General features: G+C 38.5%; 3 protein-coding genes and 1 pseudogene across 8 annotated transcripts; 1 reads left to right on the top strand and 3 right to left on the bottom strand.

Annotated features, from left to right (window-relative positions):
* Window positions 1–9,835: 9,835 nt before the first annotated feature.
* On the bottom strand, window positions 9,836–16,639 carry LOC131228737 (ubiquitin-fold modifier-conjugating enzyme 1). Of its 2 annotated transcripts, XR_009163076.1 has the most exons (4): window positions 16,169–16,639; window positions 15,978–16,039; window positions 10,174–12,356; window positions 9,836–10,071 (listed from the first exon to the last, which is right to left on the bottom strand). XR_009163076.1 is itself a non-coding variant. In XM_058224590.1 (3 exons), exons 1-3 carry the CDS (start codon window positions 16,499–16,501, stop codon window positions 9,942–9,944), a joined length of 525 nt encoding a protein of 174 aa, XP_058080573.1. In that variant the 5' UTR covers window positions 16,502–16,633; the 3' UTR covers window positions 9,836–9,941. The 2 variants fall into 2 exon arrangements, 1 of the variants encoding a protein (XP_058080573.1); XM_058224590.1 differs by lacking the exon at window positions 10,174–12,356 and having other exon boundaries at window positions 16,169–16,633.
* Window positions 16,640–18,041: 1,402 nt separating this feature from the next.
* On the bottom strand, window positions 18,042–43,869 carry LOC131228736 (uncharacterized). The gene is made up of 8 exons (XM_058224589.1): window positions 43,738–43,869; window positions 43,528–43,630; window positions 41,735–41,802; window positions 36,615–36,755; window positions 30,531–30,572; window positions 27,779–27,918; window positions 18,694–18,795; window positions 18,042–18,412 (listed from the first exon to the last, which is right to left on the bottom strand). Exons 2-8 carry the CDS (start codon window positions 43,602–43,604, stop codon window positions 18,284–18,286), a joined length of 699 nt encoding a protein of 232 aa, XP_058080572.1. The 5' UTR covers window positions 43,605–43,630; window positions 43,738–43,869; the 3' UTR covers window positions 18,042–18,283.
* Window positions 43,870–56,124: 12,255 nt separating this feature from the next.
* Window positions 56,125–111,417, top strand: LOC131228998 (uncharacterized). 5 transcript variants are annotated; one of them, XM_058224847.1, is made up of 27 exons: window positions 56,127–56,542; window positions 57,918–58,077; window positions 58,247–58,339; window positions 65,806–65,908; window positions 66,085–66,247; window positions 84,278–84,452; window positions 88,842–88,970; window positions 89,086–89,697; window positions 89,846–90,466; window positions 93,408–93,494; window positions 94,292–94,408; window positions 94,497–94,742; window positions 95,315–95,362; window positions 95,587–95,733; window positions 97,313–97,477; window positions 97,600–97,662; window positions 97,844–97,954; window positions 98,060–98,143; window positions 98,246–98,293; window positions 100,710–100,784; window positions 102,342–102,437; window positions 102,523–102,603; window positions 102,710–102,781; window positions 109,121–109,165; window positions 109,904–109,987; window positions 110,081–110,184; window positions 110,881–111,417. In XM_058224847.1, exons 1-27 carry the CDS (start codon window positions 56,340–56,342, stop codon window positions 110,996–110,998), a joined length of 4,050 nt encoding a protein of 1,349 aa, XP_058080830.1. In that variant the 5' UTR covers window positions 56,127–56,339; the 3' UTR covers window positions 110,999–111,417. The 5 variants fall into 5 exon arrangements, with proteins under 5 accessions (XP_058080832.1, XP_058080833.1, XP_058080830.1 ...); XM_058224846.1 differs by having other exon boundaries at window positions 93,405–93,494; XM_058224848.1 differs by having other exon boundaries at window positions 56,128–56,542; window positions 93,426–93,494.
* LOC131229812 (arabinogalactan protein 16-like) lies at window positions 62,135–62,356 on the bottom strand (annotated as a pseudogene).
* Window positions 111,418–121,458: the final 10,041 nt, after the last annotated feature.

Raw genomic sequence — 121,458 nt, 5'->3', positions numbered from 1 at the left:
TAGATTCTAAGCTGGAAAGGATTCCTCTACAATAGGTGTTGGAGCCAACGGCTACAGAACCCGAGCACTGTGGGGCCCATACTTTTTTAAAAAATATAATCCGTCCATCAGGTGAGAGCTTACTAACCTCAATGGAGGGAAAAAAATATAAACACACACACACCAGAGAATGGATGGCTAGGACGTATTTTAAGTGATCCCCATCTACTTGCCAGCATATATATTCAAATCCGAGCGGTACATCAGGTGGGCCACACTGAAGATGCCATGGTCCCAAAAATCAGACCGTCCATTTTGCGATGCACCCACTAATTTTTGAGTTGTCTCGTAAAGGGAAAAAAAAAAAAAACTGTAGAATTGGCATGCTGCAGGTCAATCCAGAGAGTGTAAATAGAGGGTCCATTACAGATGGACCGTGGCCCTACATTGACACTGATGGAAGAATCCTAACCATCCAATCGATGGCCGTCTAATGAATGGTTAAAAATGAAACGACTACCCGTACAGATGGCTGCCTGTTTCAAGCCGTGGTTCGTACAGGATGATGTAAACGATTTGAACTGTACTGATTGTCCTACATTAAGCCACGTGTACAGAAAGTGAGTCACCACAGCTTTAAAAATGGCGGTGTATCAAATCCACCATAACAGGTAGTGTCATAGCATGCCCTCTGTTTCAATTTCATGGTATGAAATTTTGAAGTGGTTGCATCTCTAATAAAACAATGGACAACTGAGGCAGGTAAGCGTCGCTGACTTGGTGGAGGCCGGGCCAGACAAGGCCCCAATTTCCATGGATCAAGAACCACACCAAAAAATGTTAAGAACCCAACCATGCGCCCACAGGACTCATGGAAAGCATCAAGTTCGGCTCTTTTAAATATGGGGATAGTAGTTCTAAGTAGTTTTTCTCGGAGCCTGGTGGCATCTGATAGCCCTTTTCACGAGTAAACATTTCCATGACTCAAACTAGAGGTGTACACGGACCGAGCTAGCTCGGTTAGCTCGCTTGACTAGACTCGAAAAAGCTCAATTCCGCTCGTTTCGAAGCTGAGTTCGAGCCAAGTTGAGCTGATTTTTTGAACTCGGAAATGAGTTCGAGCTGGCCCCAACCCAACTCGACTTGGATCGAACCCGGCTCGAATTGAACTCGGAAGTCCAGTGACTCGGTTACTTTGATATTGATGTTGCTCACCAAGTGTTTGATGAAATGACCCAACGAAGTGTGGCTGGTGGCAAGGAAGGTATGTATTTAAAACTAATACCTTTTTTTCTTGATTTTTATGTTGCTTAGAAAGTGTTTGATAAAATACATGTAAAACCATTGCTAATGTCTTAAATACAGTGAGATTTTGAAGGTGCAGTCCAGGTGTTTGTGAAAATGTTGCACAGGCGAACTCGGCTCAAACTTGGCTCGAACTGGCCTGAGCTGCTGACCGAACCGAGCCGAGCTGGCTAGTCAAGCTCAAAGACTGAGCCGAGCTGAGTTCGAACTAAGGTTAGCTAGTGGCCGAGCTAAGTCGAGCTGAGGCCAACTCGACTCGATGTACACCCCTAACTCAAACACATGATGTAGTATTAGCTCTTAATATCAATTGTTAAAAATTTAACCAATACACAAAGCGCCAAAAGTTATGAAATGTGCCAAACTAGGCTCAAACTATCGGGATTGTAACAAAAACCTAACCTCCAAGAGATGCCTCACGTCTCGACATCTGAGGAGAATCAACCATTTGCTGATCTAGAACATGGGAATTCAATCCAACAATCCCTGTTATAAAAAGGTTTAAAATATATTTAAAATAATATATATAGTATAAAAAAGTTTTGCAAAAACCTATTTTTGGTGTTTTGGGAATAGTTTACATTAGAAAAGAGAAAGAAAAAATTGTGGTTTATATGAGAAAGGTAGAGTACCTTTATATTTTAATTGTTTGGTCTATGGTGTATCGGGCTTGCGTGTTCCGTGCTTGGGCTCGAGCTTGGTGCAAGGGTGTGGGCATCTGAGGCAGTGTGGCTTTAAAGGCGCTAGTGGCGCACTTTGCACTTCGCACGTGCTCATCGTATCGCAGAAGGTCGCTCCTTCGCGAACCGGTGCGAGTCGCAGTGTGACAGAAAGATATGGCAAGTGGCTGGGATGAGTCTAGAGGTCTGAATGAGACCCACGTGACTTATATAGAGGCTAGAAAAACTAGCTGTTCGAGTGAGGTGTAACTCCTCGTGTACATTAAAACTGACCATGCAGAAATTGTTGCATGTGGCTAGCCCAACAGCTATAAACGGCTAGCCAATGAGTCTAAACGGTCAGCATGTAGTAGCTGTTACACCACGTGCATAACAGTCAGAAACTGCCGATAACAGCTAGTTTCTCACCAACAACTAGAAACAGTCATGTGGATTAATAGCGCTGAACCAAAACGATCAGCCATCCTAGCCTATATATACAGTGCTTAGATGGGTTTACAAACCATCACAAACACCCTCGAATTCATACTCATACGAACCAATGTACTCTAGCAAGACAACAAGGTGCAAGGTTCATCTGAACCTTAGCTAGAAGAACTTAAGAACAGACTGGTGTAGTGGTCTAAACATTTGCATTTATCTTTCTCATTTTGGGATTTTTCTTTTTGTTATTTGCCAGAAATTTGTGTATAGAGTTGCATTAGTGAATCCTCGTATTTGCTAAATGCGGATCCACACCAGGCTCGTCGTATCCTAGAAGTTGTTTGCCTGGAACCTTTCAGTATTCTCAATTTGATTGAGAATGGGCAAATAACGATTTAAGGACGGTGTTCTCATACGTGCTTCAGCCTATCCTGATAATTTTGATATTTTTTTGGTTTACATATTTACAGAAAATATAATTTCTGTATGATTTGATCAACAATCTTAAAGCGTTATTTTGAGATGGAAGCCAAAAGCGTATCTTCCATCAAACTGATGAATCAGGATTTGATTCGTCTTGATCGGTTCAATGGAACCAACTTTACATAGTGGCAAGACAAGATCGAATTTCTTCTGACGGCCTTAAGGATCTTTTACATCCTATATCCAAGTCTGCAACTACTGTCTGAAGCTACCGATGAGGACATACCTGAAGTGATTGTTGCTCGCAACAAACAAACTGAAGATGAACTCTTGTAACGTAAACACATTTTAAATGCGCTCTCTGACAGTTCGTACGATCTGTACACGCAAACATCGTCTTCAAAAGAAATTTAGACCACCCTCGAGTTCAAATACAAAGCTGAAGAAGAAGGTACCAAAATAGCCAGGTACTTCGACTATAACATGGTAGATAATAAATCGTTGCTGCTTTAAATCCAAGAATTGCAGCTAATTGTAAATAAAATCAGGATCATTAAAATTGATCTTCCTGAGTCATTCCAAGTCAGGGCTATTATCGCAAAGTTACCCCTAATGTGGAAAGATTATAAAAAGAAGTTGTTGCATAAGACTAAATATTACACACTGAAACAAATCCAGAAACATCTAAGAATTGAGGAAGAATCTTGCAACCGTAAAACAAAAATGAAAATAGGAATTCCTCGTCCAAAGTACATGCAGTAGAGAATATTAATAACAAGAATCCCGAGAATGATGATTCCCTGAAACTCAATAAATGGAAATTAAAGAAAACTCAGAAGAAGAACAGAAAATTCAAAGGTCATTGCCATGTTTGTGGAAAAACCGGGCATTATGCTTGAGTTTGCCGATATCGCACATAAAAAAAAAAAAAAGCTAGTGTAGTAGAAGTCGATATAGTGGCAATGATCACTGAAGTGAACACAATTCAAGAAAAAGTTTTCAGTTGGTGGTACGATACTGCTGCTACCGTACATATCTGTTACGACGGATCAGCTTTCAAAACCTATGAGGAATTGACCATTGGTTAAGAAGTCTAAATAAGTAATGAAGTACGATTGAAGGTTGTCGGTAAAGGAACCGTTGAACTGGTGTTTACTTTTGAGAAGAAAGTGATTCTGACAAATGTATTACACTCCCAGACATGAGGTGAAACCTAGTCTATGGGAATCTTCTGGGTAAACCAGGAATTAGGGTTGTGTACGAGTCAGGAAAACTGATTCTATCAAAGAATGGATATGCTTATAATGGTATGATTAAATTTTCTCTCAACGAAAGTAGCACTTTTACGTATATGGTTGAATCTGTTGAACTATAACATGATAGACTAGCTCATATAGGTATAATACCTTAAAATTCATGACTGAGAATAGTTTAATCCCATACACAAATAATGAAAATGATATATGTGAAGTAGGCATACAATCAAAAATGACAAAGAAACATTTTCCTAGTGTCAAGAGATCATCTCAAGTATTGGATTTTGTGTACAGTGATATCTGTAAGTTAAACGACATTCTTACTCATGGAGAAAGAGGGTATTTTATAACCTTTATTGATGATTGTTTTAGATATGTGTATGTATACCTGTTAATGAGTAAAGACAAAGCATTAAACATCTTTAAAGTATATAAAGCAGAAGTAGAAAATTAATTAAATAAGAAAATTAAGATTCTCCGTATCGACGGAGGAAGAGAATACTTTTCAAATGAATTCGTTAACTTCTGTGAAGATTATTGATTAATACAAAAATGTACTTCACCATACACATTGCAACAGAATGGTATAGCAGAAAGGAAAAATAGAACGTTAATAGAGATGGTCAACTTAATGCTAATACGAGCAAAGTTGCCACTTAGTCTATGGGGTGAGGCACTGCTTGCAGCATGTCACATATTAAACAGAATTTCCTCTAAGAAGTATAAAATATCGCCATATGAAACATGAAAATGTAGAAAACCTAACTTAGGATATCTTAAAGTGTGAGGGTGTCTTGCATATTGTAGAATTCCTAATCCAAAAGAAACCAAGTTAGGACCCAGAGCTATTAAGTGCGCCTTCGTAGGGTATGCACAAAATAGTAAAGTTTATAGACTCCTAGATCTAAAGTCTAACACCATTATAAAATCAAGAGATGTTGAGTTCTTTAAGAACTCACTATCCTTAAAGTCAAAGGATAATGAAGTTCAAACTCCTAATAGAGAATCAGTGAGTATAGCTCCACAGGTAGTGGAAGCTCCAAGCAAACCTCGTAAGAATCAAAAGATAAGAATAGAGAAGAGTCTAGATGATGACCATATAGACTCTCAACGTATCTTTTTCCATCTTGTAGAATGAGATAGAGAAAATGTTATAAGAAAAATTCATATAGAAATTACTATAAAAGATGACCCTAAAACATATAATGATGCTATGTCTTCTAGAGACTTAGCTTTCCGAAAAGAAGCTATTAATGATGAAATGAAATTTATAATATCAAATCAAACATGGGAACTAGTTAACTTATCTCTAGGTTCTAAACTCATAAATTGTAAGTGGGTATTTAGAAAGAAATATTATACTAATGGGACTATCCAAACCTTTAAAGCTGGACTAGTAGCTAGGGGTTTCAGACAAAAATAAGGGATAGATTATTTTGACACATTCTCCTGTAGCTAGAATAACATCCATTAGGATTTTATTTGCGCTGGCTTCCATACATCATCTTCACATCCACCAAATGGATGTAAAGACTACATTCCTGAATGGTAACCTCAATAATGAAGTATACATAGAACAACCTGAATGTTTCGTTCTACCAGAAAATGAGAATAAAGTTTGTAAATTAATTAAATCTTTGTATGAATTAAAACAAGTACTAAAACAGTGGTATGAGAAGCTTGATTCAAAAATACTATCTCGTGGTTTTATACATAATGTAGCTGATAAACGCATATATTCTAAAGTTGACGATAGCTGTATAATTATTATTTGTTTATATGTTGATGACATGTTAATAATTAGTAATAAAATGGAATGTGTAATTGAAACAAAGAAGTTTTTATCTTCCGTATTCAAAATGAAGGATCTTAGACATGTGGATATCATCCTAGGTATCAAAGTTAAAAAAAACGTAGTGAGAGTTATGCTTTGTGTCAATCTTATTACATTGAGAAGATACTAAATAAGTTTAACCATCTAAATATAAAAGAAGCAAAAACCTCTTTTGATCTAAGTATCAAGTCGAAAGAGAATAACGGAAGAGCAGTTGGATAACTAGACTATGCGAGTGCTATAAAAAGTCTTATGTATGCTATGCAATACACTAAACCAGATATCACATATGCCGTAAGTAAACTTAATAGGTTTACTAATAACCCCAGTGTGTAACACTAGAATGCTATCAGTAGAGTCATTGGTTACTTAAAAACAACCAAAGACTTAGAATTACTTTACTTAGAGTTTCCGGCCGTATTGAAAGGATATACCGATGCGAACTGGATATCGAGTGCAAAGAACAACAAGTCTACTTTAAGGTGGGTATTCACCCTATGAGGTGCAGCTATATCTTGGGAATTTAAGAAACAGATCTGCATAACGCACTCGACTATGGAGTCTAAATTTATAGCCTTAGCTGCAATGGGCAAAGAGGCCAAGTGGCTAAAAGATTTTTTATTAGAAATTCATTTTCGTATAAACCTTATACCGGTTGTGTCACCACATTGTGAGAGTGAAGCCACATTAGCTAGAGCCTATAACGGCACTTATAATGGAAAGTCTAGACATATAAGTCTACGACATGATTATGTGAGACAATTAATTTAAGATGAAATCATTACAATTTCCTATGTGAAATCAAGTAATAACCTAACTAACTCTTTTACTAAACCTCTAACGAGAGAGGTAGCAAAGGCAACATTTAGAGGGATGAAGTTGAAACTCTTCAACTAAAGTTCCACCAGTGATGGTAACCTAACTTAAAATCAAAAAATTTCTAATTTTGGGTTAAATGAGTAAAAACAAATTATTGATATGTGAAAGTTTTTAGCACTAAAATTATATATGACCTCATCCATAATAGATAAGTGCTGAGCATTACGAAAGATGGTCGAGTCTTAGAACTCTTAATGAAATCCAGTCTAAAGGACAAGTGTCTTAATAGTAACGAAAACACTAGAAGGATTTTACTTATGTAGATATAGAGATGGTGTCGTCTCTCATGAGAGTTGGAGTTTCTCTCAGAATCGTTCATGAAATATGATGAACACATGACTATTAATTGTGGTGAGCAAGATTGTGGGAACTCTAATATACACAAAAGTGAATATGTGTGTAATTTCTCCAACTCTATTATTTAGGAATAACTGATTCAACATTGCGGTTACCAGTAATTTCAATAGAGCTTTGAGATACTTACAATAAGGAATGATTCAAATCGAAAAATATATTTCTTTATGCATATAAGTTGTTTATATTTTGGCAGATATTTTTATGAAAAAATAAATTTTAAAATCACGTGGGGGATTGTTATAAAAAGGTTAATTAAAAATATATTTTAAATAATTTTTATATATAGTAAAAAGTTTTGTAAAAAATCCATTTTTGGTGTTTTGGGAAGAGTCCCACATTAGAAAAGAGAAAGGAAAAATTGGGGTTTATGTGAGAAAGGTGAAGTACTTTTATGTTTTAATTGCTTAGTCACACTACAACACGCGCACGCTCGCACTCGAGCATGGGCTTGATCTCGGGCACGGGAACGGGCTCAGTGCGAGGGCGTGAGTATGTGAGGCAGTGTGGCTGTAGAGGTGCTAGTGGCGCACTTCGCACATGCGCATCGTGTCGCAGAGGGTTGCTCCTTCACAACCTTACGCGAACCGATGCGAGACAAGTGCAACAGAGAGATAGGACGGGTGGCTGGGATGAGTCTAAAGGTCTAAATGAGACCCATGTGACTGATATAGAGGCTGAAAAAACTAGTCATTCGAGTGAGGTGTAACTCCTCATGCATATTAAAACTGACCATGCTAAAACTGCTGCATGTGGCTAGCCCAACAGCTATAAACGGCTAGTCAATGAGTCTAAACGGTCAGCATGCAGCAGCTGTTACACCACATACATAACGGTCAGAAACTGCCAATAACAGCTAGTTTCTCACCAACAGCTAGAAACAATCACGTGGATTAATGGCCCTGGACCAAAACGGTCAACCATCCTAGCTTATATATATAGTGCCTGGATGGGTTTGCAAACCATCACAAACACACTCGAATTCATACTCATACAAACCAGTGTACTCCAACAAGACAGCAAGGTGCAAAGTTCATTTGAACCTTAATCAGAAGAACTCAAGAACATACTAGTGCAGTAGTCTAAACATTTCCATTTCTCTTTCTCATTTTGGGATTTTTCTTTTTGATATTTGTCAAAAATTTGTATATAGAGTTCCATAAGTGGATCCTCTTATTTGCTAAACGCGGATCCACACCAGGCTCGTCGTATCTTAGAAGCTGTTTGCCTAGAACCTTCAGCATTCTCAATTTGATTGACAATGGGCAAATAACGATTTAAGGACAATGTTCTCATACGTGCTTCAGCCTATCTTGATAATTTTGATATTTTTTTGGTTTACATATTTACAGAAAATATAATTTCTGTATTATTTGATCAACAATCCCAAGATGCAGATGGCAGAAAAGGAATTGCATACTGCCAATTGGAACCGAAGAATGGTTTCTCAAATAGAAACAAGGATGATCAAGAGGAGAAAGATATGCTTTGACCAGACGATACCTTGTATAACAACAATTGAAGGGCCTTAAAATTTTGAATATCTTCATCATCAAGTCTAACGTACATGATACAGAGGAAATTGTCCCCCAAAAGCTAGGAAAGGCAAAAGTCTACGGAGTTCTGTATTGATATATTACTAATGGCTCAAGCAGCAGTTTTGATATATGACAGGGAGAGAGAAGAAAAAAAAAAAAAGCAAAAGCAAAAGAAATAAAGGCAAAGCAAAACATCTGGATTTAAGAATATTGCACCTGCTGGTATGTGATAGAATGATTTGAAAAGCATTGTTTAAGTATTTATACCTTGGCAGAGTGGAATGGCAGAACTGGATTTGTGTAGCCAACATCAAGTTAGTTGGAACAAGGCTTAGAGGATGTTGATGATGAAGCAACCCAAAATATGCAAACTAATCAATTACTGCACGTGGTTCAAGTTGCCTTTGTACTCCCAGGCATTCCCCTCAGGAGATGCAAGCTGGTGTGTGTTGGTCATCCAAGTTGTAAGTAGATAGCTAGGGCCAGAGTGTAAGTGCCGCTGGCCCAATAATCAATCTGGTCTACTCTTCATGCGGACCATGGTTTTAAAGAAAAACAAATGGAGGGTTAAAAGAAACAAAGCTATTATAGCCATCAAATTATTGCACAGATGCTCGGAGCTAATGAGTGCATGGCCTCATTTTTGGGCCAGGTCACATCACAGGGTGGGGCGTACATATAGCGTGTAGCTCAGATGTTTAACACATGCTGGCTTGGCACATGGAAACATGTAGAGTCAGCAGCATGCCTCTGGAATTTTACTACCAATTGCTTTGATAAGCATCTGAAGAGCTTGACGTGCCAAGCGCAGCATTCATTTGAGCTGATGATTGCACCCCTTGTCTCTTTGATAAAAGTCAATGTCAAACAAACAGGAATCAAAACAGCAGTTGTAGATATAGCTTCGAAAAGAAAAATATACTAAAACATGGTGACCTGAAGCAATGACGTTGGCCCCTGTATTGCCGGCCCTGCCTGCCAGACATCACAACTACACCAATGATGACAATTTTTTATGTAACGGTATCTCTTTTTCTTTTTTGAGAGAGATTTTTTTTTAATGTATCATATCCTTGCCAAACCTCAGTAACATAACTTCAAGGTTCCACAGACTTTCAAGATAACATGCATTTTAGACAGTGTAAGGTACAGTTGCAAGAAAAATAACTGTTCAATGCCTCTCAAATTTATTTGTCCATCCGAAGTCCTAAAATTACAAGACATTAGTAAATGGTCTTACAATTATTTTAAATAATAAAAAAAAACTGTACTAAGATTCGACTGATGAGGTTGCATCATCTTTGTGTTTCACCATGCCTGAATCCACAAGAATAGGCACCTCTGCAGCTAGCCATGGAGCAAGACCCAAGCAAAGAGCATGGGCAATTCCGAATCTGGGGCTGCATAAACCAAACCAAACCATAATTAAGAATAATGATAATCCTAAAGGATAACAAAAATCAAAACTTGCCAACATCATTCTGCCCCACAAACATCCGTACCTACATTACTATTGTGTGAAACATGTGATGCCATACCATGTGTTTGATTCTGGCAACGAATCACGAGGTTCGCAGTGGGGAATTGGTAGCAGAGATCAGCAAGGATTGGAGTCTGATCCTGGTGGCTAGGTGACACTGGGGTGCCATCCTATGGTTGTTTTCTTTCTCTTTCTTTCCTCTTTTTTTTTTTTTTGAAATTTATTTATATATAGCTGGCTGCTTTTTCTTCAGTTCTCTGCTTCTTGATTAAACTATTCATTTAGTCACTAGGCAGAGCTGCTGTTGTTTAGGCAATATTGCTAGTGCTGGGGTCTGTCTTAGCTTTTGTATTGGTTTGTTTTAGTTCCGATAAAATTAAGTTGCTTGCACACAAAAATTGTATTTGATTCTGGCAGAAAGAAAATGAAACAGGAACTGAAAATATTATTAGAAGCAGAAGAGCGGAGACGAGAAATCAAAGCTCTACAGATTAAAAGGAAACGGCTGGAAACTAACTGAAAGGAATTGACATTCTCAAAAAATACACCAGCAAACTGCCCAAGAAACTACTTCCACCTTTGCCTTCCTAAACACCTCATCAGGGTTTCGGGATCAGTTTCTAAAACATCAATTATTACGCTCTACCCAAATTGACCACAAGCTTGCAAGAATTCTCCCTTTGGGGCCCACTCCTCCCCATGACATGGGAAGAAAAAAGACCTAATCGACTATGGCACCACCCAGCAACAGTGAAATAGGTTGAAGAAGCCCTCTGACAGCCATAGCAAAGGGGAAAGTGTAAAGAGATTATCCTCCGATTCAGCATCCCGAAGACATAAAAAATGCATGCATTTGATCACCATTTAACTTGCCAATTGTCTACATTAGGAAAGACCCAATGAACTCCATTGGCACAGAAGATTCCCGTGGAGAGGAACAAGAATCTGCCTTAGATTTCCAATCTCCGAACTCATCTATCACTTTCAAGCGTGGCGGGGGAACAGCTGCAATAACGTCAGCAAACCCACCATTTCTCCAACTCTAAACTCATCAGGATTCCTGTGACAAGGTGGAGCCTAAACCACATGACCGCATAATAAATCGAAGCACTGAGAGCTTACCATCTCTGAGCCTATCAGCACACCAAACATCCTCCCAAAACCAGGTGTGGGTTCCATTACCAACCGTATATGAAGTTTCTTTCTTGAACATATCCACAACTCTGAAGATGGCCTTTTGGGGTACTAAAGAGGCTTCACCCTCCCCTCTCTAACCCTTATTTACAGGAAATAATCTGCTTCTATAAACTGTCACCTTTCATTCCAAAGATCCAGAAGGACCATAACCACTTTCCCAATGCATTGGTGGGCCTGCATTCATAGATTTCAAATCCCCAATACTTGCCCTCCTTCACTGTGGGCCTGCATACTCCAATTCACGAGGTGAACTCTATGCTCATCTTGTCCCTTTCCAGAGAATTTCTACGAAGCTTTTCCAACGTGCTAAGATTGAAGCTGGACACTGGACAAATGACATGCAGAACAGTGGCATAGACTGGAATAATAGCATGTACAACAGTGGCATATTGGGCATGGCTGCCTTAATAAGTGTGATTCTGCCACCCAATGACAAGTATCTCCACTTCCAACTGGAGAGCTTTAATTCGATTCTGTCAATAATTGTCCCACAAGTGTTTCGTTGGCTTGACAATTCATAGCAGAAGGCCCAAGTAAGAAGGAAGACAAGCCGGCTTACAGCTAAATGCCCAGGAAAATCAATCCACCTCCACAGGTTCCAACCTAACTACCACAATCTTACTCTTATGGATGTTGATGTTCGGACCAGAAACCACCTCAAACAAAAAGACTTCCTTGGCTTGTCCACTTGCAACTCTTTAGCATCACAGAATAACAAGGTGTCATCAGCAAACTAGTGATAGGAAAACTGAAATCTCACACTTTCCACCTTAAAACTGCAAATCAAGCCCATTACTCTTGCTTTCTACAGCAACCTCCTAAGAGTTTCTGCAGCCCCCGGATCCATTCACCCACAAAGAATATCTAGCTGAACTTACAAATTCCTAGATCCATCTCCAAACTGCACAACATCCCATCCTATCCAGCATATAGTTGAGAAACTTCACGTCAACGTGGTCGCACACTGTCTCCATGTCAAGCTTGTAGATCTTTCTTCCTACCCTATTGCTTGAATCCATGCATTCGCAAGCAAAAAATTAAAATAATTAAGGAAAATCGCTTAAAAAATACAAAGTATGAATCGAAAAATAAAAATATGGGGGAAAAAAACCCAAATTGAACTCAAATCAAACAAGAAATGGAAAAACCAAAGACGAACAATGCTTCTTAAACCTTGAAATAACATATGAAGCGAGAGACCAACTTCCACATATAACTAGACAAGGAAAGCACAGATATGTGGAAAGTTGGAAGATTGTATTTGATAGCCTTGAACTTAGTTTAAGGTAATTAGCAAATCTTGTTTCAGTTGGATATAGTGTGTGAGCAAGCCACTCAAGCTCCATGCTCTCCACCCATCCTTGTGAGAACATTGGATTGGAAGTAATGATGCACTTGTACCTCGAGAATTTTAGAGACTAATTAACAAAGTGATGGAGGACCAAATCTGATGTAACCAAATGGCCACACAAGCCAATTGATCAAGATTTGAAGAAAAGGCCCCCATCTCACACGTGCACACTCCACATGTGTACAAGGATCACTTTCCCTTTTCAGCCCATCGCTACTTTCTTTTTCTTTCAAATCTCTAGATTACGAAATTTTCTTTCTTTCATATCTTTATATTAGGCAATGAGTAATTTTATATTTTTCTTATTTAAGTAGCTTCTTATTTAGGAGCTTTCTCAATTAAAATGCTCTGGTATTTAGGTGATTTCTTATTTTCTCATATATTGGCTAGCTAGGAATTCTATCTTTAGATTCCACAGCTTTTATTACAGATTGTAAAGTTTGATTATATATAAGACCTATAGAATAAGACAAGTTGAATGACATTTTCTTTATGGGATTCTCTCTGTCTTTTTTTTTCTTTCTTTACGGTAGCTGTTGAAGGGAGGGAAAGTAATCTCTAGTTCAAGACTAGAGGACTGTTGAGCTTGCTCGGTCTTGCATTCGTGATCTCTAGCATTCGGCTAGAGGATTGTTGGGTCTTTCCCGCAATCTCTTTCTTTCATTATTGATTTATTTGCTACCACTTTTAAGGTTTGCATTAAATTGATATCAAAGTTCTGCTCTTGGGATTTCTCCTCTTTTCTCTTTCACTTTTCTCCATCTTCTTCTTTTCCTCAATTTTTGTCTCCACATCCATCTCACCTAAATTGTCACCTTATCTTTGTCCCAAATTCCACTAGTAAACAACCTATACCCTATCCCACACCCATCAATTCCTTGCCCTTCCTCTTTTCCTTGCCAAAAAAACAAAAAAAACACAACCATAGATCTAGAATCCAAGCCTATAGCCAGCCTATGTTCTTGTTTGGAGATATCATGGATAGGAAGATGTCCATACGCCTCGTACAATTATCCCCATCTAGACTTTCCTACCTGTCCATATCTTTCTCATTCTTCTTATCCGACTCCTTCTGACCATCACGATTATCACCCCTATCGTCTCGAGTCTCACCCATCTTCATATGGATCTTCTAGAGATTCTTTTCAATGGCCCTCCAGATATTATGAGCAACGACAACTACATTTTGGCTACTCAAAAGCATCTCATTGCACGGAAATATCACTGAAGCCTAAGAATATTCAAAAGAGGTCGAAGGAGAAATTGCAGGAGGCCAAGAATGAGATAAAAGCATTCAAGGAAGATATTGCAGATGACTTCAAGGAACTCAAGGAGTTTGTGAGAGCTTACTTTGAGCCCTTAATTGAACGGGAAAAATTTTATGGGCTTCAATCCATTTTATTTAGCATTCCAAGGAATGATGCGATTATAGATAGTGTGGCAACCCAAAAGAAATCCCTCTTTGGATTGGTTGATAGATCAATGGCCAGATCAGAGGAAATTCAAGTAAAACCAAAGATCATTTGATGGATGATCCAATTGAAGAGACTGAAAGTTTAATAGATATGGACGATCCAATAGTCAAAGAGATGGATAGTGCTCCAGTCATATTAGCAAACTCCATAGAGGTCAACACAATAGTACCATCTCAACATTAATGAAGGTATGTAAATTGAAAGCAGACTATGACGAAGAGGCCACAATCAACGTCTAGAATGTGGAGGACCAACAAGAAGCCTTTGAAAAGATGGTTCGTGTTTCAATACCATATTAAGCACCAGCTAGCCGTTAGGCATGTAGGTCTCCACCATCAACTACCAGCAAAGCTGAAGAAGATGTGCTACAAATGAGGATCTTTGCAGGAGATTATGATTCAATTTAAACTCAAGGACGAGTTGCTTTCAAAGCCGAGTGAAATTGATGTAACCAAATGGGCACACAAGCCGATTGATCAAGATTTGAAGAAAAGGCATGCACGCTCCACACGTGTGTACAAGAAAATGACCGCTTTCCCTTTTTAGCCCATCACTACTTTCCTTTTATTTCAAAATCTCTGGATTAGGAAATTTCCTCTTTCTTTCATATTTTTATTTCAAATCTCTAGGTCAAGATTAGAGGATTGTTGAGCTTTCTCACGGTCTTGCATTCGTGATCTCTAGCATTCGGCTAAATGATTGTTGGGTATTTCCCGCAATCTCTTTCTTTTCTTATTGATTTATTTGCTTCCCCTTTCGGGATTTGCATTAAGATCTAATCCAAAAAATGGGGTAAAAGAGGACCCCACAGCCTACACGATCGACAGATGTGATGCATTAGCTAGAGACCTACAGTCGAATCAATCAGAATTAATTTGAATCTCTCTAAAGGCCTGATGAATGGTTGTGCTCACTTTTTTTTGCCCATAGTTGCATCAAGATGTGAAACATTGAACCAGCAATTCACTCAGCTACAATAGAATGAATAGGAATTACTTTAAATTTGGGAAATATAGCTGTGTACTATCTATCCATCTTTTTTTACCATATGGCATTTCACTAACTATGCATCATGTAGCTTGAGTCAAACCACCAGTTCGATAAGTAGCTTATTTTCCATCAAGAGATTGGCACACTATTTCTTCTAACTTTTTCTATAGATGCATCTAATATTAATCAGATGCAGCCAAACAGAGAGTTGAAACATTTGACAGTCCATTTGCAAAACATAGTAAGGGCCACAGGACCACACACACACAAAAATGGTGGACCTCATTTGCCATGGAGATTGCTGCAAGGCATGAAATTATGGAGAGGGAAAACAAAGGAGCATCTCTTCTAAGAAAACCCTAAATCTTTGAAATACTTAATTATCAGGAAAATTTTAATCAATGAAATTAACAGACTCCAGATTCTCAAACTCTAAAAGACAAACCTGGATAAATGAATAGAGGGTCTGTTTGGAAAGGAGTTGAACCCCGGGGTCTTTTTTTTTTTTCTTTTTTTTCTTTTGCCTGGATAGAATCTCGATAAAGATTTGAACCAAAATTATCGAGAGACATTAAAAAGCAGTACTTTCTCCAATCCCTTTCCTTCCACTCAAAACGAAATGGATTGGGCTAATAAGATCCGCTTTGATTGGATCAACTGCATGCAAACCGATATTTACATTTTCTACAACCCCCAGAACATGTGTAGCACAAAACCCAATTCAAATCCAAAGAAAAAAGCACAAACACTAAGATTCCTAAAAAAAACACAAAACCCTAAAAACCTTAAACCCAAAGACCAAGAATAGCATACCAATTCTTCGCCCACAATGGCTTGAAATGCACCGTCAAGCAAATCTTCCCTCCTCTATACATCTGCAAACCTCCAAAAACAAAAATCGAAAAATTAGAAAAAAAAAAAAAAAAAAAAAAAACACAATAAATCAAATAAACATATCAGAATAAGGTGAGAGGAAGCATTAGGTGAAAAATAACCAAATTGACCTTGTGGGTCTTTCCATCAAGCTGGGGCAGCTCGATCTCGGGGGCGGTTGCCGGGTAGGTGACAGGGATGTCGAATTGGAGGTCGAATTCGTATTTAAGGAGGTTGTGGACGTACCAGCACCTGCCGGTCCACCGCGTGCCCTCGGGGTTGGCGGCCGATATCCGAAACCAATCGTTATCGTTGGATTTGTTCATGGAGGTGTACGCGATGAGGGATTTGTACTCCTCTTTGAGACGCTGTGTCCACGCCGGCCCATCTCGTGGGCCAGCTCTGGTGGAGAGCAACGGGATCTGAGTCAGAGTCGACTTCGTGTTCGGATCCCAGCCCTCCATTTCTACACAACGATAGATGGAATAACAAGGGATGGAAACCCTAACCCTAAAATCTCTCTCCCCCCTCTCTTTCGGCCTCTGCTTCGCTTCTCTCTCGCTCAGTACCGGAGACGAGCGCGCATATGACCGCGGACGTATTTTAAGAAGCAACGAATGCTCTGGCGATTCGCGCGCGGGTAGATTGAAGGAGAATCACGCCACACGTGCTAAACTTTTGGCTCGCGTGTACAAGATCCGTGGCCGTCACCATGTGGGGCGGATGACGAACATTCGCTTCCCTGAGGAACCTGGGCTGTCAGAAATCAAATCACCAAGGATGGATAACGTGGTCCACGTTGGAACGGATACCGCGATTAACATGCCTCCGTGCCACACTTGTGCGGGGATCGAGCTTTTATTAGATTGTCCCACCAGGGAAGCAAAAATAAGATGGTCCGCTCGTTACGATACACGCGCGAGTCACCGTGTGCCATTGTAATGGGTCGTCGAAACAAATGGCCAGGTAAGAGATGTAGATGTTAAGGCTTGGGAGAGGCCGGTGGTTGTCCACAAATCATTGGGCCACACAACGGCTTGGATTACATATATGCGGACGCACACAGCTTACCGGTCGAGAAATTATATTCACATAACCTGGATCTATTCAAGTATACAAACATGACGTTTGATAAATTAATTATAAGCTGTCTAAATTTTGGGCACTTTGATTGACGTGCAAGTTTGCCTTGTACACAAGTTAATGTGCGAGTATTGCCCCACCACACTGCCAGAAGTATTTTGTCATCCTTCGGTCGTGATTCAGTGATCTACGCCGTTCATCAAGTAGGGTGCACTACGAACATGACATATGTCAAAAATCAGGGTAGCACGCTCATCAAATGATCCACACACGTATGTTGAGTTTTAACCATTGGACTTTTTTTTTCTCCAACCGCCCTTTGTTTAGTTATCCAAGTTCAACCTGCCTGATTTGCGGACGTGTATCATACACTCGACTCACCGGAGCATTCAGAGGAGAGCGATAGGATTATAGCATGCTTGCATTCGCATCCGTACAGATGCAGCATATAGAGCAAATTTAAAGAATTCGTCTAATGGGCCCCACCCTCGATTGGCAATGGGCCAAAAATTGCGACAGTCAAATTGCATGATGCGCAGCCCTTGAACGGCACAATCACAATCGTGCATTGGATCCATCTGACAAGCAATTTACAATGCCCAGCCCACCTTCAGTGTATAATGGCCTCCAGTACGATGATCCAGACCGCTCATAGCAGACACACCACAACAACCTTTTCTGTTAAAATTGCATGACCACACGCCGTCGACATGTGAGACCATGTGCTCGAATCAACTAATGAGCGGTCGGAATCACGCTCCGTGAACACATTCACTTCAATAATTTGCATTTGGAGAACATGCATCTTTTAGGCAGCATGTGGATGCAAATAGGATAAGATGGAATCATATTCCTGCCCATGTTGTGAAAGTGGCATAAAAAAAATAAAAGAGCATGAATCTGGAATCTGGAACCAAACACAGTCAAACACAACATACACTAGGGTAGGACCATAGGTTCCCACCGAACACGGCCGTCAGAGTACAAGTTTCATGATGCAGTGGACACAAAATGTCCATTGTCAAATTGCAATCCTTGTGAAATTAGTTTCTGATTACAATTTGAATTTATCAAAATTTAATCCAGCTTCGTGCCTTAATGGAATGACAGCTGGCATCACCTTTTCCTACAAAAATTGAATTGCTTCTCATGACCAGTCGCACTTATGGAATATATCCCCAAGCTTGATGCATGATGTCATCATCTATGAACGGCCGCAAATCCCACATCAGGCAGTAGTTTTCCAGGTGTTCAGATGATGAGCTATAATCGAGAGATGTAACAATTTTTTCCTGCATTGCATGTTAGATTTAGTTAGATTAGAAAGCTTCAGATGTGGGATACAACGGCCTGTTTGGAAAGCACTCGAATAGGCCTTAGGTGGCTTGTGGCGCGCGTGGGAATTGAGAACTGCGAAAAGATCATATGGCATCGAGCGGAACGGGCTTTCTCAATTCAAACAGCCCATATGGCAACTGAGCGCATTCCTTGTAGGAACCAGCACAATGGCCATTCTGCCCATGGGAATTTAATATGATCCCAAACCCACCTTCAAGGAAGGACCCCACCATACCTGCATTTCACAGTCACGCTTCATCATGTTGTAAATTATTCTCATTGTGATTGCATACTCTGAAATTCGTAAGCCCCGACGGCAGCCTGTTTCGGTCTCCCCCTGAGAAAACATCATTTGTAGCATTAGCAGCAGTCTCATCTGGTCATTTTCTAAATTAACATAAATTTATAAAGCCACAGTGTTAAGGATAGATAAATGAAGTGAATTTGAATGTGCATGAATGACTAAGAGTTTGTTTGGATGCTTAGTTGGATGGAATCACAATACATCAATTAATTGTAGAGAAAAATTAATTAATTAATTGTAGAGGAAATGACCAAAATGTAGTCGTGGCCATTTAAAGTCATGATGAAGAAACTGCAGACATTCTGTAGAATCCTATACCATGAATGGATTGTACATGCAGACTGTTAATTACCATAAGAGCATTTCTATGGACTTCCATGCGAGAACATATATACTCACATCTTACCAGTAATGATCCTTCGTGCTGTTGCTGCTATGTGGAGTCCTCTTTAGCATTTGGGTAGAGGTAACACTTGAGGGTGGTTGGCTTTGGGGCAACTGGGAGTTTGGCCGCGTCATGTGCCCTAGAAAGCCAATGTTGATCATGAGAACCATGGGTCCTTTGTGGACATATTATTAATGTCATAATTAATATGTAGGTTTACCTTTAATCCTACATGTATTCATGGGTTAAGGGAGAGGGTTTCCTCTGTTGTCCTTGGGAACATGAGTTTGGGTGCAACAGCCATCAGCCAAGGGAGAGTTGCGTTCCATGGATCTCAGTACCCCATATGTCTATGACCACCTAGCAGCTTCTAGGACGAGCCTATTGTTATTCTTAGGTAATCATCATGTGTGAGGGGATTGATGATGAGTTCAGATGGAAGGTCAAGCTCCAAGACAAGTTGGTGGCTTTGCCCTACCTCACACCCTAACCCACATAGAGTAGGTGTTCATGGATATAGGATCTTGTTATTAGAACCTTTGGACACTTGCGGACACTTGCATTTGAGGGGAGGAGGACGACGAGGAGGGGGGAGAGGAGGAGGAGGAGGAGGAAGAAGAAGAAGAAGAGTAGTACATCTATTTTAGTGCCCTAGAAAACCAATGTGAATCCAATCCATTGATAGCATTGTAGTGCCCTACAAAACCAATGTGAAACCGATCCATTGATGGCATGGATGTAATGCTGGCAATCTTGTCCGTAGATCATAATGACCATTGGTCCTAGATGGACAAGTTATAATGACATAGTAAATATATGAAAATACCTTAAACATATGGAACATGGGTTAAAGGAGAGGGATTCCTCTAATTGTCCTTGGGAACTTGAGATTGGACAAAATGGTACTGGCCATGGGACTTTAGGGACATGGATCTCAGTACCTTATCATGCCATGACCACTTAGCAGGTTGTTGGATAGACCAATGGTTACTATTAGGGTAGAAGGTCTCCACTATAAAGTATGACAATGAATCGATGTGCTTTTGCCTTACCCCACTGTAATGACCTGAGATTTTGGTGCACTTGCATGCATATGCATACATGCACATTTGCATGCATCTAAACATCCATGCATAATCCTTTCATTTATTCATGCATTCATGCATGCATGTGCACATAAAGTATGCAAGTTGTGATATGTGTGATTGATTAATTTACTGTGATTGATAATTTGTATGGTTTTAGTGTGTGTGTGTGTGTGTGTGTGTGTGTGTGTGTGCGCGCGCATATGTGTGTGTGCATGTGTGTGTGTATATGTGTGTGTACACATATACCTAAGATCAACCGTTCATTCGTTAGCTCAAATCTAACTGTGAAACATGCACTAAATTCAATCGTTCATACGTCATATAGGGCATGTGGTCACCCACTCATCCATCCATTTTCAGGATTGTAGTTTAATCATATAAGCTGTTTATTCGACGATCCATCTGATCAACTAAAAACCCATCTTGCACCTATCTAAATATGAAAGTAACCGTACATTAACTTGTATAAAGGATTAGATTCTTAATCATTTAATTATTTCACATATATCTTATCATTCAACCACACATCATACCTGGATCTGCCAATTGGGCACCCAGAAATCAAACAAAAATCACTGTGAAGATTCTCATATTTCTCTCGACAAATTTACTAAAGTACTTCTTACATTGGAACATAGTTTAACATGTTTTAGAGGTCCACAAGACATATTTTGGTGGTAAACGCATAATTTTAGAAGAGGACAAAACTATCGATACATCCATACGTATAATTGTAAATCCGGCGCCTCATATCTCATAATCAGATAACCAATTCATAAAATCAACCGTAAATCGACCTCTCTGCTCATTGAGGTACCACATGGTCCACCTAGATCTTATTTTCAAAACATCTCAACCGTCCATCCATGTATGGTATAACTCTCTAATGTAATATATTATAAACGTGTGTAGCATGCCTATTTAAATTCTAACATTTTAAAGTAATAATAGCATGTTTTAAATATTTTTAATTTTTAATAAAATATAAATATATTAATTCATAGTAAAGTTACTAGCACGTGAGTGTTGGATTTAGAAAACATAAAGTATGTGACTATCATCAGGGATCACTAATCTAGACCACCCATCACAATGACCAAACCAATAATTTCAAATCGTCCAAGTTTTATTATAAGATCAGTCGACCACTCATTTGTTAACTTAAACCAACAAAATAAAATCGTTAAATTCATATATAAATCAACACAGTCCAAAGAACTTCTCAATTAGTCATTCACCACCTAAATTCATCCATCTATTTGACCCATCAACCTACCCACCTGATCAACCATCCATTATACATTAGTGATTCTACATGTACGCCCATGTATACACTGCTCCCACATGCACAACCATGCACATGTATAACCATGCACCACATGCACAACCACCCAACACATGCATGACTTCCTATACACACGCGATGTACTTTTCATAATAAATGGAACTAAATGACACAAGACATGAAAATTAAATATGATATGCAAGATCTCAAACTTTAGATCATACTAATTCAAAAACAATCAAATAAAAATTCCACATCCCACACAAAAGTTCAAACATTCAAGCAAGGGAAATCTATGCGGGTCCAGGCCTACACATGTTAGGGCTGGATCTCAAAAAAAATTATGGACCAAACAATGCTCAAAGGGAGGTATATTCATCCACACATGCACAGAAATGTCCCCAATCCAAAGTATTCACAGGTTCCACTTCTAGGGAACCCTAAGGTTAGGAAAGGGGGTAAATAAATTGGGATTAATGCAATCTAGGGTTAGGGTTACGGAAAATAAGCATGAGAAGAATGAGAGGAAAATAATGGAACCTAGCGACAATCCACGCGCGTGGACAGCGGGCCAGACCTGACGCACGTGCGCAGGGGCCTAGTCGCACGTGCATGTGGGCTCCAGACCCGGAAACCGACTTCAAAGGTCTGGTCGGCCAGGGGTGGGCTCCAAAACCTCCAATTTTCAAGCCGATCTGATGTACCGTCTGTGCGTGGTGCTCCGCCGAAGTTTCAGCCCTCCTGCAGGGCCAGATTCTGGAATTCTGCTATAGAGAGAAAAACTGCTGCAATAAAGGAGAGATTTGGGGCATAGATGGTTGTAGGAGAAGAGATTTGTAGATGGTAAAAGGTGGGGGCGAATCGAGATAAATGTGGCTTCGCACCACGATAATCAGCCCTTCGAGGAAGGCAGGGTTTCACACCCAATTGGATTTCCACAACTCAGAAGCTCAGAGGAGTAGAAAAAATGCATGAATTTTTATTAATATTCAATCAATCAAAAAGACTACAAGGGGTGCCTATTTATAATAAAACCCCACACCCAAAACTCGCGCCATGTGCGCAACCTATTACTTGGTGATGAAGTAATAAAAAATAATAACTAATCAAAGTAATCAAAGTAATCTAAACCATCCATGATACTTGTTTTTTTTTTTTTTTTAACACACCCCCACACACTCACGCCGTAGTGGGATTTCACCACCTATGGGTACTCGAACCCTGACCAGGTGTTGAAACTTCTGAGAGTCTACCACCGGAGCAAGAGCAAGGACCCGTCCATGATACTTGTAGAAAAAATGCATGAATTTTTATTAATATTCAATCAATCAAAAAGACTACAAGGGGTGCCTATTTATAATAAAACCCCATACCCAAAACTCGCGCCATGTGCACAACCTATTACTTGGTGATGAAGTAATAAAAAATAATAACTAATCAAAGTAATCAAAGTAATCTAAACCATCCATGATACTTGTTTTTTTTTTTTTTTTAACACACCCCCACACACGCCATAGTGGGATTTCACCACCTATGGGTACTCGAACCCTGACCAGGTGTTGAAACTTCTAAGAGTACCACCGGAGCAAGAGCAAGGACCCATCCATGATATTTGTACTAACAATAATAAGCAAAACCTAAAATACGAGATTAATTAGGATAGTGGGTCACAATCATGAGAGTCCATGGTGGGCTTTACATGGCTATCGGGTCCACTCCAACGAACCAAAACGCAGTCCTCTAACTAGGAGGCCCTCCCTGGCTGTCGTAATCGTGGGGCCCTCCTTGCGTACGTGCATAGGGGGGCGTGCGTGTACATGTGATGTCCCCATCACTAAATTATGGGTGTTTCACTTCCATGAGATGCCATTTAAAGTTAACATTTTATTTTATTTTATTTTTTTCCCACATGTGTGTTTTACATATGATGGGACCCTCTAATATAAATAGAGTGGTATAGGCATATGAAAATGGAAAGTGTAAGGAAAAATAAATTTTTTTAAAATGAGAAAAAAAAATCTTCATCAAGATTTTATCAAGGTGGGTGATCCATCTCTAGTCTGAAATTTTTATAATTGTTGTTATTAAATTATTATTTTTATCATTATAGTTAATTTTATTTAAATTGAATTTTGTAACAAATTATTGTTTATTGTTGATATTTTTATTCATGGAATATTTGTAGAAAAAAATGTTCAATAAGATTAGAGAGAGAGAGAGAGAGAGAGAGAGAGTGTGTGTGTGTGTGTGTGTGTGTGTGTAAATTAGAATTCTAAATTACTAAATTTAATAAAAATTATAATTTTTAAATTATTTGAATTATGTAGGAATTAAATTTGAAATTATTCTGAATCCTACTTTGGTTATATTTTAAATTAATTTTACTGATATAATTATGTACATTGACTTAAATTATAAATTTTAGAAATTTTTATTATTATTCAAGACTAATTAGAAATAATATATCAAAATAATTCATACTAATTAAAAATAATAATATTTATAATATTAGGCAAAATTTAATAATAATTAAAGTCTAAATTTAATAATTTTAAATATCTTATTTAGCTTTAGTTAAACATAAATCAAGTAAAATTTCAGTTTAGGAATATTAATGTATGATTAACTAATTTAAACTTAAATCCACTTTAGTTTGATTATTAGTATTTTAATTAGATTATGAACTTTCGAGTTTGATTTTGAATTTTAGGGATTATATAATTAATTTCGATTGAAAAAAATTAAATTCTAAAATTAATTCTAAATAAACAAGACAGATAATTATTTATTCTAATTTTAATAAATTGAGATTTAATCAACCGAATTTTAAATCTTGAAAATTATTGATTAATATAGATTTTCAATATATGTACTTACCGAATCCTAATAGATGAAAGTGTACTAATAGATGAGATTGAATTAATATTTATTAATATCTTTCTTAGATTCAACTAGTAGGGTTTGAATCTGATTAATATGTTTAGAAGATATTTTCCCTTAATTTATTATAAGTAAAGAATTATTATAAAATATTCATATTTTATTCATATATTACTAAATTAATTAAATTAGAATTACTAAATTTAAATCATACATTAAATTATTTGATTTAATTTGGGATTTAACATGGTTAATTTTAGGAGTTTCTGCACTTTACTGATTTACAATTTCATAAAGAAATTTTAATTTGAATTTAAATAAAATTGTAATTTTGATAAATTAATTATTAAGCTATATAAAAAAAATTATTCTCAATTTATAATCGAGGATTTTAATTATTTAATTAAAATAATTACTGGTTTAATAGCTATTGAACCTTATAACGACTTTTATGCATAATTTGAGAATGACGAAGAATATGTGATGTAGTTATGTAGTTTGTATATAACCTGCAGTAAATCGTATATTTAATCAATTTGATTTGAATCGATGGTGATTACTCATATTTTGTGCATATTTATTTTTAATTAAGAATTAATGTTGGAATGCAAATGTCCCTAAAAGGCATAAGCAAGTAGGGCGATTGTGTCCCTCGGGTGAAAGTCCCTAAAGCCACCAAGTAGAGCGATTGTATCCCTTTGGTAGAAGACCCTAAAGCGAGCAAGTAGAGCGATTGTGACCCTTGGGTAAAAGACCCTAGAACCCACTGGATCCTTTGGAGTCTCCTTTGTGTACGACGTATGAGTATAATTGTGTGTGCAGACATATGCCAGAGGTACAACTGAACAGTAGTCTGATTGGCTAATGTATAAATGGATCCCTCACCTCAAGGTACTAGTGCATGGGCGTTAATGCGACGTGGTCATCCACTTGGGTACAGTGTTGTAAAAGATGATGGTTATTTAATTTTATTATTTATATAATTCATGGAAAGTTTGACATTCGGAGCATCATTTCGATTCCATGATTGCATTCATCTCATCTTTTAACATTCAATACTTCAATTCATGTTTTAAGCTTTAAACAAATTATTTTCATTATTTGTACATTTTGTATAATTATACAAATTTCATACTTGGGTTGGATATGATCCCACGAGCTGTTATGCTCACACCCATATTAACAGTGTTTCAGGGCACAGAGATTAGTCAGGGGCGAAGCGGAGCGACGATCTAACCACCTGTCTAGTCATTGTGATCTTTTATATTTGTGTTTAAAATAAAAATGTACAGTGAGAAACTCAAAAGTAAGTTTAAACGTTGTATTGGATGAATATTTGATGTAGTTTTTATTTAATTTATGGTTGAGAATATTTAAAAATTTAATCACAATCTGGGATTCGGAGTCGGGTCTGGCCAACTCGGGCACCAAATTTCGGGGCGCGACACCCACATAGGAGTGTGTGTGTGTGTGCACGCACGCGCCATGGGAATATGCTCATGGTGTTAGACATGTTGAACGCTTACATTGGTGGATCAAGTTCAAGTACTTAGATTGAAAGGCCCATCATACCTGGATTGACTTAAGAATACACTAGATTTGATTGATCCTTACACCCAAGGATCCTTACTCTTGCTCCGGTGGTAAGACTCTCAGGAGTTTCAACACCCGGTCAAGCGTTCGAGTATCCATGGTGAAATCCCACTACGGCGTGAGTGTGCGGGGGTGTGTGTGTGTGTATGTATAAAAATAAAAAATAAATTTTTTTTTTTTTAAAAGGACTTGATCACATATGCTTTAACTCGCTTTACGAGGTCATCGTATGGTCAACAAAAGTGAGTGTAGCTGAGCGCATCCATCAAGGTCCAATTGAAGCTCACATGGGCCAACAAGGGATCCACTAGTTTCCTAAGAACTTGTGAACTTGATTTGCATGGGCATTGGGTCAATGGTGGATGGCCATAACAATGGAGAAATTTGACCAAATAAGGACATGATTAAGGCAGGATCACAAACTTCAATTATAGTAGGGCATATGGAAGGTTGGAGTACCATAATTGATGTCTCCCTGAAACCTTGACTCCTTATATAGATCATATCTCTAAGGAAGAAAAACAGACAAAGCCTTGGACGTCCGCACCCCGTGGGCGTCACCTGCCGAGAGAGAGAGAGAGAGAGAGAGAGAGAGATTCCATCTCTCCCTCCTTCCATCCATCCCACATTCCACACGTGTGGAGTCCACCTACACAAATGGCTCAAAGCATCTCCTTGGCCTTGCTCCAAGGTTCACATGTTAGCTCTCTACCCTCTTCTTCATTTGGGATAGATCAAGGAGAGACCTTCTAGTTGAAGGAACGGCATGAACAAAATCCATGATTCATTGGCGGCATTGATCAAGTAAATCCTAACCATTAAATTTGCGTTTTCCTTTTCTGAGAATATCTGAGTTGGAATCCATACAGTCGTAATATCTAAAACCTGATTTTTGAAAACTTCTACTTTCCGATGCATTTCGAAAAACCTATCAACATTTCTCTCCTCCAATTAGATGTCTCTCCTTTTACACACCCTTGCCCTATTCTAGGGTGCGTGTGTTGACTCTTTAAGTCTCCTTTTAGGATGGATTAGGGAGAGACCTCTTACACTGGAGGATCATCATTGGCACTCATATGCCACAACAAATAACAGCAAAGGGAGCTTTGTGCTCTCGTTGTCAGTCCTAAGCCTGGATGGAGGAGAGTTGCATCAGGCTGGCATCCAGCGTGAAACTTTTGCCACAACTTTTTTCATGAATCCTAAAATGTGATATTTAAAAAATCGAATGGCGAAACACAATTCACGTAGCTAACCCCATTAATTGGGATAACGCTTAGATAATGGTGATGATGACAATGACTAAATGCACTTCAAGTTGGACTTGAAGCAAAGCAGATTGCTATTTAGGAGCTAAGCCCTCATTATGATTGGAGTTGGGCGAGCCGCATTTCAACCATTCCAACTTTATTCAATTGAATTAGTGCAGTTCAATTCAATCAGCATCCAATGCAGCCTAAGGGTGTGTTTGGATGCACAGTCAAACTGAATTGCAGTTACCAGTCTAATAATGCAAGAACAACCAAATTGTAGTTTCCTCGCTGCAAGTCAAGTCTCAAAATCCAAAATGCAATTACATTACTTTCAAGTGGTACTTACAGAAACATAATTGCAGTTAGTGAGCAAAACATGTTAGCTTTTGTCATTTAACTGAAAGTCAACAATTCAAATCTCTTGTGCATCCAAAACACAGCCCAAGTGATCAAAAGCAAGAAATGAACAAGCAATACTGAAAACAACAAGCAGAGGCAGAGAAAAGAAACATATAGAGCTGAACCCTCTAACCTTTTCAAAACAAGTTGTGTGATGTACCAAGCGATCGCCAGAAAGGTTACCCACAATATCTAGAATATTTCCATTGGCAGCCTCCATGATACCAATCACATCCTCCGTGAGGCGTTCAAGTTCATCTAGAACCACTTTCGCTGCAAAGACAACAGGAAAAAGATCACTCAACGATAGTCATCATTCTTTTTCTTTTTTCTTTTTTCTTTCTTCCTTTCTTCCTCTCTTTCTTTTTTTCTTCTTTTTTTCTTTTCTGTATTACATCATAGTTGGTTCAGACGAGTAAAGCCAGTACGTCACGCATCATCAAGACTTATCCCAAGTCTTCCCCGAAGTAAGAGCCTTCAATAACCAGCCCACACAAGAAGCCAGATGCAAACTCAAGGATCATCATCATTATCTTAGCCTTTCCCCAATAAATTTGGGTTGGCTTTAAATGGTAGATTGGCAGAAGTTCCATAATCGACTGGCCACCAAATATCAACCCACCTCTTTTGCCCGAGTTTTGGAACCGACGATGGCAGATGCTCAGATTGACACCACTATATGCCAATAAGGTCCTACCTGGTAACAAATCTCAGCCCACCTATTACATGCATGCCCCAAAGAGCAAGCGAGCAGAGCAAGGTCATGGAGGGGCAGCTCCAAGCAAACCACTAAGCAGGAAGCACGATTTCACTCCTTGTCAATATTATATCAATGGATGGTTGGGATGAGAACCAATGCAATCCTCAGGATTAGAATAGGTTCCTTTTTCTTTTGAATGGAGAAAAGTACAGGTGAAATTTTACTAAATTGAGGATAACAGTGGAAATAAAGAAAAATCGGTTACATGAAGCTGCAACACATTAGATCTTAAAGGTACCAACAGGATAAGTCAGAAATAGTTTCTATCATCAACACAGTCTTGTCTTAGGATTTGTGGTCAGTCTTGCAAATCCTATTTCGCCAATCAAAACTATAAGTGCCAATCAAAACTACAAGCAAGAATTCCTATCAAATGCTCGCCACAAGTTTGCCAATCGGATGCCCACCTGACCTCAACTCCAAACTTTAGGATGAGTGTTAAACAAGGGAAATGATATGTAACCATATAAACATGTGCTGCCAGTTGTCGGGCTGTACAGCCATGTCAGCAAGAAATTTTTTGTGAACTTCACATAAATTTGTCAGGCCAAACTACTTTGAAAAATGTCACTCTTTTATTCAAGAAAACAGGAGAAAAGCAGCAACACAATGGATTTCATCTGATGTGGGCATCATCTATTTTGGCCACTAAACTGGCCCTTCCTGGGCTAGGGACCTGCTGGCATGTCGCTACCGAGCGGAGATCCATTTCACGTATCATACTTGACAATTCTAACCAAGAGATCATCACATCCCTATAAAATTTACCGCCATTGCAGAACAAAATGGATATATTAGATGTCTGTCAACCTTCTGAAACAAAACCATTGACTTTGCTTCCATATGCCTTCCCCCGGGCCACCAAATTGACTTTTTTGTATAACATAGTAAAGATGTGTTAGATGGCTGAAGCCCACCATAACATTGATTTACTGCTGATATGAGAGATTAGAAGTTTCCACATGAATTAAAGGATGCCAAGAGGTAGAAATTCATTTTCCCCCAATTAAAAGGAAATTTAACCGTACTGATGGGCACCCACCCAACTTCTACCGTAAATGGTAGTCCTGGTTTTGCTATTCCAGATACTTTCCGTGCTAGTTTCCCTACTCCCAATGCTCTCATGAGGATTTATACAATGCTCAGGCCGGATGTTTGTACAATACTATGTGGGCTTTCTGTTTGTACAAGTAGGACCCATGGTTCAATGATCCAAACCCATTGATAAGAAGGTATTGATTGTGGTTGATTGTGGCTCCCAGGTGGAAAAACCTTAACCCTCAATAGGTGCGCAAGGAATAGAGGGTAATGAAAGAAAATACAGCAACAGTTCTCATTCAACTAAAGAAAGACCAAATATTATAAAGCTAGAATCCCCTCATGCGAGGATTTTAGAGCATGGGCCATCCATGGTGACTGGTTTGGCAAATCATATCAATAGCTAGGATCACTGGACGATGGATCCCCCTAGTACAGACTGAAAACCTGAACATTACAATACAAATTCTCTGCCCAGCAATTGTTCATTACCTCCACTTTTATCGCCATGTCCTATGATCTGAGGGGCATATGGTTATTTTTAACCCATCTGGTGCTTGTATATGCCCCTCCACAGTGAAGCCTGTGAGTTACATACATGACTGGTTTTTTTGTGGTTCCAAATCAAGTAGATGATCACTGGAGGGAAACCTGAAGAATACTTCTGTGAAAGCTTCCATTTTCAAGATCAAGTTTTAGCACTTCTCACGTTCATCACTTAACAGGTCACAACTAATCCTAATAACTAGCTGCCAACAAAAAAGCCAGGTGAATGAAATACAAGAAAGTTCGTTTAACGCATGCAAAAGATATACTAGGCAAGTTCAAACAGTAGCAAATAGTTATGGACAGCAGGATGGTAGGACCAACTTGTCCAGGTTTCACTTGTTTCACTTTGTTCGGCATGCATCAGTATTCATGCTCATGACCTCTTTTTTATGGAATCCATATAAAATACAAAAGAATGAAAACAGTCAAAGCACAAACTGTTACATGCAGACATCAAAAGATGCTGATGGAAGTTAAAGCAGTGCAGAAATGTCTATCGATACTATACAAGTCCTACTAGGAATGACCGTTAGATTACCTTTGGTTATGTGGTCTTGAAGTCCATGTTGGAATGCCTGTACTTCTGTATGCATGTTTACGAAAACATAAATAGGAGAAAGGCAATTATTATATAGATTCATCTGGCAAAAGAAGAATAAGAAAGAAAAACTAAGCTAAGATTGTATTTAAAAAAAAAAAATCAAAAAACAAAAGAACCTACTGGACATAAATCAATACAAAAGCAAACCAAATAAGCAAGACACCATAGCTCTAAAAAGAGGAGTTGGACAACATCAAAACATGATGCAAGATCTTCTTCATCATCTAGTGCTGGACAAATCGGAAACTATTGATATGGCTGTGATACTGTTTCAACCATGGATGGTGCAAATTTATGACCTTCTCAGACGAATAGTGGGGTCTTTCACTTTTGCTGAAGCCTAGTACTCTGTACAATTGGGGCCTATGCTTTGTAGATCTAAATTGTAAACATAATGCCCCCTCCACCATCTCACATAATGAAAACCTTTATCCTTAAACACTTGACAGGAAAAGCTCAAAAGAAAAGCATAGGGTTTGATCGGATACTAGGGTACTTGTATCTAGATTCTAGACCCAGCAAAGTTCAGAGAGAAGTACCATATATGAGGCACAAGATCCAAATCTGATACGACTCAGGAATCTGATCAGATCCTGTTGGATCTAATTTCAAGCAAAAATTAGGATCCGCAATGGGGGTTGGATGCAGAATGGGATCTAGAATAAATTCCAGACTCGAAGTTCAAGCTGGACTCCAAATTCTGATCCCTATTAGAAACATGCCTTCCGTATGGTTTTTAAATAATAAATATAATTAAATAAAGAATCATCACCGTCTAAGCCTTATCCCAATTAATTGGGATCAGCTACAAGAGTCATGTTCCGCCATTCCACTCCATCAAGGCCAGACCTTCAATTAGACCATAGGTCATCGAGTCTTTTCTTACTACATCCACATCCTTATGGGCCTTCCCCTTGCCCTTCAAGGGCCTTCGACTTGTACCAACTCACTCCTAATCAAAGCAGTCTCTTAATCTACATTGCACATGACTAAACCATCTAAGTTTACTTTCCCTCATCTTGTTACCTATTGGTGTTGCTCCTAAGTTCCCTCAAATGCATTCATTTCTAATTCTATCCTCGTGTTCCACTCATCCATCTCAACATCCTCATTTCAACCACACTCATCCTATGAACGCGTTCTTTAACTGCCCAACATGTTGCCCCATACAGCATGCCTGGTCTAATAGCTATCTCATAAAATTTCCCTTTAGTTTGAGTGGTACACACAATCACATAATACTCCAAAGGCAGACCTCCATTTCTTCCACCCAGCTTGAATTCCATGGGCAACATACTTCTCACTCAATCTCTCCACTCTCATGAATTATTGAACCAAGGCATTGTAAGTGGTATTTGGAGAAACTTCTTGGTCAACAATCTGAACTAATTCCTCGTTTTCGCTCCTATTATTACTTAAATTGCACTCTAAATACTCTGTTTTAGTCCAACTAATTTTAAATCCTTTGATTCTAAAGCATCCCTCTATAAATCTAGCTTTATGTTTACACCCTCCCTCGTCTCGTCAATCAAAATTATGTCATTTGCAAACAACATACACTGTGGGATCTCTTCCTTCAAATGCCTCGTTAATTCATCCGCAACTAATGCAGAAAGGTAGGGTCTCAATGCTAACCCCTGGAGGAAACCGACAGCAATTAAGAACTCACTTGTCTCTCCACTAATGGTCTTCCCATTTGTCATTGCTCCCTCATACATAGCCTTAATCATGTCAATATATCCTCTTAAGGCTCCTTTCTTTCCCAACACCCACCAGATTAACTCTTTAAGCACCCTATCACGTGCTTTGTCTAAGTCAATAAAGACCATGTGGAGATCCTTCCTCTTCTCCCTATATTTCTCCATCAATTACCTAAGTAGGAAAATAGTTTTAGTGATAGACCTCCTAGGCATGAAACCAAACTGATTTTCTGACACATTCATCTCATGCTTTAGTCTTTGTTCAATCACTCTCTCCTAAAGTTTCATAGTATGGCTCAAGTTTAATCCCACGACAATTAGTGCAACTTTGCATGTCTCCTTTATTCTTATAAATAGGTACCATGGTACTTTTCCTCCATTTGTTTAGCATTTTCTTCGATCTTACAATGTTGCTGAACAACTTTGTCAACCAAAATAACCGAGTATCTCCCGCACTTCTAAACCTCTATTGGTATAACATCTGGTTTAAGGTCTTTTTTCCTATTTTCATTTCTCTCAAAGCTTCTTTCACTTCTGATATCATAATTCTACGAAGTATCTATAGTCTCTGATTTTATTTAAGTTAATGGTTCCTATTATCCCTATGCTCTCAGAGTGGTTATCACTTAATAAATTCTGAAAATAGCTTCACCTATCATTGATCTCATTGTCTATTTGTCTTTTTTTTTTTTTGAAGACACAGGGTGTTCCCACCTCTTTTTTGAAGTGAGACTAATCCCTGCAGATACACGCAATCACACACTTGTATCGGGTAAAGACAAGGAGGGGAATCGAACCCTCACCTATAGGGAACAAACCTATGGTGAAGACCATTCGCTTGTCTATTTGTCTTTTACTAGTACCCTTTAGTTATCGCTCTTAATGCACCTAACATGATCTACTCCATACCCTTCCTCTCTCATTTTTGTAAGTTTGAAGCCATCTTTCTCACTTTATCGCCCCAATCTACAGTAAATATCATCAAAAGTTTAAAGCCATCTTTCTCATTTTTATAAGTTTAGCCTCATTTGCTACTTTCTTAGCAGTCTTTTTGGCATTTCTAAATTGTTCAAAATTTTCATCATCTCTAGTCCCTTGCCAGGCTTTGAAGCATGCATGTTTCTCATGAATATCTTTATGTGCATCATCATTCTAACACCGAGTTTACTTATATGATTGACTTTTCCTCTCAATACTCCTAAAACATCTTTTATCACTTTCCTAATGCACACAACCATCTCATTCCACATAACATTTACTTCTTCAGAGATATTCCACTTTACTTCTTCCATCAATTTATTTTTAAATAACATCGTTCTCTCCTTTTAAATCCCAACACTTAGTTTTTGGACACTATAAATTTCACCCCCTTTTCTTCCATCTCTTAATGAAAACATCCATAACCATCGACATATGTTGCACAGTTAGACTCTCTCCTAATATAACCTTGCAATCATTACATATTGATCATTTTGTTTTCTTAAGTATAAAGAAATCTATTTGGCTTGTATATGATCTACTTTTGATAGTTATCAAATGTCCATCATTCTTTTTAAAGTATGTGTTTGCTAGAGCTAGAGTGAATGCCATTGCAAAATCAAGGATAACAAAACCATATCCTCTATATATGCTCTCATATCCTCTACTTTCTTTTCCCATATAACCATTTAAGTCTCCTCTTACAAATATCCTCTCTCCATTCTAATTCCTTGCATTAGTCCATCCATGTCCTCCCAAATTTGTCTCTTGATCCTATCCTCTAGCCCAACCTGCAGCACATGCACTTATAACTTGATTATCTCCTCTCCTAACACAAGTTCTATTAATAAAATCCTATGATTTACTCTCCTAATATCTACAACGTATCCTTTAAATCTTTATCTACCACTATCCCCACCACATTTCTATCATCATCCTTTCCTATATACCAAAATTTATATCCATTAATTTCTCTACTTTTGGCCCCCTTTCCACCTGGTCTCCTGAACGTTAACTTTGCTTCATTTCATCGTATCTAGTGTATTCCATGTAACAAAACAAATCTAGTTCTCCTAGACTAGCTTCTTTACCCATATGCGTTTAGAATGGCGCGGGAGCTTATGCCTACTTCTAATGAGGATGTGGGCAACCAAATATTGATGGATCGAGCAAATGTACTTGCTAAGGAGTTTTGGGATTATTAAAGCATAGAAAGGGGCTCAAATATCTTCCATAGTACGTCAAATCCATAGACCCATCAATAGACCACACATTGTGGCACCCGTAGTACACTTTTAGGTCCATTAATGGGTCTTTTGTGGTATTTACCTAAAGTTACGAATTTTATCTTATTTTTGGATTTTTTTTTCTTTTTTATTTTAGTTGTCTCACTTAAGTAAAAATGGGGGTGTTTTAGTCATTTTCCTTTAATTAATATTATAAATTTGAAATTATAACATCTAGCCCGGAATTTATGCTTGATGTAAAGCTTAGATTAGTTTTAAGACTTCTCTCTTTTGTTTTCCTTCATATAAAACTCAATAAAAAAAAAAAAATAACATTAGCTTTTTGGACATTTTTCTTTTCTATAAACATTGGGCGTCAACCATTCTTTAATGTTTGTGCAAGTGCATATTTTTACAGGGGGGTCGTGTGATCTGGGCCATCAAAACTAGAGAGAGTTTTGATTATTCGCTAGTTATTACATTGTTTTCCCTTTCTTTTCAAGTGGAAGAATCTTTATTCTTGAATTGGGTGCGTTTGGGTATGATTTGGTTCTAAGGTTTAATATAACCACCTATTGTTGATGAATCTCACTCATTAACTACACAAGATTAACCCGAGCTCTGATACCAAATTTAGTGTAGCTAATGAATGAGATTCATCAATCGCACGTAGATATATCAAACCCTATAACCAAATTATACCCAAACACACTCAATTTAAGAATAGAAATTCTTCCACTTAATTTTTATTTAACAAAAAAAAAAAAAAAATGCAATAATCAAAGCTCTCGCCAATTTTAATGACTCAGATCACACGCCTCATATATGAAAACATGCACTTGTACAAACCCTAGAGAAGGGTTAATGCCCAAACCTTGTATTTTTTTTATAAAAAAAAAAAAGTCACAAAAATTGCCGGACATTTTTTCTTTTTGGAGTTCTTATATGAAGAAAAACAAATGAGAAACCCTAGCACTAATCTAAACTTTACATCAGGCATAAACTATGGGATAGGTGTTATAATCCCAGCCCTACAATCTTAATTTAAAGGAAAATGGCTAAAATACTCCTCTCTACTCAAGCGAGACATAAACAAAAAAAAAATCAAAATCAAAATCCATCCAAAAATAAGATAAATTCATAACTTAAGCTAAATGCCACCAAAAGACCCTTTTATGGACCCAAAAGTGTACCACAGGTGCCACAATATATGGTCCATTGATAAGTCTACAGATTCGGCCTGTTGTGGAAGATATTTGGCCCCTTTCCACGCTCTAATACATCCCAAAACTCCTTAACAAGTGCATCAGCCTAATCCATCAGCATTTGGTTGTCCTCATCCTCATCAACCTCTCACAGCAACCAAGCGTTGTTGTGGTGCATTGCTTTTGGGGGACACCCTAGCCAATCTTAGCCCATTTCTCACTACAACCCCGAGTCAGGTATCTAACTTGAACTAATTTCTAATCAGATACAAATCTATGGACATGATATTTAGTGGGGCTCGAAAAATAGATCCAAATCCGATCAAATTAAATGGGATAATTCAAATACCCAATGATCCAGATACCCATCAATGGCCATGCATCTCATAGGCATTCCACACATTAATGAAACAGAGAAAACTTCATCAAAATAACAAACTTCTGAGAGAACTTTCCAAAAAAAAAAAGCAATGATCCAGAGAACATTTTAAAACAAAACACATTTCCAGAAAAAACAAACGTTACAAAAGCAAGCCAATTATTTTGGCAATATTAGAAACGGCCCTATCAGTTGTTTAACTTCGACGATAAGTCTAAACAGTGCCATGAACTTCACATAGGATGGTCAATGAGTAGGGGGCGTCCATGTGCCACCTAGATAGCTCAAAAAACATATCTATGCATGAGATTAAACATTTTGAGGTTCAATAGTTTCCTTTAGGGAATTTGATTTTTCCCTTTGTTGAATTACCTGTACATAGTTTTGTATGTTCTACATGTGACATATTTTGAAATGAGTTACTTACTCGGTCAGAGGAAATGGCTTCCTTGGAACATCCACGTCTTTTCAAAACCCATATCAATGTCACCAAGCAAATAACATGAAACAGAGAATTAGAAAGCAATCCTTACACTTGATTGTATTTTGTATAGCAACAGGAACATGTCTACATCCAGCTTCAACATAGGCCTTCAACCTTTCAGTGTGATTGGCTTCAATAATGCTGCCAGCCACTTTAGATGTCTCATGTAGTGGAGGCCTTCGAAAACACTCTGTTTCAAAGACAACCTTGTCAGCTGATTTTTTTTTTTTCTTTTTCTTTGAATGGTTGTCAGCTCATAACATTCATTCCGTGAAGGGAAATAAACCCTAGAACAACAAGCTCAAAAGGGAAATTTTAGCTTTCACTTTCTGCCATACATTGCTAAAGAAAGTAACGACCATTTTCGCAGGTTAGAAACATTAAAAGGACTCGAATTCAAGAAGAAAACAGTATCAAGTGTCTAATAGATATATCGAGCTTCAACTGGAAAATCTCAGCAGGCCTAGCATACAAAAAGCCACACTGATAAGAAAATGACAAACAGCTCTTGATTGTGGGTATATGGTATGTGGTACACTGCCTCCTTGAATACATGGTATGCTAGGGGTAGTATCATGTGCGTCACTCCAATACATACATTTTGTGTATACAATATAGCTTTATACTTGAACTCATATTGCAATTTATACGTGAAGTGATAAATGTTACTATTACAGACCCCGCATGCTTAGCATCATATTATAATTAAATAGATAAAAGTATAAATTTTTATTTTTATTTTTTTGATGACGACAGGGTGTCCCCGCCCCCATTAAGGTGAGACTATTCCTTGCAGATGCACACAATCACCAGCAAACCACGTGCATCAGGTAAAGCATGGTGAGGGGAATTGTACTCACGTTTGTGGGGAGCAAACCCACAATGCTAGCCATTCGCCCAAACCCGGGTAGGTAGATAAAAGCATAAATCGCTACATTGTAAATATAAATCTGAATTAACTTAATCAGTTGTTGGAAATTATGGTATACATTTGATGCCGGCTGCCAACATAATGCAGCCCTCCTTTATCCAGGCTGGGAACTGGCAATGAAAGCATAAAACTCCCATAGGGGCAATGCAATAGACAATTACATAGTTTATTAAAATCAAGCACTATCTAAAAGTCTACACATAGGCTGATTACAATTAATATATTCATTAACTTAGTCAATAATAAGATAGAGCCAAAATTTTGTGTCACTAAAAATAGTGATATGGATCATAAATGACCCATGATCGAGATCGATCAATCAGGAATGGAAAACTTGGGGGTTTGGCGTTTTAGGTAACATTGGTTCAATTGTCCATGCAACACAATTAGGATTCAAGGCAGGCAATGTTGGGAAAAAAAAACTCAAATCCTTTGGCTAGAGCTACCGGAATTAGAGGATGAGAGCCACCGGCAACCCTTACGAGTAGGGCCAAAGAAGATGCTACAATAGATGAGAATCTCTCTCTCTCTCTCTCTCTCTCTCTACAAGTGACACCCAAAGGGGAAGGGGGACATACAAGGCTCTCTTCCTATCAGGGCTCCTCTCCTTCTAGAATTGAATCTATATATAAAGAGAAATTGAGGTTTTAAAAAGACCGGTTTTGATACTCTACCACCGAACAGTCTCCTATATGCCCCACTACATTGGAAGTCTACGATCCTACTGATGCAAGACAATTAACCACTTGCTTTAAAAGCTCGAACTGATAAAGCATGGCGAATTAATCCATTTATCTCATAGCCCAGGCCCCACATTGCATGGGTTAGGACCTCAGTCGAACCGGCGAACCGCCCTCGTGGGCCCCACATTACATGGGTACAGCCTCACACAGGCCGCCCATCCCGAGAGTGCCTCTGCATCCCACAAGCAACCCTACTAGAGCCCGGTGTGAAAAGACCACTACATTAATCACCCCCGGTGAGAAGTCTCAAACATGAGACCTCCCGCCCTGATACCGCTTTGATGCAGGACAATTAACTACTTGCTCTAAAAGCTCAAACTAATAGAGCAAGGCAAATTAATCCCTTTTATCTCATAGCCCAGGCCCCACATCGCACGGGTTAGGACCTCGGTTAAACCCCCCTCCAGGGCTCCACATCGCATGGGTACCACCTCACACAGGCCCCCCACCCCAAGTGTGCCCCTACATCCCACAAGCAATCTCGCTCGAGCCCAGTGTGAAAATGTGATGCAAGACACATGATTTAATGCTAGCATGCAACGTGAAGATTATGAAAGAGTCCATAAAGTAATACAATTAACAAAAGATGGTGATCCACCAAGTAATTAAGAGTAAACAATAGGAAATAAAATCTGATTTAACCTAAATCACATGCCCGCATGCCAAGAAATCACATAAATCAATTAAAACTAGGATCGACGGAAGAATAGAACTTCCAATTTAGCATAAGCACGTTCGACACTAGAGGAGATGACTAATAGGTTTTATGATTAGGGTTAAGAAGGGGAAAATCTGAAATTTGAAAAATTAGGGTTCATGGAAATTGGAGATTTTGGAATTAGAGTTTTTGGAAATTGGAGAAAAAAAAAAATTTAAGATCTAGGGTTTAGAAGGTTGTAATAGGAAGGAAAATAGAAATACGAGAGAATAAGAGAATACCTTTCGAAGAGGAGAGAGGAAGGATGTAAGACGAAGAATACCTTTTGAAGAAGAAGAAGAGGATGTACCTTGGAATCCACCACTAAACAAGTTTCTACCCTTCCACAATTTAATTAGAAGGGAGATTTTTTTTTTAATAAAAAAACCCTAGAAAATAAGCAAAAAAATTCTTTCACACAAGAGAGCTCCACTCTTCTTCTTTTTCATCTTAATAACACCATTAGGGTTGAAACTCCACTCCCCTTGTGGTTTTGATAATAAAAAATTCAGAATTAAAATCCAGCATAATTACAACTATGTCACTCACTTAAGTAGTCCATCATCCAAAATAAGAAAACTAAAACAAATATTATCAATCTCAACCATCAAATAACTCCTAAAAATACCAAAAACCATAAAGCAAACAAGATCATAGTCCAAGGGGCCCAGATCTAAAAGATTTGGTGGCCCGATGGCCTGATCGACAAGATCCAACGGTGGGATCAACACGAAATATAAATCCTATGACTAAAATAGTCTCCTAAGCAGCCCACATGCATCATCCCAAGGTGAGGTCTTCCTGATGCACGTCCAATGCATGTAGGGTCTTCAAAATAGCCCGGCGAGCCCCATCTGGAACTCGTCTCCCATCCATAAAGAAAATCGCGTTGATGTGAGTGGTCATCTTCGTCTCTGGTACATTCGAGTAGGTCCTCTAATGTCCCCATCAAAATGCCCCTGCATTACCTACCTTCTCCCATGAACCCATACATGACCCAATCCTTCTACCGTCATAGTCGTCCACCATAACCCAATGCCCATTCAGTTCAAGTGGTGGATCCCCATATCTAAACCATTAAATCATCATTATGAGTGATCAAAACCATTTTAACAATTAAAACAAAAGTTTAACGGTTAAAAACATTTATAAAACGTTTTTGAGTACTGGGCCTAGTGAAAAAACTACTTAATGAACATTTGATCTCCAAGATCTGAGCCATGAGTTCCTTAAAAACCAACGGATCCATCATTTGGCCCATGTGAGTCTAATGGACCTTGATGGATGCACCCAACTACAGGTACTTCCGTTAGCAACATGATGACCTTGTAAAGCGAGCTAAAGAAAATGTAACCAGGACCTCAATTTATTACATGTCCTCAGGCCTAAGGATTAATCAGAATTATTACATCCTCAAGTTGATCACAAACCAAGTATGAGGAGCCTCCTGATCTAGAGAATTTTACCTCGATCCACCAATGCAAGTGCCCAACATGTCCAAACCAAGAGCCTATCCATGGCAAACTCACACTCCCATGTGAGGTAAGGCAAAGGCACACCGACGAATAGGGATGACCCTCCATCCCAACTCGTCATGAGTCCCCTCACATAGGATGACCATATATAGAGTAACATTTATCCTACAATCTTCCAAGTGGTCATGGTACAACACGGTACTAAGATCCATGGCTCACAAATCTCCCTTGGTTAGTAACCATTGTGTCCACTCTAAAGTTCTCAAGGACAACTAGAGGAATTCCTCTCCTTCAACCAATGTCATGAATATTTACGATACACCCACATGTTAATTAACAGTGGCAAATTATCCATGATCTACGGTCAAGATCATCAATATCACTGGATATCATCCATGTCATCAATAGATAATATTCACATTGGTTTTATGGCGCACAACTTCAATAGGCAAACCTTATCAAATGTTCAAGGGTCATTTGGGAGTTACTATATTTGTAGTGAGCAAAATGACCTTCAGCCCAATGGCCACTCCTCCTGTTTATTCCATCCAAAGAAATGAACTCACTCTCACTTTGGAACCAGTTTGACAAACTTTCTAAACTATGCCAAGCCAAGAATGGGGTCTCCACACTTTCCAAAAGAAGTTTTGATTTCAATTTATAGTTCATTTAAAAAAGGCATAACTGCCCATTTATGACCTTTTCCAAAAGCCACATAAATTAACATTTTTTTTACAGATGCTTTCAAAGTAGATTGAGAACTAGAAGAATATATATATATCTACTAAAATGTTGTAATTTCAACATTAACAATCAATCAATAATTCAATGAGAAACTACCATCAATAAATGAATATCTAATGCTCATAGCAACCTCACAATGAGGACAGGATCAGTTTCCATCCACTGCCATTTTTTTAATTGAAGTAGATTCATCATCGTATACATTTTTTAATTGGAGTAGATTCATCATCGTATGTGTAATATACATGTGAATCAATCTAGACCATTTAAATTACATGACCCACCATGGATTGAGAATATTTCAAAACTATGTTGATTGAACATCGTAACCACTGAAATGGTGTCCATCGAATGGGTGGATAAAAATCATTGGTAACCATCAATAGGCAAGTCAGATGTTTAAGATCAAATAATTAGTGTGATATTTAGGACAGCTCCATCAACAATAGGGCCAACCACCCAAGATTTGGATAGTCTCTAGATTGCCAGATGTGTATGTCACATGTATAGTCAATGAGTAATGACACTTAAAACTAGAAAATGCAGCAAGAGAAAAACCATAAGACGAATGGAACTCACCTAGCTCTTGGTGAAACCCAACAAGCAACCTACTTCCCAATGCCACCAGCTCCTCGAATTTTGTAATCCTGTGATAGAAGGGCATTTTCTTACTCACGGCATTCAAGAAACAGATGACATGATTGCTTAACATTAAGAAGAAAACCAAAAAAAAAAAAAACACTGTGAATGGAAATGGTTTGTGCATCACAGATATGTCCAAAAGAACCCAAAATCGCAAAGCAAATATCAACTTGTATCTGACTAATCTCATCAACGAAAGTTTCCAATCTAACAAATAGATGTTCAAACCGGGTACAGTTGATTGCTTTTAAAAACAACCCTTGTATCTTATGCATGTGGGATGTAGAATCCGTGGACCACCATATGTACCAATTTTTCTTTTCATTTATAAATAGTCTCCTACCAAGAGTATTCCACTTTCTTATAAATCTGTCAACAATCAACAGAGTTACAAATTTCAGGATTTGTGGCTCCCGGTCCAAGATAAGCCAAACGAGTGATTGGTTGATCCAGGAGTCACCAATCCAAGTTTTCTCAACTTTCCCTAGGACTAGGGAGTCCAACCATCCAAATGGGCCATAATATAATGACAGTTTTGAACTGGGAGGACATTTAAACAATACCAAAGCACTACAGATATAGGATCAATTGTTGTCTAGGATGGAAAAGATAGATGATCTGATTCAAGGCTAGACTACAGCCAAGGCTTGTTGCCCAAGGCATAGATGTATTTCAATCCAGACCATCCAAATCATAGTTCCCACTGTGGATGGAGCATAGTCCAAGCATAAACTGATCATACATCCTCCACGCCTAATTGGTGGCCATCAATTAGACGGTTGAAAAGTTAGCGATCGGCCATCTAAATTCAGCGTGCAAACTGGTAGTTAAGTTGTTCCAGTAGTAAGGCCCACGATTTGTACGGTCTGGCTTGACTTGTCTGGATCTGACAGCATGGATCTTCCTGCAGTGCGTCGCAATTTCCGTTGTTTAGATTTACCAAAATTAAGAGACTATGGCCCAGTGGTAGGGGCCGCTACCTCAGCTATGTGAATTCACTGGCGTCAGGTCAGACGAAATGGTAATCCAAAATTCTATGTTCCACGCCTGTGCTCACATGGTTAGTGAATCTTTAGGTCAAATCCCATGGATTTTATGTTTTGATTTCAGAGTGCAGCTCACCCAGGGACTGAAACCGATAAGATTCACCCTGACTCGGTCCCATTTCAGCCCTATATCATTGAGGTGATCATTTCGTTTGGACAAAGCTGATACGAATGTTTATATTAGCTTTTGTGCTTTCCAATAATCCAAACAACAACCGCTACAAGTTTCCCTTCCCAGTAATTCAATAGTACTGTCACTCAGAGCACCATATGTGTGTGTGACGTGTGAGGGCTGAGGAAGGATAATGTGGAACCACCTCCCATGCCAATGTGTCGCATGTGGGACATCTGACCATACATGAGGTGGGCACACCATGAAGATACAAAGCACGGAGATGAAAAGTCACACCGGTCCATTCATCAGGAAGGCCACGCCATACAAAAGCAGATGCAGTGTTGAGTGCCAACAAGTCCCACTTTTGAAATCGAAATGGTGCGGAAATGGATAAGTTGCTAACAACGCGTGCAGGAATACATATCAATCATATGCGTGTAGTGATCACATTCCCAAAATTGTTTGTAGCAATACAATGTGAGACAGGATTACAATGGACCAACAATCAATTCAATCCTGCAATAAATATAGACAGAAAGACGAGAATTCGCAACAGGAATAGGATTTACCGTGTCATGAAATCCAAGAAAATTTGAGAACCTTTGTCAGCCAATTCAGTTAACTTTGTATTCGCCTCACTGTCCATCCCACGACCAGAAATGGAGTTAACTGCTGCAACGCATGAGGGGCACACAATAAGCACGTTTACCCAGCAGTGCACGTAAGAACAAGAGGTTCTTGACAGGGGAAAAAAAACAGAGCACAGGTGTGGTGTTTGCTTTGGGAACTCGAAAATCGCAGACAGGGGATTGCTTGCAAAGTCCCGGAAATGCAGAGACCGTCGACAGAACCTGAACCCTGGATGAATGAATAAATTCTGTGGTAGAGAGTTGTTTGGGAGCTTGGAATTGGAAGTAATTGAGAGCAGTTGGGGAATGAAGGGCATGTGGGAGCTTGGAATTGGAGGTAATTGGAATCCTCAAACAGATGCCTTTTTGAAATCCTCTTCAAAACTTATAAACCAGATGAAGCAGGAATTGGAATCCTCTCCAACAGCTTTTACTTTTTACTGTGGAGGGGTTTTCTTCAAAAAGGGTACTCTCGCCCGCTCAACAGCATCTCTCTTCCAAAATCGCCGGAATCCAGAGCATTCGTCCGTCCGACGCATTTCTCTCTCTCCCGTCGCCGGAAATCTCGAAGCTCCCGTACCTGCGCAGCTCGCCGGAAATCTCTTTACGTACCTGCCCCGAAGCCTCTCTCGGCACTTCTCTCCCCGTCGCCGGAATCCCTTCTCTCTTCCCGCCACGCACCGAAAACCCTGCGAACGATGCAAGCGCCCCCTCCTGAAGAGTTAATTGACACTACGGCAGAGTATAACGGTTAATCCGCAGGCGCTCTGATGCTCAAGTTATTTGATACTCTGGCGGAGTGTAGTGCCTGATACACGTCCATCGTTTTTTTTTGTGTCTTCATTCTTTGTATACACCCACCCACTGTGTGAAGATATCCTCGTTTCCACATTGAGATTGTGGTATCGGTACTGACGACCTAATCGCAAAAATAAAAATAAATAAAAACACACTCAAACCCCGCACACACCCACGCACGCACACCACAGCAGGATTTCACCACAATGAGGTATGTGCAATCCCATCCTTTCCCTTTCCCCAAGGATTAGATGGCTAAGAGGAAAAATACAAGCTTTCCTAAATTAATGGCTGGGATTGTTTATCTGAGAGGATTCTGAAACATGGTCCCTGCACTGGCGGGGCCCAACAGACAAACGGCTTGAACACGGAACCAGTTATCCCAGCTGGAGAGTGGATTGAACGCTGAGTATAACATACTAAGTAAACTGTGCGGAGGCCAAAGTCATACATGTGCGCCAAAATTAAAGTATATCCAAACCTCGAGTGTACCACACCACAGGGGTCAGTGGGAATTGAAGGCCAGTGTTGAAAATTTATGCGGGCCACAACAGTAACAGATCAGGCTGATATTTGAGTTTTCTCTCCATCCACTGTCCCCGTAGCATCATGATCAGTTGGATGACGAGTGTGGCATCATGGTCAGTTGGTCCACTTGAGGTTTGGATTTGTTTGAATTTTAGCTAGGATCATGCTTTATAACTAACTAATAAAATTTGTGGACGGCCTGGATAAGACATGTAAGTCACCTGCAGCATTCTTAACTTGCAACTAAAGTTATAATGCCTATAGAGCTAGATTGCTAGCTAAATTCGGTTTAGCTCAGATTGTCTTGGCCTAGAAGTTGGGAGATTCACGGCATGCCGAGGACTTTTTGATTGCTCAGTTAGTTATCTAGTAGCAGCTAAATCGGCTTGGCTGGACTCGAAGTTCGAAGGTTGAAATTTTAACATGCGTCTGTGCACCTTTCACACGAGCCCTTGGCACAAAATTTGAATGGTCCATGTGTTTCGACACCCCATGAAACCCCAAGGCTCAACTTTCACCCTAATCCAAAATTCTAATGAGCTAGAACACAGAGAGGAGAAATCAACGGAGGAAACAACATATATATATATATATATATATATATATATATATATATTGTTGATGCAGAAATTCGACCAACCCTTGTTGGACCTCCGAGCACCTACACATGAAGAAGACAAAAGATACCTTGGCTATAGCAAAGGGACCCTCTGATGCTTGAGTCACAAATCAATTTCAATCCATTTGTGTTGAGGGTTTACTGGTGCGTATCTTTCACTGTAGATAGGACCTCTATTTATATGCTAATAGTGGATTATTTTGAGAGAAACACTCCCTGAATAGTAGGCATGAATGGTGACTGTTTCTCAACAATTTCACAAGATCATCGGTGATGATAAGATCAGGTAGTCGAGATTAGAAGACACATGTAGTAAGAGGCCGAGATCGAGCATCCGAGCTGACCTACACGACTATGCTGAGGAAGAGCTCCTTGAGCTAGGCTCTCTCGTGGGCTATGGTTGACTTACCCGTGAAGGTTATATCTGAGCGCTGAGGCCAAACTTCCTTCCTTTGTGAAGTATATATGACATTGGGGATGATCATCTTCTCCATCTTATCATACAGTATATGGACTTCCTTGTGAGTTCCGAGCTGCACAGCCCCGCATATGGGATCACGAATCGGACGGCCCTTAGTATATTTAAGACAAATCTCCTCATAGGAGCTCAAAAATGGATGGGACCGTGGAAGAGCCCATAGCTCGTCCCCTTTAATAAGAAGCAGAGATACTTCATCTTCTGGTAGATGAGGCCACTGGGACGGACGGATCTCCTAATATTCACTCAATGTTACTTTAGCTGTTGAGGAGCTCCTTGGTTGTGGTCAGTGCCAACCGCCCACGTGCCAACTGACCATGTGACGTACATAGATACCCAAGTCGAACTCATCTTATTGATCAGTTCATTTTTGCCCATAACAGTTGTCATTGATATTGCTGAATGGATTACGCTTTTAAAATTATAGTTTAACATTTGTTATATTTTGTTAAACATATAATTATAAAATATTGATGGCATTGATGGATTAAACTTTTGGATTTATTGTTCTTTAAATTAATTAATTAATTAATTAATATTATACTCTATATATATATTGTTCATATCTTATTTTTTGGCTTTTAGCTATTACTAAAGATAGCTCGACTTGACTCAATCATCTTACCCGCCTAGACTCGAACCATGGGGCCAAGGCGAGATATCATGTTGAGCTCGAAAGGCGGGCTAAGCTAAGTTCGAGTTGAGGTTAGAGTGGGGTCGAGCTTAGCTTAGCTTGGCACCATTCGACTTGACTCGGCTCGATGTACAACTCTATTCGCAGTCCGTATTCATTGGTACTGAGTCGGTATGTATGCTGCTCTCTTCCAAATGAGTGCAGACCGTAGGTTATTGGGTAAACTCTATGGGCCCCACTGTGATGTATGTATCTTATCGTCGCCATCCAACCATTTTTACAACTAATTACAAGGCATGAGGCCAAAAATGAAACATATCTAGAGACTAAGTGGACCACACCACAATAAACATTGGGAATTAAACACCTACCATTAAAAACTTCAAAGTGGCCACAAATATTTTGAATCAAGCTAATGTTCGTATTTTCCTTTCATCCACGTCTCTTGAAAGAATGGAGGACAAACAAACATCACTATGGGCCTTGGAAAGTTTCAATAGTGGATGTCATTATCCCCATTGTTTCACGCAGTGTGGTCCACTCGAGTTGTAGATATGCTTTAAATTTGAGGTATGCCCTAAAATGAGTTGGAAAGATGGATGGTGTGGATAATAAACATGTATCATGCTTTGGTCCTACAAAGTTTAATGTGTATGTTATATTGTACTGAGTCACAAAAGACGCGACTACCTTCATTGAATAAGGGTGTGATGTCTTGGATCCATCGAGGTGGGTAGATCCCCGTGTCCTGACTAGAGGGCTCACCATGATGTATGTGCTTTACATCCATGCCATCTACCCATTTTGATAGCTCATTTTATGCCATTATCCAAAAAATGAAGCATATTTAAAATTTTAGGTGACCACATCATAAGAAACAGTGGCAATTGACCAAGCTGATATTTATGTTGTCCCTTCGTCAAAGTCTTTGTGACCTTATCAACAAGTTGGATGGAAAATAAACATTCATTTGCAGAATAAGTTTTTAATGGTGGGTATTTTATCAAAACTATTTCCCGTGGTGCGGTCCATCTAAGATTTGTATATAGGTAAATTTTTTTTTTCATGCTCTAGAATGAGTTTTCAAATGGACTTACACCATGGATGTAAGGCACATACATCAAGGTGGGCCTCATGACTGGTTAGAGCTAAACATGAGTCGAACTGAGTCGAGCTTGGCACAACTTGGCTCGGCTCAATCCCCGAGCTTGACTAGTCAGCTTGGCTCAATTCGGTCAGCAGCTTGGGCCACTTCGAGCTCATGCGATATTTTCTCAAACACGTAGAGGGCATCTTCAAATTTTCACGAAATGTAAAACAGTAATAGCATCATACAAGTATTTCATCAAACATTGGGTGGGCAACATCAAAATCATGATTTGAAGGCAGTTTTATAATGTGTGTGTGTGTGTGTGTATTTGTAGTGATTTGTTTTGTATCCATTTCTTCTTCTCCTCTATCCGATCCCATGGAGAATGTATACACCCGAAACAACAATTCATTTAGTCATTTCATCAAACACTTGGCAAGCAGTATCAATATCAAATAACTGAGTTACCGAGTTGATTCAATCCAAGTCGATTCGAGTTGAGGTTTGATCGGAGTCGAGTCGAACTCGAGCAAGCTCAAACTCAACTCAATATTTTTTTCGAGCTTAACAGATCAGCTCGACTCAATTCAAATTCAATTTCGAATCGAGCCGAGCCGAACTTTTTTCGAGTCAAATCGAGTTGAGTGAGTTAACCGAGCTAGCTTAGTTCGTGTACAACTCTACAATTAGGGATCCAATGAAGTTAGACCCCTTAAATAATGTCGTTTTAATTCTCGAGTGAACCGATGTAAGAGTTAAAGGTCCAGGTACAATAATTCTTTTATACTTGTCCATTTATTTTGTTAACTTTGACCCACTTGATGGTAAATTAACGTAATTTTTATGCCATTATATATAAATGGTGACCCACACGATGAAAAGCTCAAATCTCATTCGTGGGTGTCATGTCTGCATGTGCGCTTTTGTGTGTGTATAAGTACACGACTTTATAAACGAGTGTGGGCTTTGCAAACCTCCTCATGCAATACTTGCATTTAATACTCCAATGGATCTAGAACCAAATTTATGGTATGATGTTGCCTCTACTTGAAATCCCGGCATATGCAGCTCACGAGAGGTAATAGTCATTTATTACTACCATCCATGTGATTGAAAACATGATTCGAACTAAAAATTTGGATGTTAAGCCCATGTGCCAAAACCATATTGTTTTTGGTCCTTAACATTGGTAGAACTACTTACCCAACAATTTATTGTGTAATTTACCCAACAGTTTCTTGTGTAATTGTCGTGTTTCATGATGCATGTATGGAATTTTTTGATACATGCCCAATAATGTTTTTACGTGCCCATCACAACTCATGGTCAATTCGTCTTGCATGCTAGAAGAGTATAATTAGTGGATCTCATGGTGTGTCATATCAATTCATGCAATAAGAGAACGATTAATGGACTCCACATGAATAATTGCAATAATTTATTTATTTATTTATTTTTGTGCTTTTCTATAATGTAATTCATATAGGATATGGGTTTAATACGTGATATATACATCTGAATAAATAGCTTTGATTATCATGAATATAATATATTTTACCTCCACTGTAAAATTAGTAGGCCTACTTGTGTGGGCCCTCGAGGTATGAAACAACTTCATTTTTAGCCAATGTGTATTTTTAATGGGTATATTATAATGATTATCTAACAAATCACGCTTGCGTGTTATATTGATTTATTAAAGATGAGCTAATTTGTCAAATTCACGTGGCTATGAATATATAATTGATTTCTATATTTCTAAAAAAAAAAAAAGGATTTCCCATTATCTCAATTATATGTTGTCAAACATGACTACAATTTTCAAAATACTATGATTTTTAGTGGAATTGTGATTTAATTTATAATATATTCAAAATTATGACTGACAAACGGGCTTAGTAAAATCCTAGTACTAATTAAGACATTACGGACATAATGATTTTGTTTATGCCACTTGTTGTAATAGTTTATTGCGGCCTTATGTTCTCTTAAATATTCACCCACAACCATTATAGGTTCCTCTCGAACCACATCCAAAGTACGTGAAATGTCGTCACTGTCCAGAAGTTTTCACAATATGCAGGACTAATTTTCATAATTGTTGTTATCGAATTGTTGACCCTCAAGTTGTTCAACTCGACGATTAATACTTTATTGGTCATCTATGCATTGCATCAAGTATCACAACTTAATTATGATTTAAGGTATTAGCACCAATCACCGACATTTCAACGTGTTATTCATAATTTCAAGTTATAAAAGTGATCAATACATCTTATATGAGATATGAGAGTCCACATACCCAAATTGGTGATTCGGATCAATCAAGTTTTCTAATTCAAGCTGAATATGACTCTTTTATAAGAATATATTTGTCTAACATGCAACCTTACATTGCAGGTTGTATACATCATTTTGGTAGAGGAGACTGACTCTCGCTCAGGTCATGCACAATCTTTATATATAAGGATTATTCTAGCATAAGTTTTTAATTATCTAATGAAAATGGGACGTTGATTTAAGCACATCAAGCTATATTGTCGCACACACATTAACCTTACAATAAGATTTAAAGAAAACAAGTGCTGAGATGAAAGAAAAATTCGATCGCTGCCATTGATCGCGTCCGTTCGAGATGAATCTAATCATCACCATTAATGACCACTGTTGATGATGGATCCTCTTATCAACGTTGACGACCACGGTTGATGATAGTTTTGCTTCCAAGCGAACCCATGATCAATAATGATTTGATGGATATAGGGAGGGATTTACATCCACGTGCATGCATTCATGCATTTAATAATCAAGGGACGCGTGGGGTTACACGTTTCAATTATTGTGTTCCAATATGTGTGGCCCACCTAATGTAATTACAATCACAGTGAAGATTAATACATTGTAATGAAGATTATAAATATTCAAAATTTTGTCATTTTTTTAAAATGCTTATATCGATCATCACCATAACGAAATATCTTAACCGTTAATAAACAAAACAGACCATGCCATCAGTTGGATCTCACCGAAAAGTTTAAGTCGCTTCCCAACACTTTACCTAAAATCAACCCACATATAACCTATAAAAGGTCCTTAATAAGATATACTTTCTTGAAGTGTAGTGATTTAAACTTTTAATTCGGCCCATTTAGATTTATGCATAAACATAAGGCCTATCAAGGCTATCCAACCTTTTGTGATAGCATAGGATGGTCCAAAAAAACTAGCACAAATGATAAATATGAAATTGTATCACTAAAAATAATCAAATCAACTGAACAAAGAGTAATGAACATTTGTTTAGATTCGAGCCTACTTGTTAATGGAATACAAACAATGATTGATATTGTCTGCATATTTCAGCAAGTGTGGCCCATAATTAGTTATAATATTGGGCCATATAAGGGTTACAAACTCACATTTTTAAAGTCCCAAATACGGATATGTCCATTAGAGTCCTACCTAGAGTTGAAACAAATGTGTTATATACTGGGTAGAAAGCTCACTTAGATAAGCTCAAAACAAGCCATGTAAATCAGGCCTACTAGCCAACATCTAAGCTTGAAATCAGACTCGTTCTTCAAAAATCTTATTCTTTCTATAGGGTTTGAAGAAACCCATCTCACAAGGTGGCCATGGCTCATGGATGCAATTTTCGGACTACATCATCGGATTCTCGATCCCTTTATTATTATTATTAGTTTCAAATGGACTACAGCTGCTGCCAATGGCTGTGATAGCCATTGCTACTGTTGTCGCGATTGCAGTTGTGGCTCTGCAAGGATGAGATATATACGTACATGTGTGTGTGTGAGTGAGGATAAAGAGAGGGGCATGGGCCCTCTAGGTTGATGCGACTGATGCAGGTGGCGTCAACCATGGTTGTCACTACGACTATCGTTAGGTAGTAAAGAAAAGAGCATCGGGGAGGGAAAGAGATAAAGAGAGCAAGAGATAATGGCCTGCGAAGTAGCTATTGTCGTTGCCTACAGTGGCGGCAGTAATGATTGTTGCCTCTCTTTGCAGTGGTGTCGCGTGCCAAATCTGATTCGATGCTTGAAAAAGTTTTCGTCCATCTCTCTCCATGAGGGCCACAACCACTTTCTCTCCTATCTAATTTCATTCCCAAAATCCATTTTGGTATAACTTCTAAAAAAATATCTCGGTTTTTTCTCATTTATGTTTTTATTGGGGCTTTAACAAAGTCTTTTCAATTTATATTCATTGACATTAATCTAAATGATAAAGTCCCGAAAATCTTTATTATTCAAATTCACAATATCTTAATAGAATGCTCTTTGATATTATTGTTATTTTTTCATTCTCCATACTTAAGAGTAGAGGTGTACATGAGTTGAGCCGAGCCGAGCCGAGCTTTGTCAAACTCGTGCTCGACTCGGACAGCTCGAGTCTCAACTCATACTCTTCTTGGCTCGGCCTTCGAGCTTGAAACAGTAGCTCGTGCTCAACTTGGTCAGTAGATTGGTTTAGTTCGAGCCGAGTTCGAGATGAGTTTTCGGACGTGTTCCATTACTCCGACGGACACTACTCGCCGTAAAAATGGTGAGAGTGAAAGAGAGGACTCACTTTGGAAGAGGAGATCATCTGGACAAATGTTGGAAGAAAGAATGTCGCTGGGCGGTGGAGAACCGCGAGCGTATTAGGTGAATGAACGGCCGATTTGGGCGAAAAGGAGGGAGAAATGGGTTAGGGTTGGGCGATTTGGGCGAAAGGGAGGGAGAAATGGGTTAGGGTTGCTGGATTGGGCGAGTAGGGTTGGGCGGATGAGGGATTTTTTTTTTAATATATATTTTAAACCCTTATATATTCACCTAAAACTTGATCCGAGTCGAGTCCAAGCGAATCGAGCTCAATACCAAGTTAAGCTAGGTCCATCTCGGACTCGACTCGAAATATTCTGAGCTCCCCAATAAAAGGCTCGACTTGGTTCGAATAAAGTTTCAATACGAGTTGAGTCGAGCTTTTTCGAGCCAAGTCGAGCAAGTTACCGAGCTAACTCTGCTCGTGTACAACTCTACCTAAGAGAGAAAAAATAAATAAACAGGATAAACGCTATTAATCCAATTTTTAAATTATTATTCCTCTTCACATGTTAATTCATAAATTGAATATTGATGATTGATTTATAAGTAAAATAAAAGTACTAATAAATTTAAGATGTAATAATAAATTCTTATTTACATCGATATGATCCGTTCAACGTTAAATCAGAGAAAGCCTACTACCTCATTTTCAAAATATTTGATCATTGTAACAATCGGTGGTTGAATAGTCGGACCAGTCTTCATAGATCCAGTTATAATCCGGTTAATTTGGCGCTTGGGGTCACAAGCGCTTAGAACATGACTATGGCACGCATGACACCTAAGTTAACCGCACACCTTTAATTGAAATTGAATCGTTCGTTATAATTGCGATCACATGTTCGAATTGAACAACGACAATTCCATGTATCCAAATATTGATTGTCTTGATTAAACCTTTCAACTATTTATTTTGTCATGGACATATAACCCACTCATGGCATAAAATGGCATATGGTGCAAGTGCCGCCATGTAAGACTCGTGTTGAATTTATATAGGGAATCAAGTCTAATAAAGATTTTACATGGCAAATCAAGAATGGTAATGAAATTAGGTGTACTTTGTTACTATGATTGTATATGATGCTTGGTGCATGAACACTTGAAGATCATATATGTGGCACATAATATATCAATTAAAATAAAGTAAACCGTGAAATTTCACTGCCCCTAAGTAACTATTCCAAAATCATATTTGTTGAACAATCCTAACCTCCGTGTGTAGACATTAGTTTGTCGAAATAGGATAATTATATAATTTTCAATTTTAACTATCTTAAAAATTGTTTGTCAATCCAATAAACAAATAATCAAACAAGCTTAACTTGTGGTTCACTTTGCGTCTAATTTCAGTTCTTTAATTTAGACAATTTATATTATAACGTGTTTTTCTAGCATTCCCACCTTCAGGGGACGTTGCTAACGTTCCCAAACATTTTAAATAGCACACGAGGTGACCTATTGATGAACCGAACCATTCATTCATTCGTATAACTAAAAGCAAAACTTGGTATAAAAATAATACTGGTAGGCTGATCCCAACCCTTTGAAAAGAGCCAATTTGTTGTAATTACATGGCTAGAATCATCAAATTAAAGCATTACTTTAAAATCACAAGAAATACAGTAGATTTTGTCTTTAGATGTTTCAAGTTGATGATTGGACCTTTTAAATTTTTTTTCTTGGCCAATCTCAAATATTATTTTCATGCCATTAATCTAAAGCACGGGATCCCAAAATTGGCATGATTTTTGCAATATGGTTTGCTCAATTTTAGCAAAAGGCTATTTAAAATACTTGCCTCTAAGTATGCGATGTCACCATGATAGCTTTTATATTCTAATTACCCAAAAAATTGTGATAGCTTTTATATTATAATTACCCAATCGATTGAAAACAACATAAAGAAGTGTTGTCTTTTGATTTTCTGTGGTCCCAAAAAACATGATCTTATTCTTTTTATTTTTTGAAAAATAATTATAAATCTTTTTTTGTAACTTCTATAATCAGATTTAATCTTCACGCCTTCTCTACTAAACACCTAAAAATGAGTTCATCTCATTTTAGTTAAAACTAATTATTATCGGAGATCCTTGTTTCTAATACATGATAAGTTAATGCTAACAATAATTGTCTAAGAGAGATCTCTATTATATAATCACTTTCAATAAGAAAAAGGTCAACTCACTTTTAAGCATCTAGCAAACAAAATTTCAAAGTTAATCATGCATGTATATTTTTATTTTTAATTTCAAATCTTAAATTGATAGCGGATGCTCAATTACATAATTCAACATAGGTACATATACAAACATGACACAGTACTGGGTCCACTAATACCCTACTCCAAGACAGCTCATTTTAGTGGTTGAGCCAAAACTTGAAGAATGCCCGCAACTCAAGTGTGCCACACCACAGAAAACGGTCAGAATAATGACTTCCACAGTTGGAAACTTGGTAGGGCTATAGTGATGTTTATTTGTCATCCAACTTGTCAGATATGGAAGAAGGGAAAACACAAATAACTGATTGATTCAAAACTTATGTGGGCCCTGCGAAATTTTGGACGGTAGAATTTCAATTCACACTGATCCCATGGTGAGGTCCACTTAAGATTTGGATATACTTCGTTTCTGGTCTAGACCCCTCAAATTATCTCTTAAAATGGATGGAAAGAGTGGATAACATATGTAAATCATGAGGGGCCTCACAGAGTTTAACCAGTATGCAATCGGCATCCCTGGAGCCCGCCTGATGACATCCCAATCCGCCGTCCAAAAATAATGCAAACGGCCGGGCCAATCAAGCCCGGCCACTCACGATGATCCACACCGTTCTTTCATAGATGTGTGGATGCGGATTTCCTGCTAATTCCTTTCGAAGCAAGTTCCTCTTCACGGGTAGGGCCACTGGGATGTTGTATCCATCTAACTTTTTGGATGTTTTCACTTCATCCCAGTGACAATGAACTTATAAACGGTTTGGATGGCAATTAAAATTTATGGTGGAGCCTAAGAGGGTTTCAACGTAGGAATTCCTTTCCCCACTGTTTCATCTTGTATGACCCATTTTAGCTCTGAATACTTTTTATTTTTTTAAGAATGTAACAAAATGAGCTAAAAATATACATGGACGGGTTTGATTTTTCATAAACACCACGGTGGACGCCACCTTGCATCAGAGCGAAGGAAGTTCCTGCGGAAGGCTTTCGTAGGAAATCCACGTCCTGGACGTCTATCTGAACATGGCAACACGGCTATTACGACTTTTACGGATGGCTGCCCATCTCTAGGAGGGCTACGTAGATTAGCGGTCGAGATCATCCCAAGATTGGGCACAAGAGGCGCAGCCCGTTTCCGCCTCATGCCTAAAATCTTCGGTAAAACTCGACTCTGTCAGGGTGCGTTTTATGATACGCGGGAACTGAACTACGTCTTAGAAATTGCATGGAATGAAAAAAACAATTCAAAATAAACCGTCCAAATTATGGTTTCCGGTTTAGATGCATCATAAACAAAATATTAAGCATATTTGATTATCTGGCTTTTGGATTGATTGACATTTATTGGAAGGTTAAAATGAAAAATTATTGACGGTCCTACCTGAACAAACAAGTGTCAATGAATAAGAGGATAGGATTGTTAAACCAATCTGATTTTGGGATGGTGAATGATACAAATTGGGTTTCATTATTTCATCAGTTTAGATTGATCTAAGGTATACTTTGTATATAATTCTCTAGTGACAGAGTATCAAGTGCCATACACCATCAGAGCATCACTCCTCTGTAACTAATCCATCGCCACCTCAAAAGCCCCCGTTCCCGAACGCCGATTCGCGACCTCTTCCAGAGACGAGGGCGAAAAGAGGGAAAAAAGGGTAGTCCCTCCAAACCCCCTTTCCTTCAAAATCTTTACAAAAAACCCGCTTTCACAGAAGAAAGCGAAGACGAAACATTTCAAAACCCTAAACAAGAAAGGAGGGAAAAAAAAAAGGTCGTCATGGCGTTTGCTTCTCGCGAGCAGGCAATCTCTCTTCTATCCGCCGCGAAGAACCATAGCGATTTGGCTGTGAAAATCTCCTCCCTTAAACAAGTCAAGGATATTCTGCTCTCCGTCGATCCGTCCCTCGCAGCCGACCTGTTCCCGAACATCGCCGAGCTCCAGTCGTCACCTGAAAGCCTTGTGAGGAAATGGCTCGTTGAGTGAGTTCGATTTCTGTCTCTTTCTTCTCACCTCTATACAAATTACAGTAAAAAAAGATTCCTACAGGGGGCGAATTTGTCTTCGTCTGCAATTCTGAGGGCTTTCATTGTATTTCAGCTCGATTTTTTTTAAAAAAATATTTCGTGCATTTTAGGATAATCTCTGTCTCTCCCTCTCTCTCTAAAATCCATATTCATACATAATTAGGTTAATTTTTTTTTTAATTTTTTATCTTATTATTATTTTTGTGTTATTGAGATTGTATTTTTTGAACAGAGGGTGCTCTGTTCTAGGGTTAGGGTTTTCCACATCGGCACAATGCGGTGCAATTATTTCGAATAACTTTCAGTTCATCATAATCTCTTTTTTATATGTATATATTTTTCTTTCAAGAAATGTGCTCCAAATACACCTGTAAAGGTAAAATTTTGAAATTTGATTTGATATTTACACTTACCGTATTTAAATTGCATTCACCCATTTTTATTATGGGTAATCAAAATGGGAGTATGTCAATAAATCAGTGTCAGAGTAGATAGTGGTTCCCTTGTTTAAAAAAAAGAAAGAAAGAAAAGAAAGCATGAAAACGTAATACAAGCAATGATCCAGTATGAATTCTTCCTACCTTATTACTACCCCAAATTTATATTTGGGGCCCAAGTGGGAAGGCAGATGATCGCAGTGAACTGCTGGATAGGAGGGGTCCACCGTGGATTGCACATGGCCCCGATAACTCCCTGACCAATGATCTTAAGGACCTAAAAAATGGATCTTAAGACCAATCTTAGCCTTTCTGTCCGTTTTGCATGCCCTCAATCACATGGCTTGATTATCCAATCATTGATATTTTTGGGTCATGTGTGGCCTTCAGCGTAACCCCATCTAATGGTCTTTGTTCATCATAAATGGGCCCACATGGGAATTTGTATAATAAGGAGAATTTGCACTAGACGATAGCTCTATATAGCATTGTAATATCTTCTTTGCATACTTATTGTCTCGTATGCATACACAGCCACATATGCACATATAAACAAATACAATTCAGAAACTTTTCTCAAGTTTCACATCAAGCGGCTCAAGCCTGATTTCTTTTACTGTCCAACCATGCTATGAACTTCAGGCAGCGTTGGAAATACCACCAAATTGACTTTTGGGTGAAACTGTTGGGAGTGTGGCTTCATTTTTAACTGACTGAGAGTTTGGTGCTGTCTGGAGGACTTAACAGAATGGGCGGTTTATGATTTTCCTGCTTTTTCTGCCCCCAAAATGATAATTTGCTTGTTATTTCATTGTAAAAAGCATTCTACCTGCTCACTTTCAAGGCACTACCAAATGTACCTGTATTTCTCATGTGCTTCTCTATTTCTGCAGGTTGATGGAAGAGCTCGGTTTGAAGGCAATAGAACAGTCATATATATTGATGCCTGTATTATTGGCACTTCTAAAAGATGATTCACCTGTCGTAGTTAGGCAAACTATTGTTAGTGGCACAAATTTCTTTTGCCGCGTCCTGGAAGAGATGGCAATACAGGTCCTTATAGTCTTTTTTCATTTGTTATTTTGACCTGAGCTGCCATAATCACTTTATTTGGTGCACATTCACATGCATTTTCATCAACACTTGCTTTATTGTGTTAAAATCTGAGCCTTTTTTTAAAGATCTTTCATCAAGCTGATATACTTTCTTCTGAAAATCGTAGTTTCGTCAATCTGGCAAAGTTGAGAGATGGCTTGAGGAATTGTGGCCATGGATGGTTAAGTTCAAGGATGCTGTTTTTGGCATTGGTTTGGAGGTAGGCTTTGATTTCACCTCTCTTTTCAAAGAATTACTAATACCTCATGAATTTTCCAAGATGAACTCATCACTTTACAGCTGAAGGCCAGTGAGATAATTCCTTTCATCCTTGATAGCATGCGTTACCTTGTGATCAGACATTGAATGCTACCATTTTCCTAAGTGGCTACATGGATTAGTACCTTCACATATATAACTGTTAAGTCCTAAAAAAAACTGTTAAGTCCTCTTTACTGTAGCTATATGTGCACCTTCTTTTATCTTCTACAGACTACAAATGCTTATTTGTATACTTTTTTGATTTAGACTAGATCATGTAAAATGAAAGAATGAACAGTTTACATGTCATTGTTGGGCCCAGGTACTCCATTTAACATGACTAAGTTATATCTTACAATTTAATACATATATCATAAAAGTATCAATATACAAATGTATATTCTGGTAAATTTAAGTATATTGAAATATTTAAAGCTTATACATATGCTTTAGAGTGAAGAAAAATGTTTTCTATGATATGACACGAGCGCACCATGTTTGCTATGTACTTAAAATGGAAATGTACCATGGAGTTTTTGGTGAGTGGGGTTGCATTCGGGTTGGGTCAGGGTCCTATGACTTAAGATGAGACTACCATGCCTGACCCACAAGCTGCTTCTTATCTCTAGGCTTGGCCTAAATCACTTGTAAAATAACTATATCGCTACTCCACAAGGGCTCGAAAAACATTTTGCAAGATTCCACACATTTCTATCTCTAAAACAAGTTACAATAGTTGTTGAACATTGCTTATATTTATATGCACAATGTTTTTGGTGAGTTAGGTTGGGCCAAGGTTAACTCAATTGTCACCCATCTACTTAAGTGGACTGCACTGTCTGATTCAAGCCTGACCTGTTTATTTAAGTGGACCACATTTTTTTGACCTGAGCTTGACTTAAAACTCGATAAGCTCCCAGGAGTTTCAACATCGGGTCAAGGGTTCGAGTACCCACCAGTGGTGAAATCCCACGGCGTGCGTGTGGGGTGTGTAAGCGTGTGTGTGGCGTGTGTGTGTGTGTGTGTTAAAAAAAAAAAAAAAAACTCGATCAGCTCAACCCAAACCCTTATTTTAAGCGGGTGGGGTTGGTTAGCCCGTGGATTTACCCAACCCATTGCTAGTCCTATTAGAGACAATAACATAGGTTTGGACCACTACATCGATATGAGGGATGCTACTTGGGCCTTAAGCAGATGATTAACATTTTGCTTTTGTTGGTATTGCTAAACCCTAAGTCCAATGTGTTGGTTCTTTCCTAAATACTTATAGATGGAGAGCATACTTTGTGTTTTTGTGTTGATTCTTTCTTGAGTACTTATAAGTGGAGCAAACCATGTGAGTGCATGCGTGTGTGCATCAATGCACCTCGCCTCTCCTTGGAAGAATCTCCCACATTCACAAAGAAGCAGATGGAAATTTTAGCAAAACTGTATTCTTCAAAAATGTTAAAAAAAAAAAAGCAAAATGGTATTCTTCAAAAATGTTTTTATTTATTTTAAATTTTATTTTATTTTATTTAAGCAAAATCGTTAGTGTAGATTCATCGTCATCATTGTAGTCTTCTCCTGGCTATATGGGGTCAGCTTTATACTTTGCCAATCATTCCTAAGGCCATATCGTCATCAACAAAAGAAGCCTTTGTATCCCTTCTCACCACCTCGATCTCACCACCTTGATCCAAGTCCTTTTAGGTAGGGCTGCCAACGAGTACTCGGAACCATTGGCACCCTATGAACCCAACCCAATTTTAATGGGACCGGGTCCAAGTTCTTGGACCCGTTTAGAAATTGGGTCAAGTTTATGTCCACCATTCCAATTACAGATCTACTCATGCTCGGGTTGGGTCTACCATCTTGGATATGGTTAAAATCAGGTCGTGTCAGGTCAAGTTAATTTTAATAGTAATATCACATATGTTAATCATTCTAACAAGGGAATGAGGTTTGTTAAGCTGTAGGCATGTAATATAGCCCATATACACCACGAATGTGTCCAAGCAGCACACATGTGAGTGAACAAGTCCATAAATTTCATGTGGGCTCAACCATGTAAATTTGATGTGGATCGACTCGGACCCCTCTAGAAACCAAGGTCCAAAAGGCCTGACATGTACCTGAAAATGACTTGCTCCAGATTCAAAAAACGGATCTGGAATAAAAAAGACCCACTTGAGAAGACCTAAACCCAATCAACCCAGTTCTAGAATTGTAGGACCTGACCTTTTTGTTAAACCACAAGAGACTATATCGTGGAAACTGTAATTCATTTGTTTTTCTGAGAATAACATGAATATATAGAAGAGTTGACAAATATAGAAATACTCTAATATAGGTAGATTATCCTAATTTACCTTAACATCCCCCCCTCAAACTCAAGGTGCTTTGAAAGGTATAATAAGCATTTTTCAAAAATTAAAAAAAATGCAATGATAACATGAGACGATGAAACGACGAGTAACATGAGGCGGGCAAACACTTTTGATGACTTTGGGAATGTGAACCATTGACACTTCCAATGACTGAAGACTGATATAGTGGCTCTTTCGGTGGTGGGGATTTCACTCATTGCTATTTCAGTGGATACACACTTTCAGGGGTGGGAATTTAACATTTGCTCTTCTGTTGGCTTTAAATATTTCGACAACAAAGAAAAAACAAGTTCGGCCACAAGGCCAATCAAAGTAATGAGTTTGGTCCAAACACCAAGCATAAACAAGTCCGGTAAAAAAACCTAACACAAAAGTCCAGTCAAAAAGCGCAGCACAAACACAAGTCTGATCCATACGCCTGACACAAAAGAAAAATATATTTTGTTAAAAGGCTTAGGTACGGGAAAGCTACTTCGTCGAAGGTGTATGAAAGAGATGATTGATAGTGGAGAGGATGACAATGATCCATTGGCCAAGGAATGTGTTGAGGAAATTCGGGCTAGGGGCTGTAAGCTTCTTAAAAAAGCCCCACCTCTCAATAGGTACACCCCAACCAAAATTTGAATCACCAAATCAAACATCAACAACCATATAGTCAAAAGATTATGTACGGTTTGCCATAGATATGAATATCTATATTATACAGGCCAACATGCCCATGAAAGCCCAATTTTGAATTTTTTTTTTTCCAGAATTTCACTCATGTAGCCTCTTCTTCTTCTTCTTCTTCTTATTATTATTATTATTATTATTATTTTTCATTAAACCTTGAAAGAAGCTTAAAAACTCATTTTAGGCTAGATCTAGACCTATTTTGGGATCAAAACAAATGATTTGAATGGAATTTGACAAATTGAAGCAGATTGGGCTATTCTGGGGAAAATCGAAAGAAGGATAAACCTTCACTTTCTTTTTGATATTTTCATCTTCTTTTTGTTTTATTTCAATGTAATGTGCCCTAGTTCACCAAATCATGCTTGATTTGTGTTCAATTATGGCCCATATAGTTGACCTTCAACAAGTCAAACCGACAGACAACATTCTCATATAAAAATTGGTCCAATACACCATCATTTGCATGCCTAAAATACAAAAAATGATTGATTCTTGAATACTCATTATTCTTTTTTCTTGATATTTTTCTTAATTCTTTGGCTTTAAATTTTTTGACTGATACGGGCCGATATTGTTTGATACGGATCGATATCGATATGCGATGCCCGTATCGTATTGTTTTTTCTCTGGGCTGATGCGCTGCCCAATAGCGATATTCATAACCATGGGTACGCCTCTCCCTCTCATTAAACAACCATCACACATTCAAATTAAAAGAGCCTGCATGAGGAGGCATCGAATGGGTGGATGAGGTATGTGAGAGCCAGGGCCACCAACATTAGCTGGTAGGCCACCCCACTTGATCAACCGATGTCCCATCATTGGCAGACGTCGGAGGTGGAGCAAGGCTTTGCGCTTGAACTGCAGGAAAAAACGATGCCGAAGATGAGGGCAATCATCGCGAAAGCTCTAAAAGAAACTCTAGAAATCATCATCAGAACAGAGGATGTGACAAGGTATGGCGGAACAAGAAGGTTGGATAAACAGACATAGATTCGGCCCTCAGAACTTCTATATCTCGCGAGAGACAGGATGGCGCTGGAGGAGATGGGTTGGGCCAGTGCTAGGTGGCAATGATGATGGGATCATTCAATAGGGGCAGCGAACTTGACCGAAGATGATTTTGATGCTTGCAGATTCGTTGATGGTGGTGGATGGGTTTCAATGGCGATGGGGAAGAAAGCAATTGGTTTTGAGAGGGTGACGGTACGGTTCTGACAAGGCAGGGAAGACGACGGTGAACTGTGGATATCGGATTTGAGAACAATGTTGAATCTCGGAGATGGCAGAGAGGGAGATCACATGGAGCTATAGGAGAACCGACGGCTGTTGGAGAAGGGACAAATGAGTGGGAGTTGATTTTGGAGTCAAGATAGTTGGCGTATTTGTTGTTGCGGATTTGGTTGATGACCACACTGGAAACAATGATGGATTTGGGTGTCAACAATGTTATCCAACATAGTTGATAGCAATGTTTTAAATAGAGAATAATGTGTAGCATACCGTTCATTCCTCTGAAGCGCGAGGTGTAAACTGCATGCTACTTTTAGATTTTTAATGAAGGTTGCACTTGTTGCACCAACCATGATATTCTACACCAAATTAAACTGATTAACAATGAATTTTAACAAAAAATGATGATGTTTGGTGCAACCAAATGCAACCTAAAGTAATGGGAAATGGCAATGATTAAGTATAAAGGTAAAGAAAGAGCAATGAAAACTAATTTAATACTGTTACTTATATTATTTTACTAAAAGCATTGAAAAGATTAACTAATTTTTATAGAAAATTGAAAAAATGTAACAAAGCATTGAAAACATTTTTTAATGTTGTAGTGAAAAATAACTTGTAATGTGAGCCACGTAGTGTGTAGCGTAGTCTATGTAGCGTGTGGCATATGCAAATTATAATGTAGCATAGGCTACACGTGACTTGAAGCTATTTTCATGAGTTATGTAACGTTAAGGCTAAGCTACACGCTACATAGCGTAGCTATTTAAAACACTGGTTGATAGTGACTGTGTTCACTGGAGTTGTAGACGCTGGTTCTGTTGCTGGACAGGTTGCAGAACTACTGCTAGTGAGTAGTGATAGGGAAGAAGACAATTGCGGATGATAATAGCGGACAACAACGACAAGGGCAACGATCTGGGTGGCCTTTGGATGTAACAGCTGCAGCGATGGGTTGTAGCTGGTGCAGATCGGTTCGAATATGAAGAAGACAAGTTGCACATGTTGAGATTGGTAAGGTTGGGATGGCACTGTTGATGGGGTTTGAGACCGACAACTAGTTTGGGTGGAATTTGTTGCGGGGTGGAGAGTTGTTGATGTGTTTTGGTGGTTGGCTGCTGTTGTGATGGTGCTTGATGGCTGTTGCTACAATGGTCGCTCTTTGCCGCTGTTGCAGCGCCGAGGAGTGGAGGCAACAATGAAAGCAAGCAAGGAGGAGAATGGGAGAAGAAAGAGGGGAGGGACGTAGGGTGAGGGTTTTACAAACCCTAGCCCTGATACCATGTTAAACCACAAGAGAGGCTACATTGTGGGAACTGTAACTTGTTTATTTCTTTGAGAATAGCATGAATATATAAAAGAGGTGGGAGATTTGTGGAGACGTGGAATGTGGAGAGATCCTAGTAGCTACGCAACAAATATAGAAATACCCTAATTTAGGAAGATTACTCTAATCATCTCTAATACTGATGACAGCCCTATGTTTGAGTCTCTCTCTCTCTCTCTCTCTCTCTCTCTCTCTCTCTCTCTCTCTCACTCGCTCTCGCTCTCCTTTTGCTTTGCTCATTTAGGCTAGGAATTTCATCAATGATCAGATCTTCTTTACCTGTCTCAACAAAACGGCTAAAATCTCATTTTCATTAGGCTTGCTAGTCAGGAAAGACAGATGGGTTTGAATAGATATATAATTTCTGGAAACCAAACAATGCAACTATTTAGGTTTATCAAATTTGCTGAATTGTTGCAGTGTTAGGTTTCTCACTGACCTTTTTCATCTGGTTCTCTCCTCCTTCAGAACAATGCCAGACATGAGCTTTGCAGATGAAAGGTAGGTGAGAAACCTAACACTGAAAATGTTCAAAAAGAAAAAGAAAAAGAAAAGAAAAGAAAAAAGAAACCTAACACTGCAACTATTCAGCAAAATTCAATGTTGGAAGTGGGTTCATAGTATTGATGGCCATTAGGCCAGTACCGAATAAGATTGAGGCATGCTCTTCTCTGCTATCATACTCTTCTCTTTTCAGGATTTTTGGTCGTAATCAATGTTCCCCTTGTTACAAGGGCGTTTTCAGTGTTTGCTATACATGACTAGACCATCTCATTTTACTCTCCATTTTATCTCTTCATAGTGTGACTTGTAGGCTTGATTCTTTGACAGCTGGTGCATTTCTGTATGTTTCTTTTGTTCTTGTAAATAGGTATCATGGTGCTTCTCCTCCACTCATCCTGTATTTTACATCTTCAAAAGATTCTTGGAAAGATGAATTAATGAAACTAATATGATTCTTCCATAACTTCATAGGTGTATCATCTGGCGTGTTTACCTTTTCTTTCTTCATCCTTACTAAGGCTAACTTTACTTCCCTTACCCAAATTCTATGAGAAGTACATGTCATACCCTCCCAAATTCCCAAGGTCCAATGCCCCTTCTAGTACCATCTACCAGTCCTATCACCACACATACTTCTTCAATTAACAACCTTGAAAAGTACATCTCTCCCTGATCTCTGTTCCTCAACCTTGATTAATCTAATATGGTTTCTGTCTCTACTTTTCCTCTCCCTCAATTTTGCTAGTTTATGCCTAACTGCTATCTTTCCTTCTGATTTTTTGTTTTTATATGTTTCGAGATTTTCCATATTCCATTTCTATGCCAATTTGTATAACTGGACCTCTTTTCTGCTAATTGCCTTCTCTCCGTACCAACCCATTCCCCATCACCTAGTATGTAATCAATTGTACTTTATTTAGTGGCAACCAGTGAGATATCCTGAGCTGTAATATGCTAAAGTGGTATATATATATAAATTTTACTTGATTGAAAAAGCAAAAGCCGTAGCTTTAGTTGGCTTTTCATAGGAGATGGCAAAGTAAATTGGCAGTAAAAACTGTCATAATTTGGTAGTGTTTTTGTTATTCTTTTATTGGATCAGGAGGATTTTTCATGCTTGTGCACTTGGGTTCCGACTTTTTCTTTTCACATGTTCCTATAACTTAGAACTCTTGTTAGTGGTGACTTCTTACATTTTGGTTACTTAAGAAGCCAGTTCATTTCATGGGAGTCCTTGAAACTAAATGCGTGTTGGTCTTACGTTCAAAATTCTAGTTATTGACTGACATGGACTTCCGCTTGAAATTTATGTTGCAGCCCGGTAATGCCGGATCAAAGTTGCTGGCTGTGAAATTTTTGGAAATTTGTGTTTTACTTTTTACATCTGATGCCAATGATTCTGAAGCACCATCCAGAGAAGGTATTGCATTCTGACTTTAGGGAATTAATTTCAGCTGTGGTTGATTCATTCCCTATGTATATTTCTGTTCTATTGACTGTTTTGTGTTCAGTATTTTATGCTGGTTTTGCCTTGATATGTCAGAAGTAGATTCTCCTTCATGACATACTTGCTCTTATCAATTTTCACTCCAACAGGAAAGGGACGGAATTTTAATGTCTCATGGTTAGTTGGAGGCCATCCAATTTTGGATCCATCTGTTCTGACGTTGGAAGCGAACAAGGGTGTTGGCCTTTTACTGGATCAATTGCAATCTGCTAAATCGCTTCGTGGTTCTTTGATAGTAGTTATTATCAACTGGTGAGTTTTGAATTTCTATTTCACAAATCTATGTATCCATATAAATTATTAGGTGGCAGTTTCTTTTTCTTGACTTATATCATCATATAGTTGAGTAATTTTGGTTAGCCTTTTTAAGTTGTTCCGTAATACAACAAGTACAGTGCTGGAGTAAAAATAATCAAAGGTATTCAGCTTCCAAACAGTGTTAAGGGGAACATAGATGCCTTAGACCTAGAAGCCACAAACAGTTCAAAAGTACCCTGTTTTCTGTTTACCATGAACCTGACAACCCATGTTTGTTGAGCATGCATGCATCATCCATCATCCTTGTAGCATTGTCCAATCTGTGGGGTCGGCTTTACAAATCCTATTTCACCAGTCATCAAGACTTGAGACAAGAATTCTTTGAGCATGTTCAAAGAACATTTGTAATGCAAAAATCTATTTTAGCTGGGGTAAAATACCAATCCTCCTCCAGTCCATCCCTGTTTCTTTGAGAAAGCAGCAACATGACCTGCGTACCTATCACAGTCTGGTTTCCAACTTTCCTACCAATGCTGGTTTGGGATTAAACCTTAATCGCATGGATTAGTGCAAATTATGAAAATTTAATTGTATTTGTGGTTGTACAATGTGCAAGTTTGCATCCTTGCCAAGGTTTCCATATACTCCCATTTTCTTTCACTTACCAAATTAATCCTTGAATCACATGCTTCTTGTGCACCCCAACCTACTTAATCCACCAAATTAATCCTTTTCTTCATCTACCATTCTAGACTTAGTTCTTCAGCTTTTAGTTGGTGCTTTCTCCTATCAGTTTATCACTTCCAAGTACTCATCAATGTGTAACTGGGAGATGAGGGCAACACTTCATGAACTTCTTCATTTAAAACCTCGTATGGAGTCTAGTACAGGAACTCTTTCTCCTTATCTTGATTAATCATGGCGGAATCTCTTTTTTGTGTTAGGTTTTAGCTGACTTGGAAGTTCTGAATTTTGAGTTGGCTTTACCTTAGATGCAATCACTTGCACTCCCTCACTCAGTTTTTTAACACAAGCCAATTGTCTGAAATATATGCTTCACCACTATAGCACCTGCATATGCTGCTGCTTCCCTCATGCTTTGTGTGACTAAGGATTTTACCATGTTTACACAATTTCTCTGAGCACAAGTGATGGTCTTGCCAGTGGTGAAGTTTATCATTCACAGTTCACCTGCGTTTTGTGGTTCACACAAATTTTTCTCTTCTTTGTGGATGGTTGAGGTCTTGTAACCTCAGAATGTCTTTGTGAGTCTGCAATATATATATATATATATATATATATATATATATATATATATATATATTTGCATCTACCCACTTCAGTTTATAGATAAAAGCTCTATGACTTCAGCTTTAAACAAAAATTTAAACCCTATTTGATGTTAACCATAAATTAATAATTTAAATTTTCTGTGAGTTGAATTCAATATACCGCTGGTCATCCAGCTTTATCTTTTCGATTCTTGGAATAATTTTTTTTTGTAACCCTTACATGTTTTCCCCGACTCGAATGGAAATGCCAAGTTGTAAGAAATATCTAGTGAACAAGGTATTCCAAAACGGTAACGGTGGCCGTAATGGCCACCACCGTTACTGTTATGATACAGGCCGTATTGGCCATTACAGCCCTTTTTTATTAAAAAAAACTGTTATAGGGCCGTTACGAGACCATTACGGTCCGTTACAAGACTGTTACGGTCCGTTACACGGCCGTTATGGCCTGTTTTTCTGTAACGGCCGTCTTGACCCCTTAACGCGTAACATTTATGATTGTTACCGTTACGGACGTTACATAACCGATTTTGAATACCTTGCTAGTGAATGTGTTGCCAGAGATGGCTCATTGAGGAAAGGAACTTTGATTAGGTTTAATGGGCAAGGAAGGAGGACAAGAAGAAGACCACAAATGATTTGGATAGAGTTGGTGAGAAGTAGAGCTGTACACCGAGCTGTGCCAAGCTCAGCTCAGCCTTGCTTGAGCTTAACAGGCTAGCTTGCCTCGGCCTGATGGTTCGAGCCGAATTGAGGGAAATGAGTTGGTCGAGTCAAGGCGAGCCGAGCCGAGCCGAGCCGAGCTATCTTTAGCTAGGCATTCAAAATCGGTTACATAATGGCCGTAACGGCAACAGTCATAACCGTTACGTGTTACGGGGTCGAAATGATTGTCACAGAAAAACAGGCTGTAATGGTCTTATAACAGTTTTTTCAAAAAACAAAAAAAAAGGGCCGTAACGGCCGATACAGGGGCCATAACAGCCGTTACGACCTGTATCATAACGGTAACGGTGGTGGCCGTTACGGCCACCGTTACGGTTTTGGAACACCTTGATCTTTAGTAATAGGTAAAAGCCACAAAATAAGATATGAACGATACATGTAATTTAAAGAACATTGAATCCGAGAGAGAGAGAGAGAGAGAGAGAGAGAGAGAGAGAGAGAGAGAGAGAGAGAGAGAGAGAGGTCACAAGGGAAAGGAGATGGAGGTGGCCATTTGCGGGCGGGTTGAGAGAGAGAGAGAGAGAGAGGGGGGGGAGGGGAGCTTGGATGCACGGGTTGAGATGGACGAGAGAGAGGGATGAGGTCACATGGAAAATGAGATGGAGGTGGCTGTTTGTGGGCGGGTTTCGAGAGGGCAGAGAGAGAGAGAGAGAGAGAGAGAGAGAGAGAGAGAGAGAGGTGAGCTCTACTCGAGCGGGAGCATGAGGTGATATGAGCCGTTCTTAATCCTTTCAATCTAACGGTTCTTGGCAAACGAGTGCAAATGGCACGCAAGACATGCGTGGGCGAAAATTTCACACACACACACACACACGCAGAGCGAGCTGAGTCGAGTTGAGCCAAGCTACCTGCTGCTAGACCTCGGCTTGTTTTTTAACGAGTTGAATCAAATAGGCCTCGGCCCGTCCTAAACCCCCCATTCGGGCCTAGGTGATTCGAGCTAAATCGAGTCGAGTTGAGCGAGCTTTTCGAGCTAGCTCAGCTCGCGTACAACTCTAGCGAGAAGGGACATTGAGGCTTTCCACTTACTGGGCTAGATTACTAACTTTTGGCAAAATGGTTCTGTAAAGTGACCTCATGTAGACGGGGATGAGGCTATGATGATGGTCCAAGGTAGCTATGAATATTTGTCATAATTTGGTCCATGCTTTTGGTTAGATAGCTTCAAGGCTATAGGAAGTTCAAGTGGCTCTGTCTAGCTGTCAATTATTGTAAGCCTAACCTCATTGCTCGTCTAAAGGGAACCTGGGCTCCTGTGGTATTAGTTGTGTCCTTAGAGATAATAGGGTTCACATGGCTTTCTTCGGTCTGGTTGTCCTGATTGAAGGAAATGACGTGGAGCTCTTGCCCTCGGAGAGGGGTGAAAGGAGGTGGGCCTTTGATGTGTGTGCTGAGTCTTGGAAGAGATTTTTGTTTTCTGTATTTGTTTGTCTATGCCGGGGGAGGGGCTAATGATGTTGTCAATGATCTCTCTCTCTCTCTCTCTTTAAAAAAAATGGTTAATAAATATATTATTTTAATAAGATTTGGTGCTAGCTGGCATGGACTTGCTAACTCCTTAGCAGTGTTGCTTGTGCAACACTGGTTTAATGTCCCAATGCTACTTGAATTGGCCCACTTGTGCCAAGTACTAGAACCCAAGGTCTTCCTGAGAATGTGAGAGAACACGAGAGTGAATGGGAAAGCTTGTATTGCACTATGAGGAGAAGATTGCAACTCTGAGGAGTGAGTCTTAAATAAGGAGCCCTCCCCCCTTATATGGGCACAATCATCTTTTAGCTACTTCACATAAATGGTTAGGATGGTGCCATGTTGCATTCATCCAACAGTCAAGAAACTTCTAGAAAGTGTCTAGACAATTCTACATAAGTGTAGCTACAAGTCTCTCTTAGAATACTGTAGAACATTCCATTACAAAAAAAACCGTTTTGGACCTGTTATGGGCCATTTTTTCTGTAACGGTCGTTTTGGCCTTGTAACACATAATGGTTTTAACCGATACTGTTACGCAACCATTTGGCATACCATGGCATATGGTGACCCAAAAATGGGTAAGTCCATGGTTGAACCCCCAAGCCCATGACATAGGGCTGGCAATGGTCTGGGTTTGGGTATATTGAAGCCTTGCTCTTCTATTAATCAGGGCAGAAATTCAAGCCTGAGCATGGCCCATCTCATATTTGGCCAACAAATCAAGCCCATGCCTGATACAATGGAAATTAGTGCCCAATTGGCCAGCCCAATCTGTTTACAGCACATGCATTTGTATGGAGGAAGCCAAGAACTTTATTGATCCGTGAGTTCCGATTTATTTCGAATTTTCAGAGTTCAGGTGGAAAATTTGAGCACCATTGTCACAGAGGATATTTTTCTGGTACTTTTGCATGGATTACAAAAAGGAGAAGAGCCTCCAGTTGGAGGCTTCGGAGAAGAAGGCAGTGGGTTGGGGAGAAGAAGAGAGGAGAACATTAAAAAAACCTCTGCTTTCTACTGCGTATTTCCATTAAAACTGCCCCTAATATCTGATAGTAAATAGTAATGAGAAAACTTGGGTTGTTTGTCTTAATTCCTAATTGCATGTGGGACGCTATAAGCTAGAATTTCAGAACTGGGGTCTGATTGTTTGTCAAAGGCCCGCTTGTGGTGGGCTGGGACCAAAAGCCTATTGAGCTAGCCTGGTCTTTTGCCAGCCCTATTTGGAAAGATGCCTGAAGGTGACATGTTAGAGCTGCCGTGTAAGACTAGATTTCTAATATATATATATATATATTTCTGAATTTCTGTTACTATTTCACAAAGATGAATTGCAATATTGCCTTAGGTTAGTCCATTTTTGCTCTGTACGCAACTTATCTCTATATTTATTGATGATGCTTTTTTTTTTTTTTTGGTATGTGCTTTTGGATGTATTTGTGCGCTAGTCCCATAACACTGAGGCCATGTTGCTAGGAGGAAAATCTGCATCTGACTACGATACTCTTTTGCTGTGTATCACTCATTTTTATTCTGTTCTCTGATTCTTCATCTTCAGCCTCGGTCCAGGAATTTTAGTTGGAAAGTTCTTATGTGCCATTTTCATATACATTTCATAACCCTATGGTGTCATTGATTCTTGAATCTTGTGTTGCTTGGCTCATTGTGATGCATGCAAGATGGTGCCAATTTCTAGTAGTCTGCAACATGGAAATGAATCATGGTTATGTGATATATCACCACCACCACTACCACCACCACCACCACCACCACCATCACCACCATCACCATCACCATCACCATCACCATCACCATCTAATAAGCCTTATACCTACTAACTGGGGTTGGCTACATGAATCCTTTTCCGCCATTCCACTCTATCAAGGGCCGCAACTTCAGTTAGACCATAGGTCATCAACTCTTTTCTTACTACCTCCACCCACATCCTTTTGGGCCTTCCCCTTGCCCTTGTAGAGCCTTGAACTTGTAAACTCCTTTAATTGGCGCAGTTCTTGGTCTCCGTTGCTCATAACCAAGCTAAGTCTACTTTCCCCCATCTTATTACCCATTGGTGCTGCTACTCCTAAGGCCCATCGAATGCATTCATTTCTAATTCTATCCTTTTCTTGCCACTCGTCTATCTCAACATCCTCATCTCAGATGCACTCATCCTATGAACATGTTGTTCCTTAACTACCCAACATTCTGTCCCATAAAGCATGGCTGGTCTTACAGCTATAAATTTTCCCTTTCAGTTTCATATATATATATATATATACACATATATATGTATATTGGTTAAGCGATATATACTTTTTTTTAAAAAAATATTCTGATGATATTGCTATTCTCTTCTGAAGGATGAGGGCCTTATGCATGTTTATCTCATAAATTTTCTCTGTTACCTTTTTTGTCACAACTTTTCTGTTTGAACTTTTTGGCGGTTGACTGAAGTTTGGAAACAGGTTGTAGTTCAACTCCCTTTTGTGGCATTGTCGCAGCATGCTTACTGGTTGTCTTTTGTGGAGTTAAAAGGCAGTATGCTGATAACAGATAGGATTTGTGCTTGAAGCTGCTGCATCCATGGCTCAAATAATGAGAGAAACCAGGATAGACAGTTTAAAACTGCACTCCGCATGTGGCTTACCATTGCGGCCTAGCTGATGCCAACATCGTTGGCTGGTTGTGGGAGTCAAGAATGGAAGGATGAGATTTACCTGCCCATTTACTGAAAAGAGTTCAGTGATCATGTAATGCAGTTTATGCTTTGTAAACTGCTTCAGCGCCCATCTCCTGTGCTATTTGTGGGAGAATACTCCTGCTATGTGTTGGATATAGCCAGTGATTTGCAATTGTAATATATATTTTTAACATTTTGATACACATTTAACTTATACAGTAATAAATACTTCTTTTCTGATTGGCTATCACCTGACAATTCCTTTTATGTTTCCTAAATACAGATGGTTTTTTCTTTATTTCCGTGTTGTTCCTCTATCATGGAATGTGGGATCTGTTTAATACAATATTCAAGAATCTGTTGTCGGCTCTATTGCATGACACATGGTGGCAGAAACTCCATGACCGAAATTATGCTTTGACAATTTGCCTCAACTCAAGGCATTATTTATATCATTGCTTCTTCAGCCAGCGGGATAAAAAAGTTTTCATTTCCCCCATCCAATTTGTAATTCAACGATCGTCTGTACTTGTGTGGCACATCAGTTTTGGAGGGTGACAGAATGCCTTTCAACTATAAATGCCACGAGTTACATACATCACAATAGCCAATATCTGCATGAAGAGAGCATCATAATCACAATATAATTTAAATTTACCTCATTATGGCTATGCATCAATGTCACTGTGTCGATGAAACAGAGTATTTGAAAAATCAGTTTTAAGGACTTCCCTGTTACTCAAGAGGGGCTTCTTAACCAAGTTCAGCTGCACAATGTTTTGCATTTACCCGTTGAAATCAATTAAGGGTTAATAAGGGACGCGTATGCCAGCCGTGCTATATCTAAAAACCACAATGAAGCTATACTTTGTCTATTTGATGCAAGGAAGCGATAGTTCTGGCAATGCTTGAAACATAGAAGAGAGGAGAATTGTCTATACCATAAGATCTTTTGGTCCCGCTTAAAATTCTTTGTAAATGAACAAGTTGAATAAAAAGGACCAAACAGTAATCCATCGAGAAAGTACATATACTTACCCTAAAGCCCTAATATATGGACTGCTGATCTAAATTAAGTTTCCAAATAAATTGAACACCAATCAAATCCTAATTTCTACTCAAGTAAAATTGACTTCAACTGAACAACCCACACAGAAAAATGATTAAATGAATAAAGCTTGGTTGGAAAAGTTGGTGAGACTGAGTTGACTTGGGAATTGGCCAAGTTAGCTCAGATCAGCAGAAAAACTGGTTGAGTCTCTGTATGGATTGGACCGTACATGAATCGCCTCTTTTGCAGCAATATCAGCAAACTTTTTCAGTGATATGGTGGATTGGCTGAGTCACCAAACTTGGCCGATTCTTGTATTACAATACTTTCCTATGTTCTCCCTTGAGAGTCATTTTGGTCAATTCAAATTCTTTATTGCATCTTTAGAATCTGATTCTTTTTTAATCCTAATAAAAAGGAACTCCTAATTCACTACGATTTCTCTCTTCCTACAAAGTTCCACTTTGGCATCTCCTTTCTGATACAATGGAAAGAAAAAAAGGCCTTTATATAAAGTCTTAAAAAGGCTCAAGTGAGCAAACAAGAAGTCTTTAGAGTCGAGGAAGTATTTGTAGTCAATGAAAGATTTTCCAACATTTAAACACATTTAAAGGGTGGCTGTGTTGCAATTTTTTTTTAGGGATTTTAATCCTTGTGGTTGTGCTCAATTAGCAATATTTTGTCATCCTTCCAGTATATGATAGCTTTTTTGAGTTGCAGTGTCGCATCTACAGTACTCATCGCATATGTGCTTGTCAATCCAGCTTGTCAAATTGTTGGATGATGTAGGGTGGATGAGAAAGAAGTTCCTATTTGCATTGTAGGATAACATTAAATTCAGAGTGATGGAGATAAATTTTGTGGGATGTCTTTTTGATTTGAATAAAATAATGTTAAATATCCGCCATTATCATCAATTAAATTTGTAATTTCCCTTTTAACATTATATCACACCGACATTTCCTGTATACACCTTATTTTGAAATTTCTTATCGGTACCTATTTTTAGTTATACATCATCATCATCATTGCCTCCCTCCTGCTATTCAGGTTGGCTTCTTACATGCCTGGTAAAAAATAACAGAACTCATTTGCAAGGAGTTGCCACGCCCGAGCAAAATACCAGACCAAGCTGAGTTATGAATCCTGACTTTTCCGACCATGGAATAAAGTGTCAATGCGCTTCTGCATTGTAATCTCCTGATTGTAGAGAACTGAACTCTTTCGAGTGTGTTCTTCATTCCATTCCCACTTGTTTTCAAGGACCTTTGCATATTGCAGATTACATAATTTTGGGTTTTATTCGATAGGATATGAACTTCGGATGAGCAAAAGTTTCTAATGGTTTTACAGCTTGTCACATTGGTAAAATTCTGTGTTCTGTCTAAATCCTCACTGATGCATGTCACATAACATGCATGCTAATTTCTTCTTGAATTGAAAGATTCAGTCCATCAAACATACCTTGTAGTCTTTTCTTCTCATGTCTCCAATGTGTTGCAGCTGGATGTTGGTAGAAATCAGTGCACTCATTCCTTAGTTGCAAGACCATTGTAGCCAAAGTTGCTGCTCTCATTTCTGACTGATGCTTCCACTTCCTGAGTGTTTATGCTCGCAAACAATTCAAACGAGTTGCTTACATACTCCCACACATGAGTCCTTTTTTGCTCTCTTCCAGTCTTTGTGCAACTAAGATTTGTATATGCTCGTCCCTTCAATGCAAATTTTGCAACTTGCTGTACAACGTCATTTTGGTTTTGGGTGGAATGAGCTTGTCTTTGAGCCAGTGAGCCTTGATGGCGTTTTCTAGCAAATGTGATTCAGCTCTTTCCCTTTTTTGATGGTTGTTTCTTGCACTTGTTGGTATCATATTATAGGGTTTCATTCAAGTTTTTATGACAAATTTGAATTTTGTTCTTTAATCTTTACAAAACTTTGCTCCAAAAGATGATTTTGTTCGGACCATTGAGTCAATTGAGAAATTCTTCGGGATCTACATGGGCATACATTTCCCTGGATTTGCACTATATCTCCTTAATTGCTGTCTAGCACAAGGGCACGGATGCTTCCATCTTCTCACCGTAGGTTCTCCGTTTTTTTTAAAAATGATTTGTGTGCATTGTTCCTGGTTTCTGAATCTCCTTGATCTTGCCACAATGTGGGAAGTTGGAGTTCTGTGCAAATCGTGCAGCCTGTTGTTGGAGATTATGCAGTGTGCTGATGGTGTGCATTTTCCATGAATGATTCCATGCGTGCTTCAACTAGCCTGCTGTTAGCTTATTCTCTTCTAATCTGAGTCGCATGCCCACACTCTTCTGGTGTAAATCTTCTCCATGAATGATTCCATTCGTGCTTCACCTGACCTGCTGCTAGGTCGTTCTCTCCCAACCTGAATTGCATTCCCACGCTCCTGGGTAGAACTTCTGTAAAATTATACAAAATATACACCCTGCAAATCACAAACAGCTTGGCATTAATCTTGTCCCAACTTTTGTGCTACAAGTTTTTTTTTTTTTTTTTGAAAGATCTTCAATTGGATTTATCAAATTCCAACTCAAACCTCAACTTGTAGCACACACACTTCTGTGCTACAAGTTGAGGTTTGAGTTGATGGAATTTGATAAAACCAATTGAAATTGAAGTCACATTGAAAAAAAATCACATCTTTGAAAAAAGAGACCTGAACACAAAATTATGGCCTTTGGAAGTTTGGGTCTTCATGTAGATGATTGGGGGCTACTATTTCTGCGATGATTAGTTGATTGAATGGTAACTGTGGCTGCTCAATCGGCTGGTTGGCATGGCACTCACAGCTGTTTGATTGATTTACTTGTTGGCCTAAAATCTCTTGAATCTCCAGGAAATTGTAGGTTAATACCTCCTTTATTGCATCCGATGCATGGAAGTGGCACGTAGTTTCAATCAACGTTTAAATTTTTAGAAAAAAAATGGACTAGGGAGGAGACATTTTTGTCTGTCACTGGTCTCTCTAGATCTATTTACCTTCATTGAAAAAGATCAAGCAATGATCCATCAAGAAAGTAAATATAGTTAACCTAAAATGCTAATGTAATCTCAACCCTTGATCTAAAGAAGAATCCAAAATAACTTAACTCTAAATAAAATCTAAATCCTTAAAATGAACGCAACTGTGTTCATCTAAACATCCCGCAACAGTAAATAATGAAAGAAATAAAATCATAGAAGTTCTTCTGTGTTTTTGGGTCAATTTGCAGCCACTCTAGATGCCATTGATGTGGTGATCTTATTAATTCATTCATCATTTCTTTTATTTCAGAAATCTCAGATAACAACACATTTGTGTTAAATATAATGGTCATGTATTGCACATGAACGACAATGTCTTCCAATGCGTTTTCGTGTATAGCACATGTACGGCAATTTCATCCAATCCTTTTTCCTCTTGAGTCATTGACAGTGAAAAGATTTACGGAAGTGTGTGTGGAAGACAGTGGCAGGCTGCATACTTCTTATGTCTTTGTGTTGAAATAAAATTCTGAACATAAGAAAAATCACTAAATTCTGTTTTGCGAGTTTCCCAGCTGAAAAGAAGTTATTGGAGTTTGAGGGCTGGTGCTACAAATGTGTTAATAAAAAATGTTACGGGTCATGTGTGTTGTTTCTGTGTCTGGTCGTATCTTAATTGCTCTGACATTAATTTATAAGAATCATGCTTTGATATAGGAACCTTGTTTCCTTGTGATTAAGGTTTGATTTGTGGTTTAGAACATTCATTTTACATTTGGCGGATTTGAGTGCAATATGATGAATTGCCAATTCACCATATGCCATTGAGTGTAAGTTCCACTTATTGCATGAGTTTGGTTGGTCATGAATATGGAGAAAATTGCATTTTCTTTTGTGTATAGAGGAGATGGCTGCTTTTGTCATCTCTCTAAAGGATGTGAAGTCTGAAGAGCTACACTCAAGTCTTTTGCTGGTTGTATGGGTCAATTCTTCTAAGTTACTAGTATCCATCACATGGATCAGGATTTGTATCGATCGATTTAACTGCATGTTTACCACAGGTGTCCTTGTATTCATGGTACACAGTACTGTTCCTGGTCCTCGACTTTGCTTTCCAGTGTTAGGACTCCATTGTGGTCTTTAACTAGGTTCCTTTGAGTTCTAAATGTACAGTTTTTAAGCTCATCTTTGGGTGTGAAACAATACTAGGGATAGTGGATTTGGCTAATTATACTGTAACAAATGCAATGGGGCTTAGTTGCACGATCCTTCTTTACAAACGTCATTCCTGCTTCAAATTGCACTTTGGACTCCTGCTGTTGCTTCCTAATTATTTATACTTGAGAACATTTTCAAAAAGGTGCTTCTCCACTCCCACACCTGAATCTATTGCCCCATCTCTATGTTGGGATATCTATGTAAAGCTGTGATTAATTTCAATGGTCCTTAGGTGTACCATATGTTTTTGTGTTAGGGTTAGGATCTTAATAGAAATATAGGAGAGGGGGAGCAGATTCTACAACCTTGTTTTCCTCTTCTTCTCGCATACTCTTTTCCCATCCTCCCTACCATGATCTGTCCATGGTATCGAGATAGGCTAGAAGAGGAGCTCGGCAGATCATAACCTGTTTGTACGGATAAAGGAAGCGAAAACTGCTATTTTGATTGTGTATGTTGATTATATCGTAGTTACAGGCTTACAGGCGATGACACAGTTAGATTGAGAGGCTGAAGAAGTATTTGCATCAGGAATTTGATTTTGAAGGTTTGGGGTCATTAAAATGCTTCTTGGGGATTGAGGTTGCCCGTTTAAAACAAGGGATATTTGTATTCCAGAGAAAGTATATGCTAGAATTATCAAAGGAGATGGGTGTGTTGGGGCAAGGCCATTTGATACACCGATGAAAGAAAATCATGGACTTCATGACAATCAGGAAGAGGTTATTTATTGGTAATCCAGGGTGTTGGAAGAGGCTAGTAGGCAAGCTTATTTATTCAACGATAACCAGATCGGATATTTCATACGAGGTTAGCATTGTCAGTCAATTCGTGCATGCTCCTAGACCATCTCATATGGCAGCGGTTTATAAAATTCTGAAATACCTGAAGTCAGCTCGTGGAAAAAGGTATCGCGCACTCAAATCGTGAGCAGCATAGAAGGATGCATTGATGGAGATTGGGTAGGGTCAAAAACCGCCAAACGATCCACTATAGAGCACTACACCTTTGTTGGTGGGAAGCTCGCCACATGGAAGTGCAAGAAGCAATTTGTGGTGGCAAGATCAAGCATTGAGGCAGAGCATTGGGCTATGACACATTGCGCTTGCGAATTAATGTGGCCAAGGACGCTTCTAATTGAACTGGGAATTAAAATGATTTCTTCTATTGCTCTGTATTGTGATAATCAGAATGCCATTCACATCGCTAATAATCCAGCCTATCATGAAAGAATAAAACACGTATAAGTAGATTGTCACTTCATTGGGGAAAAGGTTGCTACAAAGCTCATTTCTATGCCTTATGTTTCATCAGACTTCAAGTAGCTGATCCTTACCAAAGTTGTTGGTAAAAACAGGTCATGCCATAGAATAGGAAAGCATATCATATTTCTATGTAAAGCCATGTTTATATTTCAATGGTAGGGTGATGGTCTTAATGAAAATATAAGAGAGGGGGTTTGGGATTACAACCTTCTTTTCGTCTTCTTCTCGTCTTCTCTTTTCACATTATCTCTGTCATGATTTTTACACTCTTCACACTTGGTGCAACTATGCAACAGGTATGAGTGGTGATTGGTGATACCTGTTGCTTGTTGGACATGTGTTTTTCTGACATTTTTATGTTGGTTAAAGAAACAATGACAAGTTTTTAGATAGGAGCGATGCTGGCATGGGTGTCTAGGGCCCTTGGTTGTGTTCATATATTTGACATATCCATTGAAGTATTTTGTAAACATCCTGGGACTGGCAAGAACTTTAAACATCCCTATGTCCTTCATTGCTTTTTCTTTGTCATATACTTGGCCTACACATTTTAGTATTGAGCAGTTGAAAAGCATAGGCATGCTGCAGATGCTTCATTGCAAAGAAGTTTTTGATTCTTCATTTTATCTTTAACAAAATTGTCGGTTTTTGTATTTCATCATTGACATGTAGTGGTTTTGATTGAACCCTGCCTTCGGTGTTCAACTACAACATTTATTTGTGATGTGCTGGAAAATTGTTCTACCTTTAGCCGATTAGTTTCTTTATGCCTTTATATTGTGGGCCTTTTTGTATCATATTGTATCAGAGTAGCTCTGCTATGGGGGGTCTGTAATCGGATGTTCTTGTTTATGTCTGTATTTGGGGGTTTGGTCTGTTTGGGTTGTGTTTTTTTCTCTGCTTTGTTTTGTTGTTGCGTTGTTTTTGGTATTCTCTTCTTATGAGTTGTTTTTGCTTTTGTTGTTCTGTTTTTAGGACTTTGGCCCCAATAAAGTGCATTGTCTTTAAAAAAAAATCGGTTGTTCCAGAACGCAATATCTTTTTCGTATTAGAGTTACTAGATGGATTCAACACGCATATTTATGTATGTATGTATATATATGTATGTATGTGTAGGTGTTTTTGTTGCTGTTCATACGCCATGGATGTATTTAGTAGTCCAATTGGTGAATGCACTTGATCTGTCCCTTGAAATTTCATCAAGGACAATGAGAGGATCTTTGGTATTCCTTTGCTAATTCTTAGTTTTATAATATGTTAGTCTTTGCTGGTTTGAGTTTTCACTTTACTCGCGTACCAGTTTCTTGGGGTACATGGTTGGCATGCGTTGACTTAGATGGGTGGTTAGACATGGGAGAGTATGGAAATGTGGGCACGCCCATAGAAAAGTTAAAAAATTAAATGCTTAGTGAAAGATAAAGGAGGAAAAATTACAAGGAATCCCTTTAGAACTGGAATCTAGTCGAGTGATTGGAAAATTTAATTAAACGAACAAATGACAGTGACATATACTAGAGTAAGAAAAAAATATTGATAGTTTAATACTCTATGGCATGATGATCCATAGGTTTCATCCAACCACCTTTGCACACGTGCATCTCCATCCAAACCGTCCAAATCTGGTTCTTCCGATGGGGCGTATCTATGTTATCCTAACCTCTGTTAATGCACATTTTTTGGTGAATTTGTACCATTCACTGCTAATTGCCCATTTGATGGATAATCTCTTTATTGTTATTTTTGGATTTTGCACAATCCACTATGAGGTCGATAATTTGGACAGTTTGGGTTCAGTTACATTGACATGTACCTAATGTTCAGAGTATTGATATCATTACATGTATCGATGATTGGGGATATGGAAGCATGTATTGGTATTTCCGATACTAGGAAAAATATTACTGTCTGAGGGAAACATTGGGGAACGTTGGAAAAAGGTGGAATTTTTCAATGAAACATTGTCTCCCGGCCATTAGAAGAGCTGGTAGAGACAATGTAGTGTGTGTGAGTGATCCAAGGTTCAATCCCTGGTAATGTTAGCTTAAAAAAAAGACACATGTTTATACATATAGGAATTGGAATATTTGAAAAGCCAACTATACATAATAAGTTTTCATTTTATAGGGGCCTAACCATAATATTTTTTTATTATTTATTATTTATTATTTATTTTTTTAAATATCTTTCAAAAAAAAATAATCCATATGTTGTAAAAAAAATCAGTATAAAATAAATATAAAAATTTGTAGCCAATCAATAGATTGGCCAACACTCATTACTATATAAAATTTCCACATTAGTTAATAGTGAAAAAGACATTCTTCAATATAAAAATGGAAAATTTTGGATTCCCTATTTTCCCCCATTTTTCACTTAATTGTCAACGTTTTCACCACAAATTCATGTCAATGCATGTGGATCATGCATGGACATGGATTCCCATTGCAATCCATGCTAACATTTGAAGTTTTTGTGGATTTTTTGTCACCTTTGAGTTCCGTCCTGTCTTTATTTCGAGTCGAGATTTCTCCGCAAATCCAAACTTTGATTCAATAAAAACCAAGAGTGATCAAAATCACCTAAAGAACAAAATTTCAAAATGAAAAATCCAAAAAAATGGAGATTTTTTTTGGGTTTTTGGAAATTCCCCCCTCTTTCTATCAATTTTTGTCTATTTATGGATGTTTCCTTTGTATCGGGGATATTATTGATTGTATCGCCAATACTACGGAACTTTTATAAGGGATTCTTCTCAAAGTATCACTAATATTGATAATATCGCCAAGTATTGCCGATATTATCGAAAATATCGGCGCATTTCTCAATTCTCTTAAATGGCACTCCTCACGGTTTCTTTCCGGGCTCAAGAGGCCTTCGTCAGGGGGATCCTCTTTCTCCCCTCCTGTTCCTTTTGATAGGAGAGGCTTTTTCTCAAATGATTCTTAGAGGTCAGGCTGCGGGATTGTATAGAGGTGCTTTCGTTGCAGACTCTGTCCAACGGATAACTCACATTCAATTTGCTGTTGACACTCTTATTATGATCGAGGCCGATGATTCTTCTGTTTCCAACCTTCATACAACTCTTCGTTGTTTTGAGGCAGTTTTTGGCCTTAAGATTAATTTGGCTAAATCAAAGTTGTATGGAATTAATTTGTCGGACCAGGCCCTGGTTGAGCACACGATTAATCTGGGATGTTCGTCGGCCTCCTTCGCCACTACATTTGTCGGTCTTCCCCTCTCTGTTGGTTCCCCACCCTTGGAGATGTGGGACAAAATTGTGGCCAAAATTCAAAAGAAGCTTGCTACGTGGCAATGTAGTTATCTGTCGTTAGGCGGTCGACTCACGTTAATCAAAGCGGCGCTATCCAATCTCCCTATCTACTATATGTCCCTCTTCAGATGTCCGGCTTCTGTTCTAAATCGAATCGATGCGCTCAGGAGGGATTTCCTATGGTGCGGCAAGGAAAATCACAAAAAACTCCATTTAATGGACTGGAAGGAGGTTTGTTCGCAGTATAAGAATGGGGGTGCTAACATAAAGAAGCTCAAGATTATGAACGAGGCTCTTCTTGGCAAGTGGATTTGGCGTCTGGGAAATGAATCGGAAGCATTGTGGAATATCATTGTTAAAGGAAAATACGGATCCTCTGTAGGTGGTTGGTGGACCAAATCTACTTCCTCCTATAGAGCTTCATTCATTTGGAAAGGCATCCTGCGTCACAAAGATAAGGTTCTTTCTCACATAGGATTCAGTTTGGGGAACGGAGTGAGAATCCGGTTCTGGGAAGATAAGTGGATAGGCGACGACACCTTGAAAAGCAGATTTCTGGGGATTTACGGTATTGCGGCCAACAAAGAAAGTTACATTGCCAGTAACTTCTCCTTCTTACCAACCTGTGGGGGATGGGAAATTAATTTTGTTAGGAATCTAAGGGATTGGGAGGTTGACGAATATGCGGACCTTCTTCAATGTTTGTCCTCTATTTCTCCGGATATTTCCTCCCCTGATAAGTTGATTTGGAATCGCCATAGGTCTGGCAATTTTTCTGTTAAATCGTTATATGAGGCCCTGCTCCGCTCTCCTGCCTCCACTTCTTAGATCAGTCCTTTAGTCTGGAAATATGCAGCCCCTCCCAAGTTCATCTGCTTCGGATGGCTCGCTGTTAGGAATCGGATCCTCACGATCGACAACCTCAGGAAGCGGGGGATGCAGATCGTCAATATATGCCGCTCTTGCATGCGTAGTGAAGAGACAGTCGATCATCTGCTCGTTCATTGCTGCTTCATTAGTCTTATATTCTGGGACTTCTGGCCTAGATTCAACTTCACGGGTTGCTGTCTGAGCTCTGCTGCATCTTTGCTTGGTGTGTGGCATGGCCACAAAATTGGCAAAGTGAAATCCAGAATTTGGAGATTGGCGATTATTGCAATTTGGTGGGCTGTGTGGAAGGAAAGGAATGATAGAGTCTTTAACGACACGCAGATGACGCCTAAATCTGTGGGATCCCATGCTAAGAAGCTGATAGTTGACTGGGTGACCAATGTTATGGGCTTAAAAGATTTCAATTTTCTTTTCTTGGGCTTCTAATGTTGCTTTCTGGCTGCTACCTCAGCAGTCCTTTTGTGTGCTTTTCCTTTTTTAATAAAATTTCTTCGTTGCTTTCAAAAAAAAATTATCGAAAATATTGGCGATACTTGAGAATTTTTACACTTTTAGCAGTTTCGGTATTGTTGACCTGGCGATACCAATTATATCGCTGATATTTGGAACACTATTGCATATGTATCATCGTACACTGCTTGAGTATCCAATGACTCCTGCAACATCCGTGAGGAATTCAATTTAAAAGGGCCCTGAACTGAAGTGTTTGCTTTGTTCAAGTGTTGTGAAGTTATGTCTGCATAGCCTAGTTGGTAGTATCTAAGTAAAACTAGCTTACCCTGGCTGACTGAGGTGTGGTTTGCTTCTCTCCCAATTCAAAGTTGGCTGAATGCTTAGTGAAATTAAAATAGAAAGTGTATATTTCTGATCCAGTCAAAGCTAATTTGTGGGGACTTTGCAAAATACTGGTTTTCTTAGGTGATAGGGGAGTAGCCAAGAACTTGGATTGACAAACTCATCAGTTCCAACTACTGTCGTGTAACATATTCTCAGCATTCATATCATTATCTGTTAGTTAAGTTTGATAGCGGTGATTTTTGTGAATATGGCCTTGTGGTTATTGCTGCATGGTTTTGTCTGTATCATTCATTCTTATGAATATATGCATGATGCGTGTGACTGTATTCCCAATTTATAATTGATTTTGATGTTGCTTTTGTGGTGGTCAGTCTTGCAGCCATTGCGAGGAAAAGGCCTCTCCACTTTAGCAGCATTATTTCTGCGCTTCTTGGTTTTGATCCTAATTTTGAGACTCTAAAGGGAGGTCATGCTGCGAGCATCCAGTATGCTTTGAGGACTGCATTTTTGGGATTCTTAAGGTGTACTCATCCATCCATAATAGAGGTAAAAATTTTCATCTCCCTTGTGCGAAAATGTTTGATGCTGTTGGTTTGTTGCTTCCATTGTAACCTGAAGCTTCAAAGTTACCTGATCCATGAAGATGGAAAATGGAATTGCTGATTAAACATTGTACAGCCCCTGATGGCATCATTGGTAGTATGTTTTAGGTTGGAAATTTGTTCACTTTTTAAAAGAGAGGTTTCATCCAAATTGAGGCCTTCACAGTCTTATTTACTGCTTAATAGAAGCCATGTGATTGTTCTCTCTCTCTCTCTCTCTCTTTGTTTTTGTTGTTTTGTAATTGTGATGAAAGTTTTATCAAACAAAAGAAAAAGGGAAATTATTAGAAGCACACCAGTCGCATGTAACCCTGTCATCGCTACCTGAAAAATGCAATTACTGGCTGCGCTGAAGAAACCCAAAACAATAACAACATCCCGATTTGGACCCTCCCGCTCCATTCCCGCAGATGACCTCAAAAGAGTATCCTCTAAGTTACAAGCCTGGAAAGTGCTCGGCCTGTGATCATGGAGAAGAGGCACCGTTTGATTGAGTCGTCTGAGTTTGATTTATCTTCAGATATTCTTCTATTCCTCTCCCCTGGCAAACCTCACGATATACCATATGGGAGCGTTTTCCAGAGAATACAACTTTTCTGCTTTGAATGGACCGGCACTCAACCTAAGAGGAGCATTGAAGGTAGCATCTCCAAACTGGTGGAAAAAATGACTCCACATTTCACTTGCCAAATTGCAATGGAGAAAGTGATTGTCCACACCCTCTTCGTGATTCTGGCACATAAAACACATGTTTTGCAGCTGAGGTGGGGTTGTGCTGGGTTGCTCTCTCGCCATTCTGCTGCTCGCTTGTATCTCCTCATTTTGCTTGGTTTTGATAAAATTCTAACGTTGCTGTTCACAAAAAAGAAAAGAAGGTTTGGCGAGGTCATCTGGCTCTTATTCAAGTTGTCCACACTAAGCATCTTCTTTGCTGTAGTGATCCATGTGAAAATTTGTACTCTCGGGTCTCGGTGGGTTTAGGGCCTGCCACACCTTTGCTCACATAGAATGCATCCCGACCTCAGATGAGTGGACATGCATCATAGATTTCATGGTGAAATTCCCATTCGACGGGTGTTTCCATTTGTGTTGAAATTCCCATTTGAACTCAGATGAGGACGAGGGCTTGTTCTTTTCTTAAATGTTAGTTCAATATTCAGGCTTGCCAAAATTGGGATTATCCTTTAATCCCTAATTTGGCAGCCCCCTTACCCTGTATGATGGATTTCATTGTGCAAAAGGGGAGGTTTTTATTTTTATTTTTATAATTTAATTTAATTATAAGGATGGGCAATTAAACTTTATTGAAAAACCAAATGCACCACCAGAGATTACATCAACAAAGACCGCTGACGAACACCCCACATGCGGAGCAATAAATTTCAGCTACTTACAGCAGCACCTGCCCTGAACAGTACTTGGGAAAAAAGAGAGAAAAAGATGAAGGGAGAATCCGCCCTCCCAATTATCCAAAGTGGATTTTTCCCTGCTTTATCACAATTATGCGAAATTTTTGAAAAACTAACAAGTTCGTAAATTGTGATGAAGCAGGAAAAAGCACCGGGCTGCCCTTATTAATTTGATGGGGGCATGGGGCTTGCCACCAATTTTGTGGAGTCCTATACTAAAACGGGCCCTTATATTAGTTTGTCTAGATTGGATGGCCTGATTGATGAGCACTTGGACCGTGGGGTTCGCTAGTCCAACTGTACAACCTTGTAAGCCCTGTATACAAATTTTATAGACTATCTGGGTGGTTCATATAGATTGAAGAGCCCAAAATAGTCTATTGGATTGGTAAATAGAGAAGTTCAGTGAGGTTCAGCTTACATAATTTGTATATAAGTTTAGTGAGTTTTGAAACCTTTGTTTTAGTTTGCTTTTAGTTTTTATGTATTCTCGTTTATTGCAAGTTGAGTACGATTAGACAATTATAAGTGGTTCAATGAGATGTATGCAACAAAGGAAGTTAGAGAATGCTTTCTAGGATAATCCAGAAAATTTTCTTTAGCCTCTTTCAGAATCCTCTTTCTCTTCTTGCTGTCTTACTGGTTCCATTTGGCATTACGGAATGCCGCCAAAAGTTGCAGTGTTCGGTTGGCTCCTAGGAAGGAATAGAGTCCTTGCAGTGTTCGGTTGGCTCCTAGGAAGGAATAGAGTCCTTGCAGTGTTCGGTTGGCTCCTAGGAAGGAATAGAGTCCTGACAATCAATAGCCTTAGGAAAAGAGGAATGCAACTCCCAAATGTCTGCCTTTTATCCCTTAATGCGGAGGAAACGGTGAATCATCTTTTCTTGCATTGTCCCTTAACTACCGATATTTGGTGGAGTGTCCTGAGGTTGGCAGGGATCAATTGGGTCTATGGACGATATGTTTTGTGCCTGGCATGAGGACGTTGGAGGAGCTTTAGGGAAAAAAGTTGTGGAGAATTATCCTTATGGCTGTTCTTTGGGTGGAAAGAAATAACCGCTACTTCCGCACTCGTAGTGTCTCCATGGCAGGGGTGTTTTCGAGGGTTTTGGTAATGTTTAGAGAATGGGCTCCCTAGCTCCTCTTTTTTGGGGTTTCCAGCTGCTAAGGAGTTGCTTTCTGTGATTTGTTTTTAGGTTGTGCTTTCTGTCCCTCGTTTGCTTTCAATAAAGTTCTCATCTTTCAAAAAATAAAATAAAGTTTGTAGCCTATACACAATAGGCTGTCATGAAAAGGACTTGATGACCTATGGTCTGACTGAAGTTATGACCCTTGATAGAGTGGAATGGTAGAAGAGGATTCATGTAGCTGAACCCAATTAGTTGGTTATAAGGCTTAGATGATGATGATGACACAATAGGCCATTTGTATGGAGCCATGATGCTTGATACTTAGAATATTGATTGAATGAAAGTTATTTTTTAGTTTCCTGCAGTGCGATTCTATTGTAGGAGAGTTGTTCTTTTAGAATCTGCTGGTGCGATGCCTCTAGAGTCTAGATCCCTTTGGTGTGACTCCACATAATCCATCTTTTTTTCTTAAATTTATTTTCTGCTGCAATAAGAGTGATCGTCATCTTCAAGGTTTATGAATTCAATCTATTCAATTCTAGTTCGATGATTCCTAAGTTGGGCTTACATCATATATGTTTATTTTGCACATAATTTTAACACTGAAGATGAACTTTCTTAATAGAAATTGCATTTGGTCTGTATAGGTGTGTTAGAGTCGTGGAATATCTTTGCACTGTTTTTTTTTTCCCACCTATTTCAGTGAACAGATTTCTTGTGTTCGTATAAAAAAATAGATTTCTTGTGTTGGTAATATGTATGGTGACTTTTTTATCCCTTTCAGACTACATGACTTGCCAGGTCCTCATGTATCAGGGCATGGATAATGTCCTTATGAGGCCATTCCTTACTAGTGAGGCCAACTGATGGTGTTCTAGTGTTGATATCCTAAAACTTTCTAGATTGGCACTCCTGTCTTGGCAATCATTTTTGGCCTTTTTCTGGACCATTTATGAATGTTTTTCTTCGGCATCTATTTGTAGGTCACTGAATACAGAGTGAGGACCCTCAAATTTGGGAGGTCTTTTTTGGCATCTTCCATTTATGATTTGCCATGTCCCACATCAGGTTAATGGTATGGATGACTGAACCATGGGCCCCTCTTGTACAGAATTGATGGATCAGGAGATCCAGGACCTGATAATTCTTCTTGGACTTGAGATGGAATTTTTGCCTGCCTTTTTGGTTGAGGCTTACATTGTGGACCCTAGCCATTGTATTGCTTTAGGAATCAGATAATCTTCACTAACTGCTGATGTGATATGGTTTAGCAGATCATCCAGTGGCATGAGAAATAACTGACCCATAATTTTCTGAGAACCATTCTTACTTCTGACGTTCTGATCTTCAATCTTTCATCCGCATGGCCAAAACATTCATCTAGCATTTTCTTCATGAACCATGTCTGAATTTTGTGGGTTTTAATTAGTTTTCTCTCTTTTGGACAGATTTACTTCCTATCAGATGGCCCACTTCTAGAACTGTTGTAATTCTTATCTCAGTGCCTTTCTTTAGGCAATTCTGCTTGGAGGCTCTTTAGCAATGAAAACATTTTTTTCTACCTTGAATTGTGTGGGTTTTAATCTGCCTCTTCTCATAGTATCTATTATTTCCCGCCAGTGGTTCCACAGCTATGTTTACTTACTGCTACATGCATTTTTAAAATTTATTTTTTACTGCAAGCAGATAAGCTTGCATTATCTACTACAAATATTACATGTATCATGTTTTTGAGCATATTCGCACAGTAGAATGTTAGTGCCTGACATGTCATGCATTTTTTTTTTTTGTCAGTCACGTGACAGGTTGCTTAGGGCCCTACGAGCAATGAATGCTGGCGATGCAGCTGACCAAGTTATTCGGCAAGTTGATAAAATGCTGAAAAATACTGAGCGTGCTGTGCGTGATTCCCGGTTTACCAAGGTAATTACATATGCTCAGCACAAAGATCATCTGACGGAAGTCTTTTCCATCCTTAGATGTCTTGACATATCCATGTCTCAAAGGTTTTTCTTCAATTCTTGCTGGTGGTTATCAGGAGGACCTGCCCTCAACTCAAATACCTGTTTCTGTGGATCTGATTAGAAAGAAATCCATAGCTCAGGATAATGAAGTTCCTAATTCTGATGACATGCCTGCGAAGCGGATTCGGTTTAGTCCTGCTATCAGTTCAGCTCAGCCTGCTCACATGTCAAGCGATTCTGCACAGGATGACATTGCGGCGAATGACATTTCTTCTAAGGCGCCATTGCTGGACAATGTTCTAACCCCTGTTGAACAGATGATTACTATGATTGGTGCTCTGCTGGCAGAAGGTGAAAGGGGCGCTGAGTCACTTGAAATTTTAATATCAAAAATTCATCCCGACCTGATGGCTGATATAGTCATAGCCAATATGAAACATCTACCCAAGAGTCCCCCACCCTTATCCAGCAGGCTTGGAAACTTGCCAGTAAATTCACAGACAAGTTTGTCCGGTACCTCAACTCCAGTGGTGCCACAAGCTGCTGCAACAGGCTCTGCACAACCTTCAGGTTTTACATCACAAGTTGTCTCACCTTTGTCTTCTACAACTGGAATCAGTCTATCAACATCTGATGCTTCAACGACGCCTAATCTTCCTTCTGACATGAAGCGTGATCCACGAAGGGTAGACTATATCAATTTATAACTGTTAAGAAATATGTACCTACTGTAACTGCTATTGGCTTACTTATTCTGTGATTTTTATATTCACTGCTGAAAATTGTGTCTCTGAAGTTGTTGTTAGTTAAATAAATAACTGTCGGCATTTTTAGGACCCTCGTCGTCTTGATCCACGGCGTGCACCGGAACCTGTTGGAGTACAACCATCATCTGCAAAATTGGAGGATACCAGTGATACACAATCTGGGTGTGATGGTTCCAGTTCCATCAGTAGACCTATTTCGGTTCCTGTGGCGACAAAGGTTGAGCACACGGCAGTATCTTTGATGCCCAAAAGTGATATAGAGCTTTCAGAAAATTCAGCAGCTCCCATTATTGACATGTCAACCTCTAAAGAAAATTTAGAGGTTCCAAATGAAGCGAATGAAGCAGTTGCAGCTCTGGAGGTTCATACATCTTCTGAACCAACCCTTTCTCCTGTTCGGGTTGCTGACCAGGACCAGGTAGCGTCAACATCATCGGATGTTACATTGATGGATGGTGTTGATACTTGTATGCTGGAGTCTGATCAGTATTCTTCAGCTGTCTCAAGAGCATCTGAAGAGATCTCTCACGATCTGCCATTGCTTCCGCTTTACATTGAGTTAACGAATGAAGAACAACAATCTTTGAGCAAATTAGCAGTTGCCCGAATTATTGAAGCTCATGGGAAAAACCAAGCTACAGGCTGTAGTGATGCATGCCTGGTGTTACTTGCTCGGTTGGTTGCACAGGTACTGATGGCATATGCTCTAGCTGGTTCTTTTCTCTATTTAGCAATGGTCAACCACTGTAATTTTAGGTCCTTTGAATTGATTATTATCTTCATTCAAATATATTTTCCAACTTCTCTGCTGCAACAAAATGAATGACTTTGAAAGCTAGATGCAGTTTTATGAATGATTGTCTGCCATATCATTCTTTGACAGTTTACATATTTTCTTATCTAGCTGGTTCTTTGTTGCATGTTGAATGCTTTCCAAATCCTGAATTCCTCCACATGTATATATTGCTTCTTCTTCTTTATATATATATATATATATATATATTAATTTCTGTTTTTCTAATTGCAAATGCCTGTAAACTTCATACTGGTCTAGGTAACTGAAGCATCTATTATAATTTTAACAAACTCAAGCTTTGTAAACACTTCTCATAAAAAGTTTTCTGGTTCAATATGAAATTGTTGCATGATTTTACAAACTAATGATTCAAAAATGATCTTGTACAATTCCTATGCAGTCAGTAGATCTTCACTCACATTTCTCTTCAATTATGTTGAATTTCTTTCCATCATTTCTATTTTTCATTCAGGGTAAAGTTCTCATGTTTACAAGTTGAAATATATGTAACGCCTCACAAATATTGTCAAATGATTAGTATTGATACTGATAAGAGAAAATTCTATTATGTTATGGAGTTAAATTGTGTTGGGTTGTGCCCTAGTAAGCCACTATTCATGACTTGTAATGTTACAAATATTATTCCCATTGAGTTAAACAATTTACTTTTGCTTAAAGGAATAATTGGTTATTATCAATGTTCAAAGTATCGGCATTACCACAGGTTTCGCTGGCCGGATATACGGAAACACTATTGATATCACTGATAACTGGAAATGCGGGAAAATATTGGGGAAGCATGGGAAAAACAGTGGAATTTTTTAGTGAAACTTTAGGAGATGCTAAAATACACATATTAGTATATTTAGGAATGAAAAAATTGCAAAAAGAATGCATACACAATAAGTTTCCATTCATTGGGGGCTTAAGAGCATGTGCTGTCGTAATAAATCAGTCCAACCATGCGATCAATCTCATCCATCCAACCTTCCATCCAAACATCCATCGATATTTCAGAATATCGACAACACATGATATTTCACTGAGAAATCATCAACAGTTGAAAAGGAAATGAAAGACTATGGTCTCAATATTACCCATGTTGTGATAACGATAATATTGCGATATTATCGCTATTATCATTGATGATTTGAACACTACATACAATCATGCACGCATAAAAAAAATTTGAAATGGAAAATTTTTTAATAAACAGATTTTTGGCGCCCATACACTAGCAATACAAGTGACACTTGGAATTTACACAGTTGAAAATATTGGTGATACAAGCAACACCTAGAATTTACACAGTCGAAAATATTGTTGATACTTAGCGATACATCGTTGATACTTGGCAACACATCGTCGATACTTGAAATTTCTGATACTACCAATGCTATCGGTATCGCTACCAGTGTTATTGGTATCACTGAGCTGGAGATACGGATAACCCTGTAGATGAACCAGGAATGTTCATTTTATTGTGTTTATGCTATGTGAAGACCACATCGGTGTCATGATTGATGGTTTTCCTCGATCTTGGGAATAGGTTCTTCATGCTCCAGTAAATATGACTGGGTCGAACACATTCCACTATATGAATCAATATCAGGATTTTAATAGTAGCATGGTGATCATATGCCAGGTTGAATGGCTAATGCCTGTGCGCTTTGTTTGCATGATTTAGGTGACGCAGTGACAGTGTGGTGGGACTCATTGGCAGTCAACCAAGAGATCTTCACTGTAATGGGGTTCCTATAATCAAGTGAAGATCGACAAGTTAAATCTATTAGACATGCAGTTCCATGTACTGGGTCATTGTGAATGTTTTCTTAATTCTAATTGATGAAAGTATGCTATATGTAGTAGATTATTTTTAAGGAGCTGGTTTCATGTTTTTCCTGCTGCGATGTACCTCAGTAGGCTGGTGTTTAGGAGTTTCAATGCGAGGTCATGGGTTCGAGTACCCATTGTGGTGAAAATCCACTGTGGTGTGAGTGCGTGTGTGAAAAAAAAGGTTGGTGTTTAGGATTGAGTGGATATAAATGATAGTTTTAGAGGTGTGAGTGCGTTTGTTAAAAAAAAAGGTTGGTGTTTAGGATTGAGTGTATATAAATGATAGTTTTAGAGGTGTGAGTACGTGTGTTAAAAAAGGTTTGTGTTTAGGATTGAGTGGATATAAATGATAGTTTTAGAGGTGTGAGAGGACTATTCACACTCCGATGAAAAATAGACAATATTCATTTCCCCCAAAGTGGATTATGGGTTCTTTGGGAATAGAATATACCTGTAGCGGTGGGATCTGATTTTAATTTATAGTATGACGAATAAAAAACAAATTTGGATGACTGAATTTGGAATTACCAAAATAGTTTTGTGAGTTACAAATGATATGGGTTTGGTTGTGGAGATTCTAGTCATCGTTGGGTGCTGGTACTTTAAAATAGAGATTCTAGTGATTTCTGGTTCTATTCCTTTATTTTAAAAAAAGTGTTTATCAGTATATGCTTCCGTCCTTTGGAAAGCCCAGCTATTACTGGTTCTGCATTAGCAGCTCAATTTCTGCAAGGATTTGTTAATTATCAACTTTACCAAGTAGTTCTGATTTGCTTTGTAACTATGAGGTTTAATGGGCTGTGTTGAGTATCTGTTTAATTTGCAATGCTATGGCATATCGTCTACCTGTCCACTGTATTTTAGTTTGTTGGTGCACTAAAAATATACACACACACACACACACACACACACACACATACAGTCGTTTTATGCAATTTAATATATAATGTAAAAATTGATTTTTATTTATAACAGCTTTATGCACTGAATTCAGCAGACTTTATTTATCTGGCAGACTGATGCTGATGATGACATTGTAGCGATGCTGCAAAAACATATTATTTTGGATTACCAGCACAAGAAGGTATCGTCATCTCAGATCAAAGATCTAATTTCCTGTTTTTATTTATTTTTGTTCAATTGAAAGACAATTATATAAATAGGATAAATTAGGAAGTACACAATCAAAATCCAAACACAAAGCAATTCAGATCAAAACTAGTATTAGTTCTTTCCACTAATGTGTTGAATGCGTTCCAGTAATAGGTGGAGCCTTTACTTGAACTTAGGAAGAAAAACTTTGGATGCAAGGGCTCCCTTCTACCAGTGAGAAGTTATGAGCAATTCTCCTCAATCAATAGAGTTATAGCTGCAACTCCAGTTGTTTAGCAGATCAGTTTCCAATCTAATGGGCTTTAATCTGCTTCTGTAGCATTGTGCACCCAACAGACTCCTCTGTTCAAGTAAACAGTCCCTAATGTTGATTGCTCTGGGCTTCCTTCGCTTTCAATTCCAAAATTCAATTTCACCATCCTAGGTTTTCTCACATTTCGTGGTCTAATCTGAGGCAAATAGCACATGCCTTCCAGTTCCCTATTTTTAGCTGGAGTTGGCCTCTCATGGATGAATCCATCATTAATCTTCATCAACATGCCTGTGATTTTCAAAAAAGAAAAAGAAAAAAGGGTGAAGAATCTTGTGTTTTGCTCATGCCATATTCCCCATAAAACTGCACAAAACCGAATTCACCTTGATAACAGTTTCAGTCATTGCCAGTTTGGAGGAACCTTATTTTCCATGAACCAAGGAGAGGACTATTAGCACGAAATCATTGGTAAAGATAAAAAGAATCTTCTCTGATGCCAAATGGTTCTTTTACAGGGACATGAGCTTGCAATGCATGTCTTATACCACTTGCATGCTGCCATGATCTCTGAATCAGAAGAACATACTTGCTCAGTTGCTGCCACTGTTTATGAAAAGTTTCTCCTAGCTGTGGTAAGCATTTCACAACTCAGCTTTTGTTGCGATTAAATTCTCAGGTATTTGAAGCTACGAGGATTTTTTTTAAAACCTTGTTTTTCAGGCAAAGCCTTTGCGGGACTCTTTACCAGCCTCAGATAAGTCATTTAGTAGGCTTCTTGGGGAAGTTCCACTTTTGCCCGAATCTGTTCTGAAACTTCTTGAGGAACTTTGTTACTCTGAGGGCTTTGATAAGCATGAGAAAGATGTACGTGATGGCGATCGTGTCACTCAGGGGCTTGGTGCTGTATGGAGCCTGATTTTGGGGCGTGCACCCAATCGGCAAGCCTGCTTGAATATAGCTTTGAAGGTAATGTTCTTTTGCTACCAATTAGACCTCTAGCATGTCAATTGCCTTGGCAACTATTATTTATCTGTGCCAACTGGTCCCCAGTTGAAAACTCTGCCTTCCATTGAAAGAGCACATCTCTGTTGCTTTGATGATGGTAGGTTGCTGGATTTGCTGACTGAGCCTTTGTAAACTTAGTAACTTAGATTCTTAACTGACTCATCAGCAACATTCAAATGTTTTATGTGCAAGCTGGCTCTATTTTTGTTGCTTTGCATCCTGTATTTGTTCATTACAACTTTTTTTAAAGGGTAATGGAAATTTTATTAAAAGACCTGCAAGCAAAAGCAAGACGGGAAAAGAATACAAAAGGGGAACCCACAGAAATTACATCCCAACAGATGTATTTGGTCATTTCATCTGCCTGTTGGTTTCTCCCCAAATAACTGGGACAAGATTTTGATAATGATGGGAATATGATGATGATAAACTGCTTCTTGGTTTCTTTACCATTATTTCTTAATCTCTAGCAAGATTTCAAAATGACGCATTATCTGTAGTTAAAACAAACTTATTTGTGTTTTGAATGTCAGTGTGCTGTTCATTCACAAGATGAAGTTCGATCCAAGGCTATTCGACTGGTATGTGGTCTAGGAAAAAAGGCCCTTGTATACTTCTTGCACTTCTTCAATGTCTGTGATTTCACTAAATGGGGTTTCGATTTGCTTTACCTGGTGACTTGGCATTAATTTTTCAATCAAATGTTTTTAACAACCTTCTGATGACCCTAATTGTGCTCTTTGTACTGGATATTCTTGGGATGCTAGTTTTTGTTGTCTTGTTGATTTTCTTTTTTGTTGTGCAGGTTGCAAACAAACTCTATCCGCTTTCTTATTTGGCGGAAAATATTGAACAGTTTGCAACAAATATGTTGTTGTCAGTTGTTGATCAGCAAGTTCCTGATGTAGAGAAAACACATGCGGGCTCTAATGAGCTAAGTTCAGAAGCATATGTATGGAAGTTTCCTTCTCTATTTGTTTCTTAAGGGGTTTCCTCTTCCATTTGTTTTTATTTTATAACTTGGTACCTGTTCAAAAAGGAAATTTTATAACTTGGTAACTTGCGGTTAGTTAATCACCAAAACTGCACTTTAAATGGATCATAACAAAAACAAAACTGTAAATTAGAATGAAGTACCATGATGCGTCTTTGTTTGTGTTTGTGAGTTCTGACTTTAGCAAGCTTGAAAACTATTGAATACAATGGTTGTTTTAAAATGATGGTGTGTTAATTGCATTTGATGAGTCCAGTAATGACTTGTGCCATCAAATGTTTTTATTACATGTTCTGGACTTTCCTGAGTTCTAGTGACTGTCTATGGAAGCTTGGAGTTATGGGGTTTGGAACGTCGTAGGCCCCATTGTCTATGATCTCTGGCTGCTAGCTATCCTCTGCAATTTGGAGAGGAACTGATAACAGAATGTTTTGTTGCTAGTAAGAAAGGATTGACAATGCTTTTGATCATTCCAAGGCCAAAATCTTTTGGACTTCACACCCAAATAAGTAGAGGCCCTACAATGTCCAATCGCTGCCTTCTTGAAATTTGATAACATACAGGGTTTGATCTTCCATTTCAAAACTGGAGGTTGTTCCATGCACTTTTGATAACATACAGGGTTTGATCTTCCATTTCAAAACTGAAGGTTGTTCCATGCACCTTCTTCAGTCAATTTCCATGAAAGCATTTTGTATCCATTTGCATTGGTGCCAATAATTGAATTTGCCAAACATAAAATTGTGTTTATAGTGCCTGTCTATACCATTGGATGGTGGTTGTGCTAGTATAAATACCTTTAGCTGTACCATCATGCTCAATGTCTTCCCTTGTATTGTTCTTATTTCCCATTGACTATGTAGATTGATGATTCAATTAGGTACAAGTTCATTGTTGCCATCCTTACATAATGGTGCTTATAATGAACATGCCTTGGATATCATTGTCTACTTCATTAATATGTTTATGGCTTTTTATGATTCAGAGGGTATAAACAAATGCTCCAGGGAGATGTACTATTTCTATAAAGTTTGGGTTAGATATGAGAAGAAAGGAATCTAATAATCATGGAGTAGTCATCATACTGGTTGTATAAATCACTAGTATATCTTTGTTCTTTAGAATGACTGTTGATTCACTGCATGGGCGGAACCCTGAGGGTGCTTTTCTAATCTCGTTGTCTATACATGAATTTTTTTAGAAGTGTGAAATGCGCAAAACAAGCATGCCCAAATACCAATCAGAGTGTCGGATAAATTTGATGAATCCTTCCAACAAAATGAATATTGGCAAAGTTTATCCAGGAAAAAAACAAACAAAAAAATAAAAAGAATATTAGTAAAATTATAACTGTAATCACTGTGTCTCTGACATCGTCAGTAGTTCCTTTTAGGAATCTGTGGGCTTCTGTCATTTGAACAGCTTATTTCTAGGAATAATTGCTCATTTAGTTAAAATGAACTCTCTCTCTCTCTCTCTCTCTCTCTTGGGGGCAATCAGTTTTTGCCATTTATATTGATTCTTTGTTATTTTGCAGGTTGGAAATCAGGAAACATCTGTTAGTGGTTCACAAAATTCAGAGCCTGGAGCTTCTGAAAGTGACTCTATGAAGGGTGTTCAACCGGCTTCGCAGAGTGCTCCAACTATGTTTTTGTCTCAAGCTCAACGCAAAATGTCCCTTTTCTTTGCCTTATGTACCAAGGTTTGCATTTTCTAATGTTATTTTGCTCCTTTTTTGCGTCTGGCTGGAAATTTGCAGAGCCACAGTGTAAACATTTGCATTAACACATTCTGGTTATGCTGATTTTGTCTTTTTCTTAGCAGAAACCTAGACTTCTTCAACTTGTTTTTGATATTTATGGACGGGCTCCTAAGGCCGTCAAGCAGGTACTTTCTTCATTTATCCAATTTTCCTTTTATAATTGCAAAGAAACGTTTCTCTTCAAAAGTTTAAAAAAAAGAAAAGCAGAAGGGAAGTTCCATTATTGTTACGGGTGTTAATTTCTGTGCTGATTTTCTGTTAAAAGTTTTCATGCTTCTTCAATGTATTACTATTGAGTTGATGCAGGCTATCCATCGGCATGTACCTATTCTTGTGAGGACCATAGGGTCATCATATTCTGAATTGTTATGCATAATTTCTGATCCACCGGAAGGAAGTGAAAATCTTTTAATGCTGGTAACTTATTTATATTTAGGTGTTTGCTTTTAACAGCTTCCTTTACATTTGCCTTTTTGATTATTACGCATGATGATGGTAACTCTGATACCCTTACCTTGCAAGGTGCTGCAAATTTTGGCGGAAGAGACAACGCCTTCAGCTGATCTGATTGCCACTGTTAAACATTTATATGAGACCAAACTAAAGGTTCTTAGTCGTATCTTTCAGAGGGCTTTCACAGTTTCTGGTTTCTGAACAGCCTCAACTTGCTGCTGCATTGTACTTACGATGACTCCTCTTCCTTTCCAGGGTGCAGCTATTCTTATTCCAATGTTATCTTCTCTGTCCAAAGATGAGGTTCTTTCCTATTTACACCCGTTTTTCTTATTAGTGTGCATTCATTTAGTTATGCATCTTTTTACATTCGCTTATTTCTGCTTCCCTAAGATAAGCCCCACTCCCCCCCTCTCCCGGGTCCTCTTTCGTGGTCACGTGTGGTGTTTTAGTTTTTCATATATCCTTTTAGGGTTAATTTCTTGTGGAAAACCCCTACTGCTTTTGAGGATTGCCTGAATGAAGAATTTAGAGACCATGTCCATGACTTTGGTGGATAGAATCTGCATATTGGATCTGTAAAAGAAACATGAGCTACCACTGGTTGGCTGATATACTATTATTTGATATTGAAAGCTTAACAAATCTTGAAACTGTTCTGAGTAGCATGAAGTTTTTTAATACCAGGATATGGTCAAGAAGCTTACGCACTGGAACTGCGTCGAGATGCCACTGTTTTTTTTTGGTCATTCAACAACATGATGTCAAGAATGCCTTTCTTTTGACATTCTTCATGAAGAGGTTTACGTGGAACAGCTCAAGGCTTTTGTGCTTCCTCTTGCTCCGATCATGTTTATTATTTGTGTTAGGCCATGTGTGTACTTAATCATGCTCTTTGTGCTTCATTTGATCAGTTCAACAGTGCTTTTCTTGAGCTGGTTTCAAATGTAGCCTTGCAGACTCATCTGTTTGTTATTCTTCTTTTGGTCTTATCATTTTTCTACACATGTTGGTGACATATTGTTACTTATTCCTCTACATCCTCTCTTCTTTGCCTCGTTTAACTTTCTACGATCCTTTTGCTATGAAGGGATTAGGTTTTCTTCACTATCTTATAGGTAAAGAGGCTACCACTGCTTTCTTGGGGTTGGATATGTTTGGGATCTTCTCTTACTCTAGCATGGTTGATTGCAAACTCCGTTCTCCTTTTGCCATTCTTCCAAGCCTTCCCTTTATCATAGTGACCCTCTCCTTGACCCATCTGAGTATCTAGGATAGGTTGGGCCTTACAGTATCTCGATTTCACTCAACCTGACTTCAGTTTACTTTGTGATCTTGTCATTTTATACATAGGCCTGTTACATCTCATTTCCATATTGTAAAGAATATTCTTTGGTCTGTGAAAGGCACTCTTTCATATGGCCTTTACATTTGTTCAGCCTCTCTTTTATGAACTGCATACTTCAATGCAGATTGGGCTGGATCACTGGACAACCAACAATCTACCTCTAGTTACTATGTATTTCCTGGCTGCACTTTTGTCACTTGGTGTGCCAAGAAACAACCTATTGTTTCTCATTCTAGTGCTAAAGTTGCGTACATGGCTATGGTTTCTACACCCCAGACAGAGTTGCAGATTTGGATCCTGGATCTTCATATTTCATTTCTTGGCCCTTCTATTCTTACCATGATAATGCTGATGCTACATATTTGGCAACAAATCCGGTCTTTCATGCATGCTTATAAAAGGTCGAGCTTGACTATCATTTTGTTTGTGAGGAAGTTTCTTACACCATGTTTGTTCCTTCTTCTCAATAGTTGGCTGATATCTCTACAACATATAACATGATCAGCGAGGGGCAAAAATTTTCAGCAATTATTTTTAGGAATAGCTAAAACATTGGGCTATTAAGTGAGAGGGTTTTAGATAAAAAGATTGGGCACTAATGTAATTTTGTAGAGCCATACTGCCATTTGGCTGTTTGATGTCTGTTCCTCTGAAAAACATTCAATACACTGGTAAAGTGTGGTAATTATTGTATGTACGAGTTGAGGTAGATTTGAAACTGTGAATTGGTTGTGCCTTCTCATATTCACAATACATCCTAATAATAATCATGATCCAAAACTAATGTGGGACACATCATAAGGAGAAATGTAAAGTCACTCCTAAAAGCTATATATTCACGTGGTTAGGCCTATTTGTGTTTTTCAATGGCTTGCTTTTTGGACTGTTCCTTCATCTTGCTGTGGACCTGATGAATGGTTGTATGACATAGGGCATTACCCTCCCAAATGTTCCACATTGTTCCGTTTGGTGTGGGCCAACTAAGTCACGGATCAAGATGGGTTTTGGGATATAGGCATAATATTGGGATGCACATCTAATGGACGGGTCACATGGCACTTACAAGTCCCAGTGGGCTCACACTACCATGAGGTTGAATGTATATGATCCTTCCCCCTACTAGCATTTAACTTCCTCTCTCCATGTTCACTGCATGGTTATGATATCTCTAGGTAAGCTTGAGAAGATTCTAGAATCTTCCTAGATAGACTTGGGAAGTCTATAAATGTCATACCTTTGTAATTTTTTGGAGAGAGATTTTGCTTTTATTCTGTCCATTCAATAGAGAAAACAATTCCTATGTTTCAAGGTTCTTTTCACTAATATTTGATTAATAGTGCCTCACAAAATTTTCTGTTCTGGCGATATCAGGTTTTGCCTATTTTTCCTCGGCTTGTTGATCTTCCATTAGAAAAGTTCCAGTCAGCACTTGATCACATTCTGCGGGTATGGATCTTTACCTTATATTGTTTTTTCATGTTTGAGGGAATAACTCGAAAGTCTCCTGGAGCCTTTCTGGGTAGAAGTTGAAAGTAGTTCCGACTTCTTGTTCTCTTTTGGATCAATCACTAAACTTTCTGTATACAGTTGGATCAACCTAATTTCAGTTTAAGGTAATTCAATTGAAGTCATAATCAATGTTTTAAATATCGATGATATCAGCCGATATATCCCACGATATATCTTGTATCTCACTTGTGCGATATGAAACGCACAAGTAGTGCCGTTATATCTCACCTATTCGATCCAGTGAGCATTTTCAATTTTCGATTCATGTTTTCGATGCAAATCATGTTAAACCAGTGTCAAATGGTTACAAATTTATGATTCTTCATGTTTTCCATGAAAAATCATGGATTTGGAACTTCGATTTCGAGATTTGGAGGAGATGGGTCAAGTTGCGGAAAATTGAGAAATATTAAAATTTCTCAATTTCTCACAAATCAGTTGCAATTTTTGTATCCAAAAACAAAATTAAACATGTATGTAACCTGGTCTAGTGATCCTTCTTTTGTTTTTGAATGTATTGCTTGTGTTTCCATACATGTCTTCTTACTTTTATAAACTATATGAATAGACTTTGAATATACTTGCATCAGTTCAGTTGGAAAGCACACATATTAGGACCCCATGCAAAGGAAACCCCTATTCTGTGTTCTTTTTTTGTAATGTTTTGATTTCGAAGTGTATATTGATGTCTTTTTCAATCATCGCTGAAGTTTCATTGAAAAATTTGACCAATTTCCCAATGTTCCCATGTTTCCCAACAACAATGATACATTATGTGATACAACCAATATATCCCATGCGATAACCGATATTTATTTGTATCCCTAGGGTGCAATACTTTACGCGATAAAGATATTTAAAACATTGGTCATAATATCAAATTGGATCAAATCCAAATAAGATGGATTATTAGCAACTATCGAACAGATAGTATAGATATTCATATGAAGTTTTAGAACCAATTCACTATAAATGCATCTTCCTTTATTATTTTTTTAAAAATCCAAAAATCTTGCCTTTTTTGGATCGTTTCTTCTACTTATGTATTTATAGCGGCCAATGAGGTAGCCACCTCCCCTGTGGGAGATGGACTGTTAAGATGGTTACTCGTAGTTCGGAGCTTGCTCCCTCTATCTCAGCCCCGGTATTCCAAAACGGTTATGTAATGGCGACGGTGGTAACTGTTACATGTTACGAGGTCATAACGGTCGTTACAGAAAAAATGACTCATAACAGCCTATAACGGCCTCGTAATGGTCCTTTATGGGGCCGAAATAGGTATAAAAAAGCTTAATGGCTGTTGCGAGGGCTGTAATGGCCCGTATCATAACGGGTGACGGCGGTGCCTGTTACAACCACTGTTACCATTATGGAATACCTTGATCTCAGCCTTTGTTACTTGTTTCCTTGTTCTCTCTTTTACTTAAATCCAGTCATTCATAAACAAAATTCTGTCTAAATGCATTCTGAATGTACTGGAATGTTGCGTGGCAGGGTTCAGCTCATACAGGTCCAGCATTAACACCTGCAGAAGTGTTGGTTGCTATTCATGACATTAATCCCGAGAAGGATGGGATTGCACTTAAGAAGGCATGTTTTTTGAACATCATGTCATTTGTTCTTATTTTTGTAGTTATTTATGTCAGATGTTGGTGAAACTGTGATATGTTTCCAGATAACGGATGCTTGCACAGCTTGTTTTGAGCAACGCACAGTTTTTACTCAGCACGTCTTAGTAAAAGCTTTGAACCTGCTGGTATGTAAATGCTGCTCTATGCTAATTTGGAGTTATTTATTTTTTCCGAAGGTTAATTCAGAGTTATTTATAGCAACATTGATTACTTGAACAAATACCTTTTCAGGTTGAACAAACTCCTCTACCTTTGCTTTTCATGAGAACAGTTATTCAAGCTATTGATGCTTTTCCTTCTCTGGTAAATTTCTTTCTCGTGTTCTTTGCTTTTCATTTGCTTGCCTTGTTTAGAAGACCTGTGATGCTGAGATGGGTTACTCAGATTGCCTTGTGACATAGTAAAGTTCATGGTTTGAAGCTGTTAGCACATCAGACAGCTCGACTGGATGGATTGAGAGTCAAGAAGACCCATTTAAAAGTTTCTCCAGTGAGATGAATGATAGATCATCATCATCATCTAAGCCTTTTCCCAATTAATTGGGGTCAGCTAATGTGAATGCTGTTTTGCCATTCCACTTTATGAAGGACCGTATCTTCAGTTAAACCATAGATCAGATGAGTGATAGATGCTTTGTAAAATTAAGTAATAGTAGATACAGGGGAAAGGACAATTTCTTATTGCACTGATGTAAATTTTTGATATCTGGTTTGATTGCCACTGGCTCATTCCAAGAAAGTATGTAGTGCTACCAAATATTGGTTGTGAGCATTGTTTGAAGTATCCCTGATATTATCGAAATATCCCCAATATTATCTGTATCTCTAGCTCGGTTATACCGATAACACTGGTGGCAATATCAATAACGCTGGTTGCGATACCGATAACACTGGCAGTATCGGAAATTTCAGGTATCGGCCATGTATCATTAAGTATCGCCAATGTATCGATATCACCAATATTTTCGACTGTGTAAATTTCAGGCGTCGCTTGTATTGCTAGTGTATCGATATCGCTAATGTATCGCTAATATTTTTTACTGTATAGATTCCCGGTGTCTCTTATATTGGGAATGTATTGGTGATATTTCGATAATATCATCAACGTATCGCTCTTGCCAAAAATCTGTTTATTAAAAAAAATTCCATTTCATTTTTTCTTTTAATGGGCACATGGTTGTATGCAGTGTTCAATTTGTCGACGATAATATCTTAATATTATTGTTATTACAATAAGGCCGATATCGAGACCACGATCTTTTGTTTCCTTTCCAGTTGTTGACGTGCGCTGTCAATATTCTAAAATATCGATGGATGTTTGGATAAAAGGTTGGATGGTTGGATGGATAGATGGGATGGTTAGACTGATTTCTTATGACAACACATGCTTGTAGGCCCCCATTAAATAGAAGCTTATTATGTATGCATTCTTTTTGCAATTTTTTGATTCCTAAATATGCAAATGTGTATTTTAGCATCTCCCGAAGTTTGGTTGAAAAATTCCATTGCTTTCGCTATGTGTCCCTGATGTTTTCCTGCATTTCCGGTTATTGGCAATATTATTGGCGATATCAATATTGTTTCTGTATCCCTGACCAACAAAACTTGTAATGATACCGATACTTCGAATACTGGTTGTGAGAAGCTAGAAGAAGTGGCAGATCTCATTCATAGGAAAAAGTCACAAGCTCAGTAAGCAAATATTCTACAATTCTTAGGATGGTTCTGGCAAATGGGCGCCGCTTGTATTTTTGCAATGTCAATGCTTCTCTACACTAGTGGGCTTTGGGAGATGACAAGATTATAGACAACATGACCTCCTTCAAAGATTCTACTTTGATCAGAAGGTGAATGCTAGGCATAAATTAAGATGTGGATCTAGACCATGACGAGTAAGAAGTGGAAGCTTTGAGGACAACAAATATTCCCCTTAGGTGAAAGAAGTAATGTATAAAGGTATTCCTTTAGGTGAAAGACGTGATGCAGGAAGCTCTTCCTTTAGGCGAAAGCAGTGTTTTCAGTATCTTGCGATATCACTGATATATCCCACAAGATATCCGTTATTCTAGCTGGGCGATATGAAACTTAGCTTTAACATCCATTTTTCATGGCATCATGTAATATATCGCATGATATCGTGATATTTCATGGATATCGCGATATCGTGCAATATATCCACACTCCCACTTTTAAAATTCTTAACGCATCATGCGATATATTGATATCGAAAGGGATAAAAGAAAACCGATGCTGTTTTGTATGGAAAATCCTAAAAAATTCACCTTTTTTTTTTTTTTTTTTTTTTTTTTTTTTTTGCAAAAAAAATTCTTCCTAGTACATTATAAGGTGATTTCGACCAATCCACTCTAGTTTGTTGGAAGAAAATCTCGATTGAAAGCTTTTTGTGGCCGGATTCTAGAAGGTGTGCATTTTTTAGTTTTGATTTGGTTTTTTTTTTTTTTTTTTCCATTTTTATATGTTGTAAATAGTGTCAAATGATAAAAAAAATCCATGATTTTTCATGTTTTGCATGAAAATTTATGGATTTGGAGCTTTTTATTTTGAGATTTAGGGGAGATTGGCCAAGTTGCAAAAACTTGGAGAAAAATTGAAATTTCCTCAATTTTTCTCAAATCGATTGCAATCTTAGTGCCCAAACATGAAATCAAACATATATAACCTGATCTACACATTCATTCCAATTTGGGGATTTTTCAGAAAAATTAATTTTTTAATTAAAAATATTTAAAAAATGTTTATATATAAATATAATAAAATCCACAACAACGTTGTCAAAATCTTAAGATTTGAGTCGATTCTTAAGCAAAAGGATGAATCCCACCTTTGAATCCTTTTTAATATGAATCTTATGATTTTATGATTTGAATCCTACCATTTACGATTCAAATTGTACTTGTTCTCTTCTATTTTAAGCTTCACTTGGTTTTCATTTTATGTTTTTGAATTGGTTATGGCTTTAAGAATCATTTAGAACCTTTCAAAAAAAGAAAAAGAAAGAATCGTTTAGAAAAGGTAAATTACTTTATTTTGTTCTATAAGAGATTTAATGATATATATTCTCATCAACATTAAATTGTAGAGTTTTTTTTTTTTTTCTAAATTTCTTATTTCTTAACTGGTCAAAACACCAAATTGATGTATGACTTATCTGGAATGTTTTTATTGATGGTCACGATCATGCTAACTTTTATATGTATTGTGGAATGATGGTTAGAAATCAAAATATCCTTTTTTGTTGGTCTACATAATCAAATGTTGCTTTTCCAACGCAATTCTACATTGAAAAAAGTCTAACGAGAACATAAATTATTAAAGGATCCTTGTATGCTTTAAAGACATGTTTTTGAAAGACTTAAAGATATGAATCCTTTAACACTATTATGACATGGTATTACTTGGTGCATATTGATGAAAAAAGGATGATTGGTAAGTTTTTATTTTATTTTTTTTAATGATTTATTTATATTTTTCATATTTTTGAGAAAATCATAAAAAAACTTACGATTTATGATTCGATACGATGCAACGCACATTACGATTTGTGATACGATAACAATTTCAACGACATTGATACACAAGTATATTTCTAGTTTTCTACTTCTTTTGCTTTTGAATATAATGCTTGTGTTTCTATACATATCTTCTTACATTTATAAATTTTATGAATCAACTTTGAATGTAGTTGCATCAGTTCAGTTAGACAATGCATGCATTAAGACCCTATACAAAGGAATATATTTTATATATATATATATATATATAATATAAGTGTGTATTGGTGTCTTTTTTATTAATCCCTGTAGTTTCATTGAAAAATTCAACCAATTTCCCAATGTTTCCCGATGTTTTCCAACAGTAGCGATAAATTTCATGATACAACCGATATATCCCATGTGATAACCGATATGTATCCGTATCCCAAGGGTGCGGTACATTACGCGATAACAATACGGAAAGCATTAGGCGAAAGATGATGCATTGAAGTCATTTCCTTGAGGCAAAAGATGTAATGATCATTACTTACATGGTTCCTTTTTATTTTTCCCCCCTAAAGGAAATGACCTTGTGCATTACATCTTTTGCCTATATACATCATCAACTCAGTATCATGATCATAGACTTGTCCTGGCCATTTTAGTCTTAGTTGGTTACACCATCCTACTAATCAGTTGATGGTCCTGATTTGAATCCTGCTCCTGCTTTTGCTTCCCTAGCCATTTATACTTGCTAACATCTTGAACTGGACGCTTCCCTGGTCCTGTACCTGAATATGTTTCTGCTTTGCTTCACACGTCATGCAACTATAGTCTGTGTATCTGTTGGACATGTTCATGTGTCTCCGTAGGGCATTTCCTATTTTATTTTCGTTGCATCGCATGGAATCCTCAGAGCCCAAACTTCCTGGCAAGTTTGAGGTGCTGACATGATGCATATGGTACTAAGATGAAGTTGCATGTAGATACATCTCGCATCATCGTCGGTGTCATCATTATCACAGTTCCAGCTATTTGGTGTGTGCTATGTTTCACTACACATTTTAATTAAACTAGGGTTCCAGGTTATATAAATGCCCCTGAGGACCACCAGCCTATCATCTAAAGACGAAATGAGGTGCTCCTATGAAAGTGTATCATTCAATGCTCCGCCTCAAATTGGTGTATAGATATGCCTTGGCTAAAATGACTGAAGCATTGCCCTACTAAGATAGTGTTAACATCATCAAGTTGGTCTTGAAACTTCACATATTTCCTGATCTCCTCGGAAGCAACCCTTGTTCTGATAAACTAAGTCCATGTTTATCTGCCTTCTTGCTGTTGAAGTGCTGGATTTGCTGCAATTGAATATCAGCTTGATTTTCATGTCTTCTCTGTCACATCATTAATCTGTGCCAAATCATATAATCATGCAGGCTATATGAGCCATGACATGATATTTAACTCCCCTGTAGGATTAAGCGACTCCAGTTTTGCTTCTTAGTTCCATGTCACAGGTTACCACCGAGTGCAGAAGACTGTACATATGTTACCTAATTTTGTCCCCATTTTGATTGCCGGTCATTTGGATGACCACACAAAGTGACTAAGGGCCTGTTTGATGATGACGAATCCATGGTGTGGACATGGAAAACTGTAACTATTATTATCTCCGGGACAATTCACCGGTGGATTCCCAAAGGGGTGGTCTGTTTGGATAGAAAGTAGAAATCCAATTTCTCATAAGACAATGGTCACCTTGTATCTTGCACCAATTGTGAATAAAGTAATGATTACTACGTGGAATCCATGGTTTTCTTTTCAATCCAAACATCCATAAACATCAAATCAAGGGAAAACCGTTTGTTTTCCCATAGATTCGTTGTATCCAAACAGCCCTCTACTATGCCCGCTTAGAGAATTTGACTTGACAATTGACAACCTTGTGGGGAAGAATTTGATGTTCCTTCAACCATAAGGTGATGAAATGCTGTATACAACTTATGTCCAAAACATGCTAACAACCAGCTTGCCAAGGATTAAAATGTAGGAAATTTCAAGAATATGTCCGGGTTTCCATTGGGGTTTCTGCAACCTGCATTTCAGTGGTCAATTAATCGAGTTCGGACAAGATGCTGGAGGGTGGAATTGAAAGGCATCAATGCAGAGTGGGGTCATTGCTTTGTGTTTTGGACCTTTGGTAGTGTTTTCCATAGTGCAGTTTTTGCATTCAGCTATGTTGATTCTTATTCATGGTCACAGATTTTGCCCCAATTCACAATGGAAGCTTAAATACACTGACTTCAAAGTGCTCTCTCTTTGAATACAACTCGGCGGTTTATTCAAAAGCCAAAGTGAACCTGATGGGATCGTCAGTTTTAGACAGCTTTCAATAAATTTAATAATTTCTCTGAAAGTTGGAATGGACTGAACTTTTGTAGGATGAAAGTAGACTTGACGAGAATTTATCAGAAAAATTATAAAAATCAGTCAAAAATTAGAAATGGCAAAAACGTTGCAAGCGATAGAGCTGTCAGAAGTGAAAATTTCTGCAAGCAGAAAGATAGTGCTGATGGACTGGGAATCACTTAACTGGTGTTGGTTGGAATCACTCACAACCAAAGAGGAATCACTCGACTCTTTCTTCGGCTGAAAATTTGCAGGAAAACTATATACATGTTTTGAACTCAGAATGAAATGACTTTCTCATTGCAAAATAGTTGCTTATGTAGATCTATTACACCAACACCTCTTTAACTCTACTTAGCAACAACAACCATGATTCTCAATGCATGCTACATTTCCAAAAGAAAATACAACTATCAAGACCATGCAAAAGACCTTCCCAAGAAATGAAATTTCAAAAAAAAAAAAAAAAAACTGTCTTTTCCCATGCACGTGACATGGTCCCAAATCCATGCATCATGAGTCCCTTGAATAAATGCACTTGGGCTGGAAATAACGGGCTAGATACCCAGGCTTGGGCCTGATTCATGGGTTGGACTCTCATCTTGAATTGGCTAAGGGATGGTGCATCAAGATGTCTTAGAGATTCTTTTGGCTTTATTTGTTTTCTTTGAGTTAATCATGTTTTAACCACCTTCTTTAGGCGGGAGCAATCTTAACACGCTTGTTTACACATTTTTCAGGTTGATTTTGTTATGGAAATACTTGCCAAACTTGTGAGTAAGCAGGTAATTTATTAACATTCTCTGGGTACACATTTCTCATGGTTAATGCATACTCAAGCCGTACATCTCCAAACATTTCCTTTAGACACTATTCCTGTCTTTTAGATGCTATTGCTGTCATATGTTTATCATTTGCTCATGTTCCTTTGCGACTTGTGCCTGTATCAGATTTTATCTGTTCTGAGTATAGCTTAACTAGCTAGGACTGTCAGTTCACAAAAGCAGAGCCACACTTTGGTTATCCAGACCCATTGATCTGATAAGCCCCACCCCACCATTGATAGACCATGTCCTAAATATCGTCCTGATAGGATGATCCTAACTTTAGCTTGTTGCCTGCAAATTGTCAGTTGAGGAAGGAAAAAGCACGAAAGGTCAACATTCAGTGAGAAAACTGCCAAAATGTTTGATAGCTAGGGTTGTAACAATCAGGGAGTTTTTTTTTTTTTTTTTTTTTTTTTTGGGGACCTAGACTCCTAGTCCATTCATTGGGTCCCATCAGATCAGGGGTTGGGATCACTGAAATGCGTGGTCCATGCATGTAGAAACTGACCTGAGGACACTACAGTATCTTTGGGTTGAGGATCATATTATTCCTCTAAGATGCTATGTTGTTTAAAGCTTATGCAAAGTGGCTTCCATTCTTTCGTTGACTACATTTGGAATCTAAAACCGTATTGGGTTCTTATTTTGTGCCTTGCGGGTCAGGTGTACTGACTTTTCGTGGAATTTTATCTGCAGATATGGAAGATGCCAAAATTGTGGGTGGGGTTCTTGAAATGTGCTTCTCAGACAAAGCCTCACTCATTTCATGTTCTGTTAAAGGTATTGATATGGGCCGTCCATCAGATAACTTTGCTTTCCTTGACACTGTTGGATTATTTTAGTTTGCCCTGATGGCCATTTATTTGCTTGCAGTTACCTCCTGCGCAACTAGAGAGTGCTCTGAATAAATACGCCAACCTCAGAGGTCCTCTTGCCGCCCATGCTAACCAGCCTAACATAAGAACTACGTTGCCAAGGTATTTTCTTGACACATCTTTGACTACCCAACAAACCCCAGCAAACATTAACACTCCCAGATGCTCGCCATACTAAGAATAAGCTCTAGGGTGTTTACGTTCCGTGAATCTTTTTGAAGGCATTTGTGCTCAGTGCTGGAATTTGGAACCAAGCAGCAATAACAACAACATGCAATTTTTTTTTTCTTTTTCTCTTCTCACTCTCTCTCTCTCAATGCCAGAATCCAGAACTAAGCAACAACAACATGCAATTTTTTTTTTCTTTTTCTCTTCTCACTCTCTCTCTCTCAATGCCAGAATCCAGAACTAAGCAACAACAACATGCAATTTTTTTTTTCTTTTTCTCTTCTCACTCTCTCTCTCTCAATGCCAGAATCCAGAACTAAGCAACAACAACAGATGTCATTTTTCTTTTCTGCTATCCCTCCCACCCAATGGATTTAGATTTTTTTTTTTAAGCGTTGGGGACAGATTGTGCCCTTTGGGAACATGAAACCCCTGTATGGCATGTAAAGTGGCAATTTTATTTAAATTTGTTTCGTGGTGATTTATTACTGGTGGGCCAACTGACAGTTTTAAAACACGCATCCTTCTCTGGGAAAATCTACTCATGCATTCAGAATACTGCATTTGCATTCTTTGTAACTGAATGCATTTGCATTCTTTGTAACATCTAACATGCCATTACCAATGCAGATCAACACTGGTGGTCCTTGGCCTCGTAAATGAATCACAGACACCGCGATCATATTTGCCTAGTGTGTTGCATACTTCAGACACAAGTTCTTCTGTTCATGGTGCGACCCTAACGTGACATCCGAGACGTGAAAAATCCATACTTAACAGAGCACCTTCAAGTGTGGGTCCCCCGACCCATGGTTTCCTCTACTAAAGCGCCAACAATTGGTGCCCCACGAGATGCAGGGATTCCATTAAATTTCCATCGACGGATGGAATTTCAGATGATGAATCGATGATTGAGAATAGGGTTCTTCATCCTGCTGCGGCGCAAAGGATTGTACCATAGCTGTATTCATAGATTGATCAAAGGGGGTAGTTCCGCGCCCTTTTTTTTTTTTTTTTTTTTTTAATTTCTTTCTAGTCCCTGTGTCCAATCTAAGAGCATGTTTAATAAGAACATGTGTTTGGTTGGGCGTGTAACCTGTAATTTTGAGAATGAATTTCCGAGGTCTTGATTAGTTGAAAATCATAGCCGTTGGCAATTTATAGGGCGATCTGTAATTAATGGAATGTGGCATATAGTCTGGGGAATTTCCTCAGGGCAATCCTAGCCATCTGATGGGTTTGCTTTTCCCGTCCCAATAGACTCATTGTCATGGGTTCGAGTACTCGTGTGTATAAAAAGAAAAAGAAAAAAAGAAAAAGAAAAGGTCTGTGCTCTCAGTAGTGGCGCCACGCATGTTATGAATACAAACTGCAACCCATTGTCTGTGGACAGCAATTGACTGGACGATTGGGACTGTTTATTTCATTGTGGGGCCCACCGTTTCCAAGGTATGGATAACCAACACAAGTATCATGTCAGCTGGAAAGATAATTGGGATTTTGACCGTACTGGCATCTCAAAGATGGTAGAAAAATCGTGGGAGCGGATAGTTAGTGCATGTGCACTTTGTTTGTTAATAAACGTGAGTTCATAGGTCATTAGGGTTGGGCATCGAGTTAAGTTGGACCGAGTTAGTGCTGACCCGACTTGACCTAGTTTTGAAATAGACCTAACCCGAACTCGACTCGACTCGGTAACAAGTCCAGCATGATCCGAGTCCAGGTTTGCCCTGGACTAACTCGGATTGAGTCCGACCCAGTTGGAATTGGGTTGAGTCAACATCGAGTTGGGTCGGGTGCAGCGGGTATCCGCAGGCTAAACTCACAGCTTAGAAACTAGGTGCACCGGCTGGAATTGCAGCCTTTTCATCAGCTACACGGCATCTCAGATCCGAATTGTCAAATTTGATTTATATATATGTATGAGTTGGGTTTCCAATTGAGTCGAGTCAGTACCAACTCGGATTTTGAGTCAAGTTGAGTTGAGTTACTGGGTGACCCGAACTCTGATCGATTTGAGTTTGGATTGGACAAAGTCTACTCGGATTGGATGGATTCACCCACTCGGTTCAGTTGAGTTGGGTCTGAATGAGTCAGATAAGTCAAGTCTGCTGAGTCGAGTCGTCCCTGCCCAGCTCTAGTGCTCCAAAGCCCCACGATTGATAATACATGTTGAATGGTCCCCGTCACCCATCTAGAGAAGTCCTACGGGTGTGTACTAACAATGGGGTGTGCACTAACAAGCTAACCCAAAAAAGAAAATTAAAAAAATAAATAAAATGAAAAAGCAAAAAATGAAAAAGAAAAAAATCTGCCCTTTGCAAGTACACTTGCGTCATCTGGAGTGTGTGCCGAGACTGCTCAAAAGAGGGCGTTTGTTGTGGACACGTAAAATTCAGGTTGATTTGATCATCAAGTGGGCCACACAGCCGTGGGTGAATCTCTCTTTAATTATTCATTAATATTGCACGCTTATGCTCCACCTAATGATCAGAGGATTCACAGCGGCTCGGCTTTCTCACTCGTGTGTCTCCACTCACGCGAGAACACTTCGCAACTGCACTAGCTCGATTTCACTCGCTCTTGTCATGAGACAAACACTTCGCAACTCCACTTTCTCAGTACGCTTTGGCGTACCTAGTAAACACTTTGGGGCCAACCGTGATGTATGTGTCTTATCCACTCCATCCATCCATTTTACTAGCTTATTTCAGTCGAATGATTTCAAAATTGAAGCATATCTAAAACTCAAGTGGGCCATACCATAAGAAATATTGTGAATTGAATATCTATTGTTGAAAACTTATTTGAGTGCCACAGAAATTTTAAATCAAGCTGATATTTGTGTTTTCTTTTCATCCATGTCTGTTTGACCTTATGATCTGCTTGGATGATAAATTAACATCACTGTGGGCTTTAGAGAGGTTTCAACGGTGGACATCATTATCCCTATTGTTTTGTATGGTGTGGTCTACTTGAGAGGTAGATATGGTTCAATTTTTTAATCTACAATAAAATAATCTCAAAAAATGGATGGATGGCGTGGATAAGACGACATTCTAGGTGGGCCACAAAGATTCTACTCGGTACACGTACTCAGCAGTACACAAATCAGGGTAATTTTTTCGGTAGACCTGACCTTCCATCCACCTTTCTTTTTTGAACCCCAGCAAAATCTACCTTACCAATCTATACCTTTACCTGTACGTACAACCCAATAAAGATGAAAATGCCCTACTTTTGAGCTACTTTTATCTAAAAATCAGAGGTAGTTTTATTCAAATCCTTATTTCCGTACATGAAAAATCTTCTTTCCTAACATAAATTTTCGACCATTTTAAAAAAAAAAGAAAAAAAAAGAGCACCAAAAGTAAGCGTCTACTGTACAAATTTTTTCCTTCCCCAACGAATCACGGGATACAACTTCGCCTGCTCGAAAACGGAGAATGCTATGATACGTTGCACCGCAGCTTTTCACAGTACACACCTGTTTTAAACTTTCTAAATAAAGTCAACCTTACACTAATCCAGACCATTGGTTTGTTGTACCCCACGGTGGATGGAGATCTTGCCAAAATTTCTTCGATCTAATTATCCAAGGGACCAACGTTAGTAACCTTTTCGGTTGAGAGTATCCCATTGCTGCATTTGCCTTATTAAAAATCTCCAAAATATAAAAATCGAAGATTACAGGATTCTACAGAGGATCCATCAATCTTTGAACAGAATAGATTAACGGCCTGGATTTCTGGAATATGGGTTCCACTTTTCAGAAGTGGAAACGCGTGTACAACTGTAACATAAGAAAAGATGAAATATATCCGACTCGTCTTCAGGCTTCATCTCCATGTCTTTGTGTCCTTATGAATAGATTGGATGGAAAATAAACGTTATGGTGGGCCCTACGAGTTGTTTAACAGTGAAAATCATTATCTCTGCTGCTATTTGTGGTGTGGTGTAGATGATTTTTGGATATGATTCATTTTTTGGAGAATGCTATGTAATGATCTCTAAAAATATATGAACAGGGTAAATATAATAAATACATCACTGTGGGGTCCATATAACTTTGATCTACTTTGAACCGTTTGTACAACTCGGAACTCGGGTACACCAGCCAATCCGCTTCCAGTCTGATAAGTTAAGTTTGGACGGGCGTAACAACGTGCGGGGCTCAAACGTGAGCTGTACAGTCGGAAAAAACTTGAAGTTTGGGACTGTGGACCCCACCTTTTATCCAGCGCAATACAAACTTTGTTTGGGAACTTAGACATGCTCGTACGGACAGCGAATTTGAGGACGGAAATACCCCTCCTTTCGCGGAAACGGATTGGGTACTCCCCTGCCACCAGCCAATGGTGGATATTCGGTGGTCTGTGGGCCCCACCATGATGTATGCATTTTATCCATGCCGCTCATATATTTTTCCAGATCATTTTATGGTATGAGACCAAAAATGAGGTATATCCAAATCTCAAGTGTACCACATTACAGGAAATAGTGTTGAATGAGCGTCGACCATTAAAAACTTTTCGGGGGCCCACTGTAATGTTTGTGAGAAATGCTCTCTAAGTTCATCCATAGGGTCACAAAGACCTGAATGAAGAGGAAAAACAAATTTCATAATGATCCAAAACTTCTGTAACCCCTAAAAGGGTTTCAATGGTAGACGTTCAATTCCCCACTTCCTTTTACAGTGTGGTCCACGTGATAGTTTGATCTATATTATTTTTCGTCTGAAGCCTTAATATGAGTTCACCAAATATATGGACGGTTTGGATATAACACATACCTCATAAAAGGACCCACAAAAAGCGGTGGGGATTAAAACCCAAAAAAAAAAAAAAAAAAGAGCCAGGAATATATGGCTACGGATAATAACCGTAGCTAAAACCGCAGCCATGCTTTTTGGATATGTCCTTTGCCATGTATCGAAGATCTTTCGATATGTACGTCGATCTATTGAAGGTCTTTTGACATAATTAAAAAAGGTCCAGAACAGTTCAGCGAGTTTGCTTTAAAAAATCCTGCAATTTTCGATATATATCGCAGTATATCGAAAATTGATACTACGAGATGTATTGAAGCTATAGCTACGGATTATAGCCGTAGCAATAACTGCAGTTCGTACAAGTCTACAAATTTTTTTTTTTTACATGGAGAACTTTATGCTACCTACAATTTCCTCTAATACATATTTATATAAATATATACATATAAGCATATAATTTTTTTTTTCTCTCTTTTTTTCACTTCTTTCTTTATTCATTTAACAAGAATATGTACTAAACCAAAATTAGTTACTTGACTTACCAAATATGATTTTGGGGTAGGAGAAGCTACTTTAGCCAACCAACTTGATTATTTTCCAAGATTCCATCAGGTCAACTACTTTAGCCTTAATATGAGATAAAAGTTGGGAAAATAGTGTCGATACGGAGGAGTTTGGGTTGTAAGTAACTTGATATAAGCTACCTATGCATTAAGCAGCTTATCTTGGTTTCTACTTCATAAGCTGAATTGATTAAGTAACTCTAAGTAAAAAAGTTGAATGGATTATAACCATAGCTATAACCGTAGCTTCAATATATTAAAAGTCTTTCGATATTATCGAAAAATTCTAGAACTGTCCAGCGAGTTTGCCTAAAAAAAGCCTGCAATTTTCGATACATATTGTAATGTTTTCGATATGTATTGAAGCTATAGCCACGGATTATAGACGTAGCCATAACTGTAGTCCCTAAAAGGCTATAAATTTTTTTTCCTGTTGCAATTGATGCCAGATCGACTACTCGAAAAAGTCTAGAACTGTCCAACGAGTTTGCCTAAAAAATCCTGCAATTTTCGAAACATATTGTAATGTTTTCGATATGTATTGAAGCTATAGCCACGGATTATAGACGTAGCCATAATTGTAGTCCCTAAAAGGCTATAAATTTTTTTTCCTGTTGTAGTTAATGCCAGATCGGCTACAGTACCTATTGCTACGGTTATAATCCGTAGCTATAAGTCTACGCTCTTTACTTAATTTTAATTATTGATACTATCGATCATGTCTCAATATTATCGATGACTTATGCTCGATACTATCGAACATATCTCGATATTATAAAAAATTCATCCATTTTCTGAGTTTGTTGTTGAATAATTTGGCATTCATCTTCGATATTATCGAACTATGGTCGATATTATCGACAATCTATCGCTACGGTTATAATCCGTAGCCATAGCTCTACGGTCATTTTCTCCTCTATTTTCCCTACAAGTACTATTACTTTATTAACTTTCTTCTTCACACCTGATGCAAAAATAAATAAATGAATAAAGCAAAACAAAACAAAAGAAAAAAGGAAGAAATAAACAAAATATTAGGACACCATAGAGAATGTAACCTTAAAAGGCAATGTTTTGCCCATCTGAGCTTCAAGATCATGATAGTCCAAGGGACACCTGAGAGCTGATTAGAGGTCACCATTCTCCCGATAACCATAGCAAAACACGTGCACAAACCCTATACTCAACTCAAGCATGACCTTATAAATCATACATATAAATCCAAATAACCAAAGTGTTCTCCCTTTGGCTCCAACAAACCATATCTGGAAGAGTTTTCAATAACCAAAGTGTCAAGTGGAGGAGAAAAAGAACCCATAAAGCAGTTGAACTTTGTAGATACCAAAGGCCCGAGGTCATGTTGGGTCCTTTAGAGGTCACGTTGGGCTCAAGTTGCCCTCAACCCAACCCAACCTACCCCTCACTACAACTTGGGTTTGGATCAACTGGCCCAACTTGAGTTGGGGTCAGGTTCACTCAGGTTGTCACGGTCTTGAGCGGGGCAAACATGAAATTGACCTTATCTACCATGAAATTAAGCTGGGCAAACATTAAATAAGCCTCGATGAAATTTATCAAGGCAAACTTTTAGTGCTTGTATGTAACGGTTATTTGTTATCTGCAAAGGTGATGTGAAGATTGGATCCAAATTACTTGTCTTCCTTTTTTAGCAACCAGCCAAGAAAAACGTACCTAAATAAGACTTTTATTTCACTACTAAACTATGGAGGTGTCCCAAAAGAATATTTTATAGATCTTCTAAGGAATGCTTTGAATGATGCTCGAAATGTTCGTTCCAATAAGCACATTGCATTGAGAGGTATGTTTTCTACTTAAGACTTATTAGATGTGCTGTTGAAGGCAAGATGAAATGCACCTGTTCATCCACTTGTTCCAGCTGAATAACCTAAAAAATGTTCTTTAGGCAATTTGTTCTTTAAAAAAACATTTTTGACACCTTCTATGATAAATGCCACAAATTACTAGTCCTTACAATTGCAGCTGCATTGAATCACAGAGACATGGATGATTTTCTTGCGTTGAGAATGATTCTCTGTGGAATTCCTCTTAATGAATCATATTTGAAAGCTCATTTGTCAGTGCTAATGAGAGAAGAATTGAAAAGTCTCAAGGAAGAAAAGCTTCATGCACTAGTCTTTGGAGAATGTTGTTGGAAATTCTAAATATGCACAAGTCTTTCTCAGTATCATTGATTTTGGCACTTGATTTTTTCATATCATTTAATTGGTGGACATGAACATGTTATTTCATTAACAAGTACATGAGTTCCTCACTATATTAGTAAAATATTAAGTTTCCTCGTATGTCTTAGCTAAAAAATGCCCAATTGTTCTTTTCTCAAGTATATTATTTAGGAATCTTTTTTCTTTGAAAGGATTTTCACAAGAATTTAGCGGGGCAAACTGGAAATTGAGCGGGGCAAGCATGAAATTGAGCGGGGCAAATTGAAAATTGAGCGGGGGAAACCTGAAATTGAGCGGGGTAAACTGGAAATTGAGTGGGGCAAATATGAAATTCAGCGGGGAAAGCATAAAATTGAGTGGGGCAAACATGAAATTGAGTGGGGCAAATTGGAAATTGAGCGGGGCAAGCATGAAATTGAGCGGTGCAAACTGGAAATTGAGCGGGGCAAGCATGAAATTGAGCAGGGCAAACTGAAAATTCAGCGGTGCAAACATGAAATTGAGCGGGGCAAGCATGAAATTGAGCGGGGCACACATGAAATTCAACGGGGCAAACATGAAATTGAGCGGGGCAAGCATGAAATTGAGTGGTGCAAACTGAAAATTCAGCGAGGCAAGCATGAAATTGAGCGGGGCAAACTGGAAATTAAGTAGGGCAGACATGAAATTGAGCGGGGCAAGCATGAAATTCAGCGGAGCGAACATGAAATTGAAAACCTTTCAAGTCGAAAGAAAAACAGATAATGCATTGGCTCCTTACTCCTAGCTCGAACATCAACCTCTAAAGCTATATCGGCGAACAACTCTTGCAACAAGTTGAGTCATTGAGATTGAGATGCTAGTGCCTATAAAGACAAAACAACCATTGATCAAACATGTCAACTTACATGCGTTTGGGCCCATATAAATACTTGGAATTAGTTTCCTATTGGAATCCATTTCCACCAAGATGCTTGCTGTCAATGACCATGAACTTCATCTTAAAATCAGCAATCTTATCTTGACCTTCAAAAATGACAAAACCTAGATCAGTGATAAAATTACATCCAAAATCACTTGCATCATATAATATAGAGTTTTGCTAAGCACACACCTATATATATAGGGAAAAGGCACTATGCGCTCGACCTCACGATAAGCTCCCGTGAGGTTGTGTGGGCCCCACCGTGATGCGTGTCGACCATCAACACCGTGCATTTGATGGGTCCCCTTTAAATTATGAGATATCCCAAAAATCAGCCGTATACGAAACTCAGGTGGGCCATACCATCTAAAATCATGTGAAGACACCGTTAAAACATATAAAAGCACTTGGTGGGGCCCACCTGAAATTTGCATGCGTCTGAAACTTGGTCTGAACCCTCATCCAAGTGGGACACACATAATGGATGGGCTGGATTTGCAAACCACATCTCGGTGGGCCCAAAAAATGGTTATGAATTTTTAATGGTGCACGGCCCCTCTCCACTTCTATATGTGGTGTGGCCCACATAAGTCACGGATTGACTTGATTTTTGAGACCTAGGCCCACGATGGAATGATGCATTTGACTGATGGGGTAGATGTTCGAAACGCATCACGGTGGGGCCCACACAACTTGACCTCATGGGACGGACTCGTGAGGTCGAGAGCATATTACCTTTTCCCATATATATATATATAAAAAAACTAAAAATGAGCTCACTTCACTGTAAGTGACTTACAATTGAAAATCACTTGCAAGTTGCAACTTAGAAACTTACATGCATCTAGATTATGTTAATAATATGAGTATTAGTTGGTGTTAAACGTGATACATGCATCTTGGTTTTGAAAGTGAATAAGAGATGTTAGATTTGTTATTTTCTTGTCCATTGTCTCTATTTTTATCATTGCTACTTTGTTGATTGAGAGGGTGATTAGTTTAGATCCAAGCACCTGCATGGTTGCACCTAATACAACAATTTTTTCTTCCCTTGTTTGGAAGGCCTTCGAATGCCTGTGTCTTAGCTACAGTTACATTGGTATAGCCATTCTCCACAAGATGTCATAACTCTATGGATTTAAAGAGAACTTTCGTTTCGATGCTCTAGTGGTCATCCAGAGGTTCCCACAAAACCTCAAGAGTTGTGGTAGAATAATCCCATTCACGGCCATGATTCACATTGACACAACACAATTGAATCGATCAATTATCAAGATTGTTTTTTTTTTTTTAATGCGGTTAAGTGGCTTCTAGAAAACCCAATCTGCATTATTGAAGTACATACATATTTCTTTGGTGTATGATATCAGTCAGCTGAGAGTACTGATTCCTAAAATCTCTTTTGTACCCAACACCCAAAAATTAGAGATTTTGAGCTTTGGAATCAGTGTTGCATTGTTGAAAACATCTTAACCATCAGGTAATGCTTTTTCATTGATTAAAATGAGCGGGGCAAGCATAAAAATGAGCGGGGCAAACTAGGAATTGAGCGGGACAAGCATAAAATTGAGCGGGGCAAACTAGGAATTCAGCGGGGCAAGCACGGATTTGAGTGGGGCAAACATAAAAATGAGCAGGGCAAGCATGAAATTGAATGGGGCAAACTAGGAATTGAGCGGGGCAAACTTGGAACTTGAGCGGGGTAAGCTAGGAATTGAGTGGGGCAAATAAGAAAATGAGCGGGGCAAGCATGAAATTAAGCGGGGCAAACATGAAATTCAGCGGGGCAAGCACGAATTTGAGCGGGGCAAACATGAAAATGAGCGGAGCAAACTAGGAATTGAATGAGGCAAACATGAAAATGAGCGGGGCAAGCACGAAATTGAGCAGGGCAAACTAGGAATTGAGCGGGGCAAACATGAAATTGAGCAGGGCAAACATAAAAATGAGCGGGGCAACCTTGAATTTGAGCGGGGCAAATATGAAAATTGAGCGAGGCAAACATGAAATTGACCGGGACAAACACGAAATTGAGTGGGGTAAACTAGGAAATCAGCGAGGCAAACATGAAATTGAGAGAGGGAAACATGCAATTCAGCGGGGCAAACTGGAAAATCAACGAGGTAAACTTAACAGATAATTTCATGGCTTGATCCCAAATATCTAAACGTATCCAATGTTCAAATGGACCACAGTACATGAAAATTTTGAATTGAACTTCTCATGTTCATCATTTCTTAGGGGCCACAGAAGTTTTAGATCAAGCTTACAATTGTGTTTTCTATTAATTCATGTTTGTATGATCTTATGAATAGGCTTAATAACAAACAAAGAAGTTATCTCAATGAGCATGTTATCCATGTTAACACAATGACTATAGTGATGTATTATTGATATCCTTATACATTGGTGATTTAATCTTCACAGACAATGATAGTGTTATAATTGATGAGTTTATAAAGGCTAGATCGTAAATTTGAAATGACAAATATGGGTCTTATGGGATATTATCTTGAATCAGGATAAATTAAATAGATGCTGTAATTTTTACATTTGAGAACACGTATATTCAAGGGAGGGAACCTTGACATTAAACAAGGTAAACATGAAATTGGACGGGACAAACATGAAATTCAGCGGGGGAAACATTAAATTCATCGGGGAAAACATGAAATCGACTTGATTTTCAGTGGGGGAAACATGATATTCAGTGGGGCAAATGATGAAATTCAACAGGTGAAACATGAAATTTAGCAGGAAAAACTG

Source organism: Magnolia sinica, chromosome 16 (assembly GCF_029962835.1).
Source record: "Magnolia sinica isolate HGM2019 chromosome 16, MsV1, whole genome shotgun sequence".
In the NCBI taxonomy this organism is placed as follows: Eukaryota; Viridiplantae; Streptophyta; class Magnoliopsida; order Magnoliales; family Magnoliaceae; genus Magnolia; species Magnolia sinica.
The sequence above is the reverse complement of the archived record's forward strand: the minus strand, read 5'-3'. Positions and strand labels throughout refer to the sequence as shown.

Bases quoted from the DNA above. Each gene is read 5' to 3' on its own strand.
- LOC131228998 (XM_058224846.1), top strand. From the start codon at position 56,340: ATGGCGTTTGCTTCTCGCGAGCAGGCAATCTCTCTTCTATCCGCCGCG. The intron at 56,543-57,917 runs GTGAGTTCGATT...CTATTTCTGCAG, and splicing joins GTGAGGAAATGGCTCGTTGA to GTTGATGGAAGAGCTCGGTT. The intron at 97,955-98,059 runs GTAACTTATTTA...TTACCTTGCAAG, and splicing joins GTGAAAATCTTTTAATGCTG to GTGCTGCAAATTTTGGCGGA.
- LOC131228736 (XM_058224589.1), bottom strand. From the start codon at position 43,604: ATGGACAGTGAGGCGAATACAAAGTTAACTGAATTGGCTGACAAAGGT. The intron at 36,756-41,734 runs GTGAGTTCCATT...TCTTTGAAACAG, and splicing joins TGGGTTTCACCAAGAGCTAG to AGTGTTTTCGAAGGCCTCCA. The intron at 18,413-18,693 runs GTATGGTGGGGT...CATGCAATGCAG, and splicing joins AGCGTGACTGTGAAATGCAG to GAAAAAATTGTTACATCTCT.
- LOC131228737 (XM_058224590.1), bottom strand. From the start codon at position 16,501: ATGGAGGGCTGGGATCCGAACACGAAGTCGACTCTGACTCAGATCCCG. The intron at 16,040-16,168 runs GTCAATTTGGTT...GGAGGTTTGCAG, and splicing joins TTGATGGAAAGACCCACAAG to ATGTATAGAGGAGGGAAGAT. The intron at 10,072-15,977 runs GTATGCTATTCT...TGGTTTATGCAG, and splicing joins CCATTGTGGGCGAAGAATTG to CCCCAGATTCGGAATTGCCC.